This window comes from Bufo gargarizans, chromosome 4 (genome assembly GCF_014858855.1).
Source record: "Bufo gargarizans isolate SCDJY-AF-19 chromosome 4, ASM1485885v1, whole genome shotgun sequence".
Classification (NCBI taxonomy): domain Eukaryota; kingdom Metazoa; phylum Chordata; class Amphibia; order Anura; family Bufonidae; genus Bufo; species Bufo gargarizans.
In genome coordinates, this window is record NC_058083.1 from 183,354,917 (window position 1) to 183,499,095 (window position 144,179).

General features: G+C 47.1%; 2 protein-coding genes, 1 long non-coding RNA gene and 1 pseudogene across 3 annotated transcripts; 1 reads left to right on the top strand and 3 right to left on the bottom strand.

The window, feature by feature from the left end:
* Nucleotides 1–38,878: 38,878 nt before the first annotated feature.
* Nucleotides 38,879–49,855, bottom strand: LOC122936257 (gastrula zinc finger protein XlCGF26.1-like). Its single transcript, XM_044292373.1, has 2 exons — nt 49,799–49,855; nt 38,879–40,882 (listed from the first exon to the last, which is right to left on the bottom strand). The coding sequence occupies exon 2, from the start codon at nt 40,848–40,850 to the stop codon at nt 39,558–39,560; it is 1,293 nt and encodes a 430-aa protein (XP_044148308.1). The 5' UTR covers nt 40,851–40,882; nt 49,799–49,855; the 3' UTR covers nt 38,879–39,557.
* A 232-nt stretch (nt 49,856–50,087) lies between these two features.
* On the bottom strand, nt 50,088–54,486 carry LOC122936259. Its single transcript, XR_006388899.1, has 3 exons — nt 52,575–54,486; nt 52,368–52,491; nt 50,088–50,147 (listed from the first exon to the last, which is right to left on the bottom strand). It is a non-coding gene; the product is annotated as an uncharacterized LOC122936259 (long non-coding RNA).
* Nucleotides 54,487–77,058: 22,572 nt separating this feature from the next.
* Nucleotides 77,059–84,841, top strand: LOC122936258 (zinc finger protein OZF-like). The gene is made up of 2 exons (XM_044292374.1): nt 77,059–77,115; nt 82,825–84,841. Exon 2 carries the CDS (start codon nt 82,857–82,859, stop codon nt 84,063–84,065), a length of 1,209 nt encoding a protein of 402 aa, XP_044148309.1. The 5' UTR covers nt 77,059–77,115; nt 82,825–82,856; the 3' UTR covers nt 84,066–84,841.
* Nucleotides 84,842–97,490: 12,649 nt separating this feature from the next.
* LOC122937288 lies at nt 97,491–97,692 on the bottom strand (annotated as a pseudogene).
* Nucleotides 97,693–144,179: the final 46,487 nt, after the last annotated feature.

Genomic DNA, 144,179 nt, shown 5'->3' on the forward strand with positions numbered 1-144,179 from the left:
GGTGAACAGCTGATGGGTCGGAGCGCCGGGACCCCCAATGATGTGATGATGATGACTTATCCTGAGGATACGTCATCATTATCAGTTCCTGGTTGACCCCTTAAAAATACAGTTTTGGGAGTAAAAATACAAGTATTCAAATTGCCCCCACGATGGACACGCTGAAGAAATACGTCCGTAATGATATACGAAGGTGAGTCAAAAATTATCCGCACTCCGACCGTAGAACTTAATCAGCTTTCAGAAGCCACAGTCTCCGTGGTCAGTGAGGAACATCTGTGACCGCGGTGCGAGAAACAATGGCCGCCCCGCTGGTGATCTGCAGCTGTTGCAAAACTACAACTCTCAGCAGGCCCAGACTGCCTACAGCAGGGCATGGTGGGAGTTGTAGTTTTACAACAGCTGGAGAGCCGCGGGTTGGCATCCCTGTCCTGTACTCTCCTCTCACAGGCAGCTATAGAAGTATAATTAGAGGGCGGGGACTATTCTCCCCATGGGCCCCATAGCAGCTGCATGCTGGCAGCCATTGGAGGGACGCCACTGACTCCGCCTACTCAAAGCACATGATGGGGACCTCATCGCAGGTGTTCCACCGGAGCTCCGCCCCTTCCTCACTGATCACATGACAGAGATCTCATGGCAGGTCCTTTACCTCCTCTTCTCCCCTGTCCTGCCCCCTGCACTGACCACATGACAGTGACGTCACCGCAGGTCCTTCAGCTGTTCTGTGGAGGAACAGTGATGATGGAGGATCGTGGGCTGCTGAGCTCCGCCCCTGCACTGACCACATGACAGTGACGTCACCGCAGGTCCTTCAGCTGTTCTGTGGAGGAGCAGTGATGATGGAGGATCCTGGGCTGCTGAGCTCCGCCCCCTGCACTGACCACATGACAGTGACGTCACCGCAGGTTCTTCAGCTCTTCTGTGGAGGAGCAGTGATAATGTAGGGTCCTGGGCTGCTATGCTCCGCCCCCTGCACTGATCACATGACAGTGACGTCACCGCAGGTCCTTCAGCAGTTCTGTGGAGGATCCTGGGCTTCTGAGCTCCGCCCCTGCACTGATCACATGACAGTGACGTCACCACAGGTCCTTTAGTTGTTCTGTGGAGGAGCAGTGATGATGGAGGATCCTGGGCTGCTGAGCTCCCCCGGTAGGATGCTGCGTGTGGAGAGACTCTGATTACCCCCCCGTGATGGGAGTTATACTCTGCTGTGATGGGGGTTATAGTCTCCTGTGATGGGGGTTATAGTCTCCTGTGATGGGAGTTATACTCTCCTGTGATGGGGGTTATAGTCTCCTGTGATGGGAGTTATAGTCTCCTGTGATGGGAGTTATAGTCTCCTGTGATGGGGGTTATAGTCTTCTGTGATGGGAGTTATACTCTCTCCTCTGATGGGAGTTATACTCTCTCTGATGGGAGTTATACTCTCTCCTGTGATGGGGGTTATACTCTCTCCTCTGATGGGAGTTATACTCTCTCCTCTGATGGGAGTTATACTCTCTCCTCTGATGGGAGTTATACTCTCTCCTCTGATGGGAGTTATACTCTCCTGTGATGGGGGTTATACTCTCCTGTGATGGGGGTTATACTCTCCTGTGATGGGGGTTATACTCTCCTGTGATGGGAGTTATACTCTCTCCTGTGATGGGAGTTATACTCTCTCCTGTGATGGGAGTTATACTCTCTCCTGTGATGGGAGTTATACTCTCTCCTGTGATGGGAGTTATACTCTCTCCTGTGATGGGAGTTATACTCTCTCCTGTGATGGGAGTTATACTCTCTCCTGTGATGGGAGTTATACTCTCTCCTGTGATGGGGGTTATACTCTCTCCTGTGATGGGGGTTATACTCTCTCCTGTGATGGGGGTTATACTCTCTCCTGTGATGGGGGTTATACTCTCTCCTCTGATGGGGGTTATACTCTCTCCTGTGATGGGAGTTATACTCTCTCCTGTGATGGGAGTTATACTCTCTCCTGTGATGGGAGTTATACTCTCTGCTGTGATGGGAGTTATACTCTCTCCTCTGATGGGGGTTATACTCTCTCCTGTGATGGGAGTTATACTCTCTCCTGTGATGGGAGTTATACTCTCTCCTGTGATGGGAGTTATACTCTCTCCTGTGATGGGAGTTATACTCTCTCCTGTGATGGGAGTTATACTCTCTCCTCTGATGGGAGTTATACTCTCTCCTCTGATGGGAGTTATACTCTCTCCTCTGATGGGAGTTATACTCTCTCCTCTGATGGGAGTTATACTCTCTCCTCTGATGGGAGTTATACTCTCTCCTCTGATGGGAGTTATACTCTCTCCTCTGATGGGAGTTATACTCTCTCCTCTGATGGGAGTTATACTCTCTCCTCTGATGGGAGTTATACTCTCTCCTCTGATGGGAGTTATACTCTCTCCTCTGATGGGAGTTATACTCTCCTGTGATGGGAGTTATACTCTCTCCTCTGATGGGAGTTATACTCTCTCCTCTGATGGGGGTTATACTCTCTCCTCTGATGGGGGTTATACTCTCTCCTCTGATGGGGGTTATACTCTCTCCTCTGATGGGGGTTATACTCTCTCCTCTGATGGGGGTTATACTCTTATCTGATGGGAGTTATACTCTCTCCTCTGATGGGGGTTATACTCTCTCCTCTGATGGGGGTTATACTCTCTCCTCTGATGGGGGTTATACTCTCTCCTCTGATGGGGGTTATACTCTCTCCTCTGATGGGGGTTATACTCTCTCCTGTGACATCAGAAGGGCCGCTCCTCACTGCTGAGGTCATGTCATGTGACCCTGTGATGTCAGAGTGTGACTCCTTTTACAGCTCGCAGACGCCTTTGCGTTGTACGTGTTTTGTTGATGATATGTTTTGGGCCTTTTCTTCTCTCCTCTAACGTCTTATAGGGTTTGACCATTACAAGGACTTCGCCGATCTCTCCTTTATACCGGACCTCTGGGCTCCACTCCGGGTCTTCACCCACAATTACTGAAGAAAACTCATTATAACCCAATTCTTGTCAAATAAGTGTTTGCGGTCAGGAGATCAGAGATCAGAGCTACACACGAGCCTTCAGGTGGCCCGCAGACTGATTTTAACCCCTGTAACTAAGAAATGGCTGAACATTTTTCATGAAAAAAATATTTTTAGCTCAAAATGAGTAAAAAGCAAAAAAAAAAAAAAAGCCCCAGAGCCTCCCATGGCCTTTATATTATTTTCAGTAAAGTTTTACATTAGCAACAAATGTATCATTTTCACAAGGGGCAACAGGTAAAAGGCGCCTTAGAATTGTGGTCGTTTCCTGCTGTTTGGGCGCAGCGCAGCGCAGGCCTCAGGAGGGAAGGAGCGCCATTTGGCTTTTGGAGTGTGGTTTTTCTGGAGTGGTCTTTGGGCGCCATGTCATATTTGCAGAGCCCCTGAGGTCCCCTTACAGGGAAACTACAACCCTCAATGTATTTATTAACCCCTCAGAGACCACCAATACAACTTTCTGGGGCATTAGGCTGGGCAGCTGCCTTTTTGCAGAGATCTAGTCTAAGTGCTGCACCGGTCTCCAGAGAGCGGGGGCAGGGCTGTGACATAAATCTGCGCTGTTTAACCCCTTACGTGCGCCCACCACATGTAAGAGATGGTGACAGAGAGCAGACTCCCTCTGACTCCCATCGGCCCCCGCAAATGAGGTTGCGGGACCCCATATAAGTGCAGGCTCTTAGGCCCCTTGCAGACGAGCGTGTGCGGATTAGGTCTGGATGCGTTGCGGATGCGTTCAGTGAAACTCGCACCGTTTAGCAAGCAAGTCCATTCCGTTTTGTATGCGATCGCGTTCAGTTGTGCGATTTAATGCGTTTTTCACGCGCGTGATAAAAAACTGAATTTTTACAAACAACATCTCTTAGCAACCATCCGTGAAAAATGCATCTCCTCCGCGCTTGCTTCTGGATGCGATGCGTTTTTTCACGCAGCCCCATTCACTTCTATGGGGCCAGGGCTGCATGAAAAACGCAGAATATAGAACATGCTGCGATTTTCACGCAACGCAGAGCTGATGCGTGAAAACCGACGCTCATGTACACAGACCCATTGAAATGAATGGGTCCGGATTCCGTGCGGGCGCAATGCGTTAGCCTCACGCATTGCACCCACGCGGAATACTCGCTTGTCTGTAAGGGGCCTTAGTGTAGGCCTCAGGCCTGCCTCCAGCATTGTCCAGCAAGCTGTCCTCTCTGGCGCAGCCTGCTGGTCAGTGTCGGTATAGCACCGACATTAAATGCATTGCGCTATAGAAAAAAATTGCTGCTTTTTGCTTAATCTCCATTAAAAAAAGGCAATGAAAAAAATGTCATGTACAACAAAACGATACCAACTACAAGGATTCCCACAAAAATCCAGCCCTCACACGTCTCCATAGAGAGAAAAATAAAAAGGTTCTGGGTCTTTGGATGCGGTGAGGAAAAAACATTTTCTTTTAAATAAAAGGGTTTTTAAAGCAGTAAAACGTAAAAACTATGGGGGTCGTTTATTATGAAATATAGGGCATTTTTCTGGCGTATTTCAGGCGCAGGTGGCCGCTCAGTCTGCGACTTCTCCCGCTCACTCCAGGTCTAAAGAAGTGGGCGGGGAAGGGGCGGGGCCAGCTTGGAAGCTTCCTCCATTTAGATCTGGCGCTGGATGTGCCGAAGTCAAGGAGGTCGGCGCCTCTTCAGAACGCCACGGATCCACCGCCAGCGCAGGGGTTTATCAAGGCCGGGGTCTAAAACGGCTGTCCTAATAAATGACCCCCAGAGAATGCCTAAAAATCTATAATAATAAAAACGTATTGCCGTTTTGTTCCCATCTCCTTCCCAGAAAGAGTTAATAAAAATTAAAGGGGTTGTCTCATCTCGGAGATTGGGGGATATCGCTAGGATGTGCCGCCAATGTCTGATAGGTCCCACCTCTGGCACCCGCATTCATTCCTAGCCGAGCCAGCGTCAGCCTCATAGAAGTCAATGCAGCGGTGGCCGCGCTTGCACAGGGCGCATCCCATTCATTTCAATGGGACTGCCGAAAATAAGGATAGGTTTTTATTTTTCAGACCCCCCCCCCCACCTTTTATGTGAAGCCAGAATGTGATGTCCGATGATGTTACATGTTGTAGGTCAGGACATCGAGGCCCCCCCCGACCACAGGGGCTGGGGACACGTGATGGAGAAGAGGTGGCCAGGGGTAGAGGGGGATCTGCAGTGAAGCCCTTCTCATTAACCCCTGCTGAACTAGACGCTCAGGAGACGCTCTTTAAACATTTGGAGGAAAGTAAAAGTAAGTAAGCGAGAAGCGGCCGGCGTTCCCGTGAAAAAACTCCTAAAATTACAATGATTTCTGACGATGATTCTAAAAAGGTCATTAAAATCATAAATGTTCTGACAATCGAGAATATGACAGCGGTTCCCACCTTACACTGAATCACCAGGAGTCACATATCACCGGCCCCAGACTCTGCATGCGGAGCCCCTCTCACTGATGGCGTCCCCCCCCCCACAGATCTCATCTCCTGTCCCGGCAGTCCTCTCAGGTCTCCTCAGAAACCCCACACCCTCAGCTGTCTCTGAACTCCTTCCGTCTAGTCAGACTTAAAAGGGTATTCCAGTTATATGAAGTTATCACCCATCCACAGTGGGGGTCCTACCACTGGGACCTCCACTGATTAGCTGTAATAATGAAGCGTTTCCTCCCCGGGGCCTCCATTCTTGTGACCAGTGGTGGTCCCAGCGGTAGAACACCAATCTAATAGTTGTCCTCTATCCTGTGTGTAGGGGATATCTTCATACGACCCGAATACCCCTTTAAGCATTCCTCCGTCGGCATTTCTGATTTATTTTGTTATTTTTTCAAGACCCCAGCAGCGGTCATCCTCGCCCAGATCCCAGGACACTTGGATTCTTGCACACCCGTGGTTCAGATTTAGGAGGTGATCAGTCTGTTTTTCTGTGGTCCTAGACTGCCCAGAAGCTCCAGGATTCTCTGACCGGGTGGATTTACACCCAGAAGCTCCAGGATTCTCTGACCAGGTGGATTTACATCCAGAAGCTCCAAGATTCTCTGACCGGGTGGATTTACGCCCAGAAGCCCCAGGTTTCTCTGACCGGGTGGATTTACGCCCAGAAGCCCCAGGTTTCTCTGACCGGGTGGATTTACGCCCAGAAGCCCCAGGTTTCTCTGACCGGGTGGATTTACGCCCAGAAGCCCCAGGTTTCTCTGACCGGGTGGATTTACGCCCAGAAGCCCCAGGTTTCTCTGACCGGGTGGATTTACGCCCAGAAGCCCCAGTACTCTCTGACCAGGTGGATTTACGCCCAGAAGCCCCAGTACTCTCTGACCAGGTGGATTTACGCCCAGAAGCCCCAGGACTCTCTGACCAGGTGGATTTACACTCAGAAGCCCCAGGTTTCTCTGACCGGGTGGATTTACGCCCAGAAGCCCCAGGCTTCTCTGACCAGGTGGATTTACGCCCAGAAGCCCCAGGCTTCTCTGACCGGGTGGATTTACGCCCAGAAGCCCCAGGCTTCTCTGACCGGGTGGATTTACACCCAGAAGCCGCAGGATTCTCTGACCGGGTGGATTTACACCCAGAAGCCCCAGGTTTCTCTGACCGGGTGGATTTAGGCCCAGAAGCCCCAGGATTCTCTGACCATATGGATTTACGCCCAGAAGCCCCAGGGCTCTCTGACTGGGTGGATTTACGCCCAGAAGCCGCAGGATTCTCTGACCGGGTGGATTTACACTCAGAAGCCCCAGGTTTCTCTGACCGGGTGGATTTACACTCAGAAGCCCCAGGATTCTCTGACTGGGTGGATTTACACTCAGAAGCCCCAGGTTTCTCTGACCGGGTGGATTTACACCCAGAAGCCCCAGGTTTCTCTGACAGTGGGTATTTACACCCAGAAACCCCAGGTTTCTCTGACCGGGTGGATTTACGCCCAGAAGCCCCAGGTTTCTCTGACCATATGGATTTTTTTTCTTTGCATTGTTATATTCTGACCCTCTTTCAACAACCAAGGGAAATCAATGGTCAATCTCGAGTCACAAACAGTTGGGTACCCAAATATTGAGCAAATAAAAAACAAAAATGAATGGGTGACCTCAATTAAGACTTCACTTTTATTACACACTTAAAATATTAACCCAATAAAAGCGGTTGATGAACCGACAAAGTGCTCAACACAATGTAACACACTGTAGTGTGGGTGCAAAAAATACTGGGCCTTTACCCCTAGAAGTCCCTCCTCTAGAGTACCTCTGCACAGGGGAAACGTGAACTCGCCCTCGACAGGGCAATCCCACTGTGTTAGTCCTCCCTCTTAATGTGTCCCTTGACGTCCCCCCGCTGCGCCAGTTGACTGCCCATCTTCGTTAGAGAAAGGGAGACCTGGTACCACAGCAAGTACCCTGTTCATATATCTCTTTCCACAACAAAATAACATAAAAAGTATAGTTTAACCCAACGCGTTTCGCTGGCCTAGGGCTAACTTGTCAGGGGACTCGCAGCAATTGATAAAGTATCAGTTGATGCAATGATGGATAACGATTCAAGTTTAACTTCAATATCACTTCATGCAATGGTAAGTAGCAGGTCAGACTTCGCTTCAGGACAAATAGGATGACTTCATTTCAGTTTGGCGGTCTGGTAAGAATCCGGCCATCTAATTCGCCCTTCGCAGAAAGGCCCCCTATCTCCTCTTAAGCTGTTAGTGATCAGCCGGCCGATGGCAGCATATTCTGACCCCCATAAGTTTATATTTCTAAAAACCTTTTTTTTACATTTTTTCACTTTTTTTAGTCCTCCCAGGGGACTTTAACAACATCATCAGATTGTTGCTCACTGGATTTATTTAAGAATAAAGCCTATAGGAGGTTCAATATTTTCTTATAGGAATATACTTGTGGTAGGTATGGTAGCCTCAAGCAGTCTTGAGGCCACCACCAGCAACAGACGTTTTCCCCCCATCTCAGCACGAGGAAGCAGTTGGGCCGAGCTCAGCGCTCCTGGGGGCGGCCTTCTCAGCTACTGTGGTCACAATTCACCACAGGATCTGAGGGGTTAAATGTCTGCAGTCGGCATTCTCACTTATCGCAGACATTAGCCCAGGTGTCTGCTGTTTAAAACATCAGAAACCCAGCAGCCATGGCGCCTGCTGCACTTGTGAGAGGGTGCCATACTTAAAGACCCGATTCCATTGTACCAATTCTTTCAAACAAAACTGTGCCATCAGTTAGTGTATTATTGTTTGACCAAATTCCTGGATGACCTCATCACGGAGGATCTCTCGGGATATGTTGTTACCAATTTATACTGCACAATGGCCACCAAGTTGGTACTGAGCTATGTCTCTCCTACTCGGAGACAGTCCCAACATGTAGCCACTACACATATAGAGACATCATACACACTCACAGACAAGAGTCACAGAAGGACAATACCTGGAACCAGGACATGAACAAGCGTGAAGGAACGGTGAGAACCAAGGTCTGACTTACCGGCTTTTATTTGTGGCTCCCGGTTCCCCGGTATCAGTGTTCCTTGTTGATCATTAGCGATGAGCGAATCGTCTTCGGATGAAACATTTAAAGTCGATTCGCATAAAACTTCGTTTGAATACTGTACGGAGCGAGCGCTCTATACGGTATTAGAATGTACCTCGGAACCGAAACTGAGTTCAGGAGATTTTTTTTTACAGTAGAAATTAAGTTATGAAGTTATTATGCAAAGTCTCTCGAGACTTCGCAAAGTAATAATTTCGGCTCATCTGAGCCAATACATTCTAACACTGTATAGAGCGCTCGCTCCGTACAGTATTCAAACAAAGTTTTACGCGAATCGACTTTGGATGTTTTATCACTCATCCCTATTGATCATTCCTGTGGATAACTGCCGGGATCCCGGACGAGCCCCCAAATATTGTGCTGAAGTTTCCTTTATTTTCTATGAAGACCTCTGGGACTCTCATCTTACAGCTCATCCCATAACATTGTGTAAAACATAGATCGTATTGTCCATTTTATGTCCTTACTATATTATAGTCGCATCAAAGGGGTTAAACAGCTGAGTCTGGAGTTTTCTAAGATGTCGGCAGTTACAGCAAGAGACTGGCCATCAGTCATAGGGAGGCCACTGCTCCGATCGAGCAAGCACAGCGCCGTATATGTATGGACTGGCCTGCTGTGCTGTACATATATGCTGCATGTTGGGAAGGGGTTAAATAGCTCATTGTCCTGTGATTTCCCCCCCACTGTGATAGATGGGAAGAGTTCACTTTGCACAAGCAAAAGTCAACTTGCCGTTCTTTGAAGGCCAAAAGAATCCACGCTTAAGTGTAACATCCCACGCCGTGTACTGGCCAGGAGCGGAATCTGCAAGTCCCGGTCTACAAAGTCCAGCACAACAAAGTTTTACTCCAGAAATTAGCCCTTTTTCAGGCCAATGACATACAGTCATGTCAACTTTTTTGTAACATCCTGTATAAAAGATGGCTACACCCCTGTAAGGAAGAAGCATTGCTACCTCCTGTGCTCCTGTCTCCTCATAGATTGTAAGCTCTTGATGTTGCTTGTACATCTGCTCTCTCAAAGTGTAAAGTGCTGCAGAATATGTTGGTGCCATATAAATAAAGATTATTATTAGTGTTAAGCGAACTTGTGTTTTAAGTTCGGCGTCTAAAGTTCGGGTTATCGAAGAATCGCGTTATGGATTCTAAATTCCGTTATGGTCCGTGGTAGCAGAATCCATAACGCGATTCTTCGATAACCCGAACTTTAGACGCCGAACTTAAAACACAAGTTTGCTCAACACTAATTATTATGTGTCTTACACCTGCTGAAAAAGGATTCACCTGAGCAATGAATTAAAGCAGAGTCTATGGATGGAACAGGGATTTCTATGTGAGGTGACTGGATTTCTTTGGGGTCTTGCAGAAAGTTATTTATGCCCCGATCATTAAACCTAGAAGTGAAGGAGCCGAGAGAAGAGTCTGATCTATAGACGGATCTACAGGAGGCCATGTATTCAGTGCTTGTGTCTCCACAGATGGATCCAAGAGGAGAAATCCTCCCGAGAGATGTCCCCGTCCTCTGTATTCCCAGGACTGTCCAGAGGAGAAGCTCCCAGAGAACCATCAGGTAGATGGAACTGAAGTCTCACCACAATCTGACCAGAAAGGGATTGAACCAAAGACTATTTTACATTTCTCTTCTTTAGGATGAAAATCTAAATGTTATTAAGATTGAGGTTAAAGATGAAGCAGAAGAGGAGACGAATTTATGGGGCGATCAGCAGGGTAAGGAGGGGGCTGTCATGGGTCACCCGGATACTACTCCCATCATCTCATATAATAATCTCTCCTTTCTCCGTATGTGTTTTCTACAGATGGACTCATAGAAGGAAGTCCCCCCGAGAGATGTCCCCGTCCTCTGTATTCCCAGGACTGTCCAGAGGAGAAGCTCCCAGAGAACCATCAGGTAGATGGAGCTGAAGTCTCCCCAGAATCTGACCAGAAAGAGATTGAACCAAAGATCATTTTATATTTCTCTTCTTTAGGATGGAAATCTGATGGATATTAAGGTTGAGGTTAAAGATGAATCAGAAGAGGAGACTGATTTATGGGGCGATCAGCAGGGTAAGGAGGGGGGGAGCTGTCATGGGTCACCTGGATACTACTCCCATCATCTCATCATCACATGTAATAATCTCTCCTGTCCCTGTGTGTTTCCTACAGATGGACTCATAGAAGGAAATCCCCCCGAGAGCTGTCCTCGTCCTCTGTATTCCCAGGACTGTCCAGAGGAGAAGCTCCCAGAGAACCATCAGGTAGATGGAGCTGAGCCCTATACACATCTATATAGGGGGGTCCTGCAGTCATAGAGGGGTCATAGATTGTGGGGGTCTCTTATGTGGATCTGTTAGATTTCCCACCTGTCTGCTGTATTGTCCTGAATTGTTACAGATGACAAATCAGGGGGAAGATGTGACTGATATTAAAGTGGAGGATGAAGAAAAGCGGATGATGGGCGATCCCCGGTGTAAGAGTGAGGTGGAGGAGGACATTCCAGTCCATGTGACCACAGGTATGGAATCATGAATGGAGGAAGGGAATTGGGAGGTTTCTTTAGGTGGAGCACCACCTTAGGGCTGCAGTAAAGTAGCACTCCGGGCAGTGACCCCTGTGTTATGTGCAGGAGCGGAGGGGGCTGTGACTGCACATAGACATCCTCTCCAGAATCTTCTCTCCATCTTCTCATGCTCCAGGCTGAACGCTCGGCTTAGCATCAGGTTTTGGGGTGCATCGGCTGTGATAAACGGCTGCACTAATTGCCGGGTCTGAGAAAGCTCAGTTTAACCACTTAAGCTTCACAGTCAATGCTCCACAGGGTTATCTTTGACAAAAGCTCTGGGGTATGTAGTAATGGCCGTTCTACCTCAGGTAGGTCTCATCAGCTACTGGGTGTTATAGATTACATTATTCTTACACTGTGAACATCCCGTAATGTCACTATGAAATCAGTAGGCATCATGTTATAGAGCAAGAGGAGCTGAAGAAGATGCATATATATCGTTTTACGTGTGAACGCTCAGTATAGCCTGTCATTTATTCATTCTGGTTGGAGTTGGTGAGAAGGGGTTCATAGCAATTAGGATGAACTCCACAAGAGATCTTCTATACACGGCTATGTGTCTTGCAGAAGTTGTGATATGCCACTTCTTCATGGATACAAAAAACTGTCTTTGTAGTAGGCCACCACACTCTGTAGGATATACTTTCTTCAGTATATGGTCCTAACCTGTTGTCTTGGGCCAAAATCTGTGTTATCAGCCTTAGTTGCCTCCTAAGAACTGATGTCGTGGATTAAATTCTGCTCCTAAAAACTTTCAGTAGCACAAGGTCAGAAACAGCAGCAGTCTGGAGGACATTATACAGCAGTACTGAGCAGTGTAGCTGTGAATCCAGCATTGAGATGGTCCCTTAGTTTCCACCGAGCAGCTTCTCCTCCGCTCCCCATAGATTTCTATATGTAACATGTGATATGATCCCTCAATGAGCTAATAGTAGGTCTCCTCTTACCACATCTCCCAGGATAGCATCCTTGTTGGAGTGTTTTCTTCTCCATTAATGAGTGCTGTAAACACACACCAAGCTCTCTACTTCAGCAGCTATGGAGGCCTTGTTAGGTCAGACTGGCAATGGTCAATATTCAAAGAAGCCGCATCAAGGGTGGTTTTCAGGAGGGTAAAAAGCAATAAATACTCCCTATATTATCTCCTGATACAGTGTGCTGTAAAATGACTACTTAATGTAAGGTTAAGCAAATATTTATTGCATATAATCCACACACAATATCCTCTGTATAAAAATAGTTAACATCATGTAAGAAAACCAATAAAGACTGTTTTGCAAGTAGGCATTTAGAAATGGAGAAAAAGGATATGAAAGGGTTAACCGTTTTCCCCCTGCAAGAAATGTAATATGTGACGAATTTCTATAACCCTCTCCTCCTCCTCCTCAGTTGATTGAGTTCTGAGTCTGTGGAAAGCACTGGGTGGGCATTTTTTCTTTATTTTTGCATCCTGCTTAAGTGTCTATGAGCTGTCGGGTAACTAGAGATAAGGGGTACAGGACCCTTGTTGATCATGATGGTCTTAGAGCTCCTTCATAGAGAATCCGGGGCAGAGGAAGACCATCTCCTTTTCAGATACCATAGCTATAACTATACTACTTTTTTCCCAGTGGTGAGATTTTGTGTGAGATGCCTGGTCTACAGGCAGAGTAGAACATGGGTATATATTACATTCGTGTTGTCCTTCAAGAGAACAATTTGCCTCCATCTTTCTACCTGGTTTTACCAAAAGAGAACTTGCCTTATCTCTAATCCTGAGAGAGTTCTCTTTCAAAAATGTTATAGAAGAAGAGTCAGAGGAACTGAGGGTTTGGGTGTCTACTTCTGGATTTTCCTGATATCAAAACCAGAGGTTACGGACTATAATTGACCTATGGTATCTCAAAACCTTCGTGAGAGACAATTCAGGTCAGTCACATCCATGATGGATTATATGGTAATGCTGGAAGTTAATGTTTTTTTATGCATTTTACTCAAATAATATTTTTAATTGGCCTTTATTAAAAATATCATAAGTGGTTCTGTCACAAAGGGTTAACAGTTTTTTCTAGATGTGACTGGTACTTTCACTTTATGCCATCATCTAATAACCCTTATCTGTAAATTAATAAGAGCTCATAAACACTTATTTAAGCCCCAGTCTTATCAGTAAGATGAGGACTGAGCTTTAATGAGTGTTTAGAATGTCAGAGAGCAGAGATAAGGAGCCGTCAGATTAGCTGGGTGACAGAAAGCAGACCCTCCAGGCCCCTTATCAGTTTAGTCGCTCTCCTCTGTACTCTCTGCAGCTCCAGGGCATCCTTTCTATGGACTGGTGCCCAGAACTGAACTGCATATTCCAGATGAGGCCGCACCAACGCTTGGTAAAGTGGTAATATTACATCCCTGCTCCGCGAGTCCATGCCTCGTTTAATGTATGCCAATATCCTGGTGGCCTTAGAAGCAGCTGATTGACATTGTGCTGTTATTTAATCTACCATCCACAAGGACACCCAAATCCTTCTCTATAAGTGACTCTCCCAGGGTTACATCGCCTAGGACATATGAAGCACTGAGATTATTACTACCCAGATGCAGAACTTTACATTTATCCACATATTCAAATTAGCTTTTCTTCCAAAACCGAAAATAATGCAAATCTTTTCTCATTAGCAAATTTGTATACACATTCTCTGACACACGGTCAGTATTTGGTTAGTATTTTTGTATCAGTATTTGTGAGCCAGAAGCGGGTCTAAACACAGAAAAGGCAAAAATATTTCTATTATCCCTTTTCTCTGTAGGTTCCACTCCTGGTTTTGGTTAACAAAATACTGACCATGTGGAAGAGGCCCCTCTCTCTCTCTCCTGAATTTCTTGAAAAATTTGGCAAACCTGAAACAAACCAAATCTTGAAAGGTTCGCTCATCTCTAGTAATTAGTGAATACTGTGTACAGGTTCTGTTAATCACAGTAGGACCCATGCACAATTATCTTGGGCACTCTACCCCCTGTGTGCAGGAGAGTCTCAACATGCTCAGTGTCAGATCAGGTGGGACAGTAACATTGGAGGAACACTAAAGTGGAGGAGCAGTAAAGTGATGCCCAAGTTGCAGAGATGGTCGAATACATTGGCTTGATTACTAGACAAGGTTGTGATGCTTATTAGGTACTTGAATTCTGTCAGGTCTGTAATAAAAATGATCACTCAGTGTAGAGCAGAGTCCTGGACACTATCACTGATACATGTTATAGAATGGAAACTATAAAAGAAGGACATCTTCCTGCAGGGTCCACTTCTGGCTAAAAAGAAAAACTCTATCTGTTTCTAGTCTAATAAGGATGTTAGAAATTTGTCTTTTTTTTTTTTTTTTTTTTTTTTACAAATTAATCACAAAATCCATTTTTAATCTTAACAGAAATTTCCAGTAGCAAGTCTGATGAAAACTTCAGGTTATCACTAAATTATGAAGTAGAAGATGAAGATATGATTCAACACTCTTCAGGAGAAAACCTCATCACCATTAATCTACACCCTGGACTTGACAGTACAGATCTATCATATAATCTTCCTAATCATGAGGGACCTTCTCCTGACCAATCACAGATTGTTACCTCAAGTACCAGGCAGAAAGGGGAAACAAGATTTCAATGTTGGGAATGTGGAAAACTTTTTTCATATCACTCTAGTCTTTTTGTACACCGAAGAACTCATACAGGAGAGAAGCCGTACCCCTGTTCAGAATGTGGGAAATGTTTTACCCGTAAAACGGGCCTTGATAAACACAAAAGAATTCACACAGGAGAGAAGCCGTATTCATGTTCAGAATGTGGGAAATGTTTTACAGATAGATCACATCTTGTTATACATGAGAGAATTCACACCGGAGAGAAACCGTATTCATGTTCGGAATGTGGGAAATGTTTTACAGATAGATCACATCTTGTTAAACATGAGAGAATGCACACAGGAGAGAAGCCGTATTCGTGTTCAGAATGTAGGAAATGTTTTATTACTAAAGCCAGTCTTAGGCATCATCACAGAATTCACACAGGAGAGAGGCCGTATTCATGTACAGAATGTGAAAAATGTTTTATTTCTACAACCAGTCTTAGGCATCATCAGAAAAGTCACATTGGAGAGAAGACATTTTGATGTTCTCTGTATGAAAAATGGTTTACAAGGAAATCGCATTTTGAAACTCATCAGACAAGAAGCAATATTCTAAATGTTATAAGATCAACACAGATGATTAACCCAAATTGATGTTTTGTGGGGCGGGGTAAAATTAGCCTGGATATGTCAGACACTGAGGTCAACGGTGATCGGGATCCATGGATGAAAAGTATTGTAGATATGAGGAAAAGAAGAAGAGCCTTATTTACTGTCAGAGCAGTGATGATGAACTGTCCCCATGAATTTTGCTTCTTCTAACTGTACATACCTCCACCCACCCTGCAGTAGACATAAGGGGTTAGCGCTAACCTTTTGTGCCACAATCTACGACTTTTCACCGCTTACGCCAGGTCTAAGAAAAGTAGGGAGGTGAGGGGCTGGTGGGTCCATCTCATTCATAATTTTCTATGACTGTTTTACCCGTAGAATATGGTTTAAATCTACGCCAGCAAGAAAGCTGGCATAGATTTAGAAGCGGCAGTGGATCCGCCGAAGTTATGTAGAGGTCAACGCCGCTACATAACTTTGGCGAATCTACCGCCAGCACAGGGCTTTATTAAGACCTGCATCTAAAATGCCAGTCTTAAAAAATGACCATAGTGTGAGGGGAAGAGCACCCCTTGGATTTATTGTTTTTTTTATTTATTTTTTATACATGTCGACATATCAATAGTTTATCAGTATTCAAACAGTGAATTTATGGAATTAAAAAATATGGAATAAAAAAAAAAAAATTGCGTTTGTAATAATTGGTCCCTGGACCTCATTCTGTGAGTCCAATACCTGATACTCAGTAATATAGTCGATAAGGCTGAAAAAAGACTCTGGTCCAACCTATAGTCCTAAAATGTTGATCCAGAGAAAGACAAAACCCCCCACGAGTTGGTCACCAATTGCCATATGTCATACACTATATTATATCACATACTGCCTGACAACCACAATAAATCCCTGGATCAGCCTCCCTTCTCCGGAAGTCTGATGTCCGTAACCTACAAATATGTTTACATTCAGGAAAGACATCAAGGCCATCACCACCACCTATGGCAGAATTAAGGCATTTTCATAATACTGGAGACCAGTAATCATGATCGGTCCAGAATACATGGTGGGTTTTAGAAACTCAGGGCTCCAGATGGCGACCAAAATGGTCGCCAATGCGACTTAGAATTTACAAATGGCGACAAGACTTTTTAGTCTTGTCACCATTTGCGACTAGACCCGCCGCAGCTCTGCAGTTGAATACAGCGGCGGGGCACAGGAGATGATAGTTCTCTGCCCGCCGCCGATGTTCTTCTCAGCAGCGCAGTGAAGGAGTCTCTCCCTCCCCCCTGTGCCGCTGCCGCCAATAAGAAGAGACGGGAGGGGCTGTGGCCACTGCGCCACCAATGAAGAAAACTGACCTGTAATACAAATACAGGAGGCGGGTGCCGGCTATTTGATTCTGGCACAGCATCCTGTATTTGTATAAGAAACATTGGTGGCACAGTGCGCCCCCCCCAACACCCCAGTATAAGAAACATTGGTGGCTCAGTGGGAAGTGCCAATGAGGGTTAAAAAATAATGAAAACAAATTTACTCACCTCCTCCAGTTGATCGCGTAGCTGCCGGTCTCCTGTTCTTTCTTCAGGACCTGTGGTGATGTCACTGAGCTCATCATCATTACCATGGTGATGGACCATGTGATGTATCATGTGATGAGCACAGTGATGTCACCACAGGTCCTTTGACAGGTCCTGAAGAAAGAACAGGAGACGATCAATTGGAGGAGGTGAGTTAATTTTAATTTTTATTTTTTAACCCTCATTGGCACTGCCCACTGCGCCACCAATGTTTATTATATTGAGGGGGGGGGGGGGCACACTGCGCCACCAATGTTTATTATATCGGGGGGGGGGGGCACACTGCGCCACCAATGTTTATTATATTGACCTTCTACTATGCATTCTGTATTAAAGGATGCTATTATTTTCCCTTATAACCCTTATAATACAGTGAATAGACTTTCATCCTAGCAACCATGAGTGAAAATCGCACCGCATCCGCACTTGCTTGCGATTTTCACGCAGCCCCATTAACTTCTATGGGGCCTGCGTTACGTGAAAAACAACATAGAGCATGCTGCGATTTTCACGCAGCGCACAAGTGATGTGTGTAAATCACCGCTCATGTGCTCAGCCCCATAGAAGTGAATGGGTCCGGATTTAGTGCGGGTGCATTCCGGTATTTTGAATGCCAGATCCGGCACTAATACATTCCTATGGGAAACATGCTGGATCCGGCATTCAGGCAAATCTTCAGGTTTTTCCGCCGGAGATAAAAGCGTAGCATGCTGCGGTTTTATCTTTTGCCTGATCAGTCAAAATGACTGAACTGAAGACGTCCTGATGCCTCCTGGACGGATTACTCTCCATTCACAATGCAGGGGGATATGCCTGATCAGTTCTTTTCTGGTATAGAGCCCCTGTGATGGAACTCCGTGCCGGAAAAGAAAAACACTAGTGTGAAAGTACCCTAAAATATTAAGTTTAAATCCCCCCTTTCCCAATCTTAGATATAAAATATATAAACAACAAATAAACATATTACATAGCGCTGTCCAAACTATTACATTATAAAAAAATATCTCCTATGCGGTGAGCATTCGCCATTTTTAGTCACCTTGTCACCGCAAAAAATAGGATAGGACGGTTCTATTATGGGCCGAATGTTTCATAAAATGGGAAATGCACGCAGCTTTTTTGGGTATTTTTTTATTTTGCGCGGTATTGAGTATCGCAATACTTTTTTATGGTGACGAAAGCAAATCAAAATTTGGGTATCAAAACAACCCTATGCCGATCTGATCGACGTAGCGTTGTCACAATACCAAAATTTGGATTCGGTTTCGATTTGGCGACTAAAAATTTGATTTGGCTCCTAAATTTTTCAGTTCAGGAGCCAATGGCTGCTAGGTATTTTTTTTAGTCTGGAGCACTGAAACCCTGCACCCGACCAATCGTCTGTTTCCTGCATCCGCAGAGGTGGGAGCAGAGCTGTGATGACAGTGTATTGGGCGAGCCAGGACACTGCAGCTCAGCTCCCATTACAGTGGGTGTGAACACCAGTAACCAGGCATGGCCACTACTCTATAGACACATTCAGATTCTGCCTCCGCTCATAGTGCTATTTACCACGTGGGGGCAGATGCAGGGATCAGTCCTGGTGCAGGTGTCAGAAATCCACCCATCACATATTGATAGACTATCCAGAATATTGGTCTGGAAAATTAGGCGAATGAAACCCCCTGAACAGTGACCTCCACAGCACCTGCCCCCTTAACTGTGACCCCTACAGCACCCACACCCCCTTAACAGTGACCTCTACAGCACCCCCACTACCTTAACAGTGACCCCTACAGCACCCCCACCCCCTTAACAGTGACCTCCACAGCGCCTGCCCCATAACAGTGACCTCCACAACACCCGCCCCCTTAACTGTGACCTCTACAGCACCCCCACCCCCTTAACAGTGACCTCCACAGCACCTGCCCCATAACAGTGACCTCCACAGCACCTGCCCCCTTAACAGTGACTTCTACAGCACCCCCACCCCCTTAACAGTGACCTCCACAGCGCCTCTCCCCCATAACAGTGACCTCCACAACACCCGCCCCCTTAACTGTGACCCCTACAGCACCCCCACCCCCTTAACAGTGACCTCCACAGCGCCTCTCCCCCATAACAGTGACCTCCACAGCACCCCTCTCCCTTAACTGTGACCCCTACAGCACCCCCACCCCCCTAACAGTGACCTCCACAGCACCTCTCCCCCATAAGTGACCTCCACAGCACCCCGCCCCCTTAACTGTGACCTTCACAGCACCCCTCTCCCTTAAAATTGACCTCTTCAGTCTAAAACCTTCCCGGACACTTGATCTACCTATGTGCCAGATGTGGGGCAGATCAGTCCAGTCATTTGACCGTGCATAAAGAACAGACACAGGACAGACAGAAATGTATCTTTATACTAGCAGGATGGCCTGGCTTCCATATATTTCAACTGTTTCATTTAATGTTTGTGTGTTTGGTTAAGATATGAACAGTGTCCCCATAAGTGACTTCCACAGTGGCCCACCCCCTGAACATTTACCTCCACAGTGGCCCACCCCTTAACAGTGACCTCAACAGTGGCACGTAACCTAGACAGCACCTTACCCCCCTTAACAGTGACCCCTCCTCAAAGAAATCTGCCCATTAACCATGCCTTCCACAGCAGCCTGCCCCCTCAAAATCGACATCCACAATGCCCGCTCACTTAACAGTGATCTCAACAGGGCCCCACCACTTAACAATGACCTCCACAATGGCCCACCCCCTTAACTGTGATCCCCCAGCCTACCTTCTTAACAGGGACATCCAAAGAGGCCCGCCACCCCTTGATAGTGACATTCACAGCATTCCACCCCCTGAACAGTGACCACCACAATGCCCCGTCCTGTAACATTGACCTCCACAGCAGCCCACCCCCTGAACAGTGACCACCACAATGCCCTGTCCATTAACCTCTTAAGGACATAGGGCGTACCTGTACGCCCTGTGTATTTTCGATCGGAACCCCGTGCCTGCTCAAATCATTGAGCAGGCACTTGGGGCAAATGCGCCGGGGGGTCCGGTGACCCCCCCCCATGTATGCGATCGCAGAAAACCGTAGGTCAATTCAGACCTGCGGTTTTCTGCGTTTCCGGGTTATTCGGGTCTCTGAAGACCCGATAACCCGGAACAGGATGGTGATGGTGGTGTGATTTCACCCCACCAATCACCATCCAGCGATCCTGAGTGGTGATGGTGACATCACCACTCAGGATTGCTTCTGATTGGTCTCTGGGCAGTCCGGCGGGATATTCAAAAGAGGCAGGCGCTCCTCTCCTCCTCCTTTTGTGTTCCGGAGCCGAGGAGAGAGGAGCTGCCTGCACGTGTCTGCCACCGCTGCCTGCACCCCGATCTGTGCCCCCAGGACCCGATCTCTGCCCCCAGCACCCCATCAGCTACATAGGGACAGCATAGGGAAAGTTTGGGTTAGGCAGGGGAAAAAAAAGGGAAAGTTAGTTTGTGAAGTTTATTGCATCACCCTAAGTTAGGGTGTCTGGGGTCCACAGCACAGCTGTGTGACCCTAGACCCCCCAGGGGTGCTGCCGCTTCCCCCCCCACACACACTTTTTTGGGGTGCAGTTTTAAAAAAAAAAAAATTGCGTACGCTGACTGTGGCCGGCACTCTTGGCGTCCAGCCACTGTTAGCGCATCGCACACCCCACTGCTGATCAACTTCGGACGGTTGATCAGCGGTTTTAAAAAAAATTTCCCACATTTTTTGCCCTTTTTTTTAGTTAGTTTTTTTTTTTTCTGTTAGTTTTAGGGTTAAGTCCGCGAACACACGCACATATACACGCAGACACACACTCCCCTATGGCCCGCCGGATGTTCTTGGCCGAGGAGGCATACGCCCAGCTTGCCTCCGACTCTGAGAGTCCCAGTGAGGACGAGGATGACCCCACATTCCTGTTGTCATCTGCGTCCTCCTCATCTAGCGATGATGATGAGCCCCCAAGGCAGCGGAGACGCCGCCAGGCGGAGCAAGGGGACCGCCATGTTAGGGACCCTGTTGCCCACACTAGTACGAGCAGCTCTGGGGCTCGTACTGGTTTCCCGGCCCACCAGTTAAATCCACCGGAGCACCCTGCCGGTGAACTTGTCTGGTGTAGCCCAGAGCGATACAAGCCCGTGATTCCTGATTTTGTAGGCCAATCAGGAATCCAGATTTCCACAGTGGGCTACACTGAATATGACTTTTTTTTGTCATTTTTTTCAGTGACCCACTGGTAAATCTGATGGTGGAGCAGACGAATCTGTACGCCCAACAGTTCGTCGCTCAACACCCGGGCTCCTTTTTGGCCAGGCCCGGTGGCTGGACGCCGGTCAGTGCAGCCGAAATGAGGACATTTTGGGGCCTCGTGCTGCATATGGGCCTGGTCAAGAAACACAGTGTCGGGCTGTACTGGAGTGGGGATGTCCTATACCAGACCCCACTTTACAGTACGGCCATGACACGCTCCCGGTTTGAGGCCATCCGGAAATGCCTGCATTATTCCGATAATGCAGCATGTCCCCCCCGAGGTGATCCTGCCCATGACCGTCTGTATAAGATACGGCCGGTCATCAATCACTTTGGGGCCAAATTCATGGAGGCCTACGTACCTGGAAGGGAGGTCGCGGTTGATGAGTCTCTCATTGCGTTCAAGGGGAGACTCATTTTCCGCCAGTATGTGCCCTCCAAGCGGGTGAGGTATGGCGTGAAGCTATACAAAATTTGTGAGAGTACCTCAGGGTACACTTACAAATTTCATGTATACGAGGGGCGAGATTCCCGGATTCAACCCCCAGAATGTCCCCCCACTCTGGGTGTTACCGGGAAACTTGTGTGGGACCTTATATACCCACTGCTGGATAAGGGTTACCACCTGTACGTGGATAACTTTTATACCAGTATCCCCTTGTTCCAGTCCCTTGCTGCCAGATCCACGTCCGCTTGTGGGACCGTGCGGAAAAATCAACGCAGCCTCCCTGCCCACCCCCTCCAGGTACCTTTCCCCAGGGGTGAGACCCGTGCTGGTCAGGTATAAGGACAAGAGGGATGTCCTTATGCTGTCGACAATTCATGGTAACGGCATCACCCCTGTCCCTGTGCGAGGTACAGCGGCAACGGTCCTCAAGCCCGATTGTATTGTCGACTATAATCGGTATATGGGAGGAGTTGATCTCTCGGATCAAGTCCTCAAGCCATATAATGCCATGCGCAAAACCCGGGCATGGTACAAAAAAGTTGCAGTCTACTTGGTGCAGGTTGCCATGTACAACTCTTTTGTACTATCCCGAAGCGCTGGCAGCACAGGGACATTCCTCCAATTCTATGAGGCAGTCCTCAAGGCCCTGATCTTTTCGGACCGGGAAAGAGCAGGCCGGAGTACCTTGGGAACTGTAGGCGCCGGATCGTCCCTGGCCAACACTTTCCAGGTGTGGTCCCCCATACTGGAAAGAATGGACGAACCCAAAAAAAGTGCAGAGTGTGTCACAGGAGGGGGATACAGAAGGACACCACAACTCAATGTGACACGTGCCCCGATCATCCGGGCCTCTGCGTTATCGATTGCTTCAGGGAGTATCACACTTCCATGGAGTACTAAATTTGTATCCCAATTTAGCACTGACATCGGATAAAAAAAACTGGTTCTCAGACTTGAGACACCGAAAAAAACTAAAATAATTTATTAAAAGTAGACATATTAGGTATCGCCACGTCGGTAATAATCTCCTCTATAAAGCTACCCCATGACCTAACCCCCCAGATTAACACGGTCCAGAAAAAAAATATAAAGGTGCACAAAAATGGTTTTTTTTGTCACCTTACATAACAAAAAGTTTAATAGCAAGCGATAAAAAAGTCATATAGCCCCCAAAATAGTGCCAATAAAACTGTCGTCTCATCCCGCAAAAAATTAGCCCCCGCATAAGATAATCGGATTAAAAAAAAATATAAAAAAAGACACAGACTTTAGAGATCCCAAAAAAAAATTTGTATCAAAAAGGATAATATAGTCAAAAACCTAAATAATTGTAAAAAAAAGTAGACCTATTAGGTATCGCCACGTCCATAAGAATCTCCTCTATAAAAATATCCCATGACCTAACCCCCCAGATTAACATGGTTAAAAAAAAAAAAAACTGTGCCAAAACCGCTATTTTTGGCACTTTTTTCCATTTCAATCAATTTTTTCCGGTAACAAAACAAGGGTTAACAACCAAACAAAAGTAAAAATGTATTACCCTGATACTGCAGTTTACAGAAATGCCACATTTGTGGTCGTAAACTGCTGTATCAGTAAAAGGGAGGCCGCAAAAGGAAAGGACCGACATGGTTTCTGGAAGGCTGATTTTGATGGCCTTTTTTATTGACACCATGTCTCTTGTGAAGCCCCCCTGATGCCCCCCATGAGTAAAAACTCCCTAAAAGTGACCCCATCTAAGAAACTACACCCCTCAAGGTATTCAAAACTGATTATACAAAATGTATTAACCCTTTAGGTGTTCCTCAACAGTTTATGGAAAATGGAGATGTAATTTCAGAATTTAAATTTTTGGTGACCTTGCCTCACAAAAATGTAATATGGAGCAACCAAAAATCATATTTACCCTAAAAATAGTCCCCCCAAAAATGCCACCTTATCCCGTAGTTTCCAAAATGGGGTCACTTTTAGGGAGTTTCTACTCCAGGGGTGCATTAGGGGGGTTGAAACAGGACACTGTGTAAATAAACTGGTCCATAAAAATCAGCCCTCCAAAAACCACACGGCGCTCCTTTCCCTCTACGCCCCGCTGTGTGGCCGTACAGTAGTTTACGGCCACATATTGGGTGTTTCTGTAAACGGCAGAGTCAGGGCAGTAAAGATACAGTCTTGTTTGGCTGTTAACCCTTGCTTTGTTAGTGGAAAAAATGGGTTAAAATGGAAAATTTGGCCAAAAAAATGAAATTCTCAAATTTCATCCCCATTTGCCAATAACTCTTGTGAAACACCTAAAGGGTTATCGACGTATGTAAAATCAGTTTTGAATACTTTGAGGGGTGTAGTTTCTTAGATGGGGTCACTTTTAGGGAGTTTCTCCTCTAGGGGTGCATCAGGGGGCTTCAAATGGGACATGGTGTAAATAAACCAGTCCATAAAAATTAGCCCTCCAAAAACCAAACGGCGCACCTTTCCCTCTACGCCCCGCTGTGTGGCCGTACAGTAGTTTACGGCCACATATTGGGTGTTTCTGTAAACAGCAGAGTCAGGGCATTAAAGATAAAGTCTTGTTTGGCTGTTAACCCTTGCTTTGTTAGTGGAAAAAATTGGTTAAAATGAAAAAGTAGGCAAAAAAAGGAAATTCTCAAATTACATCCCCATTTGCCAATAACTCTTGTGCAACACCTAAAGGGTTAACAACGTATGTAAAATCAGTTTTGAATACCTTGAGGGGTGTAGTTTCTTAGATGGGGTAATTTTTGGGTGGTTTCTATTATGTAAGCCTCGCAAAGTGACTTCAGACCTGAACTGGTCCCTCAAAATTGAGTTTTTGTAAATTTCTGAAAAATTTCAAGATTTGCTTCTAAACTTCTAAGCCTTGTAACATCCCAAAAAATAAAATATCATTCCCAAAATAATTCAAACATGAAGTAGACATATGGGGAATGTAAAGTCATCACAATTTTTGGGGGTATTACTATGTATTACAGAAGTAGAGAAACTGAAACTTTGAAATTTGCAAATTTTTCCAAAATTTTTGGTAAATTAGGTAATTTTTTGTGCAAAAAAAATATTTTTTTTTACTTCATTTGTACCAGTGTCATGAAGTACAATATGTGACAAAAAAACAATCTCAGAATGGCCTGGATAAGTCAAAGCGTTTTAAAGTTATCAGCACTTAAAGTGACACTGGTCAGATTTGCAAAAAATGGCCTGGTCCTTAAGATGAAATAAGGCTGTGTCCCTAAGGGGTTAACAGTGCCCTCCACAGCACCCCACTCCTTCACAATGACCTCCAGAGAAGCCTGCCCCCTTAAGTGACCTCCACAGTGCTCCACCCCCTTATCATTGATTTCTACAGCAGCCTGCCTCCTTAACAGTGACCTCCACAGCATCTTGCACCCTTAAAAGTGATCTAGAAAAGTGTCTGAGTTGTTATGGAAATCTGGTGTATATGTCAAGACTGAGGACTTGCAAGCTTCTGTTGGCTAATACGGGTCATGTAACTGTGTGTATGTCAGTTAGGATATGAATTAAAAACCTGCAAGCTTCTATTGGCTAATATCGGTCATGTGATGGGGCCATATTTGCATTTTTTGGCAATATCTCAAGAATCTTACATCTTGGAGTGCGGAGACCTACAAAAAAACCTTCCAGGGCACCCGATGTACCTATGTGCCAAATTTGGTAGAAATTGGTCCAGTTGTTTGGCCGTGCATAAAGAACAGACAGAGGACAGATAGTCTTAGGGCAAAACCCCCACCTCTATGATTGTCGGGATTCCAAATTGATGTTTTCGTTAGGTGCGCTCAGAGAGCGGACACAGACACACTGCTGAATCAGATCCTCTCTCTACTTTAGTCCACACAAGCAGACATTTGTATAACACTACAGATAAGCATAGATAAATCTGGCCTCCGCCAAAGGGGTGGAAAGCGAAAGTAATGATTTGATTGGTTATTCATAAAACGCAATACTTCCGCACCGTACTAACAGAATTAGTCTTTAATGGTTAAAAAATTCTACAAATTAGAACGTTTCTGCAGCATCTTATCTCAAAGCTGACGTTCTTCAGTAGTACCTCCCAAACTAACAAGGAGCATAACTCTCTTTTGTCTGTCAGACTCTGATAAGGAAGCGAGGGGGCTGCTTACCTTGGCCTTGCAGCTGGGAGCATTTGATTTATATACACAGAGACTCCCTACGTCCTGCCAGCTGGTTCATAATTATTTTTTTCCCACATATGAACAAGATGGAGGACATGTTTATACAAAATGGATTCTCATCCCTCACAATATAGGACAGGCAGACAGAAATTCAACATTATATAGAAGATAACTGAGCCCTTTGTGTGTAACCAGTAAAGGACACGTTTCCAAGGAGCAGAGAAGACGCTCCTTTCACGTCATCTGTTTTCCTAGTTGTTCTAGAATTGTTTTGCAGCGTCATGGAGCCCATGGGGCTGAAGAGGAGGAAGTTTCTGGATCCAATAGACCTCACTCCTACGGAAGACTTCACACCTATGTAAAGTATAGACCAAAACAGGGACGATGGGGGTGATGCTTATACACCAGGAGTCACAACCATGGTTCTGTGTGCAGTGTCCGGAAAGCCCTTATGGTGTTCCGATGCTGGTTGGCTCGGACATGTAGCTCTTGGGTGGTCCTTCTGGCGTACTGCCCCCCGCCCATATACAATTCTTAGATCATAAAGTAGATGTGATTGGTATTGGAGGTGAACCCCATGGTGTTTGATGGTCCGGCAGAAGCTCCCTGCCTTCACCCTGGAGTTTGGGCTATCCACATAGGTGTCTTTCCTCACATGGTGGGTGTCCTCCTTGTAGAGGATGATTAGAAAGTACTTTTTTTAGTCTTCGTTAAGTACATTGCATATGTAACCATATAATGTGGAGTAGAAAGTCACGAAGCTGATTTTTCTTTCTGTAGTCTCCCCCATCCCGTTATATCCCCTAGATCAGTGATGGCTAACCTTGGCACTCCAGCTGTGGTGAAACTACGACTCCCAGCATGCTCCATTTATTTCTATAGAGTTCTGGGAGCAGCCAAGCAAGGGGGGCATCTTGGGAGTTGTAGTTTTACCACAGCTGGAGTGCCAAGGTCAGCCATCACTGCCCAAGATTGACTAGAGCTTCTGAAAACCACCAAGAGGAAGAAAAAAAAAGGAAGGAGAGGAAAAGATCTAAAGAAATGGAGAAGAGATCCGGAAAGGGGGTTTTAATAAAACATGATCATCGTGGTGCGGGTGGCAGGTGGTGTTCTGCTGTATCAGAATCTTTCATTTATCATTATGTACCCTAAACAGATGTGAGATCAGCCTGCTCCAGCCACGTCCACCATTCTGTCCCCCAATAAAAGGCATCACTTCCAACCCGTGCTCTTCAAACGGAGGGACACGGGCCCACGTTCTAGTGATTAGAGGGGGCACCATTGGTGGGACCCCCTACTGATAGATACTTGACTTATCCCCTATCCTGTGGGTAAGAAGGGGCACATCCCCTTTAATAATACTGCAATGGTTTCCAAGGTTTTATTCCTACAGCCTTCCAGTCACTGGGGTCCTTCACCTGTGGGTCATCTTCTAAAGGAGGAGATGTCCTTTTTGTCACAATTTGAGGACAGCCGTCCTTGTCAGTTCTAGAGATAGGTGGGGTCCCAGAAATGGAATCTGCACTGATCTGACATTGGTGGCATAATGTAGTAATATACCACCAATGTTTTAGGTGAGGCAACCCCTTTAATCTTTGCAGGGGACCATGAATGGTTATCATTCCTTCACTCCAGAATTCTGGCCTCAAATAGTTGCAAAATAGGGCTTTTGAGACTTTTTGCACTCGCTTGCGCAAAAATGTTTTTACACAAGTCACTCCAGTTTTGTAATGGGAAAGTGGGCGTGGCCAGCTATGTTAATGAGTTTCATTACAGATTTATAATAGAGACTTTTTTTAAAGTCACTAAAAAAGTCTCACTCCAGTAGGAGGTGGAGGAAAACTGGAGGAGCTTGGTTCAAGGATAAGACAAATTTATCAAGTAACATGAGACATCTGATAAATGTGACAAAGTATGACAACGCAGACTTCAGATAGTCCTCTCCTCATAAACTCCCCCATTGTCCTGTGTGAATTTGGCCCTTTTCACCTCTTCTCTTTTTTCTAGTGCTACGAACGGCCTCTATCAAGTCTTCAATGTCATCTCTCCCCTTCGTCATCAGAACCATCATTCTGCCGCCCTTCTTATTCCTCTTCAGGACCCTCATTATTAGAAGAATCATCAGAATCAGGAGAAAATACGTATCAAGGTTTTTTCTCAGGTTGTTTAGATGAAGAACAAACAAATATTCGACACGGCAGATGGAAAGTCATCTTCAACTGTGGACTTCATACCTCCCATAAACACAGGGGTCTCATCATTAACAGTCTTTTTGGGGGGAATTATTTTTTTTTAATTTATGTTGAAAAAGGGTTAAGGACACAGAAAAAAAAAAAGGATGGGGGAGGGGCACACAAAAAAAGGCAAATTAAAATGTAAAAAGGTTTTCCACTGAAGAACATATAATCCACAAATTATCAGTACTGCAATATAAAGGGTTGCACACAAATAAGTTGGCGGCCTCCAGCGATAGTATGACAAGATGAAGGAGCAAGTGGATTGTTTTTTTTTATTTCCCACAAGTCACAGAAGATGCAGAAAGCGGTCCCCGTTCAGGTCTCGGTCTTCGTTGTAATATTGTACTGAGTTCCCGATCCGTACTGTATTAGAATGTATTGGTGCTGATGAGCCGAAGCTACAACTAATTTTTTTTGTTTCAATAATGCTTTATTGTGTAAAAGTTAAATAAATTTAAAAAGCATACGACACAGACACAAGTATATAATATTAGGTATTGCCATGTCCGCAATGACCTGCCCTATAAAAATATCACACCCTCAGGTGAAAGCCATTGAAGAAAAAAAAATTACTGTGCTAAAATAACCAATTTTTTGGTCACCTTGCCCCATAAAGTATAATATTGAATGATAAAAAAAAAAATCATACATTCAGGTCAATAAATATTGGGGCATGGACACAATTCTAACATTTTTGACTCTATACACCACCACAATGGATTTGAAATGAAACTAACAAGATGTGCTTTACCTGCAGACTGTCGGCTTTAATTTGAGGGTATTTACATCCAAATCAGGTGCCTCCCACTTGTTAAGGGACCAAAAGTAATGGGACAATTGGCTTCTCAGCTGTTCCATGGCCAGGTGTGTGTTATTCCCTCATTATCCCAATTACAATGAGCAGATAAAAGGTCCAGAGTTAATTTCAAGTTTGCTATTTGCGTTTTGAATCTGTTGCTGTCAACTCTCAAGATGAGATCCAAAGAGCTGTCACTATCAGTGAAGCCGTCATTAGGCTGAAAAAACACAACAAACCCATCAGAGAGATAGCAAAAACATTAGGCGCGGCCAAAACAACTGTTTGGAACATTCTTAAAAAGAAGGAACGCACCGGTGAGCTCAGCAACACCAAAAGACTCGGATGACCGAAGAATTCTTTCCCTGGTGAAGAAAACACCCTTCACAACAGTTGGCCAGATCAAGAACACTCTCCAGGATGTAGGTGTATGTGTATCAAAGTCAACAATCAAGAGAAGACTTCACCAGAGTGAATACAGAGGGTTCACCACAAGATGTAAACCATTGGTGAGCCTCAAAAACAGGAAGGCCAGATTAGAGTTTGCCAAACAACATCTAAAAAAGCCTTCACAGTTCTGGAACAACATCCTATGGACAGATGAGACCAAGCTCAACTAGTACCAGAGTGATGGGAAGAGAAGAGTATGGAGAAGGAAAGGAACTGCTCATGGTCCTAAGCACACCACCTCATCAGTGAAGCCTGGTGGTGGTAGTGTCATGGCGTGGGCATGTATGGCTGCCAATGGAACTGCTTCTCTTGTATTTATTGATGATGTGACTGCTGACAAAAGCAGCAGGATGAATTCTGAAGTGTTTCGGGCAATATTATCTGCTCCTATTCAGCCCAATGCTTCAGAACTCATTGGACGGTGCTTCACAGTGCAGATGGACAATGACCCAAAGCATACTGCAAAAGCAACCAAAGAGTTTAAGGGAAAGAAGTGGAATGTTCTGCAATGGCCGAGTGAATCACCGGACCTGAATCCGATTGAGCATTTCACTTGCTGAAGACAAAACTGAAGGGAAAATGCCCCAAGAACAAGCAGGAGCTGAAGACAGCTGCAGTAGAGGCCGGGCAGAGCGTCACCAGGGATGGAACCCAGAGTCTGGTGAGGTCTATGCGTTCCAGACTTCAGGCTGTAACTGACTGCAAAGGATTTGCAACCAAGTATTAAAAAGTGACAGTTTGATTCTTGATTATTATTCTGTCCCATTACATTTGGTCCCTTAACAAGTGGGAGGCACAGATGCAACTGCTGTAATTCCTGCACCGTTCACCTGATTTGGATGTAAATACCCTCAAATTAAAGCTGACAGTCTGCGGGTAAAGCTGACAGTCTGCGGGTAAAGCTGACAGTCTGCGGGTAAAGCCGACAGTCTGCGGGTAAAGCCGACAGTCTGCGGGTAAAGCCGACAGTCTGCGGGTAAAGCCGACAGTCTGCAGGTAAAGATGACAGTCTGCAGGTAAAGCCGACAGTCTGCAGGTAAAGCTGACAGTCTGCGGGTAAAGCTGACAGTCTGCAGGTAGAGCTGACAGTCTGCAGGTAAAGATGACAGTCTGCAGGTAAAGCCGACAGTCTGCAGGTAAAGCCGACAGTCTGCGGGTAGAGCTGACAGTCTGCAGGTAGAGCTGACAGTCTGCGGGTAAAGCCGACAGTCTGCGGGTAAAGCCGACAGTCTGCAGGTAAAGCCGACAGTCTGCAGGTAAAGCCGACAGTCTGCGGGTAAAGCTGACAGTCTGCAGGTAAAGCAAATCGTTTCATTTAAAATCCATTGTGGTGGTGTATAGAGCAAAAAATGTTACAATTGTGTTGATGTCCCAATATTTATGGACCTGACTGTATGTACCCAAAAATGGTACCATTAAAAACGTCAACTCTTTCTGCAAAAAACAATCCCCTACACAAGATGATGAGAAGAAAAAAATATGGAATTCAGAAAATGGAGACACAAAAACTATTTAAAGGAAACCTGTCTCCGGGATTTTGTGTATAGAGCTGAGGACATGGGCTGCTAGATGGCCGCTAGCATATCTGCAATACCCAGTCCCCATAGCTCTGTGTGCTTTTATTGTGTAAAAAACCCTGATTTGATCCATATGCAAATTACCTGAGATGAGTCCTGAACATGAGAGGAGTCAGGGACAGGACTCATCTCAGGTTAATTTTCATATGTATCAAATGTTTTTTTTTTTACACAATAAAAGCACACAGAGCTATGGGGACTGTATATTGCGGATGTGCTAGCGGCCATCTAGCAACCAGTGTTCTCAGCTCTATACACAAAATCCCGGTGACAGGTTCCCTTTAAAAAAAAATATGCTTTATGCAAAACTGAAACAAACAAAAAAGTTGACATATTTGATATTGTCGCGTCCATAACAATCTGCTCTATAAAAATTGCGCATGATATAACCTGTCAGATTCAAAAATCATATGTACCCCAAAATAATACCAACAAAACTGTCACCTTATCCCTTAGTTTCCAAAATGGGGTCTAAAAACCAGTCCAGTAGCATCTGCGCTTCAAAAACCATGCAGCGCTCCTTCCCTTCTGTGTCCTGCCGTGTGCCCATACAGCAGTTTACCACCACATGTGGGGGGTTTCTGTAAACTGCAGAATCAGGGTAAGGCCTATTGCACACGACCATATAGCTTTTTCAGTGTTTTGTGATCCGCAAAAAATACGGATGACATCTGTGTGCATTCCATTTGTTGCGGAACGGAACAGCTGGCCCCTGATAGAACAGTGCTATCCTTGTCCGTTATGCGGACAATAATAGGACATGTTCTATCTTTGAATGGAAATATGGAAACGGAATGCATACGGAGTAAATTCCTTTTTTTTTTGCGGACCCATTAAAATGGAACGTAAACGGAAAAAAAAGAAGTTTGTGTGCAAGAGGCCTAATAGATATTGAGTTTTGTTTGGCTGTTAACCCTTAATGAGCTACAGGAAAAATATGGATCAAAATGGAAAATCTGCCAAAAATTTAAATTTAGAAATTTTATCTCTATTTTCCTTTAATTATCGTGGAACACCTAAAGGGTTAAAAAAGTTTGTAAAATCAGTTTTGAATAACTTGAGGGGTGTAGTTTCTAAAATGGGGCCATTTATGGGTGGTTTTTACTACGTACGCCCCACAAAGTGACTTCAGACCTGAACTGGTCCTTAAAAAAGTGGGTTTTGGAAATCTTCTTACAAATTTTGAGAATTGCTTCAAAAATTCTAAGCCTCTAAAGTCCTAAAAAATAAAATGACATTTACAAAATGATGTCAACATAAAGTAGAGATATGAGGAAAATTGTGAATTTTTCAAAATTTTTGGTAAATTTTTAATAAATAAAGGTTAAATATATTGACTCAAATTTATGACTGTCATGAAGAACAATGTCCAAACCACAATGCAGCAGCGCTCTGCAAACACACATAACATACAATGATGCCATAGTAATAGAAAACATTCTGGTGCTAATGCTGCGCTTATTTTGGAAATTTTAGATTCTTGGCAAATACATTTTATACAAAATTATTTGTGCCCGTCCGCCGGCGTCCAGGCGATCTCTATAAGACGGGAACCTAACACTAAATACCACCTGTTATGTGCCATAATGGCCTCCAATAAATCCAGAGAATGCAGGTACCAAAAAGCCTATAGGGCGGAGAGGTCGGTCAGGGGTGCAAGACCAATGGAGACCACCACACCTCCAGGAGTCAGCCACACCTCCAGAACAAACTGCTAGAAAAAGGGGGTCAGTACAAAATGTATTTGCATGGAATGCTCCGATGCTTATATCAGGATGAAAATGGGGATAAGCCCAGCTTCAGCTCTGAACCTGGACAACGCCTTTAAGGCGGCCATACACATTTAATAGCTGTCAGACCAGGAGAGTTGCTAGGATAAAACATTCAGGGCCTGGCCCCCTGATGTTTTGTCCACAGCCATGAATGTCCTGCCTGCCTGCTAGATACAGCTGTAAGTCCTCAGGACGGCAATACCATTGAATCTAATGCACTGGAAGAGCTGAAGGACCTGTGGTGACATCACAGGTCATGTGACCAGTAAAACAGGCAGTGGTTGAAAAGCACCTGCGATGATGCTACCATTATGTGACCAGTGCAGGAGAGGACAGCAGTGAAGACGAGAAGTCCTGGGGAAGAAACTGTGGTGATGTCTGCTACATGAGGAGAGGTAAGTGAAGGGAGAGGCAGAGCAATGCTGGGAGTTGTTGTTATTTAACTGGGACTGTATGTTGGGCTGAAGGGAGGGATGATATTTACATGGGACTGTATGTTGGAGGTGACTGGGGATGGGGTCATGTTTACACGGGACTGTATGTTAAAAGCGCCTGTGGGAGGGAGTGATGTTATTTACATGGGACTGTATGTTGGATGGGGCTGGGGAGGGAGTGATGTTAAAGAGGACCTTTCACCGATTATAGTAACATAGTAACATAGTACATAAGGCCGAAAAAAGACATTTGTCCATCCAGTTCGGCCTGTTATCCCGCAAGTTGATCCAGAGGAAGACTCCTCTCTAGTAGCTATAGCCTGTAATATTATTACACTCCAGAAATACATCCAGGCCCCTCTTGAATTCCTTTATTGTACTCACCATCACCACCTCCTCGGGCAGAGAGCTCCATAGTCTCACTGCTCTTACCGTAAAGAATCCTTTTCTATGTTTGTGTACAAACCTTCTTTCCTCCAGACGCAGAGGATGTCCCCTCGTCACAGTCACAGTCCTGGGGATAAATAGCTGATGGGAGAGATCTCTGTACTGACCCCTGATATATTTATACATATTAATTAGATCTCCCCTTAGTCGTCTTTTTTCTAAAGTGAATAACCCTAATTTTGATAATCTTTCAGGGTTCTGTAGTTGCCCCATTCCAGTTATTACTTTAGTTGCCCTCCTCTGGACCTTCTCCAGCTCTGCTATATCTGCCTTGTTTACAGGAGCCCAGAACTGTACACAGTACTCCATGTGTGGTCTGACTAGCGATTTGTAAAGTGGTAGGACTATGTTCTTATCACGGGAATCTATGCCCCTTCTGATGCAACCCATTATCTTGTTGGCCTTGGCAGCAGCTGCCTGACACTGGTTTTTGCAGCTTAGTTTGCTGTTTATTAAAATTCCTAGATCCTTTTCCATGTCAGTGTTACCGAGTGTTTTACCATTTAGTATGTACGGTTGACTTGCATTTTTCCTTCCCATGTGCATAACTTTACATTTATCAGTGTTAAACCCCATCTGCCACTTATCTGCCCAAGCCTCCAGTCTATCCAGATCCCTCTGTAGTAGTATACTGTCCTCTGTAGTATATATATATATATATATATAGTATACTGTCCTCATCAGTGTAAATTACTTTACACAGTTTAGTGTCATCTGCGAAAATTGATACCTTACTGTGCAAGCCTTCTACAAGATCATTAATAAATATATTGAAGAGAATAGGGCCCAATACTGACCCCTGAGGTACCCCACTAGTGACAGTGACCCCTTCAGTACTGACCCCTGATGTACCCCACTAGTGACAGTGACCCCTCCAGTACTGACCCCGGAGGTACCCCACTAGTGACAGTGACCCAATCTGAGTGTGTACCGTTAATAACCACCCTCTGTTTTCTATCACTGAGCCAGTTACTTACCCACATACAGATGTTTTCTCCCAGTCCGAGCATTCTCATTTTATATACTAACCTTTTATGTGGTACAGTGTCAAATGCTTTGGAGAAATCCAGATATACGACATCCATTGATTCGCCGCTGTCAAGTCTAGAACTTACCTCCTCATAGAAACTGATTAAATTAGTCTGACATGACCGATCCCTCACGAAGCCATGCTGATATGGCGTTATTTGCTTATTTCTGTTGAGATGCTCTAATATAGCATCTCTCAGAAAACCTTCAAACAGTTTACCCACAACAGATGTTAAACTTACCGGCCTATAGTTTCCAGGCTCTGTTTTTGGCCCCTTTTTGAATATTGGCACCACATATGCCATGCGCCAATCCTGTGGGACATTCCCTGTCAGTATAGAGTCTGCAAATATCAGAAATAAGGGTCTGGCTATGACATTACTTAATTCCTTTAGGATACGGGGGTGTATGCCATCCGGTCCTGGCGATTTGTCTATTTTAATCTTTTTAAGTCGCTGTTGCACTTCTTCCTGGGTCAGACAGGACACTTTTAATGGGGAATTTATTTTTGCATTCGGCATGTCATCTGACAATTTATTTTCCTCAGTGAATACATTGGAGAAAAAAATATTTAACAGCTTTGCTTTCTCCTCGTCGCTCTCTGCGACTTCCCCCTCATTACTCTGTAGAGGGCCGACACCTTCAGATTTATACTTTTTAACATTTATATAATTGAAGAACATTTTAGGGTTAGTTTTACTCTCTTTGGCAATTAATCTCTCGGTCTCTAGTTTGGCCGCTTTTATTTGTTTTTTACATGTTCTATTTTTTCCTTATAGTTTTTCAGTGCTTCCGTGCTCCCCTCCTGTTTCAGTGAATGATATGCTTTCTTTTTGTCATTTATTGCTTTCTTTACAGTTCTATTTATCCACATTGGTTTCTTTTTGTTCCTTAACCTTTTATTACCATACGGTATGTACCTCTCACAATGAGATTTTAGGATGTTTTTAAAGATATCCCATTTTGTGGCTGTATTTTTATTTTTGAGGACTTTGTCCCAGTTAGTTTGGCCTATGGCCTCTCTTAGTTGGCTAAATTTAGCTTTTTTGAAGTTTGGTATTTTTGTTCCTCCCTGTAGAAACCCTCTTTTGAATGATAATTGGAAGGTTATTACTTTGTGGTCACTATTTCCCAGGTGTCCCCCAACCTGCACATCTGTTGTTCTGTCCGGCCTATTGGTTAATACTAAGTCCAGTATGGCCGTCCCTCTAGTCGGGTCCTGAACCAGTTGGGAGAGGTAATTGTCTTTGGTTATTGCCAAGAACCTGTTTCCTTTATGAGATATACAAGTTTCAGTTTCCCAGTCTATATCTGGGTAGTTGAAGTCCCCCATAATAACCACCTCATTATGATTTGCCGCCTCGTCTATCTCGTTTAGTAATAGATTTTCTGTGGACTCTGGTATATTAGGTGGTATTAGGGCGCCCCTCTACAGACATGTAGAGTGGCGCCCGGGGATCTCACTGCACTTACTATTATCCCCGGGCGCCGCTCCGTTCTCCTGCTATGCCCTCCGGTATCTCTGCTCACTAAGTTATAGTAGGCGGAGTCTGCCCTTGTTCTGCTGTAGCGCTGGCCAATCGCATTGCAGAGCTCACAGCCTGGGAGAAAATAACCTCCCAGGCTGTGAGCTCTGCGCTGCGATTGGCCAGCGCTACAGAAGAACAAGGGCAGACTCCGCCTACTATAACTTAGTGAGCGGAGATACCGGAGGGCATAGCAGGAGAACGGAGCGGCGCCCAGGAATAATAGTAAGTGCAGTGAGATCCCCGGGCGCCGCTCTATATGTCTGTATTCTTAGTTCACAGTGTAATAATCGGTGAAAGGTCCTCTTTAATTACATGGGATGGTATGTTACAGGGGACTGTATGGGGAAGGGAGGACTATACCTACAGGGGCACAGCAAATCCAGGGGACATTAGGCGTTCTTATTACTGCTGGGGGGCTCTATAGGAGGGACTTATAGATCCGCCTTATTTCTACTAAGAGCACTATGGGGGTCTTATTACTGCTGAGGGTTTTGAGACCCTAGCAACGCCCCTGTGTCAGACAACCGTTCAGCCAACGGTGAGCTCTTCCGACTCCCGCCATACACATACGAGGTTGGTTCAGCCGAATGAGTATTCTACAGGCAGCACTTCTGTTATTTAAAATGGACTTTCTAAACTTTGCTAACCCTTTAGGTGTTCCACAAGAATTAAAGAAAATGGTGATGAAATTTCAAAATCTCCCTTTTTTAGCAGATTTTCCATTTTAATATTTTTTTTCCTCTAATACAGCAAGGGTTAACGGCCAAACAAACCTCAATACTTATTACCCTGATTCTGCAGTTTACAGAACCCCCCATATGTGGTGGTAACCTGCTGTATGGGCACAGGGCAGGGCGCAGAAGGGAAGGAGCAACATATGGTTTTTGGAGGGCGGGATTTTGTTGGACTGTTTTATAGGCACCATGGCCTTAATTTATCTAGAATTCTGGTATCAAAAAGTCACAAAATAGGGCTTTTGGGACTTTTGCACTCACTAGAGCAAAATGTAAGCGATTGTGCAAAAAAATTTGCAACTTTTTACACTCAGCGCACAATTTTGTGACTTTTTGCATTTTTACACCGCTCACTCCAGTTTTCTAATATGGGTGGGAAAGTGGGTGTGGCCAGCTATGTTAATGAGTTTCACTCCAGATTTATTATTACGACTCCAGTAGCAAATAAGTCGCAATCTCACTCCATGAGGAGGAAAACTGTAGAAGCTTCTCTAGCTGGGAGTGTTAAGTCCCTTTCACACAAGCAAGTTTTCCGCGCGGGTGCAATGCGTGACGTGAACGCATTGCACCCGCACTGAATCCTGACCCATTCATTTCTATGGGGTTGTTCAAATGAGCGGTGATTTTCACGCATCACTTGTGCGTTGCGTGAAAATCGTAGCATGTTCTATATTGTGCGTTTTCCACGCAATGCAGGCCCCATAGAAGTGAATGTAGTGCGGGTGCGGATGCGGTGCGATTTTCACACACGGTTGCTAGGAGACCCGATCATTTTATTATTTTCCCTTATAACATGGTTATAAGGGAAAATAATAGCATTCTAAATACAGACTGCATAGTACAATAGCGCTGGAGGGGTTAAAAAAATAATAATAATAATTTAACTTACCTTAATCCACTTGATCCCGCAGCCCGACATCTCTTCTGTCTCTTTCTTTGCTGATTACAGTCAAAGGACCTGTGGTGACGTCACTCCGGTCATCACATGATCCATCACGATGGTAAAAGATCATGTGAAGGACCATGTGATGTCACATTGGAAGCCCCCTGATGCACCCTACAGTAGAAACTCCCAAAATGTGACCTCATTTTTGAAACTACGGGATAAAGTGACAGTTTTGTTGGTATTATTTGGGGTATCATATGAGTTTTGATCGTTGTATAACCCAAAAATGGCTGTTCTGTCACGGTTTTTATTTTAATATTTTTTTTTTACGATGTTCACTTAACAGGTTAGATCAAGTACTATTTTTATACACCAAGTGGTTACGGACGCGAGAATATCAAATATGTCTACTATTATATTTTTTTGTTTTAGTTTTACATAATAAAGCATTTTTGAAAAAAAATATCATGTTTTTGTGTTTTCATTTTCTGACAGCCATAACCGTTTTATTTTTCTGACGATCGTCTTGTTTTTTGCCAAAAAAGTTTTTATTGGTACCATTTTTGGGTATTCAATATTACTTTTTATGGGGCAAGGTGACAAAAAAATTGGCTGTTTTGACAGATTTTATTACATTTTTGTTATGGCATTCACCTGAGGGGGCAGATCATGTGAAACTTTTGTAGAAATATATTTCAGTTAAACACAATAAAATAATTTTTGAAAGAAAAAAATGTATGTTTTTGTGTCTCCATTTTCGGGCGATTGTCTTATGTAGGGGCTAATTTTTTTTTGCGGGAGGAGATGATAGTTTAATTGGTACTATTTTGGGATAAATATGTATTTTTGATTGATTGGTATTACATTATTTGTGATGAAAAAATGAAAATTTTTGGCACGGCTTGTATAAAAAATATTTCTTATGGCATTCATCTGACAGGGTGGATTATGTTATATTTTTATAGAGCCAGTAGTTACGGACGCGGCACTACCTTATATACAGTTTTTCATTTTTCCCCCCTATTTTTTACAACTTTTTATGTGTTTATTAGGGAAAAGGGGCTTGAAACTAATTTTTTTATTATGAAAAACACAATTTTTTTAAACTTTTTATTTTTGGGGGTTTGATCCCCTCTACAATGCATTACTATACATCCTGTATAGTAATGCATTGTGTCTGAGCACTGCCTTCACAGTTGCCTAGAAGACCCAGCCTAATAAGGCTGGATCTCATAGGCTCCGTTGAAGGCCTTCTCAACCATCGGGTCCCTGTCACTGCAGCGCAGGGACCCGAAACACTCAGCAAGACCGTGTATGCCGCGTTCAGGGCTGACCTATATACAAAAGGGTCAATTGTTTACAGCGATGCCGGCAGATACAGCAGAGGCCCGGCTGTCAGTGACTGCCAAGCCATTGCATTAATTGCGAGCGCACTGCTCCAGTGCCTGTCCGATCATCTTGATGTACTAGTACTCCATGGGTCACCAAGGGGTTAATGGTTAGCATTACTGCAAATATCATATCATTTTTATTGTTTTGCTCTGTTCCACCACTTTATCTATACATACTGTATGAAGTAAAATAAAATATCGATATGTCCACATTTGTTACATAAAATCTCCAAGTGGTGTGCTTCCCCTTACACTATGTCCCTCTGAATGCTCCTGCCGTGTGGGTGGAGGTATGAATACTGTACGAAGAAGCAAGGTTCATGGGGACAATTCATCATCACTGCGCTGACCGTAAAGAAGGACTCGTGAAATAAGAATCCTATTTTTGTCTCATAATATTTCCACATTCTCAACAGTTTCTTCTAGGAGTGAATTCTCGGATGATTTTAAATTTTGATTTCCTCAAAAAAACATTTTATTTTTTACACAAAACATCAAAATGGTTTCTCTTCTATGTGAATTCTCTTATGTAGAACAAGACTTGATTTGTGTGTAAAAGCTTTCCCACATTCTGAACATGAATATGGTTTTTCCCCTGTGTGAAGTCTATGATGTGTAGAAAGACTTTTTTTTTCTGTGAAACATTTACCACATTCTGAACATGAATATGGCTTCTCTCCTGTGTGAATTCTACTATGTTGATTAAGATGTGATTTCTTGGTAAAACCTTTCCCACATTCTGAACACGAATATGGCTTCTCTCCTGTGTGAATTCTCTCATGTTGTAAAAGTTCTGATTTAAATGGAAAACCTTTCCCACAATCTGAACATGAATGTGGCATCTCTCCTGTGTGATATCTCTGATGTAGAACAAGACTTGATTTGTTTGTAAAACATTTCCCACATTCTGAACATGAATACGGCTTCTCCCCTGTGTGAATTCTCTCATGTCTGATAAGATCTGATTTTTTTGTAAAACATTTTCTACATTCTGAACAGGAGTAAAGCTTCTCTCCTGTGTGGATTCTGTGATGTGTAACAAGACTCGATTTGCCTGTAAAGCATTTCCCACATTCTGAACATGAATATGGCTTCTCTCCTGTGTGAATTCTCTTATGTATAACAAGATCTGATTTAGTTGTAAAACATTTCCCACACTCTGAACATGAATACAACTTCTCTCTTGTGTGAATTCTCTGATGTTTTACAATATCTGATTTATTTGTAAAACATTTCCTACAGTCTGAACATGAATACGGCTTTTCTCCTGTGTGAATTCTCTCATGTATAACAAGACCTGATTTGCCAGTAAAGCATTTCCCACACTCTGAACATGAATATGGCTTCTCTCCTGTGTGAATTCTCCTATGTATAACAAGATCTGATCTAGTGGTAAAGCATTTCCCACATTCCAAACATAAATGCGGCTTCTCTCCAGTGTGAATTCTCTCATGTCTAAGAAGATCTGATTTACCTGTAAAACATTTACCACATGTTGAACATGAATACGGCTTCTCTCCTGTGTGAATTCTTCTGTGTGTATATAGATTACAGCTTTTTGTAAACTGTTTTCCGCATTTTTCACACTGATACCTTTTACCTCCTTTCTGCCCAATATTTGTGGTTACAATCTGTGATTGGTCAGGAGATGGTTCCTCATGATTAGGAGGATTATATGATAGATCTGTACTGGGAAGTCCTGGATATACAATCAGGGTAATGTGATTTTCTCCTGAAGGGCGATGCATGATATCTTCATCTTCTACTTTATAGTCTAGCGATAACATGATGTTTCCCTCAGATTTATTACTGGGATTTTCTGTTAGGATTCAAAATAGATTTTGTGATTTGTTGCACAATTCATAAAGTAGATACATTTATAATGTTCCTATGAGGTTGGATACACACATGCAGATTTTATGCAGTATATATAGCCAAATCCAGAATGGATCCAGCAGAAGAGAAAAGTATAAGCCCTTCCTTTGAAATCTATTCCTGCATTTAGCTAAAAAAAAATCTGCCACAGAAACTACATGTGTGATTCCAGACTTACACACAAGAGAAAAATATGACATACATTTGCCATAGAATCCCCAGCAGAAATCCAAATCTGACCTTCAGATTTCTAAGAACCTTTTGCAGTTTGCACAACTTGGATACACCCACAGGTTCAGCTCCATCCACATAACAAAACCATACTAAAAAGGTGCATCTCATTTTCCTGTAACATGATGTTAGAAACGGTGTGCAGAAAAGTCTGCAGCAGATAAACTACGGTGTGTATTTCCAATTGAAAGCAACGGGAGACGGAATCTGACAGTATTTCAGCAACTAATACTCGCTGAAATCCAGGAAGGTCCCGATTATCATAAGCTGAAGAAATAGCCTGCCTGACCTATCTAATGATAGTACTCCTGGTGACAGAGAGACCCCCATGCTTTCCAATACTGAAAAAAGGTCTCTGCTTTCCTCCAACCCTTGGTAGCTCCAAGGTGGCAATTTAGGCACATTCCGACAACTAGGTAATATGGTAACCTCCCAAATCGCCACCTGATTGTCACAGGCTGGAATTGAAAAGGAAATGGGGCAGAAAAGGAAAGGTAAGTGGCTTCCCAGAACTAATGTTCTCTGTACAAGCCCTACTGGTAATGACTGGGGAAGAGGGAAGGCTGTGAAAGAGAAAAAAGAAAAACTTCCTCTGCCATGCACCATTAGGTAGGAGCATCTAGAACATGTACAGTTGGGAAAATAAGTCATCGCAGTTACACTTCAACTGTGAGAGACAGAATAAAAAAAAAATAATAATAAATCCAGAAAATCACATTGTATGATTTTTAACCTCTTCAGGACACATGACGTACCGGTACAGCATGTTGTCCTGGTACTTAAGGACACATGACGTACCAGTACGTCATGTGTAGTTCCGATCACCGCCGTGCGGCGGGCGGTGATCGGAGCTGGGTGCCTGCTGAAATCAATCAATTTAGACCTGCGGTTTGCAGCGTTTCCGGGTGGTTCGGGCGGCGACTGTAGTGGCTAGCGGGTCCCCGTGCTGCTGTGACAGGGACCCGATACCTGATAGCAGGAAAGGCAGCGCGATGCCTTCCTTAGGCATCAGCGCTGCCTTCCCGGTGACAAGCCTGTGAGATCCTGCCCCCTGGATCTCACAGGCAGAAAGCTGTATGAGTAATACACACAGTATTACTCATACAGCCAATGCATTCCAATACAGAAGTATTGGAATGCATTGTAAAGGGGATCAGACCCCCAAAAGTTGAAGTCCCGAAATGGGACAAAAAATAAAGGTGATAAAAAAAAAAGAAAGTTTTCCCAGCAAAAAATTAAGTTTCAAGTAAAAAAAATAATAAAAAAAAACGTCATTTTCCCCAAATAAAGTAAAACATTTTTTTAGGTATCGCCACGTCCGTATCGACCGGCTCTATAAACATATCACATGACCTAACCCCTAACACCGTAAAAAATAAAAACTGTGCTAAATAAAACAATTTTTTTGTCACCTTACATCACTAAAAGTACAACAGCAAGCGATCAAAAAGGCGTATGCCTACCAAAATAGTACCAATCTAACCGTCACCTCATCCTGCAAAAAATGAGCCCCTAGATGAAACAATCGCCCCAAAAAAAAAAAATATGGTTTAGAATATGGAGACATTAAAACATCATTTGTTTTGTTTTAAAAAAGCTGTTATTGTGTAAAACTTAAGTAAATAAAAAAAGTATACATATTAGGTATCGCCACGTCCATTATAACTTGCTCTATAAAAATATCACATGACCTAAACCCTCAGATGAACACCATTAAAAAAAACGGTGTAAAAAAAAGCAATTTTTTGTCACCTTACATCACAAAAAGTGTAACAGCAAAAACTATGGCTCTCAGAATATGGAGACACTAAAACTATTTTCTTTTGTTTAAAAAATGATATTATTTTGTAAAACTTACATAAATAAGAAAAGTATACATATTAGGTATCGCCGCGTCCATAATAACCTGCTCTATAAAAATATCACATGACCTAACCCTTCAGGTGAATACCGTAAAAAAAAAAAAAAAATATATATATATATATATATATATATATAAACGGTGTAAAAAAAATCCATTTTATGTCACCTTACATCACATAAAGTGTAATACCAAGCTATTAAAAAGTCATACGCACCCAAAAATAGTGCCAATCAAACCGTCATCTCATCCCAAAAAAAAAATCATACCCTACCCCAAATAATCGCCCAAATACTGAAAAAACTATGGCTCTCAGACTGTGGAGACACTAAAACATGATTTTTTTTGTCTCAAAAATGAAATCATTGTGTAAAAGTTATATAAATAAAAAAAAAGTATACATATTAGGTATCGCCGCGTCCGTAATAACCGGCTCTATAAAAATATCACATGATCTAACGGCTTAAAAAAAGCTATTTTTTGTCACCTTACATCACAAAAAGTGTAATAGCAAGCGATTAAAAAGTCATACACACCCCAAAATAGTGCCAATCAGACCGTCATCTCATCCCGAACAAAATGAGCCCCTACAGAAGACAGTCGCCCAAAAAATAAATAAAACTATGGCTTTCAGAATGTGGAGACACAAAAAAATTATAAAAAAAAAAATGCTTTGTTATGTAAAACTGAAACAAACAACCCAAAAAGTGTAATATAGAGCAACTAAAAATCATATGTACCCTAAAATAGTACCAACAAAACTGCCACCCTATCTTGTAAATTCTGAAATGGGGTCACTTATTTGTAGTTTCTACTCTAGGGGTGCATCAGGGGGGCTTCAAATGGGACATGGCGTCAAAAAACGAGTCCAGCAAAATCGGCCTTCCAAAAAACGTATGGCGTTCCTTTCCTTCTGCGCCCTGCCGTGTGCCTGTACAGCAGTTTACGACCACATATGGGGTGTTTCTGTAAACTACAGAATCAGGGCCATAAATATTGAGTTTTGTTTGGCTGTTAACCCTTGCTTTCTAACTGGGAAAAAATTATTAAAATGGAAAATCTGCCCCAAAAATATTTCTGAAGAATTTCAAGATTTGCTTCTAAACTTCTAAGCATTGTAACATCCCTAAAAAATAAAATGTCATTCCCAAAATGATCCAAACATGAAGTAGACATATGGGGAATGTAAAGTAATACATTTTTTGTAGGTATTTGTAAAGGGGGACTATTAATCACCAATATTTATGCAAATATAGATAATTAGTATTCATAAATAGGAGGAGCCGTCTAGTGATGACTCCGCCTATTTATGCCTTTATATAATAAATACAATACTTTCGCTATGCTTTACACTAATCACTATGCTAGCTGCATGCGCCTTACTGAACTATCGCCAATAACTACACGTTACACAGATAGTTACAAGTAACACAGTATTTATTACTTACAATACACTACCCACGCAATACACTAACAATACAGCACTAAATATACAATCCTAAACTACACTACACGTTACCAGATTCCACCCATAAACTAACTATACAGTTCACACATACAAGTATATAACAATAACCCACCCGTCTGTCTACTCACTGTCCCTACGGGGTTAACGGTGGCACTGCAGGGGTTTATGCAGGCCACCGACACAAATACAGTATTGCAGGGCTACACAGTATACCCTGCAAATGTAGTTACCAGGGGATCAGGGGTTAACCAGGGGATGCAGGGGTTAACCAGGGGGGGTCAGGATAGTGGTAGGAATCGTTGGTGGGATAGGGGATATCAGGGGTTATATTGGGCTTGTGGTAAGGGGGTTATCAAGGGTTCTGGCAGGAAAGGGGTTAAGGCATTAGGGTGGTGGGATTAGAGATAGGGTAGGGTTAATGGTACGTTGGTGGGATAGTGGTAGGGATCGTTGGTGGGATTGGGGATAAATCAGAGCAGGGGGTCAGGGAATAAGGGGGTGATACTTATGTTATATTGCTCGCGTCCAGGGGTCTGCTCCTGAGCGCAGGATGCGCTCTGCTAAGGTGGGGGTCCGATCCTCTTCTCTACTGAGCGCAGGAAGCGCTCTCCTGGGTCCGGTCGGGGGCCTCTCCTGAGTGCAGGATGCGCTCCTCTTCCAGGTGGGGGGGGGGTCCCGATCCTACCTCTTGAGTGCCGGGGCCGCCGGATATTTATCCCCGGCGGCCCGCACTCCCGCGCCGCCCACCAGGGGGCACGCGCGCGCGCCCCCATCATCCACGTGGGCCGGCGCAGTGATATGACGTCACTGCGCCGGCCAGCACATCGGTGACGCGCGGCAGGCAGGAGACGCCTTTGATCGCCCGCTTGCAGCACCTAGCATTTAGAACAAAGGGCTCCGATTCTGTTGAATCTGAGCTCTTTGTATCCATCAGGATGACCGGACCCTCGTCCGGTCATTCTGATGCAATTAGCCAGATTGCATTGGTGTGAATGCTTGGGGCCCATTCACACCGATGCACCTGGTTTCAGGTGTAGGAGGGGTGAATATATATAATATACATGCGTATGGATGCTTGGGGCACATCCATACACATGTATACATTAATATTAGGACATAGAAATATCTAAAGGGGGCACATGATTATATAAGGGGGCACGAGCCCCTACATTATAAGGAATATTATAAGGGGGCACAAGCCCCTACATTATAAGGGGGCACAAGCCCCTACATTATAAGGGGGTCCAGCACATATATCCCACAGGGGCCACCATGAGCCCCTGGGGATCCCCATGGGCAGACGTGCGCAGATGTTGGGCACATCTGCGCACATCATCCCATGATGCGGTGGTTAATGTATGCATATATACCATACATGCCCGCACGTGTTTGCAGGCATGCATGGATATATATGCATACGTCTCAACCCTTCCTCAACAGTATTACTATGTATTATAGAAGTAGAGAAATTTAAACGTGGAAATTTGCAAATTTTTCAAAATTTTTGGTAAATTTGGTATTTTTTTATAAATAAAAAAGATTTTCTTTGACTCCATTTTACCAGTGTCATGAAGTATAATATGTGACGAAGAAACCGTCTCAGAACGGCCTGGATAAACCAAAGCGTTTTAAAGTTATCACCACATAAAATGACACTGGCCAGATTTGCAAAAAATGTCCTGGTCCTGCATGGAATAAGTATTTGATACAATAAATAAAATAGAACTTAATATTTGGTCCAGAAGCCGTTGTTTGCAGTTCCAGAGGTCAGACGTCTCCTGTAGTTCTTGACCAGGTTTGCAGACACGGCAGCAGGGATTTTGGCCGACTCCTCCACACAGATCTCCTCTACATCTGTCAGGTTTCGGGGCTCTTGCTGGGCTACAATGACTTTCAATTGGGTTCAGGTCTGGAGACTGACTAGGCCACCCAGGACCTGGAAATGCTTCTTAAAGGGTTTCTGCCACCTGAAAAATGGGTATTAAGCTGGCTGACATTAGCGACGTGCTTATGTCAGCTAAACATAACTATATTAGTGCCATCTCACTGCCTAAAGAAACTTTTATAATATGCTAATTAGCGTCTAGGAGCAGGGGGGGGGCCTTGCACCTGCTCCTAGAGGCTCCGTTTGCCCACCTATTTTCACGCCCTTCTTCTCTTGATTGACAGGGCAGCGCTATAAGCCAACAGCCGCCGAGCGTCCTTCCCTCACTGCGCCTGCCCCAAATACTGAACGGCGCGAGATTTACATTGCAGACACGGCCGGCGGGAGGAGAGTTGCGCTACCTGGCCCTGTCAATCAAGAGAAGGGAGTGAAAAGAGGTGGGCAAACAGAGCCCCTAGGAGCAGGAGAGGCTAATTAGCATATTATAAAAGAAGTTCATTTTTTACAATAAAGGCTTTAGGCAATGAGATGGCGCTAAGATAGTTATTATGTGCAGCTGACATTAGCACATCGCTAATGTCAGCCAGCTTAATACCCATTTTTCAGGTGACAGAAACCCTTTAAGGAGTCGCTCCTTAGTTGCCTTGGCTTTGTGTTTTGGGTCATTGTCATGCTGGAAGACCCAGCCACGACCCATCTTTAATGCGGTTACTGAGGGAATCTTGTGATGCTTTATGGTTGGGACGGTGTTCTTGGGGGTTTAACTCATCCTTCTTCCTCCAAACACAACGAGTGGAGTTGATACTAAAAAGTTATATTTTGAACTTCTCCCATGTTTCTTCTGGATCATCCAAACAGTCATTGGTGAACTTCAAATGGGCCTGGACATGTGCTGGCGTGAGCAGGGGGACCTTGCATGCCCTGCAGGATTTTAATCCAGGACGGCGTAGTTTGTTACTAACGGTAATCTTTGAGACTGTGGTCCTACTTATCTTCAGTTCATTGATCAGGTACTCCCATGTCGTTCTGGCCCAATTGCGGACCTTTCTCAGAATCATCCTTACCCCACAAGGTGAGATCTTACATGGAGACCCAGACCGAGGAAGATTGACATTCATTGTGTTTCTTCCATTTTCTAATAATTGCGCCAACAGTTGTTGTCTTCTCACCAAGCTGCTTGCCTGTTGTCCTGTAGCCCATCCCAGCCTTGTGCAGGTTTACAATTATGTCCCTGGTGTCCTTAGACAGCTCTTTGGTCTTGGCCATGGTGGAGAGGTTGGAGTGTGATTGTGTGTGGACAGGTGTCTTTTATTCAGGTAACAAGTTCAAACAGGTGCAATTAATACAGGTAATGAGTGCAGAGTCAGAGGACTTATTAAAGAAAAACAGGTCTGTGAGAGCAGAATTCCTGCTGGTTGGTAGGTGATCAAATACTTATTTCATGTGATAAAATGCAAATTAATTATTAAAAAGAATAATCATACAATGTGATTTTCTGGATTTTTTATTTATTCTGGTTGTAAGACACCCTCCTGTTTCACGGTCCACTGGGGCCCCCAGGAATTCCCATGGAGCTCGGCCTGCAGGGGACCCCATTGGGCCTGCGGAATCTTCGGTTCTGACTCTTTTGCAGATGGACGCAGTTCTGGCGTCTGTACCGACACAACTGCGTATCCATGCTGGGCCGCTTGAGCGTCTGCGTGCACGCTTGAGAGGAGGTTCGCAAAGGGTTACACGGCCGAACGTACGCGCATCTTATTCGCTACGCGGGGCACTGATGGGGAATATACCTGTACATAAACTCTAGTAGATTAGAGGGCAGGCATGGGTAAAGTGATCAATGACCAGCCAAGGCCGCACAAGTGTCAGGGATTAGGATAATCTTATGGCCTATGAGGAATAGACACATGGCACTCTGTGATTGGCTAGCAGGTGTTTAAGAGGTGATCTCCCTGGCTGGTCAGTGCCCACTGTTGTTTTGAGAACCCAGGTGTATGTTGCTGTTCACATTCTTCCAGACTACATGTGCATGACCTCTGACTTCCTCAATCCATCTCTAGAGACTGCCTGTGGGAAACTTCTATGTGGAACAGTTTGTCTCGTGTTGGACCTCGGATCGGACCCTGGAAATGTCTCGTCCCCAGGTACTACGTTACACAGACTATTTCTGTGCATATGAACTTTGGCCTGGTCTGGCTGTCCCTTGAGAGTTTTGCTGCACAAGTTATTATTTGGATTGATTACCTGCATAGGATTTCTGGTCTGGACTGTACTACCGTCATTAAATAAATCCACCATTGTTTAAACTCTGTCTGGTTGTTTGAGGTTCTGCACCATTGTGGTTGTTTGAGGTTCTGCACCATTACACTGGTCTCTCACAGTTGAAGTGTACCTACGATAAAAAAATATTTTGATATTTTCCTTCTGGAGTTCTATACTGGTTGTTTGTGGATCCTCTTCTTCCCGCTCATCTCAAGCTAAGTCCTCCTGTATTCTCCTTTTTACATGCGTTGCTTCTAGGTCTCAGGGAGACACTGGGCCCTTCATGGTGGAAGGTACCGGCTGTCTCATTCCCCTCTCCCTAAGTTAGGGTTTGCTACAGTGTCAGCAGGGTTTAGGTTCCAGTGTACGAGTTTGTTCACCATCAGGACTTGCTTATACTGTCAGAAGTCAGGGAGAGGCTCAGGGATTGTTAGGAGGTTACCATTCCCTCCTCCCTAGCTTTGGGGCCTAGTCTGTTTACCTGTTGCTGTTTGTTTACCTGGTGTTCCTCTTATCCCTACTTGCCGTGACAGCGTGTTGCCTCTTGTGAGAATACTGTAACCATCAAGTTTTTTGCCACATATGAAACCAGAAAAGCTGATGTCCTGATTGTCACTCAGAGGACAAAAGGATGTTGGTAATTGAGACACCATTTATGAATCGTATAATTTTTATGAATATATTTCTTGTGGAAGAGAGATGGAAAGAAGCAGCAATTCCCCCATTGTTTTGGGGTTTTGTTTTTAGAGTTCACCATACAGCATGAACGACCTAATCACTGTATTCTCTGGGTGATGTGATTGCGACATTTATTGAAGAATTTCTAGGCGTTTCTACTTTTGTACTATAAAAACACTCTTACAATAATCTGTACAGAGCGATGTGACTGCAGGAACCCCAAGTATCTGCAGGTTTATACTGCAGCTTTCATCACAGCCGGTGCCCCCCAAAACCTGATGCTAAGTGTCCAGCCGGGACCATGAGAAGATGGAGAGAAGAGCTCGGAGAGGATGTCTATGTGCAGTCACAACTCCCTCCACTCCTGCACATAACACAGGGGTCACTGCCCGGAGTGCTCCTTTACTGCAGCTCTAAGGTGGAGCCTCACCTGAAGAAACCTCCCAATTCACTTCCTCCATTCATTATTCCATACCTGTGGTCACATGGACTGGAATGTCCTCCTCCACCTCACTCTTACACGGGGGATCGCCCATCATCCGCTCTTCTTCATCCTCCACTTTAATATCAGTCACATCTTCCCCCTGATTTGTCATCTGTAACAATTCAGGACAATACAGCAGACAGGTGGGAAATCTAACAGATCCACAGAAGAGACCCCCACCATCTATGACCCCTTTATGACTGCAGGACCCCCCTATATAGATGTGTATAGGGCTCAGCTCCATCTACCTGATGGTTCTCTGGGAGCTTCTCCTCTGGACAGTCCTGGGAATACAGAGGACGGGGACATCTCTTGGGGGGATTTCTCCTCCTGGATCCATCTGTGGAGACACAAGCACACAGTGACTGAATACATGGCCTCCTGTAGATCTGTCTATAGATCAGACACTTCTCTCAGCTTCTTCACTTCTAGGTTTAGTGATTGGGGTTTAAATAACAATGGTCTGCTCCTCAACAAATTTCTATTAAACCCCAAACTAATCCAGTCACCCCACACAGAAATCCCAGGCCTGGAGCTGCTCTTATATATCAGAGACTGGGCTTTCACTCCTTCCTCAGGGGATTCCAGGCCGGCGGCCTGCCTCCCCTACTTCAAGGATCATACTTACTTGCTCCCCACCTCTCCTCTCCTCAGCTCTGGCTCCCATGTCTACATCTTGTGGTCTAGGATCCTCTTCTGCCAACCGTTGGCTTAAGCAGTGACGTGTCTCTTGTAGGGAGCAGGTATGATTCTTTCAGTAGGGGACATCCATGCACTTACACACCTTGGCTGCTATCAATGATTTAATTAATGATCTGAGGAAGGTTCTGCCATGCTGAATGCACTTGTGCACACAAATCATCAATATCGGCTGCTGTTAACACCTTTTAAAATTGCTGACCAATGACGTTCCATATGTGCTCCATAAAATACAAATCTGGAGATGCTGCAGGCAAGTTTAGGCCAATGAGGCTGCTCACAGTACCATGAGCAACTTTTAGCCTGACAGGGTCCTGTTGAAAAACGACTCCTGAGACACCTTGGAGAAAGGTCCCTACCACTGGTTCCACAAGCAAATTAATGTAAGGCTAAGCTGTTGGTGTCCATAAAACGAAGGCTAGAGTGGTCCGGTTATCATACATTATGGGGTATAGACCTCCATTACCATCTTGCTGTGTACTATGATAGCCCTAGAGGGCGATGGCATAAGGTCAATGGAACACCTGTTTTTGGATCTCTGGCTCATGGCCCAATGTCGTGTAGGCACCTTCTGATGGTTTGTGTAGACACCGTTTGCCGCCTTAAGCTTGGGATGTGAGAATTTCACTTTCTGTACAGAATGGATCACTAGCCATTCTTCTGATCATCCATCTGTGTAGAGGCTCTCCTCTCTGCTCCTCTTGCCGTCATTCCAGTCATTGTTGTTCTCCCAACCACCAGGACACACAACATTAAACAGTGCCGACATCTGGACCTAGGTGTGTAGTGATAAACCAATGCCTCTGAGGTCAAGGATTCTGTCCTCTCAGTTTGCGACATGTGGAGATAAATGGCACATTGATGAACAGGAGACATTGCACAATCATCCCATATCACTTTTCATGTGGGTAAAAAACTTTGCTTTCAATCTGGCTTTTATGCCCCTCCCACATTTCACAGATTGGAGCTAGGTGCTTGAAAATTTGATCACCTGCAGATATTAGTAACACCTGCTACTTCCTCTACCGGCATAACTTTACGACTTTGGGGCGTTACAATTTCCATGTTGAGGAGTATGTTTCTAGAATATATGGACAGCAGTTATTATTGAGGAGTATTTAAGGTTTAGGATCTTTTCTCCATGTGCATAATTCAATATCACCAGACTGCACAGTGATAAAGATGTCCGATTCGCAGCTAGAACACTCCAGGGCGAACATCTACTGCTGAAAGCCACATGTCCACTGATAGGACCAAGAACTGGAGGAGGACTTAGAGAGACAAGAGCTCGGTGATCGGACCGTCTCCTCCACGTCACGTATAGCACCTTGTGTCTTCTCTCCTTGTGGAGTAACTAGAGGTTCCCAAACATGAAGGGAGGAGAATTACTGGAAAGTCAGTATGGAATAAGGATGTGTTCACACCACGTCTGAGCCTTCCATCGGAGGTACATGTACACGTCACAGTATAATTTTTCTTAACATGACAGCCAATGGGTGACACACACCACTATATGGTGTCTGTCACACTCCACCTTCAGATGTATATGTGAAGACATTTTTCCAGCATTTATGTCAAATAGAAACCATTAACATGATGTTAACACAGTCTACGTTTTTTTTGGAGTGGGTGGGAGATGCACTGAAAAGCATTGAGATGTAGTGAAGCCTACTCTACCAGCCTGGCTGATGCCAATAGGACACTGTGCTGCTATCTTCCAAGTGAATGAAAAAACTCTAACGTGATATGACCGTGGAATAACATGTGGAGCTCCTACATTACATGTCATTACACACGTGTACACACTGCACATGACTGGACAGGCTCTACCACGGCCTCTTTTCATCTCGTCTCTTCTTACCTGGTGATGTCAGAGGCCGGGGAGCCTCCATCATGGCCTCCTTGTACAGATCTTTGTGTCCTTCTATGTACTCCCACTCCTCCATGGAGAAATAGACCGCCACCTCCTGACACCTTACAGGAACCTGACAACACAATGACACCGTCATCACCCAGACCCCTCCAGTGCTGTTACTGGAGAATTTCCCAGCATTCCCAGCAGTGTCACCTCTCCAGTCAGCAGCTCCATCATCTTGTGGGTAAGTTCTAGGATCTTCTGCTCATGTACCAGGGGGCGAGGCTCTGAGATGGAGGTCCTGCTCCACCCTCCTGACCCGTGGATGATGGGAGTCCCCCCCAATGTCTTCTTCACTATGGTATAATCCTGTGGATGTAGAGAAACATTGACTCCAGATCTAAAGTCAGAATCCCTCCCTGGATCACTAGAAGCTGGAATATCATTACCCTCTAGACCACCAGGCCCCTTCTGCACACTTCTAGAGAATCCCCCATGACCCCCGTCCACTGGCAGAGAGCTCCATATACTCGCTGCTCTTACAGTAAAGACTCCTCCTTCTGTGTTGGTGGAAAAACCTTCTTTCACTCACAAATCTGCATCCATCCCAGCACTCCCCTACCTATTACATGCACAGAAACCTACAGGCCATCGACCCTCATACACTTACAGACACTCTACATGCATCATTGTCCCCAATCTCTTCCCTTTCCTGCCCCGATAAGGCTGTAAATCACTACAATGACACCCTAAGAAGCCCCCTGGACAAAGTAGCGCCCCTACCCTCAGAACCTTCAAACACAGACCAAAGCAACCCTGGCTTACATGCTGAACACCTATGGAGGAAAACTCGCACACCCGAGAATTTCCTCCATTACAAGTTCATGCTACGGACCTATAACTCTGCCCTCAACCTGGCTAAACAGACTTACTTCACCACTCTAATCTCCTCACTGTCCAACAACCCAAAAAAACTCTTTGACACTTTCCAATCCCTCCTCAGTCCTAAAGTTCAGGCACCCACCACAGACCTCTCTGCTGAAGACTTAGCTGCCTACTTCACAGAGAAAATAGAACATATCCGTCATGAAATCATCTCCCAGACACTAAGTACTATTCATCACCCCCCCCCCCCCCCATCTCACTGTCCACATTTGACCCAGTCACGGAAGAAGTCTCCAGGCTTTTTCTCGTCCTACCACTTGCGCCTCTGATCCCATTCCCTCACACCTACTCCAGTCTCTCTTTCCGGCTGTCACCACTCACCTAACAAAAATCTTCAACCTCTCCCTCTCCTCTGGTATCTTCCCCTCCTCTTTCAAACACTCTATCATTACTCCATTAATAAAAAAAAATATCTCTCAACCCATCCTGCACAACTAACTACAGACCAGTCTCCAATCTTCCCTTCATCTCTAAACTCCTGGAGCGTATGGTCTACTCTCACCTTACCCACTATCTCTGTGATCACTCTCTCCTCGATCCATTACAATCTGGTTTCCACTCCCTGCATTCTACAGAAACTGCCCTCACAAAAGTGACAAATGACCTCCTGACAGCAAAATGCAATGGTAACTACTCTCTCCTCATTCTCCTTGACCTCTCTGTAGCTTTTGACACTGTAGACCACCATCTCCTGCTTGCCATGCTCCAATCTATCCGCCTAAAGGACACCGCCCTCTCCTGGTGTTCTTCCCATCTCTCTGGTCGCTCTTTCAGTGTATCATTCGCTAGCTCCACTTCCTCATCTCTCCCACTCGCTGTTGCAGTTCCTCAGGGTACAGTCCTAGGCCCTCTCCTCTTCTCCCTGTACACAGCACCAATTGGACAGACCATCAGCAGATTTGGCTTCCAGTACCATCTCTATGCTGATGACACATAACTATACACTTCATCCCCTGACATCACACCTGCTGTATTACAGAACACCAGTGACTGTCTCTCTGCCGTCCCTAACATTATGTCCTCTCTCTATCTGAAACTAAATCTTATCTCAGGGTGACTTTTGACACTGATCTTTCTTTCACCCCCTATATTCAATCTCTCTCCCGCTCATGTCACCTGCACCTCAAAAACATCTCTCGTATCCGCCTCTTTCTCACTATGGAAACAACAAAAACTCTCATTGTTGCCCTGATCCACTCCCGCCTTGATTACTGCAACTCACTATTAATTGGCCTCCCCCTCACCAGACTCTCCCCTCTCCAATCTATTCTTAATGCAGCAGCAAGGGTCACCTATCTGTCCAACCGCTACTCTGATGCCTCCGCCCTGTGTCAGTCATTGCACTGGCTAGCCATACACTATAGAATCCAATTCAAACTGCTCGTCCTCACCCACAAAGCCCTCCACAGTGCTGCTCCCCCTACATCTCTTCCCTCATCTCTGTCTACCACCCTACATCTCTTCCCTTATCTCTGTCTACCACCCTACCCGTGCTCTCCGTTCAGCCAATGACTTACGACTGACTTCCACAAAAATCCGAACCTCTCTCTCCCAGCTCCAAGATTTCTCCCGAGCTGCACCGGTTCTCTGGAATGCCCTACCCCAAGAAATCAGGCTCAATCACAACTTGCACCGTTTTTAGCATTCACTAAAAACAGATCTTTTCAGGGTGGCCTCTCACCTCCCTTGATCTAACTTCCCATGGCCCATCTATCATTCCCCGAAGCTGAGCCTCCACTGCACCCAGAAGCACTTCGTATATTGGCCGCTGACCGGCTCATGTGGCTTTATATCTGCTCCCCTATTCTCCCAAGATGGCTGGACTATCGTACATAACAAGCACTTCTACCTTTTGTTTCACCCCTATCCCCTCATAGATTGTATGTAAGCTCTTGCGAGCAGGGCCCTCATTCCTTTTGTTGCAATAATCGACTTGTCTGTTACTATGTTATTTATGACTGTTTGTACATGAACCCCTGAATTGTAAGGCGCTGCGGAATACGTTGGCGCTATATAAATAAAGATTAATATTATTATTATTTCCTCTAGACATAGTGGAGGCCTCCTTGTTATAGTCCAGTATCATCTAGATGTCAGACTAGTGATAGAAATCCTCCCTCCAGGCCACACTCCGGCCATCTCCTCCTCCACTTCCTCTCCTGCTGGGTACAACGTGCCCACTTACCTTCTCATGGCTCCTACAACATGACTATTGGTCACCATGATCCATCACTGACCATACTGGTGGCTGATCTTCAGGTTCCCCATCACTTGGAAGGTCTGGAGGCCGTTCTCCAGGACCCTGGACTCTTTCTATCACTTCCTATGATGGATTCTCCTTCCTGATGTCTGACTTGTTACAGAATACAATAAAGAGGAGAAAAAAGTTTACCTCTCCGCTCAGCAGGGAGATGATCTCCAAGGTGAAGTCTAATATTCTTCTGCTGATCTCCTTCCTGTCCATCCTTTGAGGCTCATTCAGGACGAGAGAAGTGGAGGAGCTGGAGGCTTCTAGTACTGCAGGCGCCTTTATGAGGAGAAATCCTCCAGGGAAAAGAACATTAGTGAGATCCAGAACCGCACTTACTGCTCCTGAAGAGACCCCCCTTCTCAGAGCCTCCAGCACACCAGTAAATTGACTTTTAAGCAATTGTGCCCTGCAGATTTCACACAATGTCACACCTGGAACACGCTAGACTCCTGCTTACTACATGCTGTGTCCGGACCACACTTGGACCATGCCCTGCTTCTTTTTATCTGCTGTGTAAGGACCATATCTGGACCGTGCTGTGCTCCTGCTTTCTATCTGCTGTGTCCAGACCACACTTGGACCGTGCTCTGCTCCTGCTTTCTATCTGCCGCGTCCGGACCACACCTGGACTCTTCTCTGCTCCTTTTATCTGCTGTCTCCGGACCACACCTGGACCGTGCTGTGCTCCTGCTTTCTATCTGCCGCATCCGGACCACACTTGGACCGTGCTCTGATCCTGCTTTCTATGTGCCCCGTTCGGACCACACCTGGACCGTGCTCTGCTCCTTTTATCTGCTGTGTCTGGACCACACCTGGACCGTGCTGTGCTCCTGCTTTCTATCTGCTGCGATCCGGACCACACCTGGACCGTGCTCTGCTCCTGCTTTCTATCTGCCCCGTTCGGACCACACCTGGACCGTGCTCTGCTCCTTTTATCTGCTGTGTCTGGACCACACCTGGACCGTGCTGTGCTCCTGCTTTCTATCTGCTGCGTCCGGACCACACCTGGACCGTGCTCTGCTCCTGTTTTCTATCTGCCACGTCTGGACCACACCTGGACCGTGCTCTGCTCCTGTTTTCTATCTGCCGCGTCCGGACCACACCTGGACCGTGCTCTACTCCTGTTTTCTATCTGCCGCGTCCGGACCACACCTGGACCGTGCTCTGCTCCTGTTTTCTATCTGCCACGTCCGGACCACACCTGGACCGTGCTGTGCTCCTGCTTTCTATCTGCCGCGTCCGGACCACACCTGGACCGTGCTCTGCTCCTGTTTTCTATCTGCCACGTCCGGACCACACCTGGACCGTGCTCTGCTCCTGTTTTCTATCTGCCGCGTCCGGACCACACCTGGACCGTGCTCTGCTCCTGTTTTCTATCTGCCACGTCTGGACCACACCTGGACCGTGCTCTGCTCCTGCTTTCTATCTGCCACGTCCGGACCACACCTGGACCGTGCTCTGCTCCTGTTTTCTATCTGCCGCGTCCGGACCACACCTGGACCGTGCTCTGCTCCTGTTTTCTATCTGCCACGTCTGGACCACACCTGGACCGTGCTCTGCTCCTGCTTTCTATCTGCCACGTCCGGACCACACCTGGACCGTGCTCTGCTCCTGTTTTCTATCTGCCGCGTCTGGACCACACCTGGACCGTGCTCTGTTCCTGCTTTCTATCTGCTGTGTCCAGACAAAACCTGGACCGTGCTCTGCTCCTGTTTTCTATCTGCTGTGTCCGGACCACACCTGGACCGTGCTCTGCTCCTGTTTTCTATCTGCCACGTCCGGACCACACCTGGACCGTGCTCTGCTCCTGTTTTCTATCTGCTGTGTCCAGACCACACCTGGACCGTGCTCTGCTCCTGTTTTCTATCTGATTACTGACCACTCTCCAGTGTCCAGACCACACCTGGACCGTGCTCTGCTCCTGCTTTCTATCTGATTACTGACCACTCTCCAGACCATACCCGGACCGTGCTCTGCTCCTTTTATCTCTCGTGTCTGGACCACACCTGTACCGTGCCCTCCTCCTGATTTCTATCTGAAGTGTCCGGCTGACACCTGGACCGTGCTCTGCTCCTGCTTTCTATCTGAAGTATCCGGATGACACCTGGAACGTGCTCTGCTCCTGCTCTTTATCAGATGTGTCGTGACCACACCTGGAAGGTGCTCTGATCATGCTTTCTATATGCCTCATCTGGACCACACCTGGAATGTGCTCTGCTCCTGCTTTCTATGTGCCGCGTCCGGACCACACCTGGACCATGCTCTGCTCCTTTTAATCTGCTGTGTCCAGACCACACCTTGACAGTGCTCTGCTCCTGCTTTCTATCTCTCATGTCTGGACCACACCTGGACCATGCCCTACTCTTGCTTTCTATCTGCTGTGTCCAGACCACACCTGGACCATGCTCTGCTCAATTTTATCTGCTGTGTCTGGACCACCTCTGGACAGTGCTCTGCTCCTGCTTTCTATCTGCTGTGTCCAGACAAAACCTATCTGTTCTACATGTGACCGCACCAGAGATATCTGCAGTACCTGCTCTACGTGTGACTGTACCAGAGATATCTGCAGTATCTGCTCTACATGTGACTGTACCAGAGATATCTGCAGTATCTGCTCTACATGTGACTGTACCAGAGATATCTGCAGTATCTGCTCTATGTGTGACTGTACCAGAGATATCTGCAGTATCTGCTCTACATGTGACTGTACCAGAAAAAACTGCAGTATCTGCTCTACGTGTGACTGTACAAGAGATATCTGCAGTATCTGCTCTACGTGTGACTGTACCAGAGATATCTGCAGTATCTGCTCTATGTGTGACTGTACCAGAAATATCTGCAATATCTGCTCTACGTGTGACTGTACCAGAGATATCTGCAGTATCTGCTCTACGTGTGACCGTACCAGAGATATCCGCAGTATCTGCTCTACGTGTGACTGTACCAGAGATATCTGCAGTATCTGCTCTACGTGTGACTGTACCAGAGATATCTGCAGTATCTGCTCTACATGTGACCGTACCAGAGATATCTGCAGTATCTGCTCTACATGTGACCGTACCAGAGATATCTGCAGTATCTGCTCTACATGTGACTGTACCAGAGATATCTGCAGTGTCTGCTCTACATGTGACCGTACCAGAGATATCTGCAGTATCTGCTCTACATGTGACCGTACCAGAGATGTCTGCAGTATCTGCTCTACGTGTGACCGTACCAGAGATGTCTGCAGTATCTGTTCTACATGTGACCGTACCAGAGATATCTGCAGTATCTGCTCTACATGTGACCGTACCAGAGATATCTGCAGTATCTGTTCTACATGTGACCGTACCAGAGATGTCTGCAGTATCTGCTCTACATGTGACTGTACCAGAGATGTCTGCAGTATCTGCTCTACATGTGACTGTACCAGAGATGTCTGCAGTATCTGCTCTACATGTGACTGTACCAGAGATGTCTGCAGTATCTGCTCTACGTGTGACTGTACCAGAGATATCTGCAGTATCTGCTCTACGTGTGACTGTACCAGAGAAATCTGCAGTATCTGCTCTACGTGTGACCGTACCAGAGATATCTGCAGTATCTGCTCTACGTGTGACTGTACCAGAGATATCTGCAGTATCTGCTCTACATGTGACTGTACCAGAGATATCTGCAGTGTCTGCTCTACGTGTGACTGTACCAGAGATATCTGCAGTGTCTGCTCTACATGTGACTGTACCAGAGATATCTGCAGTGTCTGCTCTACGTGTGACTGTACCAGAGATATCTGCAGTGTCTGCTCTACGTGTGACCGTACCAGAGATATCTGCAGTATCTGCTCTACGTGTGACTGTACCAGAGATATCTGCAGTATCTGCTCTACGTGTGACTGTGCCTGAAATATCTGCAGTATCTGCTCTACGTGTGACCGTACCAGAGATATCTGCAGTATCTGCTCTACGTGTGACTGTACCAGAGATATCTGCAGTATCTGCTCTACGTGTGACTGTACCAGAGAAATCTGCAGTATCTGCTCTACATGTGACTGTACCAGAGATATCTGCAGTGTCTGCTCTACATGTGACTGTACCAGAGATATCTGCAGTATCTGCTCTACGTGTGACCGTACCAGAGATATCTGCAGTATCTGCTCTACATGTGATTGGCAGAGAAACAGGGTTGGCAGAAGGTAGTCTGCTGCTCCAGGCAGATGGCGCCCCCTTAACACTACCTTAATAAGGGGTTTAATCACAGCTGATAATTGTCTGACTGCTGCAGAACCTCCTAATACACACCTCAGCTGCTGCAGGACCTCCTAATACACACCTCAGCTGCTGCAGAACCTCCTAATACACACCTCAGCTGCTGCAGAACCTCCTAATACACACCTCATCTGCTGCAGGACCTCCTAATACACACCTCAGCCGCTGCAGAACCTCCTAATACACACCTCAGCCGCGGCAGAACCTCCTAATACACACCTCAGCCGCGGCAGAACCTCCTAATACACACCTCATCTGCTGCAGGACCTCCTAATACACCCCTCAGCCGCTGCAGAACCTCCTAATACACCCCTCAGCCGCTGCAGAACCTCCTAATACACACCTCAGCTGCTGCAGAACCTCCTAATACACACATCAGCTGCTGCAGAGCCTCCTAATACACACCTCAGCTGCTGCAGAACCTCCTAATACACACCTCAGCCGCTGCAGAACCTCCTAATACACCCCTCAGCCGCTGCAGAACCTCCTAATACACACCTCATCTGCTGCAGAACTTCCTAATACACCGCTCAGCCGCTGCAGAACCTCCTAATACACCCCTCAGCTGCTGCAGAACCTCCTAATACACCCCTCAACCGCTGCAGAACCTCCTAATACACACATCAGCTGCTGCAGAACCTCCTAATACACCCCTCAACCGCTGCAGAACCTCCTAATACACACATCAGCTGCTGCAGAACCTCCTAATACACACCTCATCTGCTGCAGAACCTCCTAATACACCCCTCAGCCGCTGCAGAACCTCCTAATACACACCTCAGCCGCTGCAGAACCTCCTAATACACACCTCAGCTGCTGCAGAACCTCCTAATACACACCTCAGCTGCTGCAGGACCTCCTAATACACACCTCAGCTGCTGCAGAACCTCCTAATACACTCCTCAGCTGCTGCAGAACCTCCTAATACACACCTCAGCTGCTGCAGAACCTCCTAATACACACCTCAGCTGCTGCAGAACCTCCTAATACACCCCTCAACCGCTGCAGAACCTCCTAATACACCCCTCAGCCGCTGCAGAACCTCCTAATACACCCCTCAGCCGCTGCAGAACTTCCTAATACACACCTCAGCTGCTGCAGAACCTCCTAATACACACCTCAGCTGCTGCATAACATCCTAATACACACCTCAGCTGCTGCAGAACTTCCTAATACACCTCAGCTGCTGCAGAACCTCCTAATACACCTCAGCTGCTGCAGAACCTCCTAATACACCCCTCAGCCGCTGCAGAACCTCCTAATACACCCCTCAGCCGCTGCAGAACTTCCTAATACACACCTCAGCTGCTGCAGAACCTCCTAATACACACCTCAGCCGCTGCAGAACCTCCTAATACACACATCAGCTTCTGCAGACCCTCCTAATACACCCCTCAGCCGCTGCAGAACCTCCTAATACACCCCTCAGCCGCTGCAGAACCTCCTAATACACCTCAGCTGCTGCAGAACCTCCTAATACACACCTCAGCCGCTGCAGAACCTCCTAATACACACCTCAGCTTCTGCAGACCCTCCTAATACACCCCTCAGCCGCTGCAGAACCTCCTAATACACACCTCAGCTGCTGCAGAACCTCCTAATACACCTCAGCTGCTGCAGAACTTCCTAATACTCACCTCAGCTGCTGCAGAACCTCCTAATACACCTCAGCTGCTGCAGAACTTCCTAATACACACCTCAGCCGCTGCACAACCTCCTAATACACACCTCAGCTGCTGCAGAACCTCATGAATGACAAAAGAACTACAAGTCACTATATAGCTATTATTGAAAATTAGTGGGCAACATAAGTAGGGGTAAAAGTAGAGCAAAGTACAACTCCCAGCATGTGCAGACTGTTATTACAGGGCATCATTCAGCATTACTGGGTGAGAGAAGTACAACCCCCAATATGTCCAAACTATTATGAGGCAGCAGTATACATTGCAGGGAGAGGGCTATAACAGGACAGAACTACAACTCCCAGTATTTATCGGATGTTAGGAGTTAATCCCAGGACACCACTGACCTCTCCTCCAGGTCTGTAACCACTTCCTCTGCACTGGTCACGTGACGATGACATCACCAAAGGTCCTTCTCCACCTCCTAGTATTCCCTCCTCTCACAGGCGGGGCCTATCCTGGGGGAGGGGGCACTCTGCAGCCGTTGAAGGACGCCACTGGCTCCGCCTACTCAAATTGCATGATGGTGACCTCATCACAGGTGTTTCACAGGAGCTCCGCCCCTTCCTACACTGATCACATGACAGAGCTGTCATGGCAGGTCCTTTACCTCCTATTCTCCCTTGTCCTGCTGAGCTCCGCCCCCTGCACTGATCACATGACAGTGACGTCACCGCAGGTCCTTTAGCTGTTCCGTGGAGTATGCTGGGCTGCTGAGCTCCGCCCCCTGCACTGATCACATGACAGTGACGTCACCACAGGTCCTTCAGCTGTTCTGTGGAGGATCCTGGGCTGCTGAGCTCCGCCCCCTGCACTGATCACATGACAGTGACGTCACCACAGGTCCTTCAGCTGTTCTGTGGAGGAGCAGTGATGATGGAGGATCCTGGGCTGCTGAGTTCCCCCGGTAGGATGCTGCGTGTGGAGAGTCTGGGATTACCCCCCCCCCCCCGTGATGGGGGTTATACTCTGCTGTGATGGGGGTTATACTCTCCTGTGATGGGAGTTATACTCTGCTGTGATGGGAGTTATACTCTGCTGTGATGGGAGTTATACTCTGCTGTGATGGGGGTTATACTCTCCTGTGATGGGAGTTATACTCTGCTGTGATGGGAGTTATACTCTGCTGTGATGGGGGTTATACTCTGCTGTGATGGGAGTTTTACTCTCTCCTGTGATCGGGGTTATGCCTTGAACACGGCATTGTTAGGGTTAATTATTATTAGATTAGTAATTGTTAGCAAAGCCCCTGGAGTTTACCCTTTACCTGCTGCCTTATCCCGAATCATGTGACCCTGTGACATCAGAAGGTCCGCTCCTCGATGCTGAGGACAGTCATTGGCTGCAGTGGTGTCATGCTTCAAGCAGTCTTGAGGCCACCACCAGCAACAGACGTTTTCCCCCCATCTCAGCACGAGGAAGCAGTTGGGCCGAGCTCAGGGCTCCTGGGGGCAGCCTCCTCAGCTACTGTGGTCACAATTCACCACAGGATCTGAGGGGTTAAATGTCTGCAGTCGGCATTCTCACTTATCGCAGACATTAGCCCAGGTGTCTGCTGTTTAAAACATCAGAAACCCAGCAGCCATGGCGCCTGCTGCACTTGTGAGAGGGTGCCATACTTAAAGACCCGATTCCATTGTACCAATTCTTTCAAACAAAACTGTGCCATCAGTTAGTGTATTATTGTTTGACCAAATTCCTGGACGACCTCATCACGGAGGATCTCTCGGGATATGTTGTTACCAATTTATACTGCACAATGGCCACCAAGTTGGTACTGAGCTATGTCTCTTCTACTCGGAGACAGTCCCAACATGTAGCCACTACACATATAGAGACATCATACACACTCACAGACAAGGGTCACAGAAGGACAATACCTGGAACTAGGACATGAACAAGCGTGAAGGAACGGTGAGAACAAAGGTCTGACTTACCGGCTTTTATTTGTGGCTCCCGGTTCCCCGGTATCAGTGTTCCTTGTTGATCATTAGCGATGAGCGAATCGTCTTCGGATGAAACATTTAAAGTCGATTCGCATGAAACTTCATTTGAATACTGTACGGAGCGAGCGCTCTATACGGTATTAGAATGTACCTCGGAACCGAAACTGAGTTCAGGAGTTGTTTTTTTACAGTAGAAATTCATTTATGAAGTTATTATGCAAAGTCTCTCGAGACTTCATGAATTAATAATTTTGACTCATCTGAGCCAATACATTCTAACACTGTATAGAGCGCTCCCTCCGTACAGTATTCAAACAAAGTTTTATGCAAATCGACTTCGGATGTTTTATCACTCATCCCTATTGATCATTCCTGTGGATAACTGCCGGGATCCCGGACGAGCCCCCAAATATTGTGCTGAAGTTTCCTTTATTTTATATGAAGACCTCTGGGACTCGCCTCTTACAATCTGCAATTATTATGTGTCTTACACCTGCTGAAAAAGGATTCACCTGAGGAATGAATGAAAGCAGAGTCGTCTATGGATGGAACAGGGATTTCTATGTGAGGTGACTGGATTAGCTTGGGGTCTTGCAGAAAGATGTTGAAGAGCAGAACATTGTTATTTAGGCCCCGATCACTAAACCTAGAAGTGAAGGAGCTGAGAGAAGAGTCTGATCTATAGACAGATCTACAGGAGGCCATGTATTCAGTCACTGTGTGCTTGTGTCTCCACAGATGGATCCAGGAGGAGAAGTCCCCCCGAGAGAGGTCCCCGTCCTCTGTATTGCCAGGACTGTCCAGAGGAGAAGCTCCCAGAGAACCTTCAGGTAGATGGAGCTGAAGTCGCCCCAGAATCTGACCAGAAAGGGATCGAACCAAAGATCATTTTACATTTCTCTTGTTTAGGATGAAAATCTGATGGATATTAAGGCTGAGGTTAAAGCTGAAGCAGAAGAGGAGACAGATTTATGGGGCGATCAGCAGTGTAAGGAGGGGGGCTGTCATGGGTCACCTGGATACTACTCCCATCATCACATGTAATAATCTCTCCTGTCCCTGTGTGTTTCCTACAGATGGACTCATAGAAGAAAATCCCCTCGAGAGATGTCCCCGTCCTCTGTATTCCCAGGACTGTCCAGAGGAGAAGCTCCCAGAGAACCATCAGGTAGATGGAGCTGAAGTCTCCACAGAATCTGACCAGAAAGGGATTGAACCAAAGACCATTTTACATTTCTGTTCTTCAGGATGAAAATCTGATGGATATTAAGGTTGAGGTTAAAGATGAAGCAGAAGAGGAGACGGATTTATGGGGCGATCAGCAGGGTAAGGAGGGGAGCTGTCATGGGTCACCTGGATACTACTCCCATTATCTCATCATCACATGTAATAATCTCTCCTGTTCCTGTGTGTTTCCTACAGATGGACTCATAGAAGGAAATTCCCCCAAGAGATGTCCCCGTCCTCTGTATTCCCAGGACTGTCCAGAGGAGAAGCTCCCAGAGAACCATCAGGTAGATGGAGCTGAAGTCTCCACAGAATCTGACCAGAAAGAGATTAAACCAAAGACCATTTTACATTTCCCTCTTCCCCCTCCACGACGGATCCTGACCATGAGATGATCCTCCTTCCACCAGGCAGGGACAGTGAGGGTAAAGCAGCTTCTCCTCTGTGTCTTCCTGTCCTTCCAGGTGCGAGAGGACATCATCTTCACATGACAGCAGGTGCGGACATTCAGACTTACCTTGGGCTCTTAGGTTTGTGTAATGGAGCCTGCCGCAGACCTTTCTACCCTGCACCAGTGGAGGTGAGGACCCTCTCTGAGCTGCCTGAGATTCTCTGCTCCGGGGGGTGATGTCAGCAGGGTCTGGAGGCTTGGTGCCCACTCGATGCCCCTTCTGATGTTGGTGAGGCTGTGATCGGCTGGAGATTCTGGCTCCAGTGTGAAGGTGACAGACGCTCTCAGACAGTGATGGGAGGGTTCTTTCTACCTGGACTCCGGGCTGTGGACATCCGGTTTTCTGTGATGTGTGGAGCCTGGTGTAAGTGTCCGGCAGTGAGTGTGGTGTATGTGCAGCGTTGGGGTAATGCACAGGACTCCTGGGTTAATGAGCCCTTTTTTGCAGGTTCCTTTCCTTCTCTCTGGTGATTGATTAGTGATAAGGATGCAGTCCAGGAAGTATCAGTCAGCGCAGGAGCCGCGTTCTCCTAAATGCCGGATCTGTTCTGGTAAAATGCTAAAAACGTGCAGAGGACATTGTCTCAGAGGAAAGTACTTTATAAGATGAAGTAACGGACCTAGTCCACCCGGAAGCTCACTATGCTGAGGTGGAAGTTTCCTCATCTACATCCGACTCCGTCCACAGAGAACGAAGAATATTCTAAATAACCGTGGAGTCCCAGCTATGGGTCCTCAACACAGTGAAAGCTAGATATCCCTCAAAGCAAGGAAAACCAAGCAGAGGGTTGTCCCATTACATAGTTCACCAGATCCACCATATTAAGTGGCCCCTATGTCAAGATCCCGCTCTTTTACAAGCTTACAAGCTTTAAGGATATGACAGGAGAAGACCTAAGGCAGTTATCCATCCACAGACAACTGTTTCGGGGTGTTGCTCCTCATCAGTGTGGAGTAGGATTCTGGCTAACCAGGAGCAATGCCTTGGAGACTACTCAAACAAAAGAATAGCTGATCTTAAGGAGACCAGCTAAAGAAAACACAGTGGAGCCTCATTTAAGAGTCTCAACACAGCAATCTAAAATGCAAAGCTGGAAGTTCAGAGGACCACGCATGACGAAATGTTCATTGGTCTCGAGGAAAAGACCAGGGCATAAAATTGCAGTTGCCTGCCAGTGAGTTACAGGCCCACTGACTGTACTGTGTCCACTGCCCACCACTCATATCGGGTGGCACAGTACCTTGCACGCATAGTACCACTAATCAAAAAAAAAATGACAGGCAGAGGCAGGCCACCCCGTAGGGGCCGTCGTGGTGCTGTGATTTCCTTTGGCCCTAGAATAGTGCCCAGTGTTCAGAGGCCACGTACCCTGAACTCAAAGTTCTGAGGACATAGTTGACTGGCTAACACAGGACACCCAATCTTCTACAGCTTCTGCTCGGAACCTTGACGCACCATCCTCCTTCAGCTCAGCTTCGGGCACCTCTCAAGTTACCACTCGCCCGCCTGCCGCCACCACCAACACTAGCACCACAGCCACTTCACTTGATCTGTCAGAGGAGTTATTTACACATCAGTTGGAAGAAATGAGTGATGCGCAACCATTATTGCCAGAGGATGTAGATAACAGGGATATGTCTCAGTCAGGCAGCATTACACACATGGACGTACATGTGATGATGATGATGATGTACCCGCTGCTGCTTCCTTTGCTGAGTTTTCAGATACAAGTGAAGCGGTTGATGATGACGATGTGTCCGTGGATGTCACGTGGGTGCCCGCTCGAAGAGAAGAAGAACAGGGGGAAAGTTCAGGTGGGGAGACACAGAGGAGGAGGAGACGAGTTGGAAGCAGGGGGAGGTCGTCGCAAGGAGCTAGTGGCACAGTCAGACAGCATGTATCGGCACCCGGGGTTAGCCAGACAGGACGCCAATCAACGCATGCTGTTGCCACCACCAGAATGCCGTCATTGCAAAGCTCAGCAGTGTGGCATTTTTTGTGTGTGTCTGCCTCTGATAACAGCGATGGCATTTGCAACCTGTGCCAAAAGAAACTGAATCATGGGAAGTCCAGCACCCACCTAGGTACAACTGCTTTGCGAAGGCACATGATCTCGCATCACAAACGCCTATGGGATCAACACATGATGACGAGTAGAAGCAGCACGCAAGCTCAAAGCCACCATCCTCCTCCTGGTCCAGCATCTTCAGACACGTCAACCACTGCTGTCCTCCTTGCCCCCTCTCAACCATCCGCCACTCCGCCTCTCGCCTTCAGCAGTTCCATCTCATCTGCCCACAGTCAGGTGTCTGTCAAGGAAATGTTTGAGCGTAAGAAGCCACTGTCACAGAGTCACCCCCTGACAGCTGGCTTGTCGGAATTCTTAGCCCCTCCAGCTTTTACCATACAAGCTGGTGGAGTCTGAGGCCTTCAAAAAATTTGTAGCTATTGGGACACCACAGTGGAAGGTACCCGGACAAATTTTTTTTTCACAAAAGGCAATCCCCAACCTGTACTCTATTGTGGAAAAGGAAGTCATGGCTTGTTTGGCACACAGTTTTGGGGCAAGGGTCCATCTGATACCTGGTCTGCAAAGCACGGTCAGGGCAGGTATATCACGTACAGTCGTGGCCAAAAGTTTTGAGAATTACATAAATATTGGAAAAGTTGCTGCTTAAGTTTTTATAATAGCAATTTGCATATACTCCAGAATGTTATGAAGAGGGATCAGATGAATTGCATAGTCCTTCTTTGCCATGAAAATTAACTTAATCCAAAAAAAAACCTTTCCACTGCATTTCATTGCTGTCATTAAAGGACCTGCTGAGATCATTTCAGTAATCGTCTTGTTGACGAACACAAGGCTGGAGATCATTATGTCAGGCTGATTGGGTTAAACTTGACTTGACTTGTTAAAAGGAGGGTGATGCTTGAAATCATTGTTCTTCCATTGTTAACCATGGTGACCTGCAAAGAAACGCGTGCAGCCATCATTGTGTTGTATAAAAATGGCTTCACAGGCAAGGATATTGTGGCTACTAAGATTGCACCTCAATCAACAATTTATAGGATCTTCAAGGAAAGAGGTTCAATTCTTGTTAAGAAGGCTTCAGGGCGTCCAAGAAAGTCCAGCAAGCACCAGGATCGTCTCCTAAAGAGGATTCAGCTGCAGGGATCGGAGTGTCACCAGTGCAGAGCTTGCTCAGGAATGGCAGCAGGCAGGTGTGAGCGCATCTGCACTGCACAGTGAGGCGAAGACTTTTGGAAGATGGCCTGGTGTCAAGAAGGGCAGCAAAGAAGCCACTTCTCTCCAAAAAAATCAGGGACAGATTGATCTTCTACAGAAATATTGGTGAATGGACTGCTGAGGACTGGGGCAAAGTCATATTCTCCGATGAAGCCTCTTTCCGATTGTTTGGGGCATCAGGAAAAAGGCTTGTCCGGAGAAGAAAAGGTGAGCGCTACCATCAGTCCTGTGCCATGCCAACAGTAAAGCATCCTGAGACCATTCATGTGTGGGGTTGCTTCTCATCCAAGGGAGTGGGCTCACTCACAATTCTGCCCCAAAACACAGCCATGAATAAAGAATGGCACCAAAACCCCCTCCAACAGCAACTTCTTCCAACAATCCAACAACAGTTTGGTGAAGAACAATGCATTTTCCAGCACGATGGAGCACCGTGCCATAAGGCAAAAGTGATAACTAAGTGGCTCAGGGACCAAAACGTTGACATTTTGGGTCCGTGGCCTGGAAACTCCCCAGATCTTAATCCCATTGAGAACTTGTGGTAAATCCTCAAGAGGCGGGTGGACAAACAAAAACCCACTAATTCTGACAAACGCCAAGAAGTGATTATGAAAGAATGGGTTGTCAGTCAGGAATTGGCCTAGAAGGTGTTTGAGAGCATGCCCAGTCGAATTGCAGAGGTCCTGAAAAAGAAGGGCCAACACTGCAAATACTGACTCTTTGCATAAATGTCATGTAATTGTCGATAAAAGCCTTTGAAACGTATGAAGTGCGAGTAATTATATTTCACTACATCACAGAAACAACGGAAACAAAGATCTAAAAGCAGTTTAGCAGCAAACTTTGTGAAAACTAATATTTGTGTCATTCTCAAAACTTTTGGCCACGACTGTACACTGCGCATTGGGCAAACCTGCTGACGGCTGCCAAGCATGGAATGCGTGGCTCTGCAGAGGAATTAGGTGACACCGCCACGACTTGCAGGCAGGCCTGCTGCCACCTCCTCTACTCCTCCTACTCCATCCTCTTCCATAACCTCCTCGGCTGAGTCCTCTTCTGCTGCGTCTTGCTCCACATCAACTGCACCCCCCCAGCTTCCCAGGGGCTATTCCACATCCCGGATACGACAGTATCAGGCCGTCTTGGGGTTGACTTGCCTGAAAGCAGAGAGTCACACCGGACCAGCACTCCTGTCCGCCCTGAACGCACAAGTGGATCAGTGGCTGATCCCGCACCAACTGGAGATCGGAAAAGTGGTGTGTGACAATGGAAGCAATTTGTTGGCGGCATTGAATTTGGGCAAGTTGACACGTGCTGTGCATGGCACATGTGTTGAATCTGATCGTATAACGCTTTGTGCATAAGTACCCAGGCTTACAGGACATCCTCATGCAGGCCAGGAAGGTGTGTGGCCATTTCAGGCGTTCCTACGCTGCCATGGCGCACTTTTCCGATATTCAGCGGTGAAACAACATGCCAGTGAGGAGCTTGATTTGTGACAGCCCGACACGTTGGAATTCAACACTCCTAATGTTCGATCGCCTGCTCCAACAAGAAAAAGCTGTCAACGAGTATTTGTATGACCGGGGTGCTAGGACAGCCTCTGCAGAGCTGGGTATTTTTTCGCCACGTTACTGGACGCTCATGCGCAATGCCTGTAGGCTCATGCATCCTTTTGAGGAGGTGACAAACCTAGTCAGTTGCACCGAAGGCACCATCAGCGACATCATCCCATTTGTTTTCTTCCTGGAGCGTGCCCTGAGAAGAGTGCTGGATCAGGCCGTAGATGAGTGTGAAGAGGAAGAGTTGTGGTCACCATCACCACCAGAAACAGCCTTATCAGCATCGCTTGCTGGACCTGCGGCAACGCTAGAAGAGGAGTCAGAGGAGGAATGTGGCTTTGAGGAGGAGGAAGACCAACCGCAGCAGGCATGCCAGGGTGTTCGTTGTCACGTATCTGGTACCCATGGTGTTGTACGTGGCTGGGGGGAAGAACATACCTTCAGTGAGATCACTGAGGACGAGGAACGGGACATGAGTAGCTCGGCATCCAACCTTTTGCAAATGGGGTCTTCCATGCTGTCATGCCTGTTGAGGGACCCTCGTATAAAAAGGCTGAAGGAGAATGACCTGTACTGGGTGGCCACGCTACTAGACCCCCGGTATAAGCAGAAAGTGGCTGTAATGTTACCGAATTACCGGAAGTCGCAAAGGATGCAGCAGTTCCAAAACAAGTTAAAAAGTATGCTTTACACAGCGTATAAGGGTGATGTCACAGCACAACGGGAACAGGGGAAGAGGTGAAAGTAATCCTCCTCCTACCACGACCACGCCGGCAAGGACAGGACGCTTTACAGACGTGTTGTTGATGGAGGACATGCGGAGCTTTTAAAGTCCTACGCATCACCACAGCCCTTCAGGGTCCACCCTCAGAGAACGACTCGCCCGACTGATAGCAGACTACCTCGCCTTAACTGCAGATATCGACACTCTGTGGAGCGATGAACCCCTTGACTACTGGGTGTGCAGGCTTGACCTGTGGCCTGAGCTATACCAATTTGCGATAGAACTTCTGGCCTGCCTCGCTTCAAGTGTCCTGTCAGAAAGGACCTTCAGCGCAGCAGGAGGTATTGTCACTGAGAAGAGAAGTCGCCTAGGTCAAAAAAGTCTAGATTGCCACACCTTTATTAAGATGAATGAGGCATGGATCCCGAAGGGACTGACAGTGGGGGATGCATTTGACTTAAAAAAGGCCTGATGACTGAGATGAGCTGCCTTGGGCTAAAAATAGTCCACACGCTGCTGTATTTAATCTCTGCATGCCGGATGACTTGCGTGATTTCTCCGCCACCAACTAGGGTTCAAGCTGTCATGTTTTAGTGCACTTTCTGCCTGCGGCTGCAATAATACCTAGTTTTTCAGGCATGTGTACATGCCTAATTTTTCTGACCTCTGGTGCTGCACTGTGGCTGCAAAAACAAAAAAAAAGACACCTACATGTGTCAATTCCCCTTCGTGATCGTTACCTTGTTGTGGTGCAGGGGCTTGCGTATTACAATGAAGCGACCACCTCTATGAGTGTGTTGGCAATGTTGGCACACCCCAGATGATAAGGTCGTTGCTTCATTGTGAACAGACCAAAAGCGATCGGCTGGATAATTTGCATAGAAAAAACATAATTTTCTTTGTGATCATCTAAGGTGATCATTAAAGCCTACTAGGCCAACAATGGGCGCACACTGCAGAATCATTGTTTTCTGGGTCACTTAACTGTCACTGAACTACCTCAGCACGACCACAGGCTTTGAAAAAACCCCATTGCCTGCAATCTCCCAAACGTGCGCACGAGCACAGTCATCACTACACCAAGATTGACGCATAGAGGAATAACATTTATGTCATGAGTGTGTCAACTATTGACAACTCTTTGCGGTTGTCTAAAATCTATTCCATAGACCGGCCCCTGATAGGGGACGTAACAGGGATTAAACTGATAGGAATAGTACTACTTAACACACCACTTATATAGGATGCCACAGTACATTGCACGGCGCATGCGCAGTGCCCCAAATTGGAAGTAAGAGGACCGACCAACCATCTTTTGCCATCTCCCGGTTCCTAAAATTTATTCCATACACCGGCCCCTGATAGGGGACAAAACAGATTAAACTGGTAAGAACAGATTTTTTTTAAAAGAGGACAGCCTCTGCGGAGCTGTTTTTTTTTTTGGGCTGCGTTACTGAACGCTCATGCATAATGGCTGTAGGCTCATGCGTCGTTTTGCGGAGGTGACAAACCTGGTCAGTCAAACCCAAGGCAACATCATCGACCTCATCTCATATGCGTTTTTTCTGGAGCGTGCCCTGCGAAGAGTGCTGGATCAGGCCGTAGATGAGCATGAAGAGGAAGAGTTGTGGTCACCACCAGAAGCAGCCTTGTCGTCGTCGATTGCTGGACCTGCGGCAACGCAGAGAGAGGAGTCTGAAGAAGAGGAGTCAGAGGAGGAAGGTGGCTTTGAGGAGGTGGAAGACCAACCACAGCAGGTGTCCCAGGGGGCTTGTTGTCACCTTTCGGGGACCCTTGGTATTGTACGTGGCTGGGTGGAGGAAGAGACCTTCAATGACGTCAGTGAGGACAAGAAACGGGACATGGCTAGCTTGGTATCCAACCTTGTGCAAATGGGGAGTTTGCGGTTGTGCAAATGGACTGTTTGCAGTGTGTTAAACGGGGAGTTTGGTCTGTCATAGTTTGGTCTGTCACTGTGAAGCGGGCGTAACCCTTGCACTACCTGATCGTATACACACACTGGATGTTTTAAAGCACGTTATTCCAAACAATTTAGGAATGTTAGGTGATTTATGCCCTTTATGGATTACCCGACTCTGCGTCAACTCTGTAATTTTCCATGGGAGTTTTGCCATGGATCCCCCTCCGGCATGCCATAGTCCAGGTGTTAGTCCCCTTGAAACAACTTTTCCATCACTATTATGGCTAGAAAGAGTCCCTGTGGGTTTTAAAATTCGCCTGCCTATTGAAGTCTATGGCGGTTCGCCCATTCGTGAACATTTGCGGAAATACCTGTTCGCGAACGAAAAATTTTATGTTCGTGACATCTCTACTTATCAGCTCTGTCCGTAGTCAGGTCTATGGAGTCACTGTTATAAGATAATGCTCCTATGAATATATATTGGCTCTTTTCCTTCCGTTACTATAAGCCGTTTACATCCTTTCTGAAAGCGCGGCAGCCTCTGTAAGGCTCACAGCCAGGAGGGCTTTATAGCTTACAGGGGTGTGACCTCTACAATGACATTGTCTAACGCCCCATTTCAGAGAGAGTTATTGTTTGAAAAGGACTAGAAAATACATCTACTATAACATCCAGGCTCTAGCCATGCAGTCTACCATTACCACAGTGTATAACATCCAGCCTCTAACCATGCAGTCTGCCATTACCACAGTGTATCACATCCAGCCTCTAGCCATGCAGTCTACCATTACCACAGTGTATAACATCCAGTCTCTAATCATGCAGTCTGCCATTACCACAGTGTGTAACATCCAGCCTCTAGCCATGCAGTCTACCATTACCACAGTGTATAACATCCAGCCTCTAGCCATGTAGTCTGCCATTACCACAGTGTATAACATCCAGCCTCTAGCCATGTAGTCTGCCATTACCACAGTGTATAACATCCAGCCTCTAGTCATGCAGTCTGCCATTACCACAGTGTATAACATCCAGCCTCTAACCATGCAGTCTGCCATTACCACAGTGTGTAACATCCAGCCTCTAGCCATGCAGTCTACCATTACCACAGTGTATAACATCCAGCCTCTAGCCATGTAGTCTGCCATTACCACAGGTGTATAACATCCAGCCATGCAGTCTACCATTACCACAGTGTATAACATCCAGCCTCTAGCCATGTAGTCTGCCATTACCACAGTGTATAACATCCAGCCTCTAGTCATGCAGTCTACCATTACCACAGTGTATAACATCCAGCCTCTAGCCGTGCAGTCTACCATTACCACCGTGTATAACATCCAGCCTCTAGCCGTGCAGTCTACCATTACCACAGTGTATAACATCCAGCTTCTAGCCATGTAGTCTACCATTACCACAGTGTATAACATCCAGCTTCTAGCCGTGCAGTCTGCCATTACAACAGATTATAACATCCAGCCTCTAGCCATGCAGTCTACCATTACCACAGTGTATAACATCCAGCCTCTAGCCATGCAGTCTACCATTACCACAGTGTATAACATCCAGCCTCTAGCCATGTAGTCTACCATTACTATTAAGTCTTACTGATAATTCCTTTTTAACAAAACCTCCACGACGGGACCACATGACTTCCCAACCCTAATATATACAGTCATGTGAAAAAATTAGGACACCCTTTGAAAGCATGTGGTTTTTTGTAACATTTTTAATAAAAGGTTATTTCATCTCCGTTTCAACAATACAGAGAGATTAAAGTAATCCAACTAAACAAAGAAAACTGAAGAAAAGTCTTTTCAAGATCTTCTGTAAATGTCATTCTACAAAAATGCCTATTCTAACTGAGGAAAAAGATAGGACACCCTCACATGTATTCCCTCTTAAATTGGCTCAGATCTCACACAGGTATATCACACCAGGTGCACATAATTAGTAGATCGTTACTCTGCATGTTGAATGAGGCTTGCCCTATTTAAACCTCAGACATTTAGTTTGGTGTGCTCCTGACTGTTGAAGTGAGAGTGAGCACCATGGTGAGAGCAAAAGAGCTGTCAGAGGACTTCAGAAAAAAGATTGTAGCAGCCTATGAGTCTGGGAAGGGATTTAAAAAGATCTCAAAAGATTTTGAAATCAGCCATTCCACTGTCTGGAAGATAGTCTACAAGTGGAGGGCTTTCAAAACAACTGCCAACATGCCCAGGACTGGTCGCCCCAGCAAGTTCACCCCAAGAGCAGACCGCAAGATGCTAAAAGAGGTCTCCAAAAACCCTAAAGTGTCATCTCGAGAACTACAGCAGGCTCTGGCTACTGTTGATGTAGAAGTACATGCCTCTACAATCAGAAAGAGACTGTACAAGTTTAACTTGCATGGGAGGTGTGCAAGGAGGAAACCTTTGCTTTCCAAGAGAAACATCGAGGCCAGACTGACATTTGCCAGAGATAAAGTTGACAAAGACCAGGACTTCTGGAATAATGTTCTTTGGACAGATGAGTCCAAAATTGAATTATTTGGACACAACAGCAGAGGACATGTTTGGCGTAAACCAAACACAGCATTCCAAGAAAAGAACCTCATACCAACTGTGAAGCATGGAGGTGGAAGTGTCATGGTTTGGGGCTGCTTTGCTGCAGCATGGACCTGGTCAGCTCACCATCATAGAATCCACGATGAATTCTACTGTGTATCAGAAGGTGCTTGAAGAACATGTGAGACCATCAGTTAGAAAATTAAAGCTGAAGCGGAACTGGACCATGCAACATGACAATGACCCAAAACATACTAGTAAATCAACCAAAGATTGGCTGAAAAAGAAGAAATGGAGAGTCCTGGAATGGCCAAGTCAAAGTCCAGATTTGAATCCCATTGAGATGCTGTGGGGTGACTTGAAAAGGGCTGTACGTGCAAGAAACCCCTCAAACATCTCACAGCTGAAAAAGTTCTGCATTGAGGAGTGGGGTAAAATTTCCTCAGACCGATGTCGAAGACTGGTAGATGGCTACAAGAACCGTCTCACTGCAGTTATTTCAGCCAAAGGAGGTAACACTCGCTATTAGGGGCAAGGGTGTCCTATCTTTTTCCTCAGTTAGAATAGGCATTTTTGTAGAATGACATTTACAGAAGATCTTGAAAAGACTTTTCTTCAGTTTTCTTTGTTTAGTCGGATTACTTTAATCTCTCTGTATTGTTGAAACGGAGATGAAATAACCTTTTATTAAAAATGTTACAAAAAACCACATGCTTTCAAAGGGTGTCCTAATTTTTTCACATGACTGTAACTGTATATAATTCCACATGTGTTAATTCATAGTTTTGATGCCTTCAGTGTGAATCTACAATTGTCATAGTCATGAAAATAAAGAAAACTCTTTGAATGAGAAGCTGTGTCCAAACTTTTGGTCTGTACTGTATATACAGAAATATAATGGCGCATATGGAAATATTCAACTGGGCAAACCTCTGAATGCGAATATGGTGTCCACTTGCTGCAAGTTCCCTTTAGAGTCTGTCAGGTTCAGAAGACACGGATGAGAAGACAGAGGAGAAACCTTTTAATCTTCCAGTCCCTCCCTAGTGAGAGGAGGATCATTTCATAGTCAGGTTGCGTCATGGAGGTTTCATTAAAAAATAATTTCCAGTAACAATAATTCATGTATTTTTTTTCTTCTTTAGGATGAAAATCTGATGGATATTAAGGCTGAGGTTAAAGATGAAGCAGAAGAGGAGACGGATTTATGGGGCGATCAGCAGGGTAAGGAGGGGGCTGTCATGGGTCACCTGGATACTACTCCCATCATCTCATCATCACATGTAATAATCTCTCTTGTCTCTGTGTGTTTCCTACAGATGGACTCATAGAAGGAAATCCCCCCGAGAGATGTCCCCGTCCCCAGGACTGTCCAGAGGAGAAGCTCCCAGAGAACCATCAGGTAGATGGAGCTGAAGTCTCCCCAGAATCTGACCAGAAAGGGATTGAACCAAAGACCATTTTACATTTCTCTTCTTCAGGATGAAAATCTGATGGATATTAAGGCTGAGGTTAAAGATGAAGCAGAAGAGGAGACAGATTTATGGGGCAATCAGCAGTGTAAGGAGGGGGCTGTCATGGGTCACCTGGATACTACTCCCATCATCTCATCATCACATGTAATAATCTCTCCTGTCCCTGTGTGTTTCCTACAGATGGACTCATAGAAGGAAATCCCCCCGAGAGATGTCCCCGTCCTCTGTATTCCCAGGACTGTCTAGAGGAGAAGCTCCCAGAGAACCATCAGGTAGATGGAGCTGAGCCCTATACACATCTATATAGGGGGGTCCTGCAGTCATAGAGGGGTCATAGATGGTGGGGGTCTCTTATGTGGATTTGTTAGATTTCCCACCTGTCTGCTGTATTGTCCTGAATTGTTACAGATGACAAATCAGGGGGAAGATCTGACTGATATTAAAGTGGAGGATGAAGAAGAACGGATGATGGGCGATCCCCCGTGTAAGAGTGAGGTGGAGGAGGACATTCCAGTCCATCTGACCACAGGTATGGAATCATGAATGGAGGAAGGGAATTGGGAGGTTTCTTCAGGTGAGGCTCCACCTTAGATCTGCAGTAAAGGAGCACTCCGGCAGTGACCCCTGTGTTATGTGCAGGAGCGGAGGTAGCTGTGACTACACATAGACATCCTCTCCAGGATCTTCTCTCTGTCCTCATGGTCCAGGCTGGACACTTGGCTTAGTTTCCAGTTTTGGGGCGCACTGGCTGCGATGAACGGCTGCACTAATGGTCGGTCTGAAAAAACTCAGTTTATCCACTAAAAGGGGTTATCTATATCGTTATGGTGGTCATACTTGCCTGGTCCCTGCTGCTGTGGTCGGTCTCTGATGCTCCCAGGCTGGTTCTGCCTTGGGAGACAATATTCCCAATAAGGAGGACCGGGATGTTAATAAAGGAGATGGTGAACTTATGGAGTTCCTGTGGTGAGAATCTAATGGAGAGCAGTCCAGGCTGAGGAGATAGAGTTACCTAGATTGAGGGAACAGCAGACAGAAATTATTGTGGTGGACGTTACATCAGAAGAAGTATTAAGGGCTGTTAGAGCAGCTCCTCGATCTGGGGCTTCAGGCCAGGTGGGCTCCCATATGATTTTTTATCAGAAATATGGCGACATTTTAGCTCCAGTCTTGACAGATGTGTTGTAAGCTCGGGATCTCTCCCTAGTTCCATGATGGAGGCAGTTGTATTGATTTTACAAACTGGGAAAGGAACATAGGCTTGTCATCCAATATCTTTTTTGAGTTAGGTGAAAATTCTTGTAGACGCCCGAATTTAGGAAACTTTGAGGAAATTGAATCCACCCTTTATCTCCAGCTGATAAAATTGTGTTTGCTCCTCTGTGTTTATTCTCTGCACTTGTATAGCGCTGACATATTCCGCGGCGCTGTACAGACATTAGCATCAAGCTGTTGTTTCCTGACCCTCAAGGCTTACAGAAGATGTTCCTGCCAGTGGTTCATGGTAGAGCAGTGCTTCCCAACCAGTGTGCCTCCAGCTGTTGCAAAACTACAACTCCCAGCATGCCTTGACAGCCTTTGGCTGTGCAGGCATGCTGGGAGTTGTAGTTTTGCAACAGCTGGAGGCACACTGGTTGGGAAACACTGTGATAGAGGACGTTATTGCTCTCTCCCAGTCTGTACTTGGTATGGCATCAGTCCTCTCCCCCGCTGCTCCCCTTCCCCCACTGGGCATGGCTACCACCTTGCTCACCTGCTCCAGGGTCTCGCAGTCCAGACACTCCAGTGTTCCTCTATCTCTGCGAGGTGGACACGGCCATAAAATGCTCGTTGACCTCCTTCTATGCAGGCTATGGTCTGCTTCCTCCTGGTAATGCCTCTCTTAGGATGTGCTCGCTCCCTCGGCTCTTAAAGTGGCTACCACATGCACATTGATCTACACCAGCCTATGGCTGACTACCCTGGGGTATTTAAGGCACCTACCCCGCTGGGAGGGTGCCTGAGACATGGGTATTAGTACTCTAGGTTGCTGGGAGAATGTAATAGACATCTTGTGTCAGGTAATGTCTCATCCTATTTTCAGAGGATTGAAGTTTCCCACCAGAACCCTTGGCGCACTGTCCTATCACAGCTCTGATGTTACCCGTGGAGCTATGTAGTTTCAATGTTGGACTGGTGATGTGGAATCCCAGGGTTGTTTATGCTTTCCTTTGTAAAGATGGCCAGTTCTTGGTGACGTCTTCGACAATGTCCCCAGTAAAAAGAAAGGATTTCCATCAGATTCTCATTACTAACTTAAAGGGCATCTGTCAGCAGTTCTGTCCCTCTGACACCGGCTGACGTCTTCCATGTGCTCCTGGCAGCTGAAGGCATCTGTGTTGGTCCCATGTTCATATGTGTCCGCATATATGCAAATAAGCCTTAAGGAGCAACGGGGGCGTTGCCATTACTCCTAGAGACTCTGCTCTCTCTGTAACAGCCCCGCCCTCTGCACTTTGATTGACGAGTCTAAGTGTGATGATGTTTACACTGCCTGGTCCTATCAATCAAAGTGGAGAGGGCGTGACAGTTGTAGAGAGAGCATAGCCTCTAATGTGTAATGGCAACGCCCCCGTTGCTCCTAGAGGCTCATTTGCATATATGCAGACACATATGAACATGGGACCAACACAGATGCCTTCAGCTGAACATGTAACAGGTCAGCCAGTGTCATAGGGACAGATCTGCTACCCTTTAAGAGAGGCTTAAGGGGTTTTCTGGGATTTAACTATTGATGACCTGTTCTCGGGATAGGTCATCAACAATATTAAAATCCCAGAAAACCCCTTTAATTTCAGAACCCAAGATGCAGCTGCCCGGAAGAAAAGATAAACGAAGGATCAGATAACGGCAAGTCTTCCAAAGTACAAAGGGATTCATCCTTAAGGCCTCTTTCACACTTGCGTTGTCCGGATCCGGCGTGTACTCCACTTGCCGGAATTACACGCCGGATCCGGAAAAACGCAAGTGTACTGAAAGCATTTGAAGACGGATCCGTCTTCAAAATGCTTTCAGTGTTACTATGGCACCCAGGACGCTATTAAAGTCCTGGTTGCCATAGTAGTAGTGGGGAGCGGGGGAGCGGCATACTTACAGTCCGTGCGGCTCCCGGGGCGCTCCAGAATGACGTCAGAGCGCCCCATGCGCATGGATCATGTGATCCATGCGATCACGTCATCCATGCGCCTGGGGCGCCCTGACGTCACTCTGGAGCGCCCCGGGAGCCGCACGGATGGTAAGTATGCTGCTCCCCGCTCCCCACTACAGTTTACCATGGCTGCCAGGACTTTAGCGTCCCGGCAGCCATGGTAACCATTGAGAAAAAGCTAAACGTCGCATCCGGCAATGCGCCGAAACGACGTTTAGCTTAAGGCCGGATCCGGATCAATGCCTTTCAATGGGCATTCATTCCGGATCCGGCCTTGCGGCAAGTGTTCCGGATTTTTGGCCGGAGCAAAAAGCGCAGCATGCTGCGCTATTTGCTGCGGCCAAAAAACGTTCCGTTCCGGAATGGAAGACATCCTGATGCATCCTGAAGGACGGACTGTCCATTCAGAATGCATTAGGATAATAAGCTGAACAAGTTTACCTGTCAGGCACAATGACCCCCCCCCCCTTCCTGTAGGAGGCAGACAACGGTTTGTGTTTGTTTTTTTCAAGCTTGAAGACCAGTCTTTTCCCCCATAGGTCATCAGTGCCATCCAGTCTGGTTGTAGATCTCATCTAGGGCTGCAGTAAACCATTATTTTAGAAATTGAGTATTCTATTGATTCTTTTTTACAATTAATCGAGTAATCTAATAAGAAAAAATTAATTAATAGACTGTTTTCCTTTATAAAAACTAATCAGACCCCCTGCCATCAGTCCCCAACACCCTACTTTCCCCTCTGTGCGATCATCCCATGTGCATCAGTTCCCCCTAGTGCCATCAGCTCTGTTCCCCCCGTGACATCAGCTCTACTATCCCCCATTGCCATCAGCTCTCCCCCCATTGTACCATCAGCTCCCCCCGTGCCATCAGGTCCGTTCCCCCAGTGCCATCAGCTCTCCCCCACCCCAGTGCCATCAGCTCTCCCCCCCCCATTGTGCCATCATCTGTCCCCCCTTGTGTCATCAACTCTCCCCTTTGTGCCATCAGCTTTTCTGCCCCAGTGCCATCAGCTTTACTGCCCCAGTGCCATCAGCTTTACTGCCCCAGTGCCATCAGCTTTACTCCCCCAGTGCCATCAGCTTTACTCCCCCAGTGCCATCAGCTCCCCCCCTTGTGCCATCATCTCTCCCCCCCCTTGTGCCATCATCTCTCCCCCCCTTGTGCCATCATCTCTCCCCCCCTTGTGCCATCATCTCTCCCCCCCCTTGTGCCATCATCTCTCCCCCCCCTTGTGCCATCATCTCTCCCCCCCGTTGTGCCATTATCTCTCCCCCCCCGTTGTGCCATTATCTCTACCCCCGTTGTGCCATTATCTCTCCCCCCCTTGTGCCATCAGCTTTTCTCCCCCAGTGCCTAGGGCGGCAAAAATCCTTGCATCGGCCCTGGGCAGAAGTTTCTAGTTATTTCTGTTTGAATTGGATTCCAGTGATCCCCTGTGTAGATCACTTTCTCATCTTAGCCATAGCATTAAATTATCCAGTAGGTATTTTCAGCCCTGGGTTGGATGACCAACTTCACTCTGGTGCACAGAATATGTTTTTGAGATCACTTCGGTATCCGGTAGACACATCGTAACCCATCCTCAAGGCCCCACTTCCACAAGCAATTCATCCAGTTGGAAGAAAAGTACAATAATTCTACAGTCGTTTCTCCTATCTTCATAGGACAAAAGGTGTTTGTCCCTGGACAAGTGAGAAAGGTCCTTCTACCGGTTAAAAAAAAAAAAACTCCACTTTCGACTTTGCTTTGTCTCAAGCCTTTTCCAATCGCAGAGAGCTTCCTGCAGTCTGGGAGCCATTCAGGTTCTCAACACCTCAGTCGATAAAGACACGTAAAGCTCCTGTCTCACAATGTGACTACAGTGGTTTACTTGAACATAAGTAAAGCTGGTCCTCAGCGCTGCTAGCAGGATGTTCTGGCTTTTAGCTGTAGCAACAAAAATGTTAGCCATGGGGAGAAAAAAATCTAGCACCTTATCTCCATGTGGTAGAAAATATACTAGCCATCTACTTGAGCAGAGAAACTCTTCAGGAGGGAGAATGGAGATGAAGACCCAGAATTTTTTTATCAAATAATAAATGGGTTATACTGATCCTGGATCTTTTCACAACAAAGAAAAGAACTGTCAAATTCAGGACTTCTGTTTATCCTTTTAGGACCATCCTCTTCAGATGGATGCTCTGTCTCAGCCCTTGCCACAAGGTCTGCTGTATGCCTCCTTTCTTCTTTATTCCCAGGATTCGGATAAAGATCATGGAGGAGAAGCACAGGTCTTATTGATTGCCCCATATTGGCCCAAAATAGCATGGTTTCTACTCCTTCTCTTGTCTGCAGGAAACTTCTGGAGGCCCTGTATTTTACCCAAGCATTTCTCAACTTTGACAAAATGAATGTTAAATGCTCCATTTTAAGGGAAAGGTCTGTCAGATTCAGTTATTACTACTATCCTTCATAGCCACAAAGTTCAGGCAGTTACTTCAGAAATTAAAAGTCTTTAATGCCTTCTAAAGAAAAATGTGACGCCTCTAATCTACCAAACATATCCTTGATTAAGTTCCTGCAGTGCAGTCTAGACAAAGAACACAAGAAAAGCATCTTGAAAGTACAGTTTGCTGGTTTAAGTGCTGTCCTAGATGTGGCCAACTCCAACCTGGTTTAATTTTTGTTCAAAGGTTCTAGTATAATGAATGCACCATGTGTTCTTTGGAGCCCCTCTTGGAGTTCTTCTTCAAACAGCTGATCGGCGGGGGTCCCGGGTGTTGGACCTCCACCAATCAGATATTGATGACTTATCCTGACGGTAGATCATTAATATAAATCGCTGCACAACCCCTTTAACTGACATGAACCTACCGCATCATAGATCCCTCTGAAGCTGTGAGTTTGGGTCAGTGAAACACGAGGTTAAGCCAGAACATATGCATGTAATACAGATTAATGATACATCCATAATATGCTTGTGTGAATCCGGCCTCATTGGAATGTTCTAATTTTAGCCACTTTGTTGTTTGAACAGCAAATCACAAAATCTATTTTTAATCCCAACAGAAAATCCCAGTAAGAAGTCTGAAGGAAACATCATGTTATCACTAGATTGTAAAGAAGAAGATCAGGATAATGTGCCGTGCTCTTTAGGAGAAAACCTTATTACCTGTCATGTACATCCAGGACTCCACAGTACAGATCTATCATATAATCCTCCTAATCATAAGGAACCTTCTCCTGACCAATCACAGATTGTTACCACAAGTACCGGGCAGAAAGGGGGTAAAAGATTTCAATGCGGGGAATGTGAAAAACAATTTAGATATAGGTCACATCTTTTTATACACAGAAGTAGTCACACAGGAGAGAAGCTGTATTCATGTTCAGAATGTGGGAAATGTTTTACAACTAAATCAAGCCTTGAGGAACATAAAATAATTCACACAGGAGAGGAACTGTATTCATGCTCAGAATGTGAGAAATGCTTTACAAGGAAATCAAGTCTTGTTATTCACGAGAGAATTCACACAGGAGAAAAGCCATATTCATGTTCAGAATGTTGGAAATGCTTTATAAGTAAAGAAAGTCTTGTTAAACATAAAAGAATTCACACAGGTGAGAAGCCATATTCGTGTTCAGAATGTGGGAAATGTTTTACAAATAGGTCACATCTTCTTAGACATGAGATAAGTCACACAGGAGAGAAGCCATATTCATGTTTAGAATGTGGGAAATGTTTTGTTACTAAAGTCAATCTTCACGAGCATCAAAGAATTCACACTGGAGAGAAGCCATATTCATGTTCTGAGTGTGGAAAATGCTTTACAAGTAGATCAAATCTTGTTACTCATGAGAGAAGTCACACAGGAGAGAAGCCGTATTCATGTTCAGAATGTGGGAAGTGCTTTACAAGTAAAGCAAATCTTGTTATGCATGAGAGAATTCACACAGGAGAGAAGCCGTATTCATGTTCACATTGTGAAAAATGTTTTAGATATAGATCAGGTTGCGTTACACATGAGAAAGTCCACACAGAAGAAAAGTCATTCTCCTGCTCAGAATGTGGGAAATGCTTTACAAGTAAATCAAGTCTTGTTTTTCACGAGAGAATTCACACAGGAGAAAAGCCATATTCATGTTCAGAATGTGGGAAATGTTTTACCAAGAAATCAAGTCTTGTTACTCATGAGAGAATTCACACAGGAGAGAAGCCATATTCATGTTCAGAATGTGGGAAATGTTTTACCAATAGATCAAGTCTTGTTCTGCATCGCCGATATCACATAGGAGAGAAGACGTGTTGAAGTTTTCAATAAGAAAAAAATTATTTTGAAACTAGAGAATTCATGCAGAAATTTTGTTCCATGTTCAGAATGTGGGTATGTATCGTGGTGTAATCGTGGTGTACCAAGTGGCTGTAATGGCTTTTGGGGATATAGTGATGGGCCCCTTGACCTGCCATCTTGGTACTCTTATTACACCCTGGATATCAGTAAAAGCAGAATACACTGCAATGCAGGAGTATGAAACAGATTTTTAGATTTTCATTTGTGTTACAAATCTGCCATATGTGAATTTCCCCCAACAATATGCTGATCATTTGGACAAAACATGGAGCATTGAATTTTAATTTTAGGGTTTTAGACCTTGTTCACATGGGCAAAATTTACCACTAATTTAGCAGCAGAAAATTATTATTTTTTTCCCACTGTGTAATCTACATTCAAAGTTCCATTAACAGCTTCCCATTGACTTCAGTGTAAAAATTCTCGACCGTGTGCTCAGCCATGTATTTTTTTTCCTGTAGCTGATTTAAAAAATACTTGAGAAGTGACGTGTTACGTGTTTTAGTTCTATAGAAGTCAATGGGGAGGGGTAAAACACACTGAGTAGGAGGAGGGTCTGGATTGTATTTGGCAGTGTTTCCATCACTAATAAAGACCTGTTTTCAGCTGATTTTGATACAGATTTTTATGCTGTGGATTTTTCCTCAGCCTTAGGGCTCGTTCACACAAACGTTTTTTGCGTTCCATATACGGTCTGTATACGGAACCATTCCACGTAATGTACTCCGTATGTCTTCTGTATCTGTTCCATTTTTGTGGAACCATCTATTGAAAATGTTATTCCCAGCCCAATTTTTTCTATGTAATTACTGTATGCTGTATATGCCATACGGAAAAACGGAATGGAACCGGATACACTACTGAAGCAAAAAAAAACGGATCCGTTAAAAACAGCCCACAAAACACAAAAAAAGCCATCTGGTCGTGTGAACGAGCCCTTAGGGCAGGCATCCTCAAACTGCGGCCCTCCAGCTGTTGTAAAACTACAACTCCCACAATGCCCTGCTGTAGGCTGATACTTGTAGGCTGTCCAGGCAGCTGGAGGGCCGCAGTATGAGGATGCCTGCCTTAGGGTAATTTCACATGGGTGATGTTTCACTGAGGTCACTTGAGATGCTGAGAGTTATTATGCAGTTTTTCTTTATGCACTTATTAAAGGCATTAAAACTGATTTTTTTTTATTGAAAACGTCTTTATTACAATCAATCGTCATACATACAGTTGTGTTCAAAATTATTCAACCCCCAATGCTGTAAAGGGTTTTAGGGAATTTAGTGTACATTTGTAATTGTGTTCAGAATTAAATCTTACAAGGACTTTTTAAAGAACCAAATGCAACTAAAATGACATCAATTGTTTTTGTAATACAGTATTAAATGTTTTTTTTGTGATTTCTTCATTGACACAATTATTCAACCCCTTAAAGACTACCACTCTTAAGAACAGAGGTTCATTCAAGTGTTTTCGATCAGGTATTGAAAACACCTGTGGATGTTAAGGAGCAGCAATCAAGCATAATAAGCACCAATTAGGCAGATTTAAAGGGGTTGTCCGGGATTGGGGACATTACTCTAATAGTACAAGTGTGGCATACACATTACATACAAGCAGGTAGTACCTTTGGCACAGATTTTTGCAGCCCCGTTTTCATCTTTGAAATTCATGGCCGGAAGTTACTGGTTTCTTCTCCTCAGTGACGTACCGGGTCCCTTGCAGGCAAGCAAAGCTTCCTCTTCCGCTGCTCAGGGAGCCCGGTGACGTCTCTGGCAGCAAATGAATCGAGGTGAATATTGATGAGGGGTGGAGTTAAAGCTGCTGGCTGACATCCCGCTAAGCCCCGCCCCTCCAGTCCGGTGAGCTTCAGAATGAATTGAGGTGAATATTGATGAGGGGGCGGAGTTACAGCGGCTGGCCGACATCCCGCTCAGCCCCGCCCCTCCAGTCCGGTGAGCTTCAAAATGAATTGAGGTGATTAATGAGGGGGCGGAGTTACAGCGGAGCAGAGAGACAGCTGTAACCACCTGATGCTGCGCTGCCCCAGGACCCACAGGGCAGTGCAGCCGGAAGTCAGGTAAAGATAAACAGATATATAAACAATGAGTGGGGGACCGTTGGAGCCACATAGAAGTGGCAAAAATAGCAGAAAATGTATGGAGTCCTTAACTTAGATGTACATTGTGAGTAAACGTGTTTTTTTTTTTAAAACATTTGGTCCCGGACAACCCCTTTAAAAGGACTGTGATACTCAGCTCCTTCTAGACATTTACTGGTGAGTTTACAAACATGGTGAACTCAAGAGAATGGTCCAGGAAGACAAGAGAAGAGGTGATTTCTCTTCACAGGAAGGGCAATGGCTATAAGAAGATTGCAATGATGTTAAACATACCAAGAGACACCATAGGAAGCATCATTCGCAAATTCAAGGCAAAGGGCACTGTTGAAACGCTACCTGGTCGTGGCAGAAAGAAGATGCTGACTCCGACTGCTGTGCGCTACCTGAAGCGCAAAGTGGAGAAAAGTCCCTGTGTGACTGCTGAGGAACTGAAACAGATTTGTCAGATGTGGGCACTGAAGTCTCAGCTCAGACAATAAGGCTGCACACTGCGTAATGAAGGCCTCCATGCCAGAACTCCCAGGCGCACCCCTTTGCTGTCTCCAGAGAATAAGAAGAGTCGACTGCAGTATGCCAAAAGTCATGTGGACAAACCACAAAAGTTTTGGGACAGTGTTCTGTGGACGGGTATAGGGAGATGCAGATAATAATCAGGCGGCACTGCATACACTGATCACGCCGTATTGGAACCGGGCCACATGCAGTATAAATTGCTTCTCAATGTGGTGCTCAGCAAAATAGTGGCTTGATAGCAGACAAATGGCAAATAGTGAGGAGAGTTGAAAAAGAAGTTGCGGCACTCACCGAAGTGTGTCAAAGCTTTCTTTTTATTGTAGCTTCCTTAGCAGGTAGCAAACAGGATCCGGGGCGGACACATAGTTGCAGACAGCGACGGCTGTTTCGCACGCTAAGACGCGCTTCCTCAGGCCACTGATTACGTCATTGCGCTTCCATGCGCTTTATACAGGTGGAAAAGGGGGACGGCCGACGCCGTCAGCAAGTACCTCACTCCCACGGATGTGACGTATAAAATACAAGCAAAGCAACAGGTATGATTGCAATCTGGAGGTTAATTGAGTCAGCAAAAGAAGGGGGCAAGACATATTAAACATATAGGGAAAGGGCGATTGTACAAGTGTACATAAAAAGCAAGTGGCAAAATTACATCTCTTAAATTGCAGTCCAAGAGGGATGGAATAACTAGTATAGGTGGCGGCAGTAAATTACGATTCCCGACTAAGAACCATACACCCGTTATATATATTTCAGGGCCTCATCAAGTTAGCACGGTATATAATGAGAACCAAAAGGGGGAGGGTTCGCTTCTACATGGGAAGGACAAGTCGCAAAAAAGTCCCCTCTAGTATGAGCGCATGAAGGTTCATAGAAACACAGACATGTCATTTCTATCATTCATTCCCACCGCCTGCATGGCCTGCGTGCGCATGATCCACCTTGCCTCCCTCTGCAGGAGCAGGCGATGCCGGTCACCACCCCGAGGGATGGGGCGGACATGCTCTATGCCCGCAAAGGAGAGGCAGCGCGGATACGCGCCGTGGGCCGTGCGGACATGCTCTATGAGGCGTGGACTGCCTCTGCCTGATCTAATTGAGCCAATATGTTCGCGAATGCGCTCAAAGAGGGGGCGAATTGTCTTTCCGATGTAGAAGCGTTTACAAGGACAGAAAACCACATACACTACATAGGACGTACGGCAGTTAATAAAATCCCGTACTGTGTGTGATACACCACCTACTGTTAAATACCTAGAGCAGACATTAAGTGCGCAGAAGGAGCAATGGCCACATCTAAAATTGCCCAAAGGTTTTTTCAACCAAATTTCATCACGGGGTGAAGAAAAGACACTTCTAACTAACTTGTCTTTAATTGTAGGGCATCTTTTGAATGTGACCAAGGGTCTATTTTCAGTGAAGCTATTAAGAGTGGGGTCTCCCTTGAGAAGGTCCCAATTTCGGTTAATAATCTGCCGAGCCATTTCAGCAACCGGGCTGTATTGAAAAGCAAAAGCAAAACGTGGGGATTTATTAGTGTTACTCCGTTCAATGAGCAAAGAATTGCGATCAAGTGAAGACGCTTTAAATAAAGCTGCGGAGACTTCTCGCAGTGGATAACCCCTACTAATGAGTCTGGCTCTAAGTTCCCCAGCTTGGCGATGAAAACCTTCATCCGTGTCATTAATCCTGCGCAGACGGACGAACTGCCCATATGGAACTGCGCGTTTGACTGAGGGTGGGTGGAAGCTGGTCTGGTGGAGGAGCGAGTTAGTCGCTGTCGGTTTACGGTGGCCACAAGTGTGTACCACTCCATCTTTTACCGTAACATGTACATCTAGAAAATCCAGGGCTTCACCACCAAAATTGATGGTGAACTTCATGTTCATGCGATTGCATGTATTAAGATAATCAACAAATGCACGACACGACTCCTCGCTCCCCGACCAGACCAGAAAAACATCATCCACATATCTTAAAAAAAGGCTAATATGGCTCACATAGGGGTTATCCACTGCAAAAATATAGGTCTCCTCGAATACCGCCAGGTACAGGTTGGCGAATGTGCACGAGACTGGCGTGCCCATAGCCGTACCTAGTACCTGGCGGTACCACTGTCCATCAAATTGGAAGACATTGTTCGATAGAACAAGATCCAGTGCCTTGTGGACAAAATCAATGAAGACCCCACTCTTATTGCTTCTACTCAAGACTGTGTCAACAGCCTTCAACCCAAGATCATGGGGGATTCTGGTGTAAAGACTCTCGACATCCAAGGACACGAGACTGAATTCCTCCCGCCACTCCACACTACGGAGTGCCCGGAGGAAGTCTCCCGTGTCCTTGAGATATGTCGGAGTGCTCCCCAGTAGTGGTCTAAGGAGCCAGTCAATATAGCCTGATAATGGTTCCAGCACTGAACCGATGCCTGCCACAATAGGACGTCCCGGAGGTCGGGTGAGGGATTTATGGATTTTTGGTACAAAGTACCAAGTGGGAATTTTTGGGAAGGCTGGCACGAGTTTATCCCTAATATTTTTAGGTAAAAATCCGTTGTATATGTACTGATCAATAAACCGACAGAGCTTGGAGGATATTTCAGGTGTCGGGTTCCCCCTTAACTTCATATAGACTGTGTTATCTCCCAACTGTCTATTAGCCTCCTCCATGTAATACTCCCTAGACATCAGGACCACATTCCCTCCCTTGTCGGCCGGCTTAATCACCATATTTTTCTGCTTCCCTAGCCACAATAAAGCATGGGATTCTTCCACCGTAAGGTTGGAAGGTGCTGCTGGATACACCAACGCACGCATTTCTTTCAAAACTTGCTTGTGGAACAGGTCAATTGGTGAGCCGGCCGGCATGGGAGGAAGGAAGGTGGACCTGATGCCTCCTGTAAACCTACTAAAATGTTGTACTGCGTCTGTGGATTCATCTGGTTCAGTGCTGGAAAGGAAATGGATACAGGAAATTTCTTCATCACTGAATTTATCAGACAGATGAAAGTCAGTGAGTGACATAGTGGCGGGGACCTCCCCCTGTAAGGGGTCGAGGACCTGGGAGGTGGTTTCAGAGAATAATCTCTTAAGATATAACTTGCGGATGGACAAGAACAAATCTATCTCAAAATCAACCAGGCTGAACTGCCCAGGTAGGCTGTATCCCAGCCCCCGATTGAGGAGTGGGATACAGCCCTGGGGCAGTTCAAAGCCTGTGAGGTTGAGAACCACATTTTCAGGAGGTGTTTGGACAAAGAGTTCGTCAGGAACTACTGTCGCCAGGAGACCTGACGTCTTCTTCTTGTCGACTTTCTGGTTCCTCTTGCTTGCTGTTCCGCGTCTGCCACGCCCCCTTCTCGTGCCTTTTCTAAAGGGATTATTGTATCTTCAGCTTGATTGGCTCCATTTCCCTCAGAGGCACTTGATTCTGAATCAGTGGCCCAGAAATTATGGCGTCCTCTTCGTGGGGCCCGTTTGGGGCGATTTCGCTTTTTGCCCCAATCAAAGACACGATCAGCCTCATAATCACTTTTGTCTCTAATAAATTTGTCCCTCTTTCGGTCTTTAATGTCCGCTTGTGTGGCGAGTAGTTTTTTGTTGAGTCTTTTTTCGAATCCAAGAAATTGCGACTCCATGAGTCGTTTTTGTAACTCCTCCTTTGCCTTGCTTAGTTGTTCTATGACATGTGTATATTCTTGCTGGTCCCGTGTCAGTACCAGTTCCATGATCTCCAAGGAGAATCTTTGGTGTGCCGCTTTCCATTCCCCTATAAATAGGGGATCATCCTCGTACTGCACAATTTCTTTAAAGAGACGTAGGCCTCTCGGAACACGCCCACTTTCCTTATAGGACTTCAAAGACTCAATAGTCCAGAATAATCTGACTTCCTTGTCAGCAAGTTGAAATATTTTCGCTTCCAGACTTTTAGTGCTGGAAGTCTGTACATAATCCTGTTGGTTGCAGGTAACAAAAAATGTGTCCGCCCCTTGACGACCCAGAATAAGACTGCATGCGGTTTCGGATGCGGTTTCTATATCAGAAGTGGTGGCTTCAGTGTTAGAGGGGACTTTTTTGCGACTTGTCCTTCCCATGTAGAAGCGAACCCTCCCCCTTTTGGTTCTCATTATATACCGTGCTAACTTGATGAGGCCCTGAAATATATATAACGGGTGTATGGTTCTTAGTCGGGAATCGTAATTTACTGCCGCCACCTATACTAGTTATTCCATCCCTCTTGGACTGCAATTTAAGAGATGTAATTTTGCCACTTGCTTTTTATGTACACTTGTACAATCGCCCTTTCCCTATATGTTTAATATGTCTTGCCCCCTTCTTTTGCTGACTCAATTAACCTCCAGATTGCAATCATACCTGTTGCTTTGCTTGTATTTTATACGTCACATCCGTGGGAGTGAGGTACTTGCTGACGGCGTCGGCCGTCCCCCTTTTCCACCTGTATAAAGCGCATGGAAGCGCAATGACGTAATCAGTGGCCTGAGGAAGCGCGTCTTAGCGCGCGAAACGGCCGTCGCTGTCTGCAACTATGTGTCCGCCCCGGATCCTGTTTGCTACCTGCTAAGGAAGCTACAATAAAAAGAAAGCTTTGACACACTTCGGTGAGTGCCGCAACTTCTTTTTCAACTCTCCTCACTATTTGCCAGTGTTCTGTGGACTGATGAAACAAAATTAGAACAGTTTGGGCCCATGGATCAACGCTATGTTTGGAGGAGAAAGAACAAGGCCTATGAAGAAAAGAACACCTTGCCTACTGTGAAGCATGGCGGGGGGTCAATCATGCTTTGGGGCTGTTTTGCTTCTACAGGTACAGGGAAGCTTCAGCGTGTGCAAGGTACCATGAAGTCTCTTCAGTACCAGGAGATATTGGATGAAAATGTGATGCCGTCCGTCACAAACCTGAGGCTTGGGAGACGTTGGACCTTTCAACAGGACAATGATCCCAAGCGTACCTCCAAGTCCACTAGAGCATGGGTGCAGATTAAAGGCTGGAACATTGTGAAGTGGCCATCGCAGTCACCAGACTTAAATCAGACTGAGAACCTCTGGTGGGACTTACAGAAAGCAGTTGCAGCGCGCAAGCCTAAGAATGTGACTGAACTGGAGGCTTTTGCCCATGAAGAATGGGCGAAGATACCCGTAGATCGCTGCAAGACACTTGTGTCAAGCTATGCTTCACGTTTAACAGCTGTTATAACTGGAAAAGGATGTTGTACTAAGTACTAAGATTGAATGTCACTTGGGGGTTGAATAAAACTGATAATGATGTGAGCACAGAAAAGACATTTGTGGTTATTTCATTATAAATGTTATGTTATATTTGTCTGACTTACAAGAGTCTCTGTGATTTAATTGTAAACAAGATGACTGAAATGATCAAAATCAATGTCAAACTGGCCAAAACACTCAATTTCAGTGGGGGTTGAATAATTTTGAACACAACTGTACATACTGTGGTACTGTGAAGAGAAGGGGGGAAGGAGAGGGGTTCAGTCCTCTTCTTCGTTGACGTCCTCGGAGATGTTGTAATCCCGCAACAGGCTGTGGATAAGTCTGCGGCAGTCAAGGACGGACATGTTCTCCCTCCTGAGCACAAGCCGGTTCCTGGAGACCCAAACAGTGTCCTAAAACAGTTCATAAGGCGCCAGGCCTCCTGGATGGCCTCAACAGTAAGAATCCCAGGAAATAGTCCATACAGCACCGAAGTGCATTGCAGGCTGTTCCTGGGCACCGAGTCTTTGAGTTCATGTTCCAGGCCGTCCAACAGGCGCTGTGCAAAGGATAACGCCCAAAACAGGTGATGTTTCCTCCACGAAAGGGTACCTGGGGCAGTACCGGGTTTTGCACAGATTGCGGGCATGCATGAATGACCGGACTGGCAGTCCGCCCTGAATGGCCATCCAAGATAAGTCCTTATGCCCGTTGGTCAACCTGTTTGATGACACATTAGTCCAAACTGTCTCTACGGTGTCGTCATGGATCCCTGGAATTGACTCCACCACATCCTTTGCTCTGATGAGTTTGTGGATAGTTTTTGGCTTCCACAAGTCGGGTTTGAGGCCCTCCAGCTGGTGTTCCCTCACAAACCTGACGACGTTCCCGTAGAACCAGGGATCGTGCCAGTTGTAAGGGATGGAGCTGTCCCACTTGTCCCAGCCCAGACCCCTCCAGAGGGGCAGAAGGAAAAAGCAAGACATAGACTTGCCCGCAGAGCCATTGGCAGTTCTCAGAGTCCGACGAATGCTGTCACAAACACAGGTGATCCGCAGTAAGGTGGGCAGGGCCGGTATGCCCTTTCCGCCCTTGCGGGGCTCTTTGTACATGATGGCTCGCTTCACTCTGTCCATCTTAGATCCCCAGATGAAGCAAAACACTGTCCTGGTGATGGCCCTGGAAACGGTGGCAAGAGGGGGCCATGCCTGTGCAGTGTATTGTAGCACAGGCAAAACTTCATTACGCAGGACGAGTGCTTTCCCTTCGATCGTGAGGAGTCTGAGGCTCCACAGTCCGATTCTTTGGTTCACCTTGGCCAAGCGTTCTTCCCAAGACTTGAGTGCTGCGCCTTCTCCTTCCCGAACCAGACTCCGAGGATTTTGATGAAGTCTGATTTGATGTTAAATGGAAAGGGGTCAGAAGAGGCCAGTTGCCAGTCCCCGAAGAGCATGGCTTCTGACATGCCGCAGTTGATTTTGGCCCCTGAAGCTTGTCCGAACTCCTCTCGGGTCTGGACGAGTGCAGTCACCGAACGCCAGTCAGCGCAGAAGACGGTCATGTCGTCCATGTACAGCGAGCACTTGACCTCGTAATGTCCTGGTCCTGGTGCGGTGATCCCTCTGATTTCTCCATTCTGCCGGATAGCCTCCGCGAAGGATTCTATAACACAAACAAAAAGGAGAGGTGAAAGAGGGCAACCTTGCCTGACCCCAGAGAGGACAGGGAAGGGGTCAGTCTCCCAACCGTTCACCAACACCGTGCTGCAAATGTCAAGGTACATTAGGTCAACAAAAGAACAGAACCTCCTGCCTAGACCTAGCCTGCGCAGCGCCTTGCCCATGTACTCATGAGAGACCCGGTCGAATGCCTTCTCCTGGTCCAGGCTGACCAGGGCGGCATGAACACGACGGTCCTGGATGTATTGCACCGTGTCTCTCACAAGAGCGAGGCTGTCTGCGATCCTGCGTCCTGAGATGCCGCAGGTGTGGTCCGGGTGGACGATTCCGCCGATGACGACCTTCAGCCGGTTGGCCAGTACCTTGGTGAGGATCTTGTAGTCCACTTTCAGGAGAGAGATGGGACGCCAGTTTTTCAGGTCACATCTCTCCCCCTTCCGCTTATATTGGATCGTGATCATTCCTTCCCTCAACGATGGGGGGCATCCTACCCTCCACCACCATCTCCTCATAGAGTTCCAGCAGGTCCGGACAGATCAGATCCCCCAGCGCTACATAGAGCTCTGCAGGGAGGCTGTCACTGCCCGGGGTCCTGCCTGACCTAAAGGATCTAGCAGCAGAGAGCACCTCCCCCACCGTCAGAGGGTCAACCATGGCCTCCGTACCTGCAGGATCAAGATGGTTAGTGATACCCAACAGGAATTTATCGGCGGCTGTCTGGTCAGTGTTTTTCAGGGAGTAGAGGTCGCTGTAGCAGTCTGTGATGACTCCTATTACTTCCTCCTTCCCTGAGCGCATGTTGCCGTCTCTGTCTCGCAGTTCGTTCAGGGGTGTGTGGCCGGCGTGGAGTTTCCTGAAAAAGAAAGAGTTACACTTCTCGCCCTTTTCCAGGTTTTCCACTTTGGAACGGAAGACGATTCGTCTGAATTCCTCCTCAAAGTGCATTTTCAGGCTCTTTTTGGTCTTCTCAAGGTCCTCCCTCACGTCCCAGCCGCACCGGTGAAGATCTTGCAGGGACTGCAACTCACGCTGCAGTGCTCTGAAGGCCTTCTTTTTTTCACACGCCTGATGTTGTTGCTTGGCCTGAAAGAAACAACGAATCTGGACTTTAACATACTCCCACCAGTCACTAGTACATTTAAACAAGCATTTGTCGTTCCGCCAGGCTATGTAAGTGCCCCTAAGCTCCGCCAGCACATCTCCCCGACTCAACAGAGCGCAGTTCAGCTTCCAGGACCTACGGCCTGGGGGAAACCCGGTGCCTAGGGTGCACTGGACCTGAATGGCCCTGTGGTCGGAGAAGAAGCAGGGGACCATAGAGTGCCTACACCGCCTGACTGCCCGAGAGGTAAACACAAAGATCCGAGAACGGAGTGAGCCATCGGGCCGACACCACGTATAATTAATAGAGCCGTTCCCCATGGATCCCACAACGTCCTGCAAGGACGCTTCGGTCACCATCTCAATAAGCAGTTTGGAAGTGATGTCTAGCTTGCTTGAGGTCCCGGAGCTGCGTCCGTCCCCTTCTATTGGGCAGTTGAAATCCCTGGCCATCACTACGGCCCTGGTGGTAGCGAGCTGCGGTTGTAGGGCCTGGAATAACTCCAGTCGCTCACCCTTGTCAGGGGAGGCGTACACGTTGATGAGCCTAACCGGCTCTCCTGCCCAGGAGCCATCTACGACAAGAAGCCTGCCGCAGACGAGCTCTTGGACGGAGTCAAGTGTGAACGCGTTTCCCCTGAGGAGGATGGCAACCCCAGCTGACTTACAGCTGCCACCACCGGACCAGTAGGAGGGGCCAAGGGACCACTGCCTGGCTAGGTGGTTGTAGGACCTAGAGGGGGGCAAAGCACACTCCTGCCACATGTAAACGTCGGCAACCTGAGAAGTAAGGAAGGTTAGTATCGTCTGACGTCTAGACCGATCCCTAATGCTCCTAACATTGATGGAAAAAAGGTTAAAGTTTGCCATCATGTAAGAGAAAGAAAAAGGTTACCAGAGAACGATACAGCCTAGTTACCACTCCGGAGGTCCGGCGGTTCCTCTATTTCTTGTCCGCTGTCTGTGGGTTGCCCCTGCAACAGCGCAAAGGTGGCTACGATCTCTTCTAGAGTTATCTGTAGCCGCATCGGGTCGGCGGTTGCCCCATTGGCCACTATCTCCTCCACTTATGCTCTCGTCGAGGCTAATGGGGGGTGGAGGGTTTGCTGTTGGGGGTCCTCGTTGGTGGCCACCGGTTCTTCCATCTGCTGTTCTGTTTCTTCTTTGTTGGGTGAGGCCACGTCCTCTACCTCGAACATCTTCTTTTTGAAGTGGTCAGCCACGGGGCTGTCCCTATCCTTTCTCTTCCCTTTCCTCTGGCTGACATCTGGGGAGATAAGAGGGGGAAATTCCTCCATAGAGAGGGCTACAGCAGCTGGAGGAGAGGTTATTTCTGCTGTAGTAGTGGCAACGGGGCGGGTTGGGCTGGGGGCACGGGAGGGTGCCACTGAGGTGATGGGGAGTTGGATGTGGATGTTCTCAGTGTTGATGACGACAGGGCGGGGGGCGGTTGGGCAGGAGGGGGAGGGAACGGGAGCATGGGCGGGGGAAGATGTCCGCTTACCCTCTTTCCTGGATGGCTTCTCTTTGAGCTGTGCTGCTCCTGGGCTGAGGCTTGGGAGGGTTTCCGGATGGCCGGAGCCCTGGCTGCGACTGAAGCCCAGGTGCGGTCCCTCCGCGCAGGTTGCACGCCACCTTCTTTGGACAGTCTTTGGTCTCGTGACCTATGATCCGGCAGATTCGGCAGGGATCCTATTTGCAGTTCTTCAACTCGTGGCTCTTCTGTCCACATTTCCTGCAGAGCTGTGGCATATCCGGGTAGTAGATGAGGGCGTGGGAGTTTCCGAGGGAAAAAGACTGGGGCAGGTGCTGGAGACCGTCTTCTGCGGTCGCGTCTTTGTTCAGTTTCACGACCGCTGACCACTTTCCGGTTCAAAAGCCGAGTCCGTTCAGGATGTGGGTGGGTTCCCTCACCGCTGTGCAGAATCGATTCAGGAAAGGGGTGAAGTCTTTGCCGGGGGTGTGTGGATTCCTCATAGACACCGTAATCCTTCTTTCCTCCCTCTGAATGGGGCAATTCCCGACACAGTGAGAAAATGTGGAGTCCGATGCCGCCGATTTCACCTTCTCCTAATATCTTCTACAGATGTTGATTGACGCAAAGGTCACGTAGAAGATCCCGGTCATAAAGGCTTGGACGCTGAAGGTCTCCGGCTTTGAAAATCCCTGGTCCACCAGTATCTTCTGGCAGAAGATTTCCTCGGTCATCTCCGGGGTCTTTCCATCCACCTCCTTCAGCTTCATGGCGACGGTCTGCCGCATCCAGGGCTCCAGTGAAGGGGCGACCTGGCCGGGCTTTCCACCGCCCTTCTGCCGGGCAGAGGCGCCGGGTCCGGCCCCAGAGGGTCCAGGGGGCTTGGGGCTTCTTGGCTAGTCCTGCAGCATCCTTCTTGGTCTTGGGGGGCTTGGAGGCTGTGGCCATGGCTACTTCCCTCTAGCCCTCTTCCTGGGGTGTCTTTGCAAAGCGTCCCTTGGCCCAAGTGGGCAGGGCTCTGCAGATCTTCTCCTTGCTGGGCGGAGCTTCTTCCGGGGAAGATCTTCGCCAAGCTTCTTTTCCTCGTCGGGGTCCACCGAGGCCGGAATCTTCAGGCCGGAGTCTTCAGTCCTCGTCGTCGGGGTTCCTCGTCGAGTCTTCGCAAAGTCTTCTCCTGAATCGCAGTCGGAGAAAATCTTCCGGTAGTCGTGTTCGGGGTGTCGAGATCTAAGTAAGCACTGTCTAACGTCGTACACCAAGACTATTAAGCCCCAAGAGGAGGTCGGAGACCAGAGCACTCTTGTTCCCTGGGGAATAGCCCTACACCCAATAGCAGCAGTGAGCTGAAGCTGAATTTAATCAACAATGCTCAAAGGCAGAGTGCAGGGGGTACCCACAAGGACCTGGGCCGGCAAGTCAAGGCAGACTGATAAGAACAGATACTACACTTGATCTTAGCCAAAAGGCCGAGAAGTGATGGGCCCCTAGACCTGCCATCTTGGTACTCTTATTACACCCTGCATATCAGTAAAAGCAGAATACACTGCAATGCAGGAGTATGAAACAGATTTTTAGATTTTAATTTGTGTTACAAATCTGCCATGTGTGAATTTACCCCAACAATATGTTGATCATTTGGACAAAACATGGAGCATTGAATTTTAATTTAAGGGTTTTAGACCTTGTTCACATGGGCAAAATTTACCACTAATTTAGCAGCAGAAAATAGTTGTTTTTTTCCCACTGTGTAATCTACATTCAAAGTTCCATTAACAGCTTCCCATTGACTTCAGTGTAAAAATTCTCGACCGTGTGCTCAGCCATGTATTTTTTTATCCTGTAGCTGATTTAAAAAACACTTGAGAAGTGATGTGTTACTTTTTGAAGTTCATTTGATGGTGTTTTAGTTCCATAGAAGTCAATGGGGAGGGGTAAAACACACTGAGTAGGAGGAGGGTCTGGATTGTATTTGGCAGTGTTTCCATCACTAATAAAGACCTGTTTTCAGCTGATTTTGATACAGATTTTTATGCTGTGGATTTTTCCTCGGCCTTAGGGCTCGATCACACGAACGTTTTTTGCGTTCCATATACGGTCTGTATACGGAACCATTCCACGTAATGTACTCCGTATGTCTTTCTGAGATAAAACTGACCTGTTCTCTTCATTCTCCGGGTCAGTACGATTACAGTGATACCACATTTATATAGTTTTATGGGTTTTGTTTTTACAGTGTTTCCTATGAGATAAAACTGACCTGTTCCCTTCATCCTCCGGGTCAGTACGATTATAGTGATACCACATTTATATAGTTTTATGGGTTTTGTATTTACAGCGTTCCCTATGAGATAAAACTGACCTGTTCTCTTCATTCTCCGGGTCAGTACAATTACAGGGATACCACATTTATATAGTTTTATGGGTTTTGTTTTTACAGCGTTCCCTATGAGATAAAACTGACCTGTTCCCTTCATTCTCCGAGTCAGTACGATTACAGTGATACCACATTTATATAGTGTTATGGGTTTTGTTTTTACAACGTTCCCTATGAGATAAAACTGACCTGTTCCCTTCATTCTCCGGGTCAGTACAATTACAGGGATACCACATTTATATAGTGTTATGGGTTTTGTTTTTACAGTGTTCCCTATGAGATAAAACTGACCTGTTCTCTTCATTCTCCGGGTCAGTACAATTACAGGGATACCACATTTATATAGTTTTATGGGTTTTGTATTTACAGCGTTCCCTATGAGATAAAACTGACCTGTTCCCTTCATTCTCCGGTCAGTACGATTACAGTGATACCACATTTATATAGTTTTATGGGTTTTGTTTTTACAGCGTTCCCTATGAGATAAAACTGACCTGTTCCCTTCATTCTTCGGGTCAGTACGATTACAGTGATACCACATTTATATAGTTTTATGGGTTTTGTTTTTACGGTGTTACCTATGAGATAAAACTGACCTGTTCCCTTCATCCTCCGGGTCAGTACGATTACAGTGATAGCACATTTATATAGTTTTATGGGTTTTGTTTTTACCGTGTTACCTATGAGATAAAACTGACCTGTTCCATTCATTCTCCAGGTCAGTACAATTACAGAGATACCACATTTATATAGTTTTATGGGTTTTGTTTTTACAGTGTTACCTATGAGATAAAACTGATCTGTTCCCTTCATTCTCCAGGTCAGTATGATTACAGTGATACCACATTTATATAGTTTTATGGGTTTCGTTTTTACCGTGTTACCTATGAGATAAAACTGATCTGTTCGCTTCATTCTCCGGTCAGTACGATTACAGTGATACCACATTTATATAGTTTATGGGTTTTGTTTTTACAGCGTTCCCTATGAGGTAAAACTGACCTGTTCTCTTCATTCTCCGGGTTAGTACGATTACAGCGATACCACATTTATATAGTTTTATGGGTTTTGTTTTTACAGTGTTTCCTATGAGATAAAACTGACCTGTTCCCTTCATCCTCCGGGTCAGTACGATTACAGTGATACCACATTTATATAGTTTTATGGGTTTTGTTTTTACAGTGTTTCCTATGAGATAAAACTGACCTGTTCCCTTCATTCTCCAGGTCAGTACGATTATAGTGATACCACATTTATATAGTTTTATGGGTTTTGTATTTACAGCGTTCCCTATGAGATAAAACTGACCTGTTCTCTTCATTCTCCGGGTCAGTACAATTACAGGGATACCACATTTATATAGTTTTATGGGTTTTGTTTTTACAGTGTTCCCTATGAGATAAAACTGACCTGTTCTCTTCATTCTCCGGGTCAGTACAATTACAGGGATACCACATTTATATAGTTTTATGGGTTTTGTTTTTACAGTGTTCCCTATGAGATAAAACTGACCTGTTCCCTTCATTCTCCGAGTCAGTACGATTACAGTGATACCACATTTATATAGTGTTATGGGTTTTGTTTTTACAACGTTCCCTATGAGATAAAACTGACCTATTCTCTTCATTCTCCGGGTCAGTACGATTACAGTGATACCACATTTATATAGTTTTATGGGTTTTGTTTTTACAGTGTTCCCTATGAGATAAAACTGACCTGTTCTCTTCATTCTCCGGGTCAGTACAATTACAGGGATACCACATTTATATAGTTTTATGGGTTTTGTATTTACAGCGTTCCCTATGAGATAAAACTGACCTGTTCCCTTCATTCTCCGGTCAGTACGATTACAGTGACACCACATTTATATAGTTTTATGGGTTTTGTTTTTACAGCGTTCCCTATGAGATAAAACTGACCTGTTCCCTTCATTCTCCGAGTCAGTACAATTACAGGGATACCACATTTATATAGTTTTATGGGTTTTGTTTTTACAGCGTTCCCTATGAGATAAAACTGACCTGTTCCCTTCATTCTTCGGGTCAGTACGATTACAGTGATACCACATTTATATAGTTTTATGGGTTTTGTTTTTACGGTGTTACCTATGAGATAAAACTGACCTGTTCCCTTCATTCTCCGGGTCAGTACGATTACAGTGATACCACATTTATATAGTTTTATGGGTTTAGTTTTTACAGTCTTCCCTATGAGGTAAAACTGACCTGTTCCCTTCATTCTCCGGTCAGTACGATTACAGCGATACCACATTTATATAGTTTTATGGGTTTTGTTTTTACAGTGTTCCCTATGAGATAAAACTGACCTGTTCTCTTCATTCTCCGGGTCAGTACGATTACAGTGATACCACATTTATATAGTTTTATGGGTTTTGTTTTTACAGTGTTCTCTATGAGGTAAAACTGACCTGTTCTCTTCATTCTCCGGGTCAGTACGATTACAGTGATACCACATTTATATAGTTTTATGGGTTTTGTATTTACAGCGTTCCCTATGAGATAAAACTGACCTGTTCCCTTCATTCTCCGGTCAGTACGATTACAGTGACACCACATTTATATAGTTTTATGGGTTTTGTTTTTACAGTGTTCCCTATGAGATAAAACTGACCTGTTCTCTTCATTCTCCGGGTCAGTACAATTACAGGGATACCACATTTATATAGTTTTATGGGTTTTGTATTTACAGCGTTCCCTATGAGATAAAACTGACCTGTTCCCTTCATTCTCCGGTCAGTACGATTACAGTGACACCACATTTATATAGTTTTATGGGTTTTGTTTTTACAGCGTTCCCTATGAGATAAAACTGACCTGTTCCCTTCATTCTCCGAGTCAGTACAATTACAGGGATACCACATTTATATAGTTTTATGGGTTTTGTTTTTACAGCGTTCCCTATGAGATAAAACTGACCTGTTCCCTTCATTCTTCGGGTCAGTACGATTACAGTGATACCACATTTATATAGTTTTATGGGTTTTGTTTTTACGGTGTTACCTATGAGATAAAACTGACCTGTTCCCTTCATTCTCCGGGTCAGTACGATTACAGTGATACCACATTTATATAGTTTTATGGGTTTAGTTTTTACAGTCTTCCCTATGAGGTAAAACTGACCTGTTCCCTTCATTCTCCGGTCAGTACGATTACAGCGATACCACATTTATATAGTTTTATGGGTTTTGTTTTTACAGTGTTCCCTATGAGATAAAACTGACCTGTTCTCTTCATTCTCCGGGTCAGTACGATTACAGTGATACCACATTTATATAGTTTTATGGGTTTTGTTTTTACAGTGTTCTCTATGAGGTAAAACTGACCTGTTCTCTTCAGTCTCCGGGTCAGTACGATTACAGCGATACCACATTTATATAGTTTTATGGGTTTTGTTTTTACAGTGTTCTCTATGAGGTAAAACTGACCTGTTCTCTTCAGTCTCCGGGTCAGTACGATTGCGATTATTCATTTTCCATTGAACAGTAACTGTATACATTCCTATGTACTGAGCTCCCTCTAGTGGTGGCTGCAGGCAGGAGATTTAGCAAGGTATTTTTGCCAGTTGGCAAAATTCTAGTGTCCATATTTCTAAAGCACTTTTCCTGACATAGACGTCTGATGAAGTGGTTGAGGAAAACTTTTTTATTCCAATTTTTATTTAAATTTCTTCCAAGTGATAAAATAAGTAAATTTGTCAGAAATCAGAGACCTTGCACTTTGTGTTGCCTGGGTATAGGAAACTAGGTGGGGCCCCTACTAAGTTTTGGTATGGGGCCTGAGCGCTGTTCATGGATTATTACTAGTATGGGATACCTTCACTGATCTCAGCCAGGGGAAGGCGTCCGGGCCGGGCAGCGCGGGGCTCATGGTTTTAGCGCTCCCAGGGGTTAAATGGTTGTGATCAGATTATCATTGATCGCAGTAATTGGCCTCAAGCCTCTGTTGGGAGGTCCGGAAAGGGTTAAAGGATGCATATCTTCCTATACCAATGCCTGATAGTGGTGGTCAGAGGACAGGGGTTATCCTGGTAGATATAATGACTATCATGATCACATGGGCAGGGGTCAGAGTCCCGTCATCCCGTCAGCGGTGAGAGCGGTGACCTCCCGGCAGCTCATCAAGCACAGCGCCGCACGTCGTATAGTGGCTGTGCTCGGTACTGCAGCTCATCATGCACAGCGCCGCACGTCGTATAGTGGCTGTGCTCGGTACCGCAGCTCATCAAGCGCAGCGCCGCACGTCGTATAGTGGCTGTGCTTGGTACCGCAGCTCATCAAGCGCAGCGCCGCACGTCGTATAGTGGCTGTGCTTGGTACCGCAGCTCATCAAGCGCAGCGCCGCACGTCGTATAGTGGCTGTGCTCGGTACTGCGGCTCATCAAGCACAGCGCCGCACGTCGTATAGTGGCTGTGCTCGGTACTGCGGCTCATCAAGCGCAGCGCCGCACGTCGTATAGTGGCTGTGCTCGGTACTGCGGCTTATCAAGCGCAGCGCCGCACGTCATATAGTGGCTGTGCTCGGTACTGCAGGTCATCAAGCACAGCGCCGCACGTCGTATAGTGGCTGTGCTCGGTACTGCGGCTCATCAAGCGCAGCGCCGCACGTCGTATAGTGGCTGTGCTCGGTACTGCGGCTCATCAAGCGCAGCGCCGCACGTCGTATAGTGGCTGTGCTCGGTACTGCAGCTCATCAAGCACAGCGCCGCACGTCGTATAGTGGCTGTGCTCGGTACTGCAGCTCATCAAGCGCAGCGCCGCACGTCGTATAGTGGCTGTGCTCGGTACTGCAGCTCATCATGCACAGCGCCGCACGTCGTATAGTGGCTGTGCTCGTTACCGCAGCTCATCAAGCACAGCGCCGCACGTCGTATAGTGGCTGTGCTCGGTACCGCGGCTCCATCAAGCACAGCGCCGCACGTCGTATAGTGGCTGTGCTCGGTACCGCAGCTCATCAAGCGCAGCGCCGCACGCGTATAGTGGCTGTGCTCGGTACTGCAGCTCATCAAGCGCAGCGCCGCACGTCGTATAGTGGCCTGTGCTCGGTACTGCAGCTCATCAAGCGCAGCGCCGCACGTCGTATAGTGGCTGTGCTCGGTACTGCAGCTCATCAAGCACAGCGCCGCACGTCGTATAGTGGCTGTGCTCGGTACTGCAGCTCATCAAGCGCAGCGCCGCACGTCGTATAGTGGCTGTGCTCGGTACTGCAGCTCATCAAGCGCAGCGCCGCACGTCGTATAGTGGCTGTGCTCGGTACTGCAGCTCATCAAGCGCAGCGCCGCACGTCGTATAGTGGCTGTGCTCGGTACTGCAGCTCATCAAGCGCAGCGCCGCACGTCGTATAGTGGCTGTGCTCGGTACCGCAGCTCATCAAGCACAGCGCCGCACGTCGTATAGTGGCTGTGCTCGGTACTGCGGCTCATCAAGCGCAGCGCCGCACGTCGTATAGTGGCTGTGCTCGGTACTGCAGCTCATCAAGCACAGCGCCGCACGTCGTATAGTGGCTGTGCTCGGTACTGCAGCTCATCAAGCGCAGCGCCGCACGTCGTATAGTGGCTGTGCTCGGTACTGCAGCTCATCAAGCGCAGCGCCGCACGTCGTATAGTGGCTGTGCTCGGTACTGCAGCTCATCAGGCACAGCGCCGCACGTCGTATAGTGGCTGTGCCCGGTACTGCAGCTCATCAAGCGCAGCGCCGCACGTCGTATAGTGGCTGTGCTCGGTACTGCAGCTCATCAAGCACAGCGCCGCACGTCGTATAGTGGCTGTGCTCGGTACTGCAGCTCATCAAGCGCAGCGCCGCACGTCGTATAGTGGCTGTGCTCGGTGCTGCAGCTCATCAAGCACAGCGCCGCACGTCGTATAGTGGCTGTGCTCGGTACTGCAGCTCATCAAGCGCAGCGCCGCACGTCGTATAGTGGCTGTGCTCGGTACTGCAGCTCATCATGCACAGCGCCGCACGTCGTATAGTGGCTGTGCTCGGTACTGCGGCTCATCAAGCACAGCGCCGCACGTCGTATAGTGGCTGTGCTCGGTACTGCAGCTCATCAAGCGCAGCGCCGCACGTCGTATAGTGGCTGTGCTCGGTACTGCGGCTCATCAAGCACAGCGCCGCACGTCGTATAGTGGCTGTGCTCGGTACTGCAGCTCATCAAGCGCAGCGCCGCACGTCGTATAGTGGCTGTGCTCGGTACTGCGGCTCATCAAGCGCAGCGCCGCACGTCGTATAGTGGCTGTGCTCGGTACTGCAGCTCATCATGCACAGCGCCGCACGTCGTATAGTGGCTGTGCTCGGTACTGCGGCTCATCAAGCGCAGCGCCGCATGTCGTATAGTGGCTGTGCTCGGTACTGCGGCTCATCAAGCGCAGAGCCACACGTCGTATAGTGGCTGTGCTCGGTACCGCAGCTCATCAAGCGCAGAGCCGCACGTCGTATAGTGGCTGTGCTCGGTACTGCGGCTCATCATGCACAGCGCCGCACGTCGTATAGTGGCTGTGCTCGGTACCGCAGCTCATCAAGCACAGCGCCGCACGTCGTATAGTGGCTGTGCTCGGTACCGCAGCTCATCAAGCGCAGAGCCACACGTCGTATAGTGGCTGTGCTCGGTGCTGCAGCTCATCATGCACAGCGCCGCACGTCGTATAGTGGCTGTGCTCGGTACCGCAGCTCATCAAGCGCAGCGCCGCACGTCGTATAGTGGCTGTGCTCGGTACTGCAGCTCATCAAGCGCAGCGCCGCACGTCGTATAGTGGCTGTGCTCGGTACTGCAGCTCATCAAGCGCAGCGCCGCACGTCGTATAGTGGCTGTGCTCGGTACTGCAGCTCATCAAGCGCAGCGCCGCACGTCGTATAGTGGCTGTGCTCGGTACCGCAGCTCATCAAGCGCAGCGCCGCACGTCGTATAGTGGCTGTGCTCGGTACCGCAGCTCATCAAGCACAGCGCCGCACGTCGTATAGTGGCTGTGCTCGGTACCGCAGCTCATCAAGCGCAGCGCCGCACGTCGTATAGTGGCTGTGCTCGGTACTGCGGCTCATCAAGCGCAGCGCCGCACGTCGTATAGTGGCTGTGCTCGGTACTGCAGCTCATCAAGCACAGCGCCGCACGTCGTATAGTGGCTGTGCTCGGTACTGCGGCTCATCAAGCACAGCGCCGCACGTCGTATAGTGGCTGTGCTCGGTACTGCGGCTCATCAAGCACAGCGCCGCACGTCGTATAGTGGCTGTGCTCGGTACTGCGGCTCATCAAGCACAGCGCCGCACGTCGTATAGTGGCTGTGCTCGGTACTGCGGCTCATCAAGCACAGCGCCGCACGTCGTATAGTGGCTGTGCTCGGTACTGCAGCTCATCAAGCACAGCGCCGCACGTCGTATAGTGGCTGTGCTCGGTACTACAGCTCATCAAGCGCAGCGCCGCACGTCGTATAGTGGCTGTGCTCGGTACTGCAGCTCATCAAGCACAGCGCCGCACATCGTATAGTGGCTGTGCTCAGTACTGCAGCTCATCATGCACAGCGCCGCACGTCGTATAGTGGCTGTGCTCGGTACTGCAGCTCATCAAGCACAGCGCCGCACGTCGTATAGTGGCTGTGCTCGGTGCTGCAGCTCATCAAGCGCAGCGCCGCACGTCGTATAGTGGCTGTGCTCGGTACCGCAGCTCATCATGCACAGCGCCGCACGTCGTATAGTGGCTGTGCTCGGTACCGCAGCTCATCATGCACAGCGCCGCACGTCGTATAGTGGCTGTGCTCGGTACTGCGGCTCATCATGCACAGCGCCGCACGTCGTATAGTGGCTGTGCTCGGTACTGCAGCTCATCAAGCACAGCGCCGCACGTCGTATAGTGGCTGTGCTCGGTGCTGCAGCTCATCAAGCGCAGCGCCGCACGTCGTATAGTGGCTGTGCTCGGTACCGCAGCTCATCATGCACAGCGCCGCACGTCGTATAGTGGCTGTGCTCGGTACCGCAGCTCATCATGCACAGCGCCGCACGTCGTATAGTGGCTGTGCTCGGTGTCACGAACTATGGATCCGACCGCTCCGGATCCCACAGCTGTGACGTAGTGGTCTGTGACGGAGTCTGCGCACACACAGAGACCTCACGTGACCGGGGTATTACCACTCGGCTAACACCCCCCCACTACACTTCGGTAACTGCCACCACGTGGGTTCCCGGTCCACGAGCCGACTATCCGGGTCATTCACTATCACACAGATCAGTGGATGAACCGGATATCACTTGCTGACCAACCGCAGTCAATCACCCCCAGCTACAATTCCTAAATGCAATTTAACTAACTACCTGGTAACGTCTCTTCAGAGGCAAGGTACGTTGTTCAGCAGCTTAGAATATGGAAGACTTGGCTACTTAGATTTTATAATCTTTAATAAGCGGTAAAAAGCAGTGCAGACAAGTCTAATGAAAATGACTATAAATCTACAGAATAATAATAACAATATAAATAATCACGACAGTTCAAATGAAAGGGAAAAAGATGAAAGAATACTTAGTTTCTCTGGAGGGTTTCAGATGGTCGTTCATATGTCCTTTTTGAATCCTTGCAAACCCCTTTTCAGTATGTATCAGGGGAGACCCTCAAAGTTCTTCTGATACAGGGATATGCCGTCAATGTCCAGTGTCTGGTGATGTTCCATGGGTCTCTCTCCTCTGTCCTTGTGCATGGATTTTTATGAACTCTGCCATGGGCAGGAGACTTACTTCTGTCAGCCAATGGCAGCAGAGTGACTGTGAAGCCTAGGGACTGGCCCCCAAGTGTGTTATGACCCCATCAAAGTTCAGTTCCTACAATGAGGATTATACTTAAGCCCGTATCTCCTTGATACATCGGCATATTGTTATACAGAATACATATTTGCGATCCTTATTTATTTACCTACAGAATGAGACCACACACGGTAATGCTGGGACCTGTAGTTCTTCTACCACCCATAGGTCAGCTAAGGAATCACATCCTCTAGTCATATTTGATACCCAATTAACCACAATAGTCTGTAGAGCCTGGATCTGGTGTCAGAAAGGGCATAAGTTGATTCATAAATGAAATATGAAAGTGGACTGGTTTTATGCCCAGAGCTAATTAAGGGCTATTAGCTCTCCTCAAACCAGACCTGGAAATTAATGACGTCACGCTCCAGCCAGGCTTGACAGCGAGCTTATCTTATCTCATAGGACAGGATGAGCTGGGCCTGGTGTAGCCTTTATGACCTTTTATTGCTGGCCTCAAAGAGTAGTGGTAATAAAAGTGTCCATCTATATCATAGGTGACCTAGGCTTCAGAAAGATGAGAGTTCACAGCTTTTTACATAGGCCAGAAGCATATAAGAAGGCTACCCAGAGGAATTATGTATGTATGCCGGCACACCTCCCTCTTTTAAAAGGTTGCCTGGGGAAATGGCCACAAGCCTATTCCACAGCAACCCAGCCGTCTCCGGACGATTCTCCCTGCCGCGACAACCCGTCGGCATTTCCATGTAAACTACCTTTTCTGTGCTGCACGGTGAAGTTGTACTGCTGCAAAATCAGGCTCCATCTCAGCAGTTTCGCATTGTCTCCTGCGAGACGTGCCAACCAGCTGAGGGGATTGTGATCAGTGACCACTGTGAAATTGCGTCCATACAGGTAGTGTTGTAGCTTTTGCAGGGACCACACAATAGCTAAACACTCCTTCTCTATTGTGGAGTAGCTGGTCTCCCTGGCCAGTAACTTACGGCTCAGGTATAGTACAGGATGCTCCTCCCCGGCCTGGTTCACCTGACTCAGGACTGCACCCAGACCAAAGGCGGAAGCATCCGTGTGGACCACAAACTTCCGAGTGAAATCTGGGGCCTGAAACACAGGAGCACTGGCTAGTGCATCCTTCAGGGCCTGGAAGCCTTGCTCGCATTCCGGCGTCCATGACACCATCCTGGGCAGCTTCTTCTTGGTCAAGTCTGTCAGAGGCTTGGCCAGGGCGCTATAGTTCGGGATGAACTTCCTATAGTACCCGGCCGTTCCCAAGAAAGACATGACCTGCTTCTTGGTGAGAGGTGTTGGCCATCTCGTAATGGCTTTCACCTTCTCTATTTCCGGCCTCAGTGTGCCTCCTCCTACTCTGTGGCCTAAGTAAGTGACCTCATTCATGCCCAGCTGGCACTTGCTAGGCTTAACAGTTAGTCCAGCCGCAGCAAGTTTGTCCAGTACTTGCGACAGGTGCACCAGATGCTCCTTCCACGTGGGGCTATACACGGCAATGTCGTCTAAATAGGCGACAGCACATTCTTCTAGTCCTTCCAGCAAGTCATTCACAAGCCTTTGAAAGGTGGCTGGCGCATTCTTCATCCCAAACGGCATTACAGTAAATTCGTATAAGCCGAAAGGGGTGATGAAGGCCGACTTCTCCTGAGCCTCCGAGGTCAGGGGAATCTGCCAATACCCCCTGCTCAGGTCCATGATTGTCAGGTAGCTGGCTCCTGCCAACTTATCTAACAGTTCATCAATCCTGGGCATGGGGTAAGCATCCGAGGTTGTGATGGCATTCAGTTTCCGATAATCCACACAGAACCTGGTTGTCTGATCTTTCTTCGGGACCAGAACCACCGGTGAGGCCCAAGCGCTGTGGGATTTCTGAATGACCCCGAGCTGCTTCATCTCCTCGATCTCTCTCCTGAGGTCTGCCTGGACCTCCAGTGAGACACGGTAGGCGGACTGCTTTGTGGGAGCATGTGTACCTGTGTCCACCTGATGGACTGCAAGGTGTGTTCTCCCGGGTTTCCCTGTAAAAGTGTCACGGTGAGCCGTCAACACTTCTAAGAGCTGAGATCTCTGCTGGGACGAGAGTTGAGGGTTGAGGGTTAAGTCCACCTCCAACTCTCGAGTGTCAGCTAGCAGATCTAGTAGGGGGTCGGCCTCCTCCCTTTCGGGCAGGCTGCAAACCGGCATAACATGTGGCGTTCTCTCGTGATGCTCCTTGAGCATGTTGACGTGAAACGTCTTCTGTCTCCTACCTCCCTCTCCAAGGCCCACCACATAATTTACCTTACTCAGACATTTGACAACGGGGTACGGCCCTTCCCATGCAGCTTGCAGTTTGTTTTGCCGCATTGGCAGCAGGACATAGACCTTCTGCCCCTCCTGGTAGATTCTCTCTCGGGCAGTGCGGTTATACCACTGCTTCTGTTTGCTTTGGGCCTGCACCATATTCTCCTGTACCAGACCTACCAGCGACTCCATTTTGTCTCGGAACCTGAGGACATAGTCTACTACAGAGACTTCAGTTCCGGCAACCTTGCCTTCCCAAGACTCTCTGATTAGGTCTAGGGGACCTCTTACTCGTCGACCATACAGGAGTTCGAAGGGCGAAAACCCGGTTGACTCCTGGGGAACCTCTCTGTAGGCAAATAGCAGGTGAGGTAGATATCGTTCCCAGTCCTTCCCTTGCGCCTCCACAAACGTCTTCAGCATCTGCTTCAACGTCCCGTTGAAGCGCTCACAGAGGCCGTTTGTTTGTGGGTGGTAAGGGCTGGCCACGATATGGTTCACCTGTATTTTCCTACAGAGCCCCTGCATTAGTTCAGACATGAACTGAGGTCCTTGGTCGCTGAGAAGCTCAGCTGGGAACCCCACTCTCGTGAAGATCCCCAGCAGGGCGTCTGCAACCTTGTCCGCCCTAATGGAGGATAACGCCACTGCTTCCGGGTAGCGCGTCGCGTAATCCACCAGGGTTAATATGAACCGTTTACCCGAACTGCTGGGGATGGCCAGTGGACCAATGATGTCCACGGCCACCCTCCTGAAGGGTTCATCAATTATTGGTAAGGGATTCAATGGAGCTCGGTGACGGTCTCCTGCTTTGCCAACTCGCTGACAGGTGTCGCAGGACCTGCAGTACTTGGCGACATCTGCCCCGAGGCCAGGCCAGAAAAAATTCTGCATCACCCGGGACTTTGTTTTGGTTATTCCCAGGTGACCAGCTAAGGGGATCTCATGAGCCACTTGCAGTAATTGTTCCCTGAACTGCACAGGTACAATGAGCTGCCTCTTGAGTGGCCCCACCCTACTGTCACTGTGGGAGATGTCCTCCTTATACAGTTTCCCATTGTCCCAACACACTCGGTATTTGTCTCCCTCAGTGGGAGGGCTGGCAGCTAACCCTCTTAGCTGCTCCAAGGTAGGGTCATCTCGCAGGGCCTGCTCAAAGGCGGCACTACAAGTCCCAGCCAGCTGTCCTGTGGCGAACAGGGACAGTGGCTGAGGCTCTGACGCCGTTAAGTCCACGGGGTCCGAACCGGTGGAAGGGGACACTTCCACTTGCTCTTCCCCAATGGAGCGTTCCGCTGCGGCTTTTGCAGCCCTGCGAGTGACGGGCAACACAGGCACAATAATGTCATCACATTTAACATTTGCACAACTTGAATCAGTTAAACACATGTTTGCTACCTGTGTACATACACCCGCCATCCCCTCTACATCTCCTGTCATAGGAGAACTGCTCCCACACACCCCACCTCCCACCTCCCGCGGTCCATCCCCAAGGTTATCGATGTTACGCAAACATCCTTGCACAGTACCTCGGGATGTCCAGGGACCTCCATAGGGACGGGTGAGTCCTGTGTGCTTCCAGGGGGCACGTAGCACGAGACCAATCGTCCTAGGTCAGTGCCTAATAAAACATTTGTGGGGATCTCCGCAGAGACTCCCACCTCCCTTACTCCACTCCCAGCCCCCCAATCAAGGAAAACACGAGCTAGGGGAACCTTAGGGCTCACCCCCCCAACTCCTGTGATGGTGAGGCTTTTGCCGGGAATAAGGTCTGCGTCATCCACTAGTTCAGGCCGAACTAGTGTGACTTCGGCTCCTGTATCGCGGAAGCCTGTGGTGCATCGGTTGCCCACAGTAACCGACTGTAGGTTGTCTGCGGTGTGTCTTGCAGCTCCATTCACTAACAGCACAGATGATGGGTTGCGGGCAAGCTTGCCAGGGGGTGCTGTCTTCTTCTCCGGGCACGAGTGGCTGAGGTGTCCTGGCTTGCCGCACGCATAGCACTTGCGCACGTCTGTCGGTGCTGCCTTGACTCCTTCCGGTCTTTGTGCAGGCCTGTGAAAGGGTCGCTGGACAGGAACCGACAAAGCTGGCCGGGAGGAAGAAGCAGATGAAGAGGTTCCTCCCAGGCGGGACAGAGTGTCTTTGAATGCCCGAGTGCTGGGCATGGCGACGTATTCATCGGCTAGCTCAGCCGCCTCTCGCGCACTCTTCGGCTTGTGCTCACATACATATTTTTGCACATCTGTGGGGCAATTGGAGACAAACTGTTCTCGGACCATCAGATCCGCCAGGGACTGCTTGGTGTCCTCTGTGAGGGGATCAGACCACTGTTGGAAGGTGGTCTGCAACTTGCCCAGATGGTCCATAAAAGTATCTCCGGGCCCTCTCCGCAGGGACCGGAACCGTAAACGGTAAGTCTCTGGAGTCAGCTGGTACTTGACCAGAATAGCCTTTTTGATGACCGCGTAACTGGTACGCTCTGCTAATGGTAGTCCGACCAGGGCCTCCATAGCTTTGCCCTTCAGTGCGGACATTAGATGTCCCGCCCACTGTGGCTCTGGTACCTGGTACTGCTGGCATGAGGTTTCAAAAGCATGCAGGAAAAGATCAATGTCACAGTTCTCAGACTCCATCACAGGCAGTTTTGGCTTGACCATCAGGGATGGGCCTGTGGATGTGGCATGCCGGTCGGACCCCTGAAGCTGTACTCGGGCCATGTCCAGTTCATGCCTGCGGACAGCTTCCCGTTCTGCAGCCTCGCGCTCAGCCTGGCGCTCTGCCCGACGTGCTTCCAGCAGCCGAAAATATAAGTCCGGGTTACTGAGCATTAGTTGGTCCAGACCATTTTGGGATGGCATAGAGACAGAGTTATGTCCAGCTAGAGGACTGCAAGCCCCAGCAGGCTGTCCTCCTCCCAGTTCATCATCCTCATTCTGGAAGGGGTCACCTGGCTCAGGGGCCCCAGAGTCTCCTCCATTCTCTGAATCCTGCAGGGATGACTCTTGACTCCTTCGTGCACATAACTCCTGGATGAGGACAGTCTTATTTTTCCCATATACTTGGATGCCTTTGTGCTCACACAGAGCTGTGATATCAGCCACGCTCAGGACGTCATAATTCACGGATTCGGACATTATTGCCAAATAAAAGATAGGACAGAAAACAAGAGAGAGGGGAGGGTACTGTCGTGAGTTATTATTCTATCAAAACTAATGCACTGTGCTTCGTCTTCCAGAATTTTTCAATCCTTTAGTACAGAGTTATGGACATAACTTCATGCACTAATATTCTAAGCATACAGAATCCCGTAAGCTGCCACCATAAAAATGTCACGAACTATGGATCCGACCGCTCCGGATCCCACAGCTGTGACGTAGTGGTCTGTGACGGAGTCTGCGCACACACAGAGACCTCACGTGACCGGGGTATTACCATTCGGCTAACACCCCCCACTACACCTCGGTAACTGCCACCACGTGGGTTCCCGGTCCACGAGCCGACTATCCGGGTCATTCACTATCACACAGATCAGTGGATGAACCGGATATCACTTACTGACCAACCGCAGTCAATCACCCCCAGCTACAATTCCTAAATGCAGTTTAACTAACTACCTGGTAACGTCTCCTCAAAGGCAAGGTACGTTGTTCAGCAGCTTAGAATATGGAAGACTTGGCCACTTAGATTTTATAATCTTTAATAAGAGGTAAAAAGCAGTGCAGACAAGTCTAATGAAAATGACTATAAATCTACAGAATAATAATAACAATATAAATAACCACGACAGTTCAAATGAAAGGGAAAAAGATGAAAGAATACTTAGTTTCTCTGGAGGGTTTCAGATGGTCGTTCATATGTCCTTTTTGAATCCTTGCAAACCCCTTTTCAGTATGTATCAGGGGAGACCCTCAAAGTTCTTCTGATACAGGGATCTGCCGTCAATGTCCAATTAAGTGTCGGTGATGTTCCGTGGGTCTCTCTCCTCTGTCCTTGTGCATGGATTTTTATGAACTCTCCCATGGGCAGGAGACTTACTCCTGTCAGCCAATGGCAGCAGAGTGACTGTGAAGCCTAGGGATGGCCCCCAAGTGTTTTATGACCCCATCAAAGTTCAGTTCCTACAATGAGGATTATACTTAAGCCCGTATCTCCCTGATACATCAGCATATTTTTATACAGAATACATATTTGCAATCCTTATTTATTTACATACAGAATGAGACCACACACGGTAATGCTGGGACCTGTAGTTCTTCTACCACCCATAGGTCAGCTAAGGAATCACATCCTCTAGTCATATTTGATACCCAATTAACCACAATAGTCTGTAGAGCCTGGATCTGGTGTCAGAAAGGGCATAAGTTGATTCATAAATGAAATATGAAAGTGGACTGGTTTTATGCCCAGAGCTAATTAAGGGCTATTAGCTCTCCTCAAACCAGACCTGGAAATTAATGACGTCACGCTCCAGCCAGGCTTGACAGCGAGCTGATCTTGGACAGGATGAGCTGGGCCTGGTGTAGCCTTTATGACCTTTTATTGCTGGCCTCAAAGAGTAGTGGTAATAAAAGTGTCCATCTATATCATAGGCGACCCAGGCTTCATGAAGATGAGAGTTCACAGCTTTTTACATAGGCCAGAAGCATATAAGATGGCTACCCAGAGGAATTATGTATGTATGCCGGCACACTCGGTACCGCAGCTCATCATGCACAGCGCCGCACGTCGTATAGTGGCTGTGCTCGACACTGCGGCTCATCAAGCACAGCGCCGCACGTCGTATAGTGGCTGTGCTCGGTACTGCGGCTCATCAAGCACAGCGCCGCACGTCGTATAGTGGCTGTGCCCGGTACTGCAGCTCATCATGCACAGCGCCGCACGTCGTATAGTGGCTGTGCTCGGTACTGCGGCTCATCAAGCGCAGCGCCGCACGTCGTATAGTGGCTGTGCTCGGTACTGCGGCTCATCAAGCGCAGCGCCGCACGTCGTATAGTGGCTGTGCTCGGTACTGCGGCTCATCAAGCGCAGCGCCGCACGTCGTATAGTGGCTGTGCTCGGTACTGCGGCTCATCAAGCGCAGCGCCGCACGTCGTATAGTGGCTGTGCTCGGTACTGCGGCTCATCATGCACAGCGCCGCACGTCGTATAGTGGCTGTGCTCGGTGCTGCAGCTCATCATGCACAGCGCCGCACGTCGTATAGTGGCTGTGCTCGGTACTGCAGCTCATCAAGCACAGCGCCGCACGTCGTATAGTGGCTGTGCTCGGTACTGTAGCTCATCAAGCGCAGCGCCGCACGTCGTATAGTGGCTGTGCTCGGTACTGCGGCTCATCAAGCGCAGCGCCGCACGTCGTATAGTGGCTGTGCTCGGTACTGCAGCTCATCAAGCACAGCGCCGCACGTCGTATAGTGGCTGTGCTCGGTACTGCGGCTCATCAAGCACAGCGCCGCACGTCGTATAGTGGCTGTGCTCGGTACTGCGGCTCATCAAGCACAGCGCCGCACGTCGTATAGTGGCTGTGCTCGGTACTGCGGCTCATCAAGCACAGCGCCGCACGTCGTATAGTGGCTGTGCTCGGTACTGCGGCTCATCAAGCACAGCGCCGCACGTCGTATAGTGGCTGTGCTCGGTACTGCAGCTCATCAAGCACAGCGCCGCACGTCGTATAGTGGCTGTGCTCAGTACTACAGCTCATCAAGCGCAGCGCCGCACGTCGTATAGTGGCTATGCTCGGTACTGCGGCTCATCAAGCGCAGCGCCGCACGTCGTATAGTGGCTGTGCTCGGTACTGCAGCTCATCAAGCACAGCGCCGCACATCGTATAGTGGCTGTGCTCGGTACTGCAGCTCATCATGCACAGCGCCGCACGTCGTATAGTGGCTGTGCTCGGTACTGCAGCTCATCAAGCACAGCGCCGCACGTCGTATAGTGGCTGTGCTCGGTGCTGCAGCTCATCAAGCGCAGCGCCGCACGTCGTATAGTGGCTGTGCTCGGTACCGCAGCTCATCATGCACAGCGCCGCACGTCGTATAGTGGCTGTGCTCGGTACCGCAGCTCATCAAGCGCAGCGCCGCACGTCGTATAGTGGCTGTGCTCGGTACTGCAGCTCATCATGCACAGCGCCGCACGTCGTATAGTGGCTGTGCTCGGTACTGCAGCTCATCAAGCGCAGCGCCGCACGTCGTATAGTGGCTGTGCTCGGTACCGCAGCTCATCATGCACAGCGCCGCACGTCGTATAGTGGCTGTGCTCGGTACCGCAGCTCATCATGCACAGCGCCGCACGTCGTATAGTGGCTGTGCTCGGTGTCACGAACTATGGATCCGACCGCTCCGGATCCCACAGCTGTGACGTAGTGGTCTGTGACGGAGTCTGCGCACACACAGAGACCTCACGTGACCGGGGTATTACCATTCGGCTAACACCCCCCCACTACACCTCGGTAACTGCCACCACGTGGGTTCCCGGTCCACGAGCCGACTATCCGGGTAATTCACTATCACACAGATCAGTGGATGAACCGGATATCACTTACTGACCAACCGCAGTCAATCGCCCCCAGCTACAATTCCTAAATGCAATGTAACTAACTACCTGGTAACGTCTCCTCAAAGGCAAGGTACGTTGTCCAGCAGCTTAGAATATGGAAGACTTGGCCACTTAGATTTTATAATCTTTAATAAGAGGTAAAAAGCAGTGCAGACAAGTCTAATGAAAATGACTATAAATCTACAGAATAATAATAACAATATAAATAATCACGACAGTTCAAATGAAAGGGAAAAAGATGAAAGAATACTTAGTTTCTCTGGAGGGTTTCAGATGGTCGTTCATATGTCCTTTTTGAATCCTTGCAAACCCCTTTTCAGTATGTATCAGGGGAGACCCTCAAAGTTCTTCTGATACAGGGATATGCCGTCAATGTCCAGTGTCTGGTGATGTTCCATGGGTCTCTCTCCTCTGTCCTTGTGCACGGATTTTTATGAACTCTGCCATGGGCAGGAGACTTACTCCTGTCAGCCAATGGCAGCAGAGTGACTGTGAAGCCTAGGGATTGCCCCCAAGTGTTTTATGACCCCATCAAAGTTCAGTTCCTACAATGAGGATTATACTTAAGCCCGTATCTCCCTGATACATCAGCATATTTTTATACAGAATACATATTTGCGATCCTTATTTATTTACCTACAGAATGAGACCACACACGGTAATGCTGGGACCTGTAGTTCTTCTACCACCCATAGGTCAGCTAAGGAATCACATCCTCTAGTCATATTTGATACCCAATTAACCACAATAGTCTGTAGAGCCTGGATCTGGTGTCAGAATGGGCATAAGTTGATTCATAAATGAAATATGAAAGTGGACTGGTTTTATGCCCAGAGCTAATTAAGGGCTATTAGCTCTCCTCAAACCAGACCTGGAAATTAATGACGTCACGCTCCAGCCAGGCTTGACAGCGAGCTGATCTTGGACAGGATGAGCTGGGCCTGGTGTAGCCTTTATGACCTTTTATTGCTGGCCTCAAAGAGTAGTGGTAATAAAAGTGTCCATCTATATCATAGGCGACCCAGGCTTCATGAAGATGAGAGTTCACAGCTTTTTACATAGGCCAGAAGCATATAAGATGGCTACCCAGAGGAATTATGTATGTATGCCGGCACACTCGGTACCGCAGCTCATCATGCACAGCGCCGCACGTCGTATAGTGGCTGTGCTCGACACTGCGGCTCATCAAGCACAGCGCCGCACGTCGTATAGTGGCTGTGCTCGGTACTGCGGCTCATCAAGCACAGCGCCGCACGTCGTATAGTGGCTGTGCCCGGTACTGCAGCTCATCATGCACAGCGCCGCACGTCGTATAGTGGCTGTGCTCGGTACTGCGGCTCATCAAGCGCAGCGCCGCACGTCGTATAGTGGCTGTGCTCGGTACTGCGGCTCATCAAGCGCAGCGCCGCACGTCGTATAGTGGCTGTGCTCGACACTGCGGCTCATCAAGCACAGCGCCGCACGTCGTATAGTGGCTGTGCTCGGTACTGCGGCTCATCAAGCACAGCGCCGCACGTCGTATAGTGGCTGTGCTCGGTACTGCGGCTCATCAAGCGCAGCGCCGCACGTCGTATAGTGGCTGTGCTCGGTACTGCGGCTCATCAAGCGCAGCGCCGCACGTCGGATAGTGGCTGTGCTCGGTACTGCGGCTCATCAAGCGCAGCGCCGCACGTCGTATAGTGGCTGTGCTCGGTACTGCAGCTCATCAGGCACAGCGCCGCACGTCGTATAGTGGCTGTGCCCGGTACTGCAGCTCATCATGCACAGCGCCGCACGTCGTATAGTGGCTGTGCTCGGTGCTGCAGCTCATCATGCACAGCGCCGCACGTCGTATAGTGGCTGTGCTCGGTACTGCGGCTCATCAAGCACAGCGCCGCACGTCGTATAGTGGCTGTGCTCGGTACTGCAGCTCATCAAGCGCAGCGCCGCACGTCGGATAGTGGCTGTGCTCGGTACTGCGGCTCATCAAGCGCAGCGCCGCACGTCGTATAGTGGCTGTGCTCGGTACTGCAGCTCATCAGGCACAGCGCCGCACGTCGTATAGTGGCTGTGCCCGGTACTGCAGCTCATCATGCACAGCGCCGCACGTCGTATAGTGGCTGTGCTCGGTACTGCGGCTCATCATGCACAGCGCCGCACGTCGTATAGTGGCTGTGCTCGGTACTGCGGCTCATCATGCACAGCGCCGCACGTCCCCATTCATTTCAATGTGACTGCTGTACGGTGACATCACATGGCCTAGGAAGAGACCGCAGCACTCGCGGAGCGGTCCCAACCATCCGGAGAGGAAAGCGTCTGCGTCTCGTAGTAGATTCCCTTCATTCTCTAGAGGTGAGGGCAAGACGTCTGCTGGCTCCTCAACACTAGGGCTGCTGTGTCACGGACGTCCCCAGTGGCAGAAGGTCTTCGAGATGACATGTTTACAGTCGGTGCGGTCAGTCCTGCGCAGTCTTGGGCTTTTTCTCTGCCGACTGGATGGCAGTCTCTCCGGTCGGTGGAGGAATTTTTCGGAGCTCTGGGTCTTATCTATGACGATCCGGATCGCACCTCTCTAGCCGAAACCCAGCTGCGCGGCCGTCGTCACGGAGATCGTTCCGCTGAGATTTATTGCTCTGAGTTTAGGAGGTGAAATACGGATCAGGAGGTCACCTGGTGTTTTGTGTTGGAGGCTCTCCCTGCTCCAGTAATCTGGGTTTAGAGGAAGATGAGGAAAGGACTACAACTCCCAGCATGTCCAGACCGTTATTAGGTGATATCAGAGGACATTACAGGAGGAGGTAGAAGAGGAGAGGACTACAACTCCCAGCATGTCCGGCCTGTTATTATGTGATATCAGAGGACATTACAGGAGGAGGTAGAAGAGGAGAGGACTACAACTCCCAGCATGTCCAGCCCGTTACTATGTGATATTAGAGGACATAACAGAAGGGGGTAGAAGAGGAGAGGACTACAACTCCCAGCATGTCCAGACTGTTATGTGAGGACAGAGGACATTACAGGAGGAGGTAGAAGAGGAGAGGACTACAACTCCCAGCATCTCCAGCCTGTTATGTGATATCAGAGGACATTACAGGAGGAGGTAGAAGAGGAGAGGACTACAACTCCCAGCATCTCCAGCCTGTTATGAGAGGACATTACAGGAGGAGGTAGAAGAGGAGAGGACTACAACTCCCAGCATCTCCAGCCTGTTATGTGAGGACAGAGGACATTATAGGAGGAGGTAGAAGAGGAGAGGACTACAACTCCCAGCATCTCCAGCCTGTTATGTGAGGACAGAGGACATTACAGGAGGAGGTAGATGAGGAGAGGACTACAACTCCCAGCATCTCCAGCCTGTTATGTGAGGACAGAGGACATTACAGGAGGAGGTAGAAGAGGAGAGGACTACAACTCCCAGCATCTCCAGCCTGTTATGTGAGGACAGAGGACATTACAGGAGGAGGTAGAAGAGGAGAGGACTACAACTCCCAGCATCTCCAGCCTGTTATGTGATATCAGAGGACATTACAGGAGGAGGTAGAAGAGGAGAGGACTACAACTCCCAGCATCTCCAGCCTGTTATGAGAGGACATTACAGGAGGAGGTAGAAGAGGAGAGGACTACAACTCCCAGCATCTCCAGCCTGTTATGTGAGGACAGAGGACATTATAGGAGGAGGTAGAAGAGGAGAGGACTACAACTCCCAGCATCTCCAGCCTGTTATGTGAGGACAGAGGACATTACAGGAGGAGGTAGATGAGGAGAGGACTACAACTCCCAGCATCTCCAGCCTGTTATGTGAGGACAGAGGACATTACAGGACGATGTAGGAGAGGAGAGGACTACAACTCCCAGCATCTCCAGCCTGTTATGTGAGGACAGAGGACATTACAGGAGGAGGTAGAAGAGGAGAGGACTACAACTCCCAGCATCTCCAGCCTGTTATGTGAGGACAGAGGACATTACAGGAGGAGGTCTAGTTATATACGGTATATATAGAGAGAGATAAAGTGAGTGCTGACTCCTCCCCCTCCTCCTTCTCTACTCCCCTCCCCCTCCCACCTTCCTTCTCCCCTCCCCCTCTCTCTCTCATCCCCCCCTCCCCCTCCCCCTCCCCCTCCCCCTCCCCCCTCCCCCCTCCCCCTCCCCCCTCCCCCTCCCCCTCCTCCCCCTCCCCCTCCCCCTCCAGGACGCCACACACTGAATCCAGGATTCTCCACTTTCTTCTGTTCTCCCGGATGACGTCACCACAAGTCGCTCACCAGTTCTATCCCGCACGGATGAGCCCCGCCCCCTCCAGCACAGATCACATGACAGACGCATCATCACAGGTCATTCTCCACCAAATCTACTCAGCATTGCAAAGCTCCACCCCCTCCGGCACTGGTCACATGACGATGACGTCACCGCAGGTCCTTCCATGGAGAAGCTGCTCCCGGACGCCATCATGGAGGCTCCGCTCCCAGGTAACAGGACTATTTACAGAAGCTTTGACTTTTGGGTGAAATTTCCTGTAAACGTGTAAAGTCCCCGCTGCAGTGACGTCATAGGGTGATAGTCGGGTGTTTGAGTAGAAGCAGCGATGGGGACCCCAGTGCTGGGTACACCGCCACATAATGTCACCGACCCCAGTGCTGGGTACACCGCCACATAATGTCACCGACCCCAGTGCTGGGTACACCGCCACATAATGTCACCGACCCCAGTGCTGGGTACACCGCCACATAATGTCAGCGTCTCACCGACCCCAGTGCTGGGTACACCGCCACATAATGTCACCGACCCCAGTGCTGGGTACACCGCCACATAATGTCACCGACCCCAGTGCTGGGTACACCGCCACATAATGTCACCGACCCCAGTGCTGGGTATACCCCCACATAATGTCAGCGTCTCACCGACCCCAGTGCTGGGTACACCGCCACATAATGTCACCGACCCCAGTGCTGGGTATACCGCCACATAATGTCAGCGTCTCACCGGCCCCAGTGCTGGGTACACCGCCACATAATGTCACCGACCCCAGTGCTGGGTATACCGCCACATAATGTCACCGACCCCAGTGCTGGGTATACCCCCACATAATGTCAGCGTCTCACCGACCCCAGTGCTGGGTATACCGCCACATAATGTCAGCGTCTCACCGACCCCAGTGCTGGGTACACCGCCACATAATGTCAGCGTCTCACCGACCCCAGTGCTGGGTATACCGCCACATAATGTCAGCGTCTCACCGACCCCAGTGCTGGGTATACAGCCACATTATGTCACCGACCCCAGTGCTGGGTACACCGCCACATAATGTCAGCGTCTCACCGACCCCAGTGCTGGGTACACCGCCACATAATGTCACCGACCCCAGTGCTGGGTATACCCCCACATAATGTCAGCGTCTCACCGACCCCAGTGCTGGGTATACCGCCACATAATGTCAGCGTCTCACCGACCCCAGTGCTGGGCATACCGCCACATAATGTCAGCGTCTCACCGACCCCAGTGCTGGGTATACCGCCACATAATGTCAGCGTCTCACCGACCCCAGTGCTGGGTATACCGCCACATAATGTCAGCGTCTCACCGACCCCAGTGCTGGGTATACCGCCACATAATGTCAGCGTCTCACCGACCCCAGTGCTGGGTATACCGCCACATAATGTCACCGACCCCAGTGCTGGGTATACCCCCACATAATGTCAGCGTCTCACCGACCCCAGTGCTGGGTACACCGCCACATAATGTCAGCGTCTCACCGACCCCAGTGCTGGGTATACCGCCACATAATGTCAGCGTCTCACCGACCCCAGTGCTGGGTATACAGCCACATAATGTCACCGACCCCAGTGCTGGGTATACCGCCACATAATGTCAGCGTCTCACCGACCCCAGTGCTGGGCACACCGCCACATAATGTCAGCGTCTCACCGACCCCAGTGCTGGGTATACCGCCACATAATGTCAGCGTCTCACCGACCCCAGTGCTGGGTATACCGCCACATAATGTCAGCGTCTCACCGACCCCAGTGCTGGGTACACCGCCACATAATGTCACCGACCCCAGTGCTGGGTATACCCCCACATAATGTCAGCGTCTCACCGACCCCAGTGCTGGGTACACCGCCACATAATGTCAGCGTCTCACCGACCCCAGTGCTGGGTATTCCTCCACATAATGTCAGCGTCTCACCGACCCCAGTGCTGGGTATACCGCCACATAATGTCAGCGTCTCACCGACCCCAGTGCTGGGTATACCGCCACATAATGTCACCGACCCCAGTGCTGGGTATACCGCCACATAATGTCAGCGTCTCACCGACCCCAGTGCTGGGTATACCGCCACATAATGTCAGCGTCTCACCGACCCCAGTGCTGGGTATACCGCCACATAATGTCAGCGTCTCACCGACCCCAGTGCTGGGTATACCGCCACATAATGTCAGCGTCTCACCGACCCCAGTGCTGGGTATACAGCCACATAATGTCACCGACCCCAGTGCTGGGTATACCGCCACATAATGTCAGCGTCTCACCGACCCCAGTGCTGGGCACACCGCCACATAATGTCAGCGTCTCACCGACCCCAGTGCTGGGTATACCGCCACATAATGTCAGCGTCTCACCGACCCCAGTGCTGGGTATACCGCCACATAATGTCAGCGTCTCACCGACCCCAGTGCTGGGTATACCCCCACATAATGTCAGCGTCTCACCGACCCCAGTGCTGGGTATACCGCCACATAATGTCAGCGTCTCACCGACCCCAGTGCTGGGTATACCGCCACATAATGTCAGCGTCTCACCGACCCCAGTGCTGGGTATACCTCCACAAAATGTCAGTGTCTCACCGACCCCAGTGCTGGGTATACCACCACAAAATGTCAGTGTCTCACCGACCCCAGTGCTGGGTATACCGCCACATAATGTCAGCGTCTCACCGACCCCAGTGCTGGGTATACCTCCACAAACTGTCAGTGTCTCACCGACCCCAGTGCTGGGTATACCTTCACAAAATGTCAGTGTCTCACCGACCCCAGTGCTGGGTATACCTCCACAAACTGTCAGTGTCTCACCGACCCCAGTGCTGGGTATACCTCCACAAAATGTCAGTGTCTCACCGACCCCAGTGCTGGGTATACCGCCACATAATGTCAGCGTCTCACCGGCCCCAGTGCTGGGTATACAGCCACATAATGTCACCGACCCAATTCTGGGTATACCGCCACATAATGTCAGCGTCTCACCGACCCCAGTGCTGTGTATACCGCCACATAATGTCACCATCTCACCGGCCCCAGTGCTGGGTTTACCGCCACATAATGTCAGCGTCTCACCGACCCCAGTGCTGGGTATACCGCCACATAATGTCACCGACCCCAGTGCTGGGTATACCGCCACATAATGTCACCGACCCCAGTGCTGGGTGCACCGCCACATAATGTCAGCGTCTCACCGACCCCAGTGCTGGGTACACCGCCACATAATGTCAGCGTCTCACCGACCCCAGTGCTGGGTATACCGCCACATAATGTCACCATCTCACCGACCCCAGTGCTGGGTATACTCCCACATAATGTCAGCGTCTCACCGACCCCAGTGCTGGGTACACCGCCACATAATGTCAGCGTCTCACCGACCCCAGTGCTGGGTATACAGCCACATAATGTCAGCGTCTCACCGACCGTAGTGCTGGGTATACCTCCACAAAATGTCAGTGTCTCACCGACCCCAGTGCTGGGTATACCGCCACATAATGTCAGCGTCTCAGGATCTTGTCCTGTGTTCTTGAGCATTAATTACAGCCTGACAACCACGTCTCCTGCTCTTCACACATCGCCTTATTGTCTGCTGAGGCATCCCACTCTTCTTGATGGGTGGCCCTCAGGTCATTGAGGTACAGAGTTACGCGCCTCTTCACGGTGACTCAGCTGATCCCATAGGTTTTCAGGTCTGGAGAAAGTGCAGGCAGCTCCATTTGAGGTCCCCCAGTCTCCAGCAGCCGTTCCCTAATGTTAGGACCTCGATGAGCTGGCGCATTGTCCTCCATGAAGATGACCTCAGTCCGGTGTTGTTCCTGCAGAGGCACAATGACTGGAGTAATGATGTGACCTCGATGAGCTGGCGCATTGTCCTCCATGAAGATGACCTCAGTCCGGTGTTGTTCCTGCAGAGGGACAATGACTGGAGTAATGATGTGACCTCGATGAGCTGGCGCATTGTCCTCCATGAAGATGACCTCAGTCCGGTGTTGTTCCTGCAGAGGGACAATGACTGGAGTAATGATGTGACCTCGATGAGCTGGCGCATTGTCCTCCATGAAGATGACCTCAGTCCTGTGTTGTTCCTGCAGAGGGACAATGACTGGAGTAATGATGTGACCTCGATGAGCTGGCGCATTGTCCTCCATGAAGATGACCTCAGTCCGGTGTTGTTCCTGCAGAGGCACAATGACTGGAGTAATGATGTGACCTCGATGAGCTGGCGCATTGTCCTCCATGAAGATGACCTCAGTCCGGTGTTGTTCCTGCAGAGGCACAATGACTGGAGTAATGATGTGACCTCGATGAGCTGGCGCATTGTCCTCCATGAAGATGACATCAGTCCTGTGTTGTTCCTGCAGAGGGACAATGACTGGAGTAATGATGTTCTTCAGGTGGTCTGGGCTGTCACCGGACCATTCACAGTGTAGGGCAGTTCTGTACTGACTAGACACACCTGCCCACACTGTGACACCACCACCACCAACGGCTCGTCTGGTGACCACAGTGGCCGATGCAGAGCGCTCTCCTTCACGTCTCCAACATCGTTGGCGGCCATTATTTCTGCTCAGCGTGAATCCACTTTCATCGGTGAACAGCACTGAGGCCACTGGTCCATCGTCCACAATAGATGCTCCCTGGCCCATGTAAGACGATGACGCCTGTGCCTGGTGGTGCGGTCAGGTACCTGGCGGGTCATCTAGCACTCAGACCACGCTGATGTAAAGGGTTTCCAATGGTCTGACGTCACACTTGATGCCTCTAGCCTCCCTTACATTTGCCTGGAGTTGTGTGGCGTTGTTCGCAATGCAAAGGTGACATATCCTCCATGTGACAGTCGGTCAGTAGTCAAAAGTCTCGGGCCAGTGATAACTGTCAGTCAGGGGAGTTCAGTACTGATATCGGGGGGCGCTCTCCTCCCTCTGTGGGGGTTCAGTCCTGATATCGGGGGGCGCTCTCCTCCCTCTATGGGGGTTCAGCCCTGATATCGGGGGGCGCTCTCATCCCTCTATGGGGGTTCAGCCCTGATATCGGGGGGAGCTCTCATCCCTCTATGGGGGTTCAGCCCTGATATCGGGGGGCGCTCTCATCCCTCTATGGGGGTTCAGCCCTGATATCGGGGGGCGCTCTCCTCCCTCTATGGGGGTTCAGTCCTGATATCGGGGGGAGCTCTCATCCCTCTATGGGGGTTCAGCCCTGATATCGGGGGGCTCTCGTCCCTCTATGGGGGTTCAGCCCTGATATCGGGGGGCGCTCTCCTCCCTCTATGGGGGTTCAGCCCTGATATCGGGGAGCGCTCTCCTCCCTCTATGGGGGTTCAGCCCTGATATCGGGGAGCGCTCTCCTCCCTCTATGGGGGTTCAGCCCTGATATCGGGGTGCTCTCTCCTCCCTCTATGGGGGTTTAGCCCTGATATCGGGGGTTGCTCTCGTCCCTGAATGGGGGTTCAGCCCTGATATCGGGGGACGCTCTTATCCCTCTATGAGGGTTCTGTCCTGATTTCGGGGGTGCTCTCGTCCCTCTTTGGGGGTTCAGCCCTAATATCGGGGGGGATGCTCTCATCCCTGTATGGGGGTTCAGCCCTGATATCGGGGGGGGCGCTCTCCTCTCTCTATGGGGGTTCAGCCCTGATATCGGGGGGCACTTTCGTCCCACTATGGGGGTTCAGTCCTGATATTGGGCGGACGCTCTTATCCCTCTATGAGGGTTCAGCCCTGATATCGGGGGGTGCTCTGGTCCCTCTATTGGGGGTTCAGCCCTAATATCAGGGGGCGCTCTCCTTCCTCTGTGGGGGTTCAGCCCTGATATCGGGGGTGCTCTTATCAAAACTGAACCCCCATAGGGGATATCGGGGCGCTCTCGTTTCTCTATTGGGGGTTCAGCCCTGATATCGGGGGGGGGCGCTCTCCTCTCTCTATGGGGGTTCAGCCCTGATATCGGGGGGGCGCTCTCGTCCCCTATGGGGTTCAGTTCTGATATCGGGGGGCGCTCTTATCCCTCTATGGGGGTTCTGTCCTTATATCGGGGGGCGCTCTCGTCCCTCTATGGGGGTTCTGTCCTGATATCGGGGGGTGCTCTCGTCCCTCTTTGGGGGTTCAGTCCTGATATCGGGGGCGCTCTCCTTCCTCTGTGGGGGTTCAGTCCTGATATCGGGGGGCGCTCTCCTCCCTCTGTGGGGGTTCAGTCCTGATATCGGGGGGCGCTCTCCTCCCTCTGTGGAGGTTCAGTCCTGATATCGGGGGGCGCTCTCCTCCCTCTATGGGGGTTCAGTCCTGATATCGGGGGCCCTCTTATCCCTCTATGGGGGTTTACCTTTCGGTCTCTTTTCCATTAGAAGCAGAAAACTGAAGGGTCAGAAATTCTCCTGTAAACTATAAAAGGCCCCGTGAATCTGCGGCTCATAAACTGCTGCCGGCTGCCCATAGACTTTCAGGCTGCTGACTGCCACACCCCAATCATCCAGACATTCGGAGGGCAGCGGGGTGAACTCCACCCTAATCCACCCGCAGGTTCCTGCTCTCCGCTCAGCGCTCAGTATTGTATTCAGTCTGTGTGTTATCTCCTATAGGTTCTGACTCCAGGAGGAGAAGTCCCCCCGAGAGATGTCCCCGTCCTCTGTATTCCCAGGACTGTCCAGAGGAGAAGCTCCCAGAGAACCATCAGGTAGATGGAGCTGAAGTCTCCCCAGAATCTGACCAGAAAGGGACTGAACCAAAGACCATTTTACATTTCTCTTCTTCAGGATGAAAATCTGATGGTTATTAAGGTTGAGGTTAAAGATGAAGAAGAAGAGGAGACGGATTTATGGGGCGATCGGCAGGGTAAGGGGGGGGGGCTGTCATGGGTCTTCTGGGTACTACTCCCATCATCTCATCATCACATGTAATAATCTCCCCTGTGTGTTTCCTGCAGATGGACTCATAGAAGGAAATCCCCCCGAGAGATGTCCCCGTCCTCTGTATTGCCAGGACTGTCCAGAGGAGAAGTTCCCAGAGAACCATCAGGTAGATGGAGCTGAGCCCTATACACATCTATATAGGGGGGTCCTGCAGTCATAGAGGGGTCGTCATAGATTGTGGGGGTCTCTTATGTGGATCTGTTAGATTTCCCACCTGTCTGCTGTATTGTCCTGAATTGTTACAGATGACAAATCAGGGGGAAGATGTGACTGATATTAAAGTGGAGGATGAAGAAGAGCGGATGATGGTCGATCCCCCGTGTAAGAGTGAGGTGGAGGAGGACATTCCAGTCCATGAGACCACAGGTATGGAATCATGAATGGAGGAAGGGAATTGGGAGGTTTCTTCAGGTGAGGCTCCACCTTAGAGCTGCAGTAAAGTAGCACTCCGGGCAGTGACCCCTGTGTTATGTACAGGAGTGGAGGGAGCTGTGACTGCACATAGACATCTTCTCCAGGATCTTCTCTCCATTCTCTCATGGTCCAGGCTGGACACTCGGCTTAGCATTTAGTTTTGGGGTGGAACAGGCTACTTTGAAGAGCTGCACTAATTGCTGGGGTCGGAGAGAGCTCAGTTTAACCACTTAAGTTCTACAATTCATGGTGCTAGAGGGCCTTCTGTGACACCTATCTTCCAGCCTTGTGTCTTTAAATAGCAAGCTGATTGATAGTTTTATACTGAAAAAGCCCCCGAGACATGTAGTAATGGCTGTTATACCTTAGGTAGGTGTCATCAGATGCCGGGTGTTATAGATGACATTACTTCTACACTATAAAGGCTGGAGACATGTAGTAATGGCTGTTATACCTCAGGTAGGTGTCATCAGATACCGGGTGTTATAGGTGACATTACTTCTACACTATAAAGGCTGGAGACGTGTAGTAATGGCTGTTATACCTCAGGTAGGTGTCATCAGATGCCGGGTGTTAAAGATGACATTACTTCTACACTATAAAGGCTGGAGACATGTAGTAATGTCTGTTATACCTCAGGTAGGTGACATCAGATGCCGGGTGTTATAGATGACATTACTACTACACTATAAAGGCTGGAGACATGTAGTAATGGCTGTTATACCTCAGGTAGGTGACATCAGATGCCGGGTGTTATAGATGACATTACTACTACACTATAAAGGCTGGAGACATGTAGTAATGGCTGTTATACCTCAGGTAGGTGTCATCAGATGCCCAGTGTTATAGATGACATTACTTCTACACTATAAAGGCTGGAGACATGTAGTAATGACTGTTATACCTCAGGTAGGTGTCATCAGATGCCGGGTGTTATAGGTGACATTACTTCTACACTATAAAGGCTGGAGACATATAGTATTGGCTGTTCTGTACTTTATGGTATGAAACAGTATAATGGCGGTACAATTGGAGGTTTTCTTCGGTGCACTCTTCGTTATACATATACAGTGGGGAAAATAAGTTTTTGATGCACTGACTGTTTTGTATGTTTTCCCACCTACAAAGAATCGAGAGGTCAGTAATTTTTATCGTAGGTACAATTCAACTGTGAGAGACAGAATTTAAAAGAAAAATCCAGAAAATCACAATTGCAAAAAAAAACTGACGTTCAGATTCATATGAGTATATTACATGATTCCGTGTCCCAGCCTAACCACGGGTTTAAATGACATGAGTTCACAGGTTCATATATCCTTTCTAAGCTGTTACTCGTAGTAATTTAACCAGAGTTCAGGCTGGGGCATATGCGCGTATACAGATGGATATCTGTAATATGCTTGTCTAAATCCAGCCTCACTGGAGTGTCATAAATGTATTCACCTTATGGTTTCAAAAACAAATGACAAAATCCATTCTTAATCCGAACAGGAAATCCCAGTAAGAAGTCCGAAGGAAACATCATCTTATCACAGAATTATAAAGAAGAAGATCAGAATATCATGCAGCGCTCTAATGGAGAAAACAATGTTACTATAATTGTATATCCCTTACTTCTCATTACAGATCAATCATGTAATCCTCCTAATAATGAGGAACCTTCTCCTGACCAATCACAGATTGTTACCACAAGTAATGGGCAGAAAGAGAGTAAAAGATTTGAATCTGGGGAATGTGGAAACCAGTATAGGTCTGATCCTCCTGTACACAGAAGTAGTTACACAGGAGAGAAATCATATTCATGTTCACAATGTGGGGAATGCTTTACTGGAAAATCACAACTTGTTGAACACCAGAGCATTCACACAGAAGAGAGGCTGCATTTATGTTCAGAATGTGGGAAATCCTTTTCAAGTATATCAAATCTTGGGAAGCATAAGAAAATTCACAAAGGAGAGAAGCCATATTCGTGCTCAGAATGTGGAAAATGCTTTAGAAGTAAAACACATCTTGTTATACATGAGAGAATTCATACTGGAGAAAAGCCATATTGCTGTTCACAATGTGAAAAATGTTTTAGATATAGATCAGATTACATTACACATGAGAGAAGTCACACAGGAAAAATATACTCATGTTCAGAATGTAGAAAATGCTTTGTAAGTAAATCCGGTCTTGTTATACATGAGAGAATTCACACAGGGGAGAAGCCTTATTCATGTTCAGAATGTGGGAAATGTTTTATAAGTAGAACAAGTCTTGGTAGTCATGAGATAATTCACAAAGAAGAGAAGGCATATTCATGTTCAGAATGTGGCAAATGTTTTTCAAGTAAATCACATCTTGTTATACATGAGAGAAGTCACACAGGAGAGAAGCCATTTTCATGTTCAGAATGTGGGAAATGTTTTACTCAGAAAGCAACTCTTGTTAAACATAAAAGAATTCACACAGGAGAGAAGCCATTTTCATGTTCAGATTGTGGGAAATGCTTTACAAATCAATCAGGTCTTGCTAGACATGAGAGAAATCACACAGGAAAGAAGCCATATTCATGTTCAGAATGTGGAAAATGCTTTACCCAGAAATATGGCCTTGTTACACATGAGAGAATTCACACAGGAGAGAAGCCATATTCCTGTTTAAGATGTGGGAAACTTTTTACAAGTAAACACAGTCTTACTATTCATGAGAGAAGTCACACGGGAGAGAAGCCGTATTCATGTGGAGAATGTGGGGAATGTTTTACCAGGAAAGCATATCTTATTAGTCATGCGAGATTTCACAAATGAGAGAAGACATATGCATGTTCAGAATGATTAAAATGTTTTACAAGTAAATTAGATCTCATAAAACATGAAAGAATTCACAGGAGAGAAGCCACATTCATGTTTAGATTGTGGAAAATGTTAAGTATGTAAGTGAGAGCTTTTAAAACATGAGCAATTTCACTTAGGCAACAAGACAAATTCATGTACAAAATGCACAGAATGTTTTACCAAAAAATCTAATTTTGATCAACATCAAGGAATTCAGCAGGGAAGCTGTATTCATGTTCAGAATGTGGGAAATGTTTTACAAACAAAGCAAGTCTTGATAAGTCAATTAAAATGTATTTTTTCCTATGTTTCTACACTATGTAATAACCACCTAACTAGTTTTCTCAAGCTCAGCTTTTCACTTTCAGCGGTATTCACTGGATCCTGATTTCTAACAGCGATATCTTCCCCTATACTAAAGATGATGCTGTCATTCTGGTATTGTTTGAAAGCTTGGAATGCCCATATCTCTAGCTGCTATCAATCCAGAGATCTGAGCAGCTAAAGCATCCCCCCCTTCAGTCTAGAGGAGGAGGGGGTCAGTTGGGTAGGTGACAGTCTGCAAGAGGAAAGAAAAAAATAATAAAAAAATAGAAATTTGTCATTATCATTTTACTGACCCACATAATAAAGTTATGTTATTTTTAACAGTGAATGCTGTAAATAAATTCCACAAAATAATTTTAAAGTTGCAGTTTTTTTTACTTTCTCGTTATTGGCTCATGCACACAAACATATTTTCTTTCCGTGTCGTTTTTTTGCGGACCGTATACGGAACCAATCATTTCAATGGGTCCGCAAAAAGAAACCAGAAGGTACTCCGTGTGCATTCAGTTTCCGTATGTCTGTATTTCCGTTCTGCAAAAAAATAGAACCTGTCCTATTATTGTCCGCATTGCGAACAAGGATAGTACTGTTCTATTAGGGGCCAGGCTGTTCCGTTCCACGAAATGCACACGGACGTCATCCGTATTTTTTGCGGACTGCAAAATACATACGGACGTGTGCATAAGTCCTAAAAATAAAATAAAAGGTATTTAATACAATATTTATATACCCCAAAATGGTTCCTAAAAACCTACAACTTATCCCGCAAAATAAAAAATTTGCATAAGAAATTATAAAGTGATGACTGCTGGAACACAAAGGGGGAAGTGTTACTGGTCCTTAAGGCTAAAGTTAATGTCACTACGAGGTTAAAATGCAATTGTGTCCCCTGAGTTGTGCCCCAACAGGATTTACCACAGACACATAAAAAATCTACAATAACAAATTGACATTTTGGGAGGGTTTTTCCAATTGTAATGCGACTGTGAGGAGGGTAATGCAGAAATTATTTAAGAAATTGTAAATGTTATGGTATTTTTTCCTATGATTCCTAAAGTGGAGTCTAACCAATTGTTGTGATGCTCCAAATTATAATGTTCCCTCCAGGGGTAAGAGTGTATGACCGGTCATAGACACAGAACGTGTGGGATTCCTCTTCTGCCTTCCCTCCAGAAGAGTTTTTTAATTTATAGGAAAAGCCCTGGGTGCTTTCGTCTTACAACAGGGGTTTCAAATGAACCAATGAGATTATGGCAACTGTGGTAACCAGAACCGAGGTGTCTCCATAGCATCTGGAATTAGTCAAGATAAGGCAGTAAATTCAGTTGTCTAGACAGATACAATTGGTGTCTATATACAGTCTATAACAGATAGATGTATATACAGTCCTGATCAAAAGTTTAAGACCACTTGAAAAATCATATGAGAGTGAGACAAAACATTTTTGGAGCATTCAATTAAAAATAACTATTAAACTGAAACAGGCTGTTTTTCAGCTGATCCAAATTTTACGACCACATGCCTCTAAAAGGCCAAATCTGTGCAAAGATGTGGATTCATTGTCATTTTCTGTCAGGTAGTCACACGTTGTGATGGCAAAGGCAAAAAACTCTCTTTTTGAACGTGGTCGGGTTGTTGAACTGCAAAAGCAGGGTCTGTCCCAGCGCTCCATCGCTGCTGAGGTGGGACGCAGTAAGAATTTCTTAAATGATTCTGAGGGTTATGGAACAAAAAAGTCAAGTGAAAGACCCAAAAATATTTCATCAGCACTGAGCCGGAGGATCCAATTGGCTGTCCGTCAAGACTCTGGACGATCCTCGACCCAAATTGAGGCCCTTACTGGTGCTGACTGCAGCCCCATAGCCATCAGACGGCATCTGAGACTGAAGGGCTTCAAAAACAAAAAACGTCTTCAAAGACCTCGTCTCCTTGAACGCCACAGAACTGCTCGTTTGGACTTTGTAAGAGAGCACCAAACATGGGACATTCAAAGGTGGAAGAAAGTTTTATTCTCTGATGCGAAAAAATGTAACCTTGATGGTTTCCAACGTTACTGGCATGACAAGCAGATCCCACCTGAAATGTTTTCTACGCGCCACAGTGGAGGGGGCGCAATAATGGTCTGGGGTGGTTTTTCCTTCAGTGGAACAATGGAGCTTCAGGAAGTGCAGGGGTGTCAAACGGCCGCTGGCTATGTCCAGATGTTGCAGAGAGCATTCCTTATGACTGAGGGCCCTCGTCTGTGTGGTAACGACTGGGTTCTTCAACAGGACAACGCTACAGTACACAATGCCCTCAGGACAAGGGACTTCTTCCAGGAGAATAACATCACTCTTTTGGCCCATCCTGCGTGTTCCTCTGATCTAAATCCAATTGAGAACCTTTGGGGATGGATGGCAAGGGAAGTTTACAAAAATGGACAACAGTTCCAGACAGTAGATGGCCTTCGTGCAGCCGTCTTAACCACTTGGAGAAATGTTCCCACTCACCTCATGGAAACGCTTGCATCAAGCATGCCGAAACAATAACGGCGGAGCTACTCATTACTGAGGTCATGTTTGGAAGTTGGATTTCTGTTTTGGGGGGGTTTAGTTTTTTTTTGGGAGGTGTGGTCCTAAACTTTTGATCAGCTGAAAAACAGCCTGTTTCAGTTTATTCGTTGTTTTCATTAAATTGAAGGCTCAAAAAATGTTCTGTCTCACTCCCATTTCTTCTTGTTGCATGTTGAAGCTCTACTTGGAACCTTGGTAAGATCCGGCCATGCTAAATAGGATTTTTGCCATTTTTCAAGTGGTCTTAAACTTTTGATAAGGACTGTACAAAGATTATATTATTTAGAAATTAACAGAACAAGGAAGATAATAGAAAAGATTTGAAATGATGATTTAACTAATTTAAAGTTACCATATCATTTTCCTCCTCTACATTTACCCTACGCCATTCACCAGGAAGATATCTCCTTTGACCTGACATTGTAGTAACTCATTGAGGAGGTCTCTCTTATATAGGGGAGTGAGTAGGTTTATGTCTAACTACATGTATACCAGTGTCTTTGTTCTACATCTGTACATTTCTGAATAGCACATAATCCACATCGATAAAGTAGGTATATGCATAAAACGATTAGTATTATATACAATGTACTATGTATGATACCTGAGAACCGTCCCCCAATATTTTTAAACCAAGTAGCTAGATTTAACCAATTTAGCCATTCAGGCCATTTGAGTTCCCAGTCATCGTTGGAATTTGCATTTTTTTTTTACTCTTCCTTCAATTGGCCTGTTCTATATTATGTTTCACTTGCATCATTCCAGAGGCGTCAATATAATGACATCAAGCGGGGCCTACAATTTGGCACATACCATCCTAGGATGTGGTTAAGTAGTTTATTACTGTGGTATGTTGGTTAGTCACTAATACTAGTTGCCCAGATTCTGCTTATCGTCTGATCTCTGCCTGCTTGCATTGTACCTGTGCCACCTGCCCTGACCCATTGCCTGTCTGACCACGTCTCTGCCGCATCCTTCGGTCCTGCACCGTTGCTCCTGGTAATGTATCTGCTCGCCTGACTACACTTATACTTTAGGTACCTACTCAGGTACTTCGTGGCCAGCCTGGACTATCTGCTCGCGTGACTACGCTTATACTTCAGATACCTACTCAGATACTTCCTGGTCCGCCCAGACCAGCTAGCACTAACTCGGGGATTGCTCTGGAGTAGCCCCTGGCAACTTCCCTAATGGCTCAAGTCTCTCCTCACCATCAGAGGCTCTAGTGAAAACCAGGTAGTTGCTTTGACACGACCCCCCCAGAGTATAGCTAGTCAGTGGCACAGTGGGTTCACACTCGCTGATCCGTGACAGTACACTGAGGCCATGGACCCTGGTGATCGATCCCAAGCCTGTCGTCCAGGAACTGTTACACAAAGTAAAGCGCCGAAGCGAACATCAGGATGTCTTGATGCAGTTCTTGCAAAATGTGGCTGCCCGTCTGGATGCCGTGTCGTCTCCAGCTACTGCAGGGTCATCAGGCGCTGCAACTCCGGCAGTTCCCACACCGGTAAGTCCAGACTTGTGTGCAACTCCCTCTGTTTTCACACTATGGTGGAGATCCAAAAACCTGTTGTGGATTCCTGAATCAGTGTTTGATCCACTTTGAGTTGTATAGACAGAGGTTTTCTACTGAGCGATCCAAGGTTGCCTTGATCGTGTCCCTGCTGTCTGATGAGGCCCTTACTTGGGCAAATCCTATTTGGGAACACAGAGGTCCTGAGACTACCAGTCTGCAGTATTTTCTGGCTACCTTCCGGCTGGTCTTTGAAGAGCCCGGCTGCACGTCATCCGCAGCCTCAGCTCTGCTTCGTCTACGGCAGGTTTCCTCGTCTGTGGGTCAGTACGCCATCCAGTTTCTTACCCTGGCTGCCGAACTTGCATGGAACAATGAGGCTCAACTGGCGGTGTTCTGGCAGGGCCTTTCTGACCAGATTAAGGATGAACTAGCTGGTCACAACCGTCCGTCTACTCTGAATGCTATAGGATCGCTAGACCATAGAAGTCCAGAAGATGTGTGGACGACAGAGGGTGCAGTGTCACAACCAGGTATCAAATAGGGATTCAGTTTATTCACAGACAACGCGTTTCGGGGTACATGACCCCTTTATCAAGTCTAAAACAAGGTGATATAATATCAAAATAGTGGATGTGAAGTTTAACACATAGGTAATATAAAGAGAACAGAAAAGAATAAAATGATCACCAAATATAGCAATGAGACATGAAATGAATTAAATAAATATAAGCATAAATATAATGACCAGGGTAAAAAGACAGTCCCCATAAAAGGGTATCTTAAATATGTATATATAAGAGAAACTAGAAAATCCCCCGTGTCAGAGTTTATTGTGCAGTGTATAAAACCTATTTTATAGATATAAATAGATAAATAAATAAATCCATATGGAAGAAATCACGATAAAAAAAATGTCTCAGTTAATAAATAGTGCCAATAAAGCTATAAGAGGAGCGCGCTGATTGGGGAAGTGTCGGCTGATGGGCGGAGTCACATTTACGATGCTGGATGGGAGCTGAAAAGGATGATGTTGCAGGATATGGGTTGGATTAACTATGACTTTTTATCATAAATACATTTTTTCATTGTGATTTCTTCCATATGGATTTATTTATTTTATTTATCTATTTATATACAGTACAGACCAAAAGTTTGGACACACCTTCTCATTCAAAGAGTTTTCTTTATTTTCATGACTATAAAATTGTAGATTCACACTGAAGGCATCAAAACTATGAATTATCACATGTGGAATTATATACATAACAAAAAAGTGTGAAACAACTGAAAATATGTCATATTCTAGGTTCTTCAAAGTAGCCACCTTTTGCTTTGATTACTGCTTTGCACACTCTTGGCATTCTCTTGATGAGCTTCAAGAGGTAGTCACCTGAAATGGTCTTCCAACAGTCTTGAAGGAGTTCCCAGAGATGCTTAGAACTTGTTGGCCCTTTTGCCTTCACTCTGCGGTCCAGCTCACCCCAAACCATCTCGATTGGGTTCAGGTCCGGTGACTGTGGAGGCCAGGTCATCTGGCGCAGCACCCCATCACTCTCCTTCATGGTCAAATAGCCCTTACACAGCCTGGAGGTGTGTTTGGGGTCATTGTCCTGTTGAAAAATAAATGATGGTCCAACTAAACGCAAACCGGATGGAATAGCATGCCGCTGAAAGATGCTGTGGTAGCCATGCTGGTTCAGTATGCCTTCAATTTTGAATAAATCCCCAACAGTGTCACCAGCAAAGCCCCCCCACACCATCACACCTCCTCCTCCATGCTTCACGGTGGGAACCAGGCATGTAGAGTCCATCCGTTCACCTTTTCTGCGTCGCACAAAGACACGGTGGTTAAAACCAAAGATCTCAAATTTGGACTCATCAGACCAAAGCACAGATTTCCACTGGTCTAATGTCCATTCCTTGTGTTCTTTAGCCCAAACAAGTCTCTTCTGCTTGTTGCCTGTCCTTAGCAGTGGTCTCCTAGCAGATATTCTACCATGAAGGCCTGATTCACACAGTCTCCTCTTAACAGTTGTTCTAGAGATGTGTCTGCTGCTAGAACTCTGGGTGGCATTGACCTGGTCTCTAATCTGAGCTGCTGTTAACCTGCGATTTCTGAGGCTGGTGACTCGGATGAACTTATCCTCCGCAGCAGAGGTGACTCTTGGTCTTCCTTTCCTGGGGCGGTCCGCATGTGAGCCAGTTTCTTTGTAGCGCTTGATGGTTTTTGTGGCTGCACTTGGGGACACTTTCAAAGTTTTCCAAATTTTTCGGACTGACTGACCTTAATTTCTTAAAGTAATGATGGCCACTCGTTTTTCTTTACTTAGCTGCTTTTTTCTTGCCATAATACAAATTCTAACAGTCTATTCAGTAGGACTATCAGCTGTGTATCCACCTGACTTCTCCACAACGCAGCTGATGGTCCCAACCCCATTTATAAGGCAAGAAATCCCACTTATTAAACCTGACAGGGCACACCTGTGAAGTGAAGACCATTTCAGGTGACTTCCTTTTGAAGCTCATCAAGAGAATGCCAAGAGTGTGCAAAGCAGTAATCAAAGCAAAAGGTGGCTACTTTGAAGAACCTAGAATATGACACATTTTCAGTTGTTTCACACTTGTTTGTTATGTATATAATTCCACATGTGTTAATTCATAGTTTTGATGCCTTCATAGTCATGAAAATAAAGAAAACTCTTTGAATGAGAAGGCGTGTCCAAACTTTTGGTCTGTACTGTATATAAAATAGGTTTTATACACTGCACAATAAACTCTGACACAGGGGATTTTATAGGAACCCTTATATATACATATTTAAGACACCCTTTTATAGGGGCTGTCTTTTTACCCTGGTCATTATATTTAGATTTATGCTTATAGTTATTGAATTTATTTCATGCCTCATTAGTATATTTGGGGATTATTTTATTATTTGTTTTCTGTTCTCTTTATATTACCTATGTGTTAAACTTCACATCCACTATTTTGATATTATATTTCCTTGTTTTAGACTTGATAAAGGGGTCATGTACCCCGAAACACGTCTGTGAATAAACTGAATCCCTATTTGATACCTGGTTGTGACACTGCACCCTCTGTTGTCCACACATCTTCTGGACTTCTATGGTCTAGCGATCTAATAGCACTTATGTCCACCTGACCAGCGGTTTGGCTCCTGCCTAAGGTGACTGGACAAGTTCGGCTGCATCAACCAGCAATTTTCTCCTTCTGGCCCTCATTGTGGTTGCACCCAATTTGGTGCAACCATAATAGGTGAGCATACCACCTCCACTGGGTGAGGGCAACAGTATTTTACTTACTTACCCTATGAGCGCCTTTCTCTCTCTCTCCTGCCATTATTATCTGCTCTGAATGACCTGATCACATTGGCTAAAAGGATAGATATGCGCTTCAAGGAACGTGCTAAGGAGGTTGCGCGCACCAGAAGGCCACCTCGGTTGGCTCCATCCTTCCATAGGCCGCTCCTTCCTCTGGTGTCCACCCCACCTGAAGAGTCCATGCAAATAGAGCGCCTTCGATTGTCTGACCAGGAACGTTTTCATCGCAAAGCAAAGAACCTGTGTTTGTATTGTGGTGGCAAGGCACACTTGGTGCGTAATTGTCCCCAGAAGTCGGGAAACGCCAATGTCTAGGATTTGTTGGAGAGGTAGTCCTAGACAAAGAGAAGTCCTCTCCGAAACTTTCTGTTCTGGTGACTCTCTCGCACAAGGGAGTCACGCTGTCTGTGCCTGCATTCCTGGACTCTGGGTCGGCCAGTAATTTCATTCAGCAGGCTCTGGTCCATGAGTTCCAGCTTCCTACTATCCGTCTCGAAAGGCCTCCGACTGTGGCCTCTGTTAATGGACTGCCACTCCCTGAACCAGTGACCTCTGTGATAATGCCCCTCAAGCTGCAAATTGGGGTTCTGCATTCTGAGATGATCTCCTTCTACGTGCTGCCAGTGTCCGTGAATCCGGATATCCTTGGTCTTCCCTGGCTGCGTCAGCACTCTCCATTTCTGGACTGGAACTCTGGTCAGATTCTATGTTGGGGATAATCCTGTCATTCCACCTGCCTATCGGAGGTCCGGCCTTCTTCCTCGCCTACTGTACCAGTAGCCCTGCCTGGACTCCCGCAGTAGTACGCCAGTTTTGCAGATGTTTTTAGCAAGAAAGAGGCGGAGACCCTGCCTCCTCATCGTCTGTATGATTGTTCGATTGACCTTCTGCCTGGTGCCACTCCTCCTCGGGGTCAAGTCTATCCCCTCTCACTTCCCGAGACCCAAGCGATGTCTGAGTACATTAAAGAAAATCTTGAGAGGGGGTTTATCCGGAAATCTACTTCACCAGTCGGTGCCGAGTTCTTCTTTGTGCAAAAAAAGATGGATCCTTACAGACCTGTATCGACTATCGAGGTATGAATAAGGTCACAATCAAGAATCATTATCTTTTACCGGTAATCTCGGAACGTTTCCACAGAATCAAGGGAGCTAAGGTCTTTACTTCGACCTGCGTGGCGCATATAATCTTATCCGCATCCGGAGAGCGATAAGTGGAAGACTGCTTATAACACTCGTGACGGACACTACGACTATCTCGTAATACCCTTCGGTCTGTGCAATGCTCCTGCGGTATTCCAGGAGTTGGTGAACGACATCTTCCAGGATCTGCTTTATGTCTGTGTAATAGTGTATCTGGACTATATACTGATCTATTCCCTGGATTTAACCACTCACCAGAAGCATGCACGTTTAGTATTACAGCGGTTAAGAGAAAATTGACTTTACGCCAAACTCTAGAAATGCCTTTTCGAAAAATTGACTGTACCGTTTCTTGGATTCGTCATCTGCCGGGTTGCAGATGGATCCTGAAAAGTTGACTGGCCCTGCCCACAGGGTCTTCGCAGCGCTTCCTGGGATTTGCTAATTTCTATCGGCAATTCATCCCAAATTTTTCATCTCTTACATCTTCGATCTCCGCTCTTACCAGGAAAGGGGTGAATACCAAGGACTGGACTCCAGAGGCAGAAGGCATTTTCATCCAATTAAAGAAGATCTTTGCTTCCGCGCCTGATCTGCATCATCCCGATGTCTCCCGCCAATTCTTTCTAGAAGTGGACGCCTCCTCCATAGGAGCCGGTGCTGTTCTACTACAGAGAGGTTCCAAGGGCAAGATGTTTACCTATGGGTTCTCCAAACTCTTCTCACCAATTACTGTATAGGAGACAAAGAACTTTTAGCCATAAAACTTGCCTTGGAGGAGTGGCGTTATCTCTTGGAGAGGGCCCAGCATCCGGTGATAATATTCACGGATCACAAGACCCTCACATATCTGCAGACAGCCCAGCGTCTGAACCCTCGCCAAGCCAGGTGGGCTCTCTTCTTCTCTCGTTTTAATTTAGAGTTGCACTTGCGCCCGGCTGAGAAAAACATCAAGGAGGATGCTCTGTCTAGGTCATTTGACTTCACAGATCAGCAGGAGGAGCCCCAATACATTGTAGATCCTGCTCTCTTGAGCACAGTGGCTCTTGTCCTGGTAAGAGACATTCCTTCTGGGAGGACATTCGTGCCATCTGCCAAAAGAACATGTATCCTAACGTGGGGGCACAACTCCAAACTGGCTTGTAATCCAGGTATTCGCAAGATTATAGAACTGGTGTCTCGCCACTACTAGTGGCCCACATTGTCCTAGGATATGAGTGATTATGTCTGCCTGCACCGTCTGTGCTCAAAATAAAATCTACAGGAGCAAACCGCCTGGTCTGTTATTACCGCTACCTGTTCCTGATGCTCCATGGCAATACATTGCCATGGACTTTATTACTGATTTGCCCTCTTCGGCCAGATGTACCGTCATTTGGGTTGTCGTGGACCGCTTCTCCAAGATGGCGCACTTCGTTCCTTTGACTTGATTGCCCTCGGTTGCAGAACTTGCTAAACTGTTCGTGAAAAATATATTTCATCTGCATGGTTTACCTGGGCATATTGTTTCTGATCGGGGAGTCCAGTTTACCTCCAAGCTCTGGAGAGCTCTTTGCTGACTGCTGGAAATTGACCTGATTTTGTAAGGCTCCCACATAGGAAATGAGATCTGAATGAATCATCTGGGCCTGTTGAGGAAAGTATAACCCTGTCTTAGGAGCCTGACCAAAAAATATTTCATATGGTGATAAAGAGGTGGTTTTCTGAGAAGTGGTTCTTACCAAATACAAAGCTATAGGGAGACATTCTGTCGAGGGACTTTTTGTTTTTACCATGGCCTTGTGAATTTTCTCCAGTAAAATAGGTTCCCCTATTGCTCTCCACATTTTCGGGAACCCCATAGCTACATACCACCTCAGAAATTGGATTGGGCTGCACTCATCATCCAAAGGGTGAGGTGCTACAGTGGAGTGGGTGTGATCCCAATAGCAAATAGTAAGGGAAGTACCACTGCACACTGAGGGTTTTCATGTAACTAAGAAATCTTTTACTGTAACATATCCTGCAATTGGTATACAGGCAAACAAATGAAATGCCTCTGCCCTTGGTCACAAAAAACGCTGCCTCCAGCCTGCCCCGCAGCGCCTATATGCTGTGCCACGTACTATTATCATCTCTCCTCTGTGTGACTTTTTGTGGTCCTTCCCTTACTACACACCAGCTCAGTCAGTATCTTATTAGCTGTAGCCTTCACTGTTTCTTTTTCTACAGGCCAGGCCTCATGCCATCCTTAAAAGAGATCAACACAGACAAGGGCATATTCATACTGTCCCCTACCTTAGGTAACTGAACTTAATCATTCTGCAGTCTCTGAAATGGGTAAGATGACGAGGGCATATATCTTCCTGGAACTCGGTCCTCCCAGGACTATTGCAGGCACATGTCATGCAGCCTTGGACAAACTTGGTGGCAGCACTGCTGAACCCAGGAGCCACCCACCACTGAGAAACCACATCACACATTCTCTCCTTAGATACATGCGTCGGCCTATGTGCCAAATTAGTTATTATCGGGAGTTTTTTCCTTATCTTGCACAATCTATCATCAGTTAAAATTGCTCTTTTCTCATCCTATTGTTTCTTTTCTGTCTCCATTGCCTGTTTTTGAAACAAACTCAAGCTTTGGAGATGTCACGGTCCCTTCTGTGACAGATGTCAAGAGATCAAGAAGACTGGCGGAGCGTTGAAGAATCTAACAGCCTCTTTGATTACTCTTTATTCAGTGTTTGATTGTGATCCCCTGTTTCAGGTGTAGCTTAGTACTCATTACTCCACAATATTTAGTATTGCCCCACCCTTCTGACTGTGCGGTAGATAGCTTCATTTGGGTTTGGCTGAGCTGGTGTGAGGTCATCTCTGGTGTTCCTGCTCGTCCATCACTACAGAAGTTAAGTGTTGCATTTGTTTGTGTTTTGTTTTCCCTTCCTTGCTTGTTGTTACTAGGCCTCAGGGAGACGCCTGTCCCTTCATCGGGGAACGAATGGGTTGCCTCAGCCCTGACAATATTCTTAGGGCTTTCTAGGGTCTCCAGGTTCCAGGGTATGGGCATTTCTACCTTCAAGGGGTGCCCATACGGTTAGGAGTCAAGGCCAGCAGTAGGGTTACTAGGAGGTGACCTTTTCCTGTCCCTAGTGTTGAGGCCTAGTGGCTTTCCCTCCTGGTTGTCAGTTTGGTGTTTACTCCTGTACCTCATCTGTGACATTATCTACCGCCTAAAAAAACGCCATTTCGTTCAGGTCAGTGCAGCTATGGATCCTATGTCTGCACTGGTCAAACAGCTGCAGGGACTGTCTTTGGAGGTAGCTGACCTCCGTGTGACAGTCTTACGGATTCAGAGACCACAGGCAGCTGGTTCCGATGGTGGGTACCAGGCCTGCCCTGAACCTAAGGTTGCCCTCCCAGACAGATTTTCTGGGGGGGGGGGGGGGTAGTGACAATTTCATTTGGTTCAGGGAATCGTGTAAGTTGTACTTTAACCCCTTAGGGACACAGCCTTATTTCACCTTAAGGACCAGGCCATTTTTTGCAAATCTGACCAGTGTCACTTTAAGTGCTGATAACTTTAAAGGGACACTGACAGGCAAAATCAGCATATTTAGCTATATATATGACATTACAGGTCTTATACAGTCTATTAAAAGCATGTAAGTAGCCCCCCTGTCCACCTTATAAATACCGAAATATAAAGTTTTATAACCTGCCTGTCTCGTCACCAATCTGCCCAAGGGGCGGCGTTTCATCTCAAAATGCACCCAGCCAGCCGCTCCCAACTGTCGTTCTGAAGCCCCGCCCAGCTCATCAGTATTCACTTCGCTGGGCGGCGGCTACAACTCTCCCCAGTCACGATCCTGCGCATGGCCAATTGAATCCTCCTGGCATCGTTCACGTCTAATCTTCTGCACTTGCGCCCGGCCGTGGTTACAAAACACTTTGACTTATCCAGGCCATTCTGAGATAGTTTATTTGTCACATATTGTACTTCATGACACTGGTAAAATGAAGTCAAAAAAATTCATTTTAATTTATAAAAAAATACCAAATTTACCAAAACTTTGTAAAAAATTGCAAACTTCCAAGTTTCAATTTCTCGACTTCTATAATACATAGTAATACCTACAAAAATAGTTATTACTTTACATTCCCCATATGTCTACTTCATGTTTGGATCAATTTGGGAATTATATTTTATTTTTAGGGGATGTTACAAGGCTTAGAAGTAACTGAAGTCTGAAGTCACTTTGTGAGGCTCACATAATAGAAACCACTCAAAAATGACCCCATTCTAGAAACTACACCCCTCAAGGTATTCAAAACTGATTTTACAATCGTTGTTAACCCTTTAGGTGTTCCACAAGAGTTAATGGCAAATGGTGATAACATTTCAGAATTTAGATTTTTGGGCATATTTTCAATTTTTATCCATTTTTTCCAGTAACAAAGCAAGGGTTAACAGCCAAACAAAATGCTATATTTATTGCCCCGATTCTGTAGTTTGCAGAAACACCCCATATGTGGCCGTAAACTACTGTACGGCCACACAGCGGGGCGTAGAGGGAAAGGTGCGCCGTATGGTTTTTGGAAGGCAGATTTTGCTGGACTGGTTTTTTGACACCATGTCCCATTTGAAGCCCCCCTGATGCACCCCTACAGTAGAAACTCCAAAAAAGTGACCCCATTTTAGAAACTACGGGATAGGGTGGCAGTTTTGTTGGTACTAGTTTAGGTCACATATGATTTTTGGTTTC

What these genes read in the sequence shown, in the direction of transcription:
- LOC122936258 (XM_044292374.1), top strand. Translation starts at nt 82,857, where the DNA reads ATGTTATCACTAGATTGTAAAGAAGAAGATCAGGATAATGTGCCGTGC.
- LOC122936257 (XM_044292373.1), bottom strand. Translation starts at nt 40,850, where the DNA reads ATGTTATCGCTAGACTATAAAGTAGAAGATGAAGATATCATGCATCGC.